At 37.1% G+C, this 144179-nt stretch overlaps 1 long non-coding RNA gene across 1 annotated transcript; it reads right to left on the bottom strand.

The window, feature by feature from the left end:
- Positions 1 to 70605: 70605 nt before the first annotated feature.
- LOC125754381 (uncharacterized) lies at positions 70606 to 140789 on the bottom strand. The gene is made up of 3 exons (XR_007408383.1): positions 140755 to 140789; positions 104687 to 104733; positions 70606 to 72597 (listed from the first exon to the last, which is right to left on the bottom strand). It is a non-coding gene; the product is annotated as an uncharacterized LOC125754381 (long non-coding RNA).
- Between the last annotated feature and the right edge of the window lie 3390 nt (positions 140790 to 144179).

Here is a 144179-nt window from a genome sequence, read left to right as displayed (position 1 = left end):
TGCAAGCTCAGGTGATAGTTAGTATTTTTTAGCAACAAAGTATTATTAAATTAAGGTATGCACATTGTTTTCTTAAACTATGCTATTATATACTTCATAGACTATAGTGTGTACATTACTTTTATATGCACTAGAAAGCCCACCCAAAAATTGTTTGATTCACTTTATTGCAATATTCACCTTATTGAGGTAGTCTGAAACTGAACCTGCAGTATCTCAGAGGTACACCTAAAAATTGAAAGATACCTTATGTTTATAAGTCAGAAGAATTAGTATTTTTTTGAATGTCCGTACTATTGAAGTAATCTACTTTCTTATATCTTACTATGAAGTAATCTTTCATAGGATTCAATGTAATCCCTATGAAAATTCCAAAGACATTTTTCACAAAAATATACAAAAGAATCCTAAATTTGTAATGAACCACAAAAAAAACCCACAAAAAATTAAAGCAAATTTTGAGCAAAAAGAGCATAACTGGATTCATCACACGTCCTGATTTCAAACTCTATTGCTAAGATATAGTCATCAAAACAGTATGATATTGGCATAAAAACAGACACATAGATCAATGGAACAGAATAGAGATCCCAGAAATAAAACCACACATACGTGGTCAACTAATTTTCAGCAAGAGCACCAAGAATACACAGTGTAGGTAAAGGACAGTCTCTTCAATAAATAGTGTTGGGAAACTGGATATCCACATGCAAAAGGATGAAACTGGATCACTATCTTCCTACACAAAAATCAACTCAAAATAAATTAAAGCCTTACATGTAAGTCTTTAAACCATAAAAATTTTAGAAGAAAACATAAGGGAAAAGCCGCTTTATATTGCTTTTGGCATTTTTTTTAATGTGACACCACAGACATAGGCAATAAAAGCAAAAATAAACAAGTGGGATGACATCAAACTAAAAAATTTCTGCACAGCAAAGGAAACCATCAACAAAATGAAAAGGCAGTTTGCAGGATGGGAGAAAATATCTCCAAACCTATATATCTCATAATGAGTTAATATCCAAAATATATAAGGAACACTTGCAACTCGATAGCAAAAAATAAATAATAACCCAAATGAAAAATGAGAAAAGGAATGGAACAGACATTTCTCCAAAGGAGTCATGCAAATGGTCCACAGGTATATGAAAATATGTTCAACATCATTAAGCATCAGGGAAAAACAAATCAAAATCACAAGGAGATATCATCTCACACCTGTGAGGATAGCTATTATCAAAAAGTCAAAAGATAATAAGTATTGATAAGGATTCAGAGAAAAGGGAACCTTCCTTGTGCAATGTTGGTGGGAATGGCTACAGCCACCAGAGAAAAAATCTGGAGGATCCTCAAAAACTTAAAAATATTACCACCAATGGCATCCAGCAATCCAACTTCTGGGTATATGTCCAAAGGAAATAATATCACCATCTTGAAGATATATTTGCACTCCCATTTCATTGCAGGATCATTTACAATAACCAAGATATGGGAATAACTTAAATGTCCATTGATGTATGAGTAGATAATGAAAATGTGATATTCACCCTTAAAAAAGAAGGAAATCATTTGTGACAACATGGATGAAGCTGGAGGACATTGTGCTAAGTGTAGTAAGCCGGAAACAGAAGACAAATATTGCATGATCTCACTAATATGTGGAATAAAAAAAAAAGGGAAAAGCCAAATATAGTAATAGAATAGCTATTATCAGAGGTTGGGATGTGGGGAAAAAGGAGAGATTACAAAAATTCTCAATGAAAAGTAAAAATGCAAGTTGCCAGAGGCTGAGGTGAGGGGCTATTGTTTGGTGGGCACAGAGTTTCAGTTTTACAAGATGGAAAGCATTCCGAAGATGGATGGTAGTGATGGTTACACAACAATGGGAATACACTTAGTACCATGGAGCCATCCTCTTAAAATAGTTAAGACAGTTTTAAGTTATGTATATTTTACCACAATAAAAAATTTTAAATGTATCATATAAGCACAAAAAATAAATCAATTCTAATTGTTATTAAGAAGACAAAAAAATCTTAATACCCTAAATTCTACTACCATCTATGGACAGTCAGACCAACTTGAGTTCTTTGCCATTTAGTAGCAATGCGACCTTGAATAAGTTACCAGTTACTCTCGAACTACTAGCACTATCCTATAATATAAACTGTTTTTATATTTTTCCCTATCTTTTCCACATATAAGTTCCTTTATTTTTACAAAGTACAAATTGCAAACCAGAGTAGCTACATAATTTGTCCTAGGTCACTTGGTTAGTGAACAGCAGAACCAAAACTAATATCCTGATTGTCTAACCCTTAGTCCAGAAATCTCTCTTCTCTACCATGTTTAATATAAAGTTCTGTACTTTTCATGAGGATAATGTTTGGACAAAAATAGATCATTTATTAGTGATAAGAAGCAGATCCATTTAATCCACAGAGCTCCAGAAAGACTAAGAAGTTGGGACCATCTGTTGCTATAGCAGATGGAGAACTTAAGACAGGGCACTGGATGAAAGTCTGTAAAGAACAATTGGACCTTTAGTTTCCCACTCTCACACAATACAGAAGGCAAAAAAAACTCCATCTCACACTGCAGGAGAACTATGATCTCTGGAGGACACGAGGCAGAGAACCCTAGTGTCTGTGACATAAGCTTAGAAAAAGATCTCTGAATGAGATTTGAGTCCGAAAACAAAGCCAGACACACACAAGTAAATTCTGTATGATTATATCTATATGAATTTCAAGAACAGGTAATATCAATCTAGAAGAATTGTTAAAATAGGGAGAGTAAAATCATTAATAAAGAAAGGGCATAAGGAAACTCTTACAGGATAGAAATGTTCAACATCTTATTCTGAGTGATAAATGGGTACATGCCTCTGTGAAAATTTATGGGGTTGTATACTAAAGTTTTGCATATTTTACTGACTATTCAACCTACCTTGATTTATTTTTATAAAAAAATGAATACAAGGGGTCTGCTAGCAGCAAATCTAAGCCTTTCAAACTCAGTAGAGTTTTCACAGAAACATAAGAAATAAAGTTACCACATATAATTGATACCCTTGTTTTGGTTTTGCTTTTCACCCAGGATACTTGATTCTCAACTTTTCACAATTGAACAAATTTAATCCTGAGCTTCTTAAGTCAGCATTCTTCGCTATTCCAGAACTTTTTTTAAAAATTTGTAAAATTAGCCCGTCCCCATTCTATGCCTTCAACCTTAACCACTCTCTGTAATCATATTTGGATTCACATATTTTGAAAGAAATACATAACACATCATTCATGTTCTTTAATAAACCAGTTGGCACAAGCATCCTTGTCACTACTCAGCCCACTCTAAAAGCTATTATTCTGACTTTCTTTGCTATAAGTAGTTTTGCCTGATACTGAACTTTGTAATAAATGGGAAACCACACCAGTACACACCATTTGGTGCCTCAAGTCTCTCATTTAATTGAAGGGTTTTAAGAAAGAGTAGTTTGACGACATCCAGGCAGACAGGCTTACCTGTGTAAAAGGGGAATCAGAATCTGGTATGACTTCTACCCACTGTTACACAAAAATCCTAGAGCCCCTGATCCAGTTGCCCATGATAAAGACAAGTTTCTATCACTAAACAAATATGTTTTTCCTTCTAATCCGTTCTCATTTCAAGCCCTACGTGAAATCTTTTAAGTACCTGAGGAAAACACTTTTAAGTTCAAGTTATTGTAAGATATTTTCTAAAAGGGAAAAAGAAATAAAAATGTAAAAGCCAGGGATTTTCAGATTTTTATGTTTTATCAGTTAAAACATTGCACAGTAACTTTGGTGGTGCCTAATTTTAAGGCACAAAAATGTACCAATTAACTTTTATGTTTTTTCAAATGAGTGCTTTATTGTTAGATTTCTGCAGAAGTAAAATTATTTCATTGTTCCTGCTATATTTTGATATTTATTTTATGATTTCCTTCCTTGAAAACAGAATGACCTTCTTAATTTCATAATTTTAAAAGAACATTTTGTGGTTAAAAATTCTGCCCATGTGTATTTATAACATAATTTGTTTTCCCTCCAAAAACCACAACATACTTCTAAAGGTTATCAAATGTTTTGAATATTTTCACAACCATCAGTATATCATAGTTTTTTTCCCTCTAGTGTCACATTACTCAGTGTTCCAGTTCCATTGTATAATCAGTAAGTAGGTTTGGGGTATGAAAACGATAACTTTGATAGGATTTCAAAAATGAACATACCACTAAGGCCAACTGGCAGTGTTTCCAAGCCTCCCAGGCCATTTTATAGTTTGCTCTCTATCTCCTTTCTGATATGTGACAATTTTAGGTTATAAGGATTAAGCTTGGTATTATCCAACCTCCATTGCTGCCAAGTGAGTGACAATAATGTACAATGTGAATGTGATTCACAGAGGGTGTGAATTATCCTGCCCCATTCCGGCCACATCAGTGATCCAAGTAAAGGATGTAAAATCTCCTGGTGAGAAAAAAGTATATGTCTTCCTCTACTTGGACAACATGTCAAGAATCCCTAAGACTAGAGAATTTATTTGACTCATCTGAATGTAGAACAAGAAAGAAGGCAAGTAGTGTTTCCTTTATTATTAATGTATGAGATACTACTATAGTCAATTTTGAATTCCTACTTTAACTACTCTTGGTCTTGTTTTGTTCTTTAGCTTTACTGAAATACCCTCAGGAGGATTAAACTTTGGATGAATTCCAATTATCATAAAACTTCAACAAGCCAACTTATGAATATTTAGTCTTCTCCTCATGTTCAAAAACATCCAAATAAAGATGATAATATAAAGAAATGGCCCCTAACAGGCATGGTTATCAACTCTAAAGAAATGTCAGTGTCTATGAATTTGAGATATGAAACGTATTTAATATTTAAAAGACTCTTTAACAAGGTATGAACTTTTCTCTTCGATTAATTATTGATCCAGGCACTCATCTCCTTTTCATGTAAAACTTTTAAACAGTGTCTCAAGCATTTGGATTTGGCACTAGAAGAGAAGGCAGTCATTGAAGATTGAGTTTTTCAGAGGTACGATCAGGAAGGAGTTCTAACAATGTGGGGAAAAAAAAAAAAAACCAACCTACACAAACATCTTCCACTACTCCTACATTTGATGTTGCTGGTGCCATCAAGCAAACACTAAATAACAACAAGCAAATTCTGTTGAAATGTTTAGCTAAATGGAACCAAAACAGTCACAGTTGACAATTTCATAAATACATTAATTAGAAGTGTCTCCAAATAGTATGTGATTTTGAATTATTAACATAAAACACTGCATTATAAATGACTGCAAATTGCATTCCTAGTGTTCTCCATGCTTAATTTATTATGCCGTAGGAAAATTTGCAAATTACTTCACTGTTTTATACTTAATGGCTAGTTTTATGTGTATATTATTCCTTTAAGATAAAATTAAATTGTAGTGTACATACATGATACGTGACATGTTACAGGAGACACTCAAAGCTGAGTCAAAAAACAGTTAATCTCACTTTTGTTATGGGAACTTTGCATTCACAGTGATTTGTTGTTAAGATTCTGCTTGAGCTCCTGGATACTCAGCTCTGTCTCCGAGCTCACTCCTTTCTTCCCCAGGAATACAGTCTAGCCATAATGGTGCATGATTTTTACTAAATTGTGCACAGCATGGCTTTTTCTCAGTGAGGACTTCTTGGTATCATACTGACAAATAGGTTTGTAAGAGGTTAATCTCTCTGAGTTGAAAGAGCTGGCCAAGCTTATACCCTGATAAATGTTGTCACTCACACTATGAGAACAAATTCTGAATATTAACCTTTATGGTCCAGAAAGGATTGGTCCAGGAACACCTCAATGGCTCAGTGGTTGAGTGTCTGTCTTCAGCTCAGGTCATGATCCTGGGGTCCTGGGATCAAGTCCTGAATCAGGCACCCCACAGCGATCCTGCTTCTCCCTCTGCCTATGTCTCTGCCTCTCTCTGTGTGTCTCTCATGAGTAAATCAATAAAATATTTTTTTAATGAAAGAAATGGTCCATGCAAAATTTTTCAAATATTATTGTTTACCTATGCAGATACCTTTCAATTTTCCCTCTTTCTTATGATTTTGTCACAATTACACAATTTTTTCACAATTACATTGCTCTTTTATCTAAATACTTTTAGAAATGATTTTTCACTTTTTTAATTTTTAGGCGAAGAACCCTTATATTAAACAAAACTTGAAAGCCATTAGTCCTAGTCTGAATGGAGTAGGCCTTATCCAGATATTTGAGAAGCTAACATAGCATGAATTTTTAAGTTACATATGAAAATGAATTACTTTTATCTGAACTGTAGGCATCCAAAGAGAAGAAGCTCTCCAGTTCTCCCTTCCAACACAACTTCCTTCCCTCCTCTAGAGATACCAAGGTATGGGTATTTTCCATGAAGAGTACAACTATGGTTAAAAAGAAGCACCACACTATGCTTCTCTACTCATCTTCATCTTCTATCTGTGTTGCCAAAGCCGTAATTGAACCGCTCTCCACTCTTTGTTTCCGGATGCATATTATAACTGGTGGTATTGTTCAGCTTTTAGTTAGGGAAATAGAAGAGGCCCTTAGGCCTTGTCTAGCATAAGCCATATGTTCCAGTTCAATTCACTGGTGTTCTGAAGCAGAGACTCATGTATAAACCTAGCTAACAATGGAATGTTTTCTCTGATCTTGAGTTCCAGGCAATAGATTATTCATTCTAACAATGTTATAACTATTAGACAGGGATTTTAAAATAACTGTGATTAATATATTAAAGGATATGGAGGGAGTGGGCAAAGTTCATAAGCAGATGAGGAATTTAAGAGTAAAATTAAAATACTAGACATACAAAACCATCAGAAGGAGATGAAGTATCTTTTTCATAGGCTAATCAACGGACTGGATATAAAGGAGGAAGAAATGAGTGAACTTGGATAAAGATCAATAGAAATTATCCAAAATAAACCCAAAGATGTGAAAGAAATGAAACAGGGTATCTAAGAGCTAATATATGTGTAACTGGGTTTTCAGAAGGCAAAAACAGAGCAGGTAAATATTTGGTGTGGTGCTGGCCAAGAATTTTCCAAAATTAATGGAAGAAACATTTTTTAAAAATCCAAAAATATTTGCTGACACATGCACAATAGATACAGACAGATGACATATATGCATATGTGCATCCATGATAACTGAGAGTGTTCTCGATCCTTTAACATAGAGATGGAGACTTTTTGAGACAACTAAAGTGAGACAGAATTTATGTCTAGGTATTAGATACAATGAAACAGTCAGGGAAGTTGTTCAAGCAGCAGAAATTTGATGTCAGGTGGAAATGTGGAACTACACAACTAACTAAAGAGAACCACAAATGGTGAAACTAGAGGGTAAGTACGAGACTTCTTTCTTACTATTAATGTTTTTAACAGATACTGGCTCATCAACAATACAGAGAGTAACAATGTATTATGGAGTTAATAATATTTGGAGGAGTAAAATGTGTGACAAAAACAATGCAATCAATGGAACTGAGGAATTAGAGGTTTACAATGATAAGAGTCTTAAACTGTGAAGTAGTATAGTATTACTTCAAGGAAAACTACAGTAAGTTAAAGATGTACATCTTAAATGATAGAGTGATCCCTCTCAAGAAATGAATATAAGTAATAAGCTGATAGTAAAAACAAATAAAATTTATAAGTACTCGGTTAATCCAAAAGAAGGAAGAAAAAGAGGGAAAGAAGAAATAAACATATCAGATAAAGAGAAGGCAAATTACAAAGTGGAAAATTTAAATCCAATTATGTGTTATAGGTAGAAATCCTTAAAGATGTCATCAAAAAAACTGTTCAAACTGATAAATGAATTTAGTAAAGTTGCAGAATAGAAAATCAATAAAGAAATCTGTTGTGTTTCCTTCCATTATCAGAAGGGGAAATTACAGGGTACCTCTGTGGCTCATTCTGTTGAGCGTCTGCCTTTGGCTCAGGTCATGATCCTAGAGTCCTGGGATCAAGGCCCTCATCAGGCTTCCTGCTCAGCATGAAGCCTGTTTCTCCCTCTGCCCCCCACTCATTCTCTCTCTCTTGCTGTCTCTCTGTCTCAAACAAATTATTATTTAAAAAAGAAATAAAGATAAATTAGGAAAACAATCCCATTTATGGTTCAGCAAAAAGAATAAAATACCCAGGAATAAATTTAACCAGGGAGGTGAATTGCATATTGAAAACTACAAAATATCAATGAATGAAATTGAAGACACAAATAAATGGAAAAATAGTTTGTATTCATGGTTTAGAAGAATTAATATTGTTAAAATGCCCATACTACCCAAAGCATTATACAGATTCAGTGTAATCCCTCTCAAAATTCCAATGATATATTTTAAAGAAATACACTAACTATTGAAAGATTTGTACACAATCAAAAAAGACCCCAAATAGCCAAAGCAATCTTGACAAAAAACAAAGCTAGAAGCATCACACTGCCAAATTTCAAACTATATTACAGAGCTATAGTAATTAAAACAGCATAGTACTGGCATAAAAACAGACATATAAGTCAATGGAGCAGAACAGAGAGCCCAAAAATAAATCTACTTATATATATGGTCAATTAATTTACAATAATGCAGCCAAGAATATACAATGGGGAAAAGACAGTCTCTTCAATAAATGATGGTGAGGAAATTGGATAGCCACGTACAAAAGAATAAAACTGAGCTACTATCTTATACCATACAAAGAAACTAACTTGGAATGAATTAAAGACTTAAATGTGAGACCTGAAATCATAACACTCCTAGAAGAAAACAGGTGGTGAGGTCCTTGACAAGGAGTTGATAATGGTTTTTGGAATCTTGACACCAAAAGCAAAACCAACAAAAGCAAAAATACACAAGTGAGACTATATCAAACTAAAAAGCTTCTGTAGAGCAAAGGAAATCATCAACAAAATGAAAAGCAACCTACTGAATGGGAGAAAATAATTGTAAATTATATATCTGATAAGTTAATATACAAAATATAGAAAGAATTTATACAACTCAATAGCAAAAAAAATATATATGATTTAAAAAATGGGCAGAAGATCTGAATAAACCTTCTTTTTTTTTTTTTTATTGGTGTTCAATTTACTAACATACAGAATAACACCCAGTGCCCGTCACCCATTCACTCCCACCCCCCGCCCTCCTCCCCTTCTACCACCCCTAGTTCATTTCCCAGAGTTAGCAGTCTTTACGTTCTGTCTCCCTTTCTGATAATAAACCTTCTTCTGAAGAAGGCATACAGATGGCCAACAGGTACATGAAAAGATGCTCAACATCACTCATCATTGAAGAAATGCAAATCAAAACCACAATGAGACATCACCTCTCACCTGTTAGAATGGCTATGCTCAAAAAGACCAGAAGTAACAAGTGTTGGCAAGCTTGTGAAGAAAAAGGAACCCTTGTGCACTATTGGTGGGAATGTAAATTGAGGCAAGCACTTATGGAAAATAGTATAAAGTTTCCTCGGGGGCGGGGGGGGGTAAGGACTACTGTAAGATCCAGCAATTCCACTTCTGGGTATTTATACAAAGAAAATTAAACACTAATTCAAAAAGATACACACACTCTCATGTTCACTGCAGCATTATTTATATTAGCCAAGTATGGAATTTTATTCAGCCATAAAAAATGAAATCTTGCCATGTGTGGCAACATGGACCAAGCTCAGGGGCATTATGGTACATGAAGTAATCAGACAGACAGATACAAACTCTTTCATGTGAAATCTAAACAAATAAACAACAACAACAAAAAAAACAAGTTCATAAATACAGAGAACAAACTGGTAGTTAAGAGATGCGGTTATAGGAGAAATGGGTGAAGTTTGTTTTAGTTTAAATAAATTGTATAATTTCTAAGCCTTAATCTACAGAAAGAAGGTTACCAAAATCATAGCCTCTGGACAATGATGACACCCATAGAAACCATGGGAAAAAGAAAAACAGGGAAAACTGTTCTCTATCCCTTGGAAGGGGCAAGAATGTGTGCAAGGTCAATATTACCTATGATAGCCAAAGTCATGGTGCTTGCCTAAGACACAGATTTCATCTGAACATTAGAGAACTCACCCTTCACCAGCCCCCATCAATATACTGACAAGCTTTGAGTGAAAATAATCATAAGCTGCATAGGAAAAATTCTTTCTGGGGAGCAGAACAAAAGGAACACCCAAAGCTAAGCAAAGAACAAACACTAAGTAAATCCATCTAGCAAACTAGCCTACATGCCAAACAAGGTATTGCTAAGGAATTTAAAGTCTGTTGTTCACCGAGGGTAACCATAACAAGACTTCAATCCCAGCTCACCTCCTTACGAGATCAACACAAACTCCCAAACCAAAGGCCTAGCAGAAATTAAGGCATGCCCATGCTCATACTCATCACTAAGAATAAAAAACATTTAATTCAATGCAACATATCCAGCTTTCTAAAAAATATCACAAAAAAGCAAGAAAACCAATTATTAGTGTCAGACACAGTTATGACACAGATATTGAAAATATGTCATAGGAAAAGTAAAATAACACGTAAGTAATATGTAAAGGGTCTAACGAAAAAAGACAACATGCAAGATCAGATTGTAACTTCACTGAAGAGATTTAAACTATAAGAACAAATCAAGTAGAAATTCTAGAAATCAAAAGCACAATAACAGTGATGAAGAATATCTTCAAAAATTTCATTAGTTGAGTCAACACAACTAGGAAAGAATCCATGAACTTGAAAAATGCAAAGAGAAACACAAAGAGGCAAAAAAAAAAAAGTAAAAAAAATACATAAAAAATAAAACTAAAACAAAAAACAGAATAGAGCATCCAAGAGCTGTGGGACAATATCAAATAATCTAACATATGCATAGTTGGAATCCCAGAAGGAGATGAGAGAGAGAACAGCTGAAGAAATATTTTAAGAAATAATGGCTGAGAATATTGCAAATTTAATGACAAACACCAAACTACAGATCAAGCTCAGAGAAAAACAAGCTGAATACATACCAAAAATAAAACACACTTAGATATATCATACTAAAAATGCTGAAAACCAAAGAAAAAGAGAAAATCATGAAGGATAGTCAAAAGAAAAAAAGACATCTATAGAGGAACAAGGTTCAGAATTATAGCCAATTTCTCAACATAAACCATGCACGCAAATATGAATGGGGTAACATTTAAGTGTAAAATGTAATTTTAAAATGTATAAGAATGTATATAAAATAAAATGTAATATAAAAGGAAAAATGTTCTGTACTCAGGAAAAATATATTTCAAACATAAAAGAGGAATAAAGACTTTGTCAAACAGATGAAAGTAAAGGTAATTAATCACCAGCAGACCTACTATAGAAGAATATTAAAGGAAGCTCCTCACAAAGAAATAGGATATAAATCAGAAAGTTTGGCTTACCCAAATAAATGGAGAACTTTGGAAATGGGACGTGTCATTATGAAATCTCACAACACCAAAGAAGAGATCCTTAAAAATTCTAGGGCAACAGGAATAATTGGGTTCATAAAAATTCAGAACCATAAGTCATCATATGTCTCATCAGCAAAAGTGGATGCTGGAAGACAGTACAGTAAGTCTTACAAAGAGGAAATTGTTTTTTCAACCTAGGATCCTATATCCAGCCAAACATTCATCAGTTAAATGAGAATAAAGACATTTTCAGTCCTTTGTGAAAAGTTTTTTGAGGACATATTCCTAAAATTTTGTGAGAAAAACAAGGTAGAGAATGATAGACTCCACTAAACAGTGTTTCAAGAAAGTAGTCCATAAAGTTCCAGATGATACCTACTCAGATCTTTAAAAGCATTCAATCCAGACAGGAACATAGAGAGATTTCTATACTTAAAAGTAATAAAAGGAAATAATAAAATAATTAAGAGTTTAGAAGAATCTGTTTACTTATCAAGATTAAAAAGACATTTAATTCAATGCAATATATCCAGTTTTCAAAAAATATCACAAAGGACTCCAAAACAACAAGAAAAACAGTTATCAATGTCAGACAGTTATGACATGGATGTTGAAAATATGTCATAGGAAAAATAAAATAACATGTAAGTAATATGTAAAGGGTCTAATGAAAAAAGGTAGACAACATGCAAGATCAGATTGTGACTTCACTGAAGAGATTTAAACTATAGGAATGAATCAAGTAGAAATTCTAGAAATTAAAAACACAGTAACAATGATAACTGGGCAGACTGTTTAACAAACAGGAGAATTATTTTTTCTAATTTGAGACTCCAGAAAATCTCAGGTAAACAGTACAGAGCCCATAGCAAAGGAAATACAATCCTACTGCACTATTTGGAATAGAGGAACACCATGATCTGACATATCATTTTGAAAAGAGATTACTTTAGCCACTGTGTCAACAACAGGCAGAAATGGGAAAGAATGAGAGGCTAGTTCTGTATTGAAAACTGTTGGCATGGGGATCCTTGGGTGGCTCAGCGGTTTCTTGCCTGCCTTTGGCCCAGGGTGCGATCCTGGAGTCCCAGGATCGAGTCCCGCGTCGGGCTCCTGGCATGGAGCCTGCTTCTCCCTCTGCCTGTCTGTCTCTCTCTCTCTCTCTCTCTTCTCTCTGTCTATCATAAAAGAAAGAAAAAGAAGAAAGAAAGAAAGAAAGAAAGAAAGAAAGAAAGAAAGAAAGAAAGAAAGAAAGAAAGAAAGAAAGAAAGAAAGGAAACTGTTGGCAGTAGGGACACATGGTCAGCTTGCGGACAGGACTTGTTTGTTGATTGACTGTGACCTATGAAAGAGTGATAAGTGACCACTTCAAGATTTTTGGCCAAAGACCATGGAAAGTTGCTATTTGTCATTGATCAAAAAGGAGTAGAAGCAAGTTTGGGCAAAGAAAAAATATTTCATTTTGAACATGTAAATTTGAGATGGATTTAATTGTTGTATATATGAATTTAATCTTCAAGGGAGAAATCAAGTTGAATATATACATTTGGTTCCCAATAGCATATAGATGCAATTTAAAATCATGAATTGAATGAGATTGCTTGGGAAGTCTGTATACCTGGAAAGTATCAAAGCTTGGAATATTCCACATTACAGAGATGAGCTATATAAGCAGAAGCAGTCAGAATAGAGAGGAGGATCAAGTATTCTGGAAAACAAGTGGAAAAATTAAATGCTTTGAAGAAGGAATGCTCAATTGTGTTTAAAACTAAATGTGAGTGAAAGAGGATAAAAGACCTTTGTGTGATTAGCAAATAGAGGTCAGTACTGATCTTCAGAAGAGCCATTTTGTGGTGTGGTAGGACTGAAAGAGCAGAGGAGGCTCAAAAGAAAATGTGAGGAAACAAAGTAGAAAGCAGATTATATTACTTTTTTTGTAACAGCTCTATTGACATATCATTCAAATATCCTACAATTCACCCTTCTAACGTGCAAAATTCAATGGTTTTTATTATATCTTCATATAAAACTATTTCCAGAAGGTTTGCCCTTAGGTAAATGGAGAGTTAGTTTGAAAGATAAATTTTAAAAGGGAGTTTTTTGAGATGTGATCTCTGTAAGAGATTACAGAATGTATGAACACTGATAAAATGATTCAGAAGAAAAGATCAGTGACGCAAAACATGGAGGTGACAATTAATCGTTGGCATGGTATCCTAAAGTAGGTTAAGGCTGGTTGTACCTAGGACACCAGTGGAGAGGCTGGCTCCAGATAAGAGCACAGGTAAGTAAGTTCACTCATAATCACAGAATAGAAAAAGGTAAGATGGTAGATAGATGTGGAGGTCAGAGCCTTTAGAAGTTCTTATAGCACTGCTTAGAATGTCTCAGTGACATTGAAAACCAGGGCACTTCCTGAACGTGAGGATGGGGGAGGAGATGTTGGAGGAGTGAGGACAAGAAATAAAATAGTGGCTAGGAGGGTAAAAGTGTGAATAAACCATAGGAATATAATATGAATACCAGGCAACAGAAAGGAGATCTTTGATTTTTATGTTCAGGCAAGTAAAGCTAGTCCAGTCGACTTAGTCGCACATTTTCCTTCAGACACAGAGCAGGTGAAAATGTAGATATAACCAGGAATGAGGCTTTGCCATGTGAGGAAGATAAAGGGAAGGGAGAAGAAAATTATGAAGAGGTGTTGTTATAATGATCAGCTCTTGAGTCTCTACTAGCTAAGTAAGGAATTGTGGCCATGAGGGGTAAATGGAGATGAAAAGTTACTAACGCTCAAAACTCTGTCGATCTGAATAGGCAAATAAAAATCAGAGTATGACATGGAGTTGATATCTTTCTATTTGACCCACAGCACAAAATGTTAATGGTAAAAAGCTTAATTACAAGCAAAGTGAGAGCTGGATGAACCTTGAGGGTAGTAGGAAATAGAGAAGGTTTAAAAAAAAAAAAAAAAGGAAATAGAGAAGATGGAAAGATAGCCAAATGTACTAAGAGACCTCAGAATACAAAGCAAGGAGTCAAGAGGCACTGTGTATACTTAATGGAAGAATAAATAGAACTGAAAGTGTGCCATTTGAAATTATAGTGGTTACCAGTCTAGAAATACTGAATAACTAACTTTAGAGGAAAGAGAAAGAGGAAACAACTTGGAGTGATACAAGGAGGTTAAGCCCTCATCTATTAAAACAGATTATATCAAGATGTATCAGCATATTTGATGATAAATAATATAAGATTATGCCTAAGGGTACCTCTCACATGTCTGAGAGGATAACTAAAACCAGTGCTTGCTCGAGAGGATGGTTAAGACAAGTGTATGTTGCTTTTGATGAAAAGCTCACTTGTGTTCTTTGGATTTTAGCTATGTGAAGACATGACCATCATAAAAATATACATACCTAAAAATTCAGTCTCAGAAATTAATAGATCTAATAACTCCATTTAACTTTATCTTAAGTATGTAGAAAAGAGCATATACATTTTCTGATGTTTGAAAAAATGCTGTTTTATCTTGCGACTAAAAGAATAAGATAGGCTGAGCTCATAAACCTTCTTATTTCTCTAGGCTTATTAAGAAATCCAAAGTCAAAGAATCTTCATATTCAAAAGTTTCTAATTTCACTTCTAACCCATAAGGGAGAGTCAGAGAAGGTTTTGGCAAATTTAAAAAAAAAAAAACTAAGAAATTTTTTTTAACAAATAGACTTTACTCATAAACATTTTGATGAGTGCAGTGGAAAACAAACCAAAGTAGTTTGAAAAAAAAATGTGGTTTGCGGGGGTAAAGTGCTAGAAAAACACATCTTGCTTTCCCTGATTGCAAAATATTTGAAAACGAATTTGTGACTTTGTTGAATGTGCAAGGCAAATAGACTCTCCACCTCCAGCTTCTGGCTTGTTTGCTCTATGCCAGAATTTGGGGAAGAATATGGGAATTATTGGCATATGGAGTATAAGGCTGTTGTCATGCCACGGGTTCACTAGATCTCTCTCAAGAAAAATCTGATTGATATTATATAATTTTTTTTATTTTGAAAGTTTCACACATATACAAAACTAGAGAGAATAGTATGATGAATTCTCCACACACATCGCCCAGTTTCAGCAATTATCAGCCGATGGCACATCTTTTTTCATCTATACACCCACCCACATCCCCTTTATAATTATTTTACTTAACTTTTTTTAACATTTTATTTATTTATTTGAGAGAGTGAGCATGAGGGAGGTGGGGAGAGGCACAGAGGGAGAGAGAGAAGCAGACTCCACACTGAGCAGAGAGCCTGACTTGGCCAATCTCGTGACCCTCAGACCAAGCTGAAATCAAGAGTCAGACACTCAACCAGCTGAGCCACCTAGGCACCCCTATAATTATTTTGAAGTAAACCTCAGACGATATATTATTCCACCTTGAAATATTTCAGTGTGCATTGCTGAATGCTAGGAATAGGATTTCTTTTCTTAGCCAATATTATCACATCTAAAATTTAATGAGAATTACTTAATGTCATCAAATAACTGGTTAGTGTTCACATCTTCCTGACCCTCATGGTTGTTTTTTGTTTTTGTTTTTGTTTTTCGTAGTTTTTTTCTTTTTAATAGTAAGTTGCATTGGGATTCAAATGAAGTCCCTATATTCCAGTAAGTTGATATTGCTTGTAAACCTTTCATGCAGAGGTTCCCCCCAAATCTTTTTCTCTGCAATTTTTTGTTACAGAAACTCAGTTGCTTGTGGTGGTAGCACATCTCACAGTTTCGATTTTGCATTCCACTGGTATTGTTTAAACATGTTTCTTTATTTTTTAAATTTTCTTTTAAAGATTTTGTTTTATTATTTATTCATGAGAAACAGAGAGAGACAGAGACAGAGAGAGAGAGAGAGGCAGAGACACAGGCAGAGGAAGAAGCAGGCTCCACGCAGGGAGCCGGATACCGGACTCAATCCCGGGACTCCAGGATCATGCCCTGGGAGGAAGTCAGGTACTAAACCGCTGAGCCACCCAGGGATCCCTTGTTTCTTTTCTTTAAATAATAGTTAGATCCAGAGGAGGTTTAATCAGATTTGGGATCATAAATCTCATAAGTGGTGCTATGAAAAAAAAAAAAGTGGTGCTATGTACTACCGTCAAGAGAAACACAGTGATTGGTTGCCTCTCTTTTTGTGATGTTAACTGCACTTGATAATCACTGATTAGATGCACTCAAATTCATTATGATATTTAAGTTCTGATCCCTAATTCCAGTGTGTATGTGGAGGAGGGATCCCTACCAACAAGCAATTCTCCTTATATCAGATAAGTTTCCTTCAATTTGACATAATTCTTACACTATCTACCAGAAAACTGCAGCAGATTCCACAGGTCTAGGGCTCAATCCTACAAGACTGCTCCCTCCCCACCCACTTTAGCCAACGGTCACAGGGTCAGGTTTGTAACTGTGCTTCTACCCACTGGCTACAACTCCGAGGTCCAACAAACCCATCCAGCTCAGGATGCCAAACTCAAAGTCCAAGTTGTCCCCTGTACTTCTGATCATTTGGCTATAAATTAGAGGTTCCCACAAGCCCCTCTTTGTGCTTGATAATTTTGCTAGAGTGGCCCACAGAACCTCAGAAAAACAGCTCACTTACATTTAATGGTTTAGTGTAAAAGGATATACTAAAGGATACAGATGAATATCCAGACAAAAGAGATGCATAAGGCAAAGCATGTGGAAAGGGCATGGAGCTTCCATGCTCTAGGAGGGCTGCCCATTCTCCCCACACCTCCACATGTTCACCAACCTAAAAGCTCTCTAAACCCCATCCTTTTGAGTTTTCACAGAGGCTTCATTACACAGGCACAGCTGATTAAATCATTGGCCATCAGCAGTTGATCCAACCTCCAGCCCCTCTTCCCCCCCATCCTGGGAAGTCAGGAAAACAGGATTGAAAGCTTCAATCATCTGCCCATTTCATGACTGGATTGTTTGTATTTTGGGTGTTGGGTTTGATAAGTTCTTTATAGATCTTGGATACTAGCTCTTTATCTGATATGTCATTTGCAAATATCTTCTCCCATTATGTAGGCTGTTTCCTTTGCTGTGAAGAAGGTTTTTATCCTGATTAAGTCCCAATAGTTCATTTTTGCTTTTGTTTCCCTTGCCTTCATAGATGTGTCTTGCAAGGAGTTGTTGTGGCCAAGTTCTAAACACATATATTTCTCCAAAGAAGACCCACACATGGCCAACAAGCACATGAAAAAATGCTCCACATCACTTACCATCAGGGAAATATATACCACTTTATACTGATGAGAATGGCTAAAATGAACAAGACAGGAAACAATAAATGATGGCAAGGATGTGGAGAAAAGGGAACCCTCTTGCACTGTTGGTGAGAATGCAAGCTGGTGCAGCCACTCTGGAAAACTGTGTGGAGGTTCCTCAAGAAGTTAATATAGAGCTACCCTATGACCTAGCAATTGCACTACTGGGGATTTACCCCAAATGTACGTACAGATGTAGTGAAATGCTGGGACACCTGCACCCCAATGTTCATAGCAGCAATGTCCACAATAGCCAAACTGTGGAAGGAGCCATGATGTCCTTAGACAGATGAATGGATAAAGATGTGTTCTATATATACAATGGAATATTACTCAGCCATCAGAAAAGATGAATACCTACTATTTGCTTTGACAGAGATGGAGCTGGAGAGTATTATGCTGAGTGAAATAAGTTAATCAGAGAAAGACAATTATCATATGGCTTCAATTATATGTGGAATATAAGAAATAGTAAAAGGAACCACAAGGGAAAGGACAGAAACTGAGTGGGGAAAAATTAGAGAGGAAGACAAACTATGAGAGATTCCTAACTCTGGAAAACAAAGGGTTGCAGAAGGGGGTGGGGGGGGTGGGGGATAGGGTAACTGGGTGATGGGCATTAAGGAGGGCACTTGATGGGATGAGCACTGGGTGTTATACTATATGTTGGCAAATTAAATTTAAATAAAATATTTTAAAAAGTAAAACAAAATAAAATAAAATAAATTTAAAAAAGAAAGTTCCAAAAATAAAAAAAATAAAAAAAATAAAAAAAATAAAAAAGAAAGTTCCAACCTTCTAATTACAGGGTTGGCTCCTCTGGCAATCAGTCCTTGTCCTGAGGTGCTTTCCAAAAGTCACCTCATTAACATAACAAAAGACAGCTTTATCATTCTCAACACTTAGGAAATTCCAAGCTTTTACAGAGCTCTGTGCCAAAAATGGCAAGAAAATCAAATGCATATTTCTTATTAGAAATCATATCACAATATTCTAATCCAATCACTTCTCTTTACTTATTAGCTGAAATAGTCCTACAGAAAGAAACTTTCCCTGATCTACTTTTGATTACTCTGAGATTCAACTGTATAGGAAAGGTAGAAAAACACTTATTTCGGTTTTCAAAATTTAAGTTCCCTAGCTCCTCTAAAAGTGACAACTAGGTTCCCCTCCTGGCATCATTATAAACTTGTGGATTTAAATATAATTTATGTTTCGACCTTTAGCAGCTATTATCCTTATTCTTGTTCAAATTGTCCCATCTCTGGCTGGTGGGAGACTTTTCAAGTTGACTCCAAAGTCTTTCTGATCCAACCCAGTTAGTATTTAATTTCCTTGCTTTCTGCTGTGATAAGATGCCCCAGGCTCATCTTATGTATTTTATGACAGAGAACTGAAATCAGCGATTTCATCAAGGAACAGGGGTATCTTTTCATAGTAAATAGTATTGAAAAGCCACAGTACTTATTCACATTAGATGGGCTGGCTCAGTGGTTTATTTTTATTTTTTTAATAAATTTATTTTTTATTGGTGTTCAATTTACCAACATACAGAATAACACCCAGTGCTCATCCCGTCAAGTGCCCCCCTTAGGGCTAGTGGAGCCTGGGTTTTCATTATTTCTAGACCTTTCAATGGCAGAGATAGATTTTTTTTTATTCTTCTAATATTGAAATAATATTAGATTTTTTAAAGGTGGGAAAAATAGTATAGTTTCTGCACAGTTTAGTTCTCCCTAATGTTAACATCTGACATAAGCATAGCATAATTATTAAAACCAGGAAATTAATATTGACACAATATTATTAAGTGATCTACAGACCTCATTAGAATTCTTCTCCCAACTCTTCCCAAAAAGACTCTTTTCCAATCCCAAATCCAATCCAGGGTACCATGTTGCCTTTAGTTGTCATGCCTCCTTCTCTAGTCTATGACAGGTCTTCAGCTTTTGAAGACTTTGTTTTTGTTTTTTTCATGACCTGATTCTTTTGAAGAATACTGACCAGATATTTTGTAGAGCCCTCAATCAGTGTTTGATTATGTTGCCCCATGATTAGGTTGAGATTATGTGGTTTTGTCAAGAATATCACAGCTCTGGTACTGTGCCCTTTGAGTGTTTCATATCAGAAGGTACATGTCTGCACGTCATTATTGGTGGTCTCTGCCATTTGTCCACTCCAAAATGACCATTTTTTCCCTTTGTAGTTGTAAGTCGTAAGAGTGGTAAGTAGATACTGAGAAGCTGTTCAAATCTCTTTTTTCTCACTGTACTTTTTCCACTAGTTTTAGTATTCATCAATGATTCGTGCCTGTAATACTTTTTTTTTTATCATGGCATTTGATGTGGGGAATGAAAGCAAAGGAAAAAATTAAACTTTCTTACAACTTACAGCCCATTGACAATCCTTGAGACAGGCAGAATGACCTTCCCCTAAGAACTCATCTGCTTCAATGTGAATACTTTGTTAAGGGCAAAAGGCAATCTTAGCTTAACATTATTATCCTGACCTCTAGGATTCTGTAGGTCTCCTTTCACATATAAAAATTCCTTTGGAAACTTCCTTTATCTCTACTCCCCAAGATATAAGTTAGCAATCATCCCCTGAGCCTACGGCCCCTGGATATCCATCTGAAGGGTCTCATGACTACGGTTTTACTAGATAATAGTAAATGACCCCTCAAGGTCCTGGAAACCTTGCCTCCAAATTCCTTTTAGACTTATGCTATCCCTAATCCCCTTCCAATTCAATAGTATATAACTAGCCACCCCTCAAAACCCCAAAGCAGCTCTTTCTGCCCACTGGTCTTATCGCCATGCTTTAATAAAACCACCTCTTTGTACCAAAGATATCTCAAAAAATCTTTCTTGATAGTTCTCTCCTGGGTCCCAACGTTCCACATCATTATTTACCCAACATTAACTTGCTATTTCATTTCTTATACATTTATTTTTTAAGATTTATTTGAGAGATGGAGAGAGAGAGAGTGCACAAGTCCATGCGTGTATAAGCAGTGGAGAGGTAGAATCTCAAGCAGACTTCCCACTGAGCACAGAGCTAGAAGTGGGGCTCAATCTCATGCCTGAGATCATGACCTGAGCTGAGATCAAGAGCTAGACATTTAACCTACCCAACCACCCAAGTGTCCCTCTTATATGTTTATTAATTAGAATTCTACTAAAATATACCCCCATCTGCCATTTATCTGTTTATTCAATCAGTTATTTATTTCTATCAGTATAGATTAATGGATAGTTAGTTCCTTGGGTTACAATCTGTTACTATCATATTTATCCTATTGGCTAAACTGGTCCCAGACATCTCCATTGGGAACTACTACAAGGTGGCCCCTTTGTCTTTTCAACATGCTCCTGCACTCTCTGGGACCACAAGATACTCCAGGCTCATCTTGCATTTTCCCTGTACCTGTCAATATAGTGGTTGCTATGTGCCAGGCACTGATCTGAAAACTTTGCACATATTAACTCATTTTATTCCCTATGGCAAGCCTATAAAGGACACATCCCCATTCTTAAATCCATTTTTCAGACAAAGTAACTGAGGCATAGTGAATTTAAGTAAGTTGCCCAAGTTTATGCAGCTAGTAAGTGGTACATCTGGGAGGCAGACACACTGAAGAATTCCTCTTCTTAGTCACTAACCTGAAATTTGAACAGCAAAACAAACATCTTATGTTAAACTTATCTTGAATTAATAGATAATACACATACACCCTTACACGGAAGGAAATAGAGACTCTGTCTTCTATTCCATTCACATCTGGCCAGAATGAATCTTCCTAAAGATACTTCCTCACTTCTTAGCCTCTCAAAGGTGTTATGTTGTCTCTAACACCTGCTGAATGGTTTGACTTAGGCTTTCCCCATCACCATGCCCAGGTCTCCTCTGTTTCTTACACTCTGGTTTTGAATCTTACATCATCAGGACTATACCACCCACTCTTCCTCCTTGTCAACTCCCAGCTCACTCCCATCATTCCTGTGGCTCCAAGTTCATTCCTCATTTTGTAAATCCTCTCCTACTCATGACCTTTTCGATAGTCTGGCCTCTTCATTCTTTATCTTCCCCCAACCAGTGACCCTGTCTTCCACCCTATCTCAGCCAAACATCACCACTGTACCCTCATCTTGGCCTTAGCAATAATTGCAAATACTCCTTAAATCTTTATTCTAGCATACCACCATCTAACTACAGGCTCCTAACTTTTCCATAACATACCCAATTCCTGTAATTTTTAAGCCACATTGGGACATTCCATCCATTGATCCTAGCAGTGTTCTTTCTCCCTCCTTACCTAGGTTAAATTCCATGGTAGGCCAACACAAAGTAACTTTTTTGTTTATACTCTCAATACCTTAACTGCCTCTCATTTTATTTTTTTAATTTAAAATCGATTAATTAACATATAGTGTATTCTTAGTTTCATGTTCTCTCAAACTATTAGCTTAGCAAACTGCAACGCTGATTAAATCCAACTGTTCTCTTATTACATACCTCAGTTGACTGAAGTAAACCACACGGCCATGATGTCAGGTCTCATGCACCTTAGTGGGTCTTTAATGCAGCCAGATTTCACACATTTCCCCTGTTTTCCTAACTCTTCACTTTTCCTTTTCAAACCTCCAAAATCTCTTCCCTTCTCTTTACTCTCACCAGATGACCAGACTTTCCTCAGATAATTAAAGCAATCACAAGAACTTGAACCATCTTATGCCAGTATATCTACCACCCTACTAAATCTGCAGGACATACCTCGCCTTTTTGCTTGTTACTGTGTTCCTCTCTAAAACTAATCCGGCCACTGGTGTCCTCTTCACTACTCATGGATGCCGAAACTCCAGCGATTCTCCCATCCTCATGTTACATTATTTTTTGTTCACTACTGGATAATTCCCACCAGCATGTAAAACCACTGCTGTTTTTCTCACCTTAATGACAACAAAAAACCTACTCTTAATCCTAACTGTCCCACCAGTCCTTTCAAATAATTACCTTTTCTCTGTTCTAATTAGCATCCAAACTCCTTCCAAGATTTGTCTAGACTGACCAGAAAAAGAGAAAAGAAACAAAAAGCACAAGTGAAAATATTAAGAATACAATTACTCAAAACATATATTTTAGAAAAGATTATAAATTATTTCATACAGATAAGTGTGATAATATACTTAGATGAAGTAGATAATTTCCTAGTAAAAATATGGGTTATAAAATGCAATTCAAGGAGATATGGAAAATCTAAATAAAACATAGCCTTTATTTTTTTAAAAAAAGACCTTATTTGTTTATTTTAGAGAGTGAGAGAGTGAGAGAGAGCAGAGGCAGAGGCAGACTGGACTCAATCCCAGGACCATGGGATCATGACCTGAGCCAAAGGCAGATGCTTAACTGACTGAACCACCCAGGTGCCCAAAAACATTGCCTTTAAATAAATTGAATCAGTAATCAAAATCTCCACTCTACGTCCTCCCACCAAAATGACAGCAGGGACAAATGATTTAATAGGTCAGTTTTATAACACCTGATAGAAGAGGTAACTTCTGTTACCAACCAAATTACAATATGAAACCAGTATTATCTTAATAATAAAATCTGATGTAATTAGCATAAGAAAAAAATTATAAACCATAATAGAAAAATATTTACTTATGAAGGTTTTTTTTTTTAATTTAATACTGAAAAAGAAGTAGAATACTAGTCTGGGTTTACATGAAACAAAGATACAGAGACAAATCCTTTGATGCAGGTAGTTTGTTTTATAAGTGATGGAAATTATCACAAATGAGGAAGTAGACCAGGTAAAATAGAGTAAGAAAAGGCAAAAAAGTGAGCATCATGAGTGAATTACTGATCCTCCAGGAAGCATGTAAAACATAATTTAGGATCATCTCAGAAACAGGTGGAGAATCTGGAGGCATTATCCAACAATTCACAGGCTTCAAACAGGCTTTTGGGGTTCTGGGTAAATCCTACAGACAAAGAAAAGAGAAATCTTGAAGCGAGAAGCTCACAGAAAGTTAAAAACCTCGTCAACTGTATCTGCAGGTATATATGTAAGGTCCTCACCTGCTATCAATAGTTGAAAAGTGCTTTTACTCTTTTCCTTCTTAAAGAGATATTTTGACTGTGATGTCATCTTTGCTTCCAGAGTACTTATTCTATAGAATTAGTCTCTATAACTAGTGCTCTAAGAAAATGTGCATTATCTCCACTCAGGTAAAGAAAATATATTCACATGGTTTCAACCCATAAAACGATATTAAAAGTAGCCAGTCAGCTGTGACTCGATTGTAACATTGAATTTAGCTCCTGAAGACTGTATTTATCAAAAATTGCCAAGTTCCTGATGTTCTTGATTAAATGAACACGGTCAGCCCAACTAGTTAATTGGCTTCAGTTCATCAGTATGTTCTGTAGGAGGTCATACCTCAGGAAATATCCACTTAGTATTATTTTGTGTGGAGCTCTGAAAGTGGATCGCCCAGAGCCACAGACACATGAGACCCAACAAGTGTTAGGTTTTATTTGTTTCAATTGGTCTCAGGCCATTTAGAATTCAAAAGAGTTATCCATTTCAACCCTTGTACATGAACCAATGAAACTAGGCCTTCTTCCAGGCACCTGGGTGGCTCAGTGGTTGAGTATTTGCCTTTGGCTCAGGTCGTGATCCCAGGGTCCTGGGATCGAGTCCTGCATCAGGATCCCCACAGGCAGCCTGCTTCTCCCTCTGCCTATGCCTCTGCCTCTCTCTGTGTTTCTCATCAATCAATAAATAAATATTTATTTAAAAAAAAAGAAACTGGGCCTTCTTTGCAGTAGACATTTCTATAAAGGAACAAGAGGCAAAATTGTCGATTGCATGGACAAAAGAATGTGACACCAACCATCCTTGTCCTCCCAATCCCATGCCAAGGCTCCAAAACAATAGGAATTTATGATCCAAGTGGCCTCTGCAGATGAGTCCCTAGCAAAGCTGCTGTCCAGGAATTGCTGAAAGGTGGCAGTTCATTATAAGGGCAGGAGGTGCTGGTACAATTAGGCAGACCACAGAGCTGTGGCTCAGATATCACAGATTACCTCCTCTGGCTCTTTTCTATGAAGAATAGGGTCTACCCCTCACCAGTTCATCTTCCCAAAGTTGCTATGCCAAAAGAGTGGACTTAAGTTCTCCATAGTTTCCTTATTTCTACAAGCTGCTATGAGAAGAGGGAAGCCAACTGATGGATTTTGCCAAGCAATAGAAAGTTCTAAAATAGTAGAAAAAAATACAATCTTATAATCAAATCTTGCAGCACAAAAACTGTCTCTATTGGAGTACATTCTAAAGCTTAGGTTAAAAGCTCTCATTTCTTCTCTTTCCAAGATAATCACAACAGTGATCTTTAATAAAATTCCTTTCTTCTTTCTTCCTGTTTCTGAATTACCTTCTTTCATTCACCAATGATAAATTAAGGTGGTTCTCCCTAAAATGGGATACAAATATGGCTGCACTGCTTTTTTCAGATAGGTCATTACTTAGCCATTAAAACATCCAAATATGGGGCTTCTTCCTATCTCTAAATATTTTTGGCGAAAAGATTTAGAATTTGAACAACCATGAATGCATTGTTAAATAGATGGAAAATTCACATTAGTTAAAATAAAATATTAGACTCCAAAAATATTTTTTTCTTTTCTACAGTAGCTGGTATCTCACTACAACTATCACCATTACCAACACCAATGCCACCAAACCATTCCCACCAATACTCCCACCACTCGCACCCCCATCACCACTACCACCCCCCCACTATCACCATCATCATCATCACTACCACCAACACCACTCCCAACACCCCCACCCCCACTACCACCACCACCACCCCTATCATCACTCCTACCATCATACCCCCACCACCTATACCACCAACACCTCCACCACCACCAATATCCCCATTGTTCCCACAACCACTCCCACCCAATTATCACTACCACCACTAACACCACTGCCTCCACCACCACTACCACCCCCATCACCACCATCATCCTCACCACCACTACCACTGACACCAGCACCACCCCCAACCCCACCGTCATCATCACCACTACCAATACCACCAACACCCCCATTCTTTGCTTTGATTACTGCCATTGATTACTTTGGACGAAAGCTTGAGAAGCACTACTTATAGTAATATTGTAAGGTGAATGAGGGTACAATAATTTTATCTTGTAACCTGAGACATTTGGAAAACATATAGAAATCTGAAAACCACAGAGTTTCGTCAGTTTATCTATTATCCTTTGATGAGTCCTAAGTTTCTAAAGGTTACACAAGTTTGCATTTTTAACTTCTCAATATTGACCTCTCTGAGGAAATTCTTAATTAATGTTTAGCTATTCTACATGTGTATATGCATCAGTTTGGACATGTAACACACACAGAATTCTTAAGCCAATAGGCCCAACAGAGTAAATGTGGAAATTCAAGAGCTGAGTCCCTCAAAAACACCCTGCTAAAGACAATGATGACTTATAGCAAAACTATGAGGGCTGTACACTAGGCCCTACAAGCTTTCAAAAAAATTTTTCCAAAAAAAAAAAAATGTTTTCCTAACATTTTCATGCTTTTCCCTGGCCACTAAGCAACCATGTTCTCCCTGGCTTCACAGAGTCCCTAATTGTAGCAGCTTACCAGAACTCCAATAGGTTTTACTTCTTACTCAACACCTTAGTTTAAAATGCATGCATTGGATGATCCATTCAAGGACGACACTGCTTTCCCATTCTAGCAACCATCCATGGTAAAATGTTGCTGGTTTTTATTTTATTTATTTGCCTATTTTTAAAATACCAAACTTGCTGATCCCTACTGATATTAATACATATTACATGTTAATTTCTATCCATTTTAGGGTGCCATAAGTTTCAAAATGAAAGAAAAGGACATACCTGCTATATACCACAGAGAGACAAACCAAAATCTTTGGCAAGATGTTAAAAAGTTGGAGGTTAGGAGTGATGACAAAAATTTTAAGCTATTCTCGCATTCTCTTGGGGCAAAGAGATCTTGAATCATCATGGGGTGGAATATACTGACCCATTCACCACTTCCACTCCCTATCCAGAAACAGAGGTCGTAAAGATTAAACTTACGATGAGCATAATGACGTGAAGCCAGAAATTTAACAGTTGTAAATGAAGCTCATAAAACATTGAATATTTCAAACACTGACTTTCTGTCAAAAGAGCCTTTTGAAATCTCATAACTGCTTATAAGATACAAATGCCAGGCACTTGGTAGTTGCTTAATAAATAGTAGGCATATTAATCTCACCCATATAATTGCATAGAATTTAAGCCCAATAATTAACTATCAATAAATATAAAGGTAAAAATGGCAATGCTCAGTGTGTAAAATTGGCAAAGTTGATGTAGTAAGAAACTAAGCCAAAAACTAAAGCCTTATCTCCTGAAAGAAATGATCGAAAATGTCTCTGGCCACCCCACAACACAACATGCCATACAACTTGGAACAGGGAAGAAGAAGAGTTAAGAAGTTAAACAGAAATGGGTTTAAATGGAATTCAGATGGATGACTTCCTTTCCCTAATGTCTCTACGTCTGATTGATCAAGAGAGTAGGCTCTGTCCCAAGAAGTAGCCTCCAACTTTTTCAGAAGACTTGGCAAATCTCAAAGTCCACTGTCTGCTTTGATCAACCACTTACTCTTGTCCCCAGATCTGGGTGAGTAGCCTGTCCTGGAGCTATAAAGATTAGGACAAAGAAAGTCAAATAGGAAGAATACTTTCCGGTTTCTGTGAACCCAAGAAAGTGGATTGTCCTGGAGGAATGAGGGGACTGCAGTTTAATTCATGTTACATTCTTGATGCAGGAGGTAGAGTCAGTACTTAACATCAGCTGTTCCAGTAGGCAAAGTTAGGTTAAGGCAGTAAATTCCTGTAGGATAAGGGCCTGGAGTCCACAAAGGATTATCAAAAGAATGACTGGCCACCTCCTCCTGTCACTTCCATTCCATTTGAGCTCTGTACTAAAATATGACTCATGCAAAGGATGTATCACAGTGGCACTTCAATTCCATATGAGCTAAGAGGGATAAAACCAAGGAATAGAGAGAATCTCAGGGGTTGTTTTTTGTTGTTGTTTTATTTGCTCTTGGTGCTTTAGGATGTTTGCTTTCTCTTTGAATATCAACGCTTACTTATTAAATCAACATTGCCTTAAATCCCAACTGAGACTGTCCCATTGTCAATGAGTCTGGACTTAAGATAATCAATGTCCTTCCTGGTTCCAATAAGATCATTTTCCTTTCAGAGGAAAAAAGCCAGGCTCATGCATCCATAACTCTGTATGCTTTGGTTTCATGGTTTCCAACATTCTCAGATTTTTTACTTCCCCACCTATTGACTCTCCCTTCAATTCCATTCCTGAAACATCAAGTTTTTAGGTTTAATGGAGTTGCTCCTCACAAAAATAAAAAAAAAAATCCTAGTGAGGAGTAACACAGCAAAATGTTTTAGCCATTCCAATTTGCTTTGCTTTCTAAGAGCTGAAGAGCAGGCTTTGATCAATTGTAAAAGAGAAGAGAAATGAGATATTCAGCTCTACTGAGGAAGAAGCAGAAGAGGACAATCAGAGTGGGTCACAGTCAGCAAGAAAAAACTATCTCTGATGACGTGATTGGAATGAAAATATGGATATCTAAGAGCAATATTCTGCCGAAATCTCTGATACATGAGGTAGCATATCACCCCCAGGGGAACAGACCTGCCTAGATAATATATCCTCAAGATCAAGACTTCAATGCCATTATAAGTTTTGTTTATCTTGTTTTAAATCATTGTACATAATGTTTGGGATCCATTAAAACACAGTAGTATTCATAACAACCAGTACTTATTGAGATAGATTCTGCTAGTAAGTTACTTCCTAAGAATAGATCTGTGTATCCTGGGACAATCCATGAATTCTTCTAGACCACAAGGGTCCCATTAAAGGGATTACTAACTCAATATATTAAACGGTACCCAAGTGGCTTTACAAAATACCCAACTATTCACATTAGGCAGTTTGTGTCCTAGGAGAATCTGTCTTGTTGATCATTTATTTTGTGTCATATATTATACCCAAACTGGTGCTGTATAATTTTAGATGCCTGTATCAAGTTAAATTCTCAAAGCCTAATTAAAATGCAAACCACACATACACACACACACACACACACACACAAACACAATACACACTCTGCAGGCATTTTTTTCATAATCCTTCTAATATTATCTCCAGATATAAAGAAAGAAGGAACCTGTATTTAAAGTTGTTTATTATTCTTTTTTTAAGATTTTATTTATTTATTCATGAGAGACGCAGAGAGAGAGAGAGAGAGGCAGAGACACAGGCAGAGGGAGAAGCAGGGTCCATGCAGGGAGCGCCCACGTGGGACTCAATCCCAGGCCTCCAGGATCACACCCTGGGCCGAAGGCAGTGCTAAACCACTGTGCCACCTGGGCTGCCCTGTTTATTATTCTAAACAATGTAAAGATCCAAACCACTCTCATTTCTTCATCCTCACTGTCTCCCACTCAGGCATGTTTTTAAACCAATCACATAAGGCTTGTTCCTAAATACACTGGACACTATGTTCTCATGGAAGCACCCACATCATCTGTGCACTTCTCCACCTCTTCACAATTCACATAGAAAGTCTACCATCATTTCCTTGTGGTATTCTTTGCTTGGCTATTCCAGAAGGGAGTATATTCATAGTAATAAAAGAAGGTAGTAGAGAAAACTTGCCAGAGAAACCTAGCTTCTCTGCAAGTCTCAGACCTAACACACATGATCTTGGAATTGTATGACCCTACATAAGCATTCACTGCTGTTTGTTTACTCTGGATCTACCCCTTAAATTCTTTCTATAATACATTTTTCTGTTCATTTTCTTGCTCTGCTTTCCACTCTCAGGTGAGTTTGTTTTCATTTAATCCCCTTTTTTTTCCATCTTCTGTCTCTCCCCCATAGAAAACAGGGTCCATTTTTTTTCTTTTTTTTGCTGTGGAATATAATTACTAAATAACCTACAAATACACGGCCGTGTATATTCTAAAGGAACAGCTGCAAAATTGCTAATATTAGGTCTAATTTAGCTACAATAAATTAGCAAATGTGTGGAAGCACAATGATGACAGCCTAATTATAACAAAAGTCGATGTGTTGAAGTATATGGATGACAATACATACTAATTTTAGAGAGAAAAAAAGAACCCTACACCAAATGAAATGTGTGCAATGAACAGACGGGACTACTCGCTCAGACACATATACTTAATGTGGCCAGTCACTGTAAAAACAAAAAGATAGATGAAGCTGTTCAAAAAATCTAGCGCTAACAAGCAATGCAGGCTGAAACCATTAACTGTCAGGGGTAATAACACTCAAAGTGCTGAAGTGCTGGAAAACAGCTTTCCCGAGATGCTGGTGCGGTTACCAGTGCACACCTGTGAACAGGGCGCTAAATCTATCCTCACATTCATTATAACGGAGGGAGGAAAAACAACGCTAATAATGTAAAGTATAAACGGAAATAGCAGACAGCAGAGAGTGACATTTGCATGGTCCCAGTCAGCTTGTTAGCTGAAGTGGGTTTTAATTAGCTATTTTCCAGCAAGCAAACGAGCAAATTAGTGGCAGCTATAAACAAGAAGAGACAATCAGGCCCAAAGAAAAGGAAAAATGATCGGGGTGCCTTTGCATGGGGTTAGGGAGGGGAGGGCCAGGAAACACAAAGCTTTGACTGAAAACTTTCCCAATCAGAGAATGAAAGAATGTTTTCTCTCTGACACACCCTAGGAATTATGCAGGCCTCCCTGCTTTTGTTTTTTGTGTTCTGTTTTACAGGTGAGGAGACCGAGGCCCATAGAAGCCAGCTGACTCGTGCAAGCTAGACCTCTGAAAACAAAACAAATCAAAGCAAGGGCACCTTCCAAGCTGACATCACCCAAAATCTGCTTGTGTAAAATTGTGAGCAGATCAACCCCTTATGAACAAACAGAAGGACAAAATCCTGTGCCAAAGTGGCCTGCTTACCAACAGCTACAGCTGACTATTCAGGTTCAACTGTGCCGACATGGAAAACAAAACAGGAAAGAAGATTAGAAGCCAAACAGTGGCACTTCCCTACAGCCAAAAGCACGTTTTAGGAAAGTATTATTGTAAAGAAACACTGGTCCTGGAAAAGTATTATCCCAAACAAACACACATAATCTGTGCATGCCTGTGATGTGTGAGGCACAGTATTCAGTGCTGAGGACGAAACCCTGGCTGTGTGGCAGGATGTGCAGACAACTACACGGACTTATTGGACAGAGGTGCAGACCCTGGCATAGCAGGACAGTCCGCTGTGGAGCCCAGCAGCCATGGGCACTGAGGTGAACATGGGGAGTCCCCAGGAGCACGTGAGAACTAGTGCCATCACTGGGGAAGTGAAGGATGCTCATCAGAATGCCAGCCTCCTCACCACTCCACAGGAAGTAAGAGCCTATGTATTTAAGGTGGCCACTTCTGAAAGAAGAAAATTGAAACAATCATTTGTCCCACTGGACTAGATAAAAGAGGTCTCCAAAATGCCTAAACAAGGAAATGCATGATACAGTCTTAAACGTCCAATTTTGCAACCTGAAATACGCCATTAAAAATGAATAAGATGATTGGGCAAATAAGAGGAATCTTGGAGGGGGGGAACAGAATAACAAAAGGCAGTGGGCGTATTCCCTTATGTCAAAAATCTGATTGCTCTATTAAGATTTCAACGTATTGAAGCATGATAGAGCCCAAACAGAATGCAGAAGGGAAATACAATAGCCAGGATGAAAGACAGAAGCAAACATCACCACAAACATATGCCACTGCAACAGATAATGAACTCAAGGACAGTTGGTATGAAAGAGATTAGGGAAATGGAGACTGTCTTTACCAAGAGGCATCAACCTCTTTTTATAGTTATAGAATCAATTATGTGGGAGATACTGCATAGCACAAAAAAAATTGCTTATCCATCCTACTTCACTATCCAAAATTGGCTTCAAATATGAGACACAAAAAGATAGACACAGGAAAATGTATCCTCATTCCACTGCATAGTTCAATGAGGTGAATATGCAGTGTCATTACTTCTCATTCATTCAACAAACATTTATGGAGCTCCTTCTACATACAAGGCATTGGATTAGACACTGGATATACAGATATGAATGACTCTAAAAGTTATTTAGGCAGGTCTAATTCCTCTCCCACAGGTCAGATTCTTAAACAGTGAACAATATTATCATGTTCTCTCATTCTTCTTTTCTTGATGTTAACCATATTCCCTGTATCTTTTTCCATATATCCAAGTCCTTTAGACTCTCTTCTCTAGAATTCAAGAAATTATTTCTATCCTACTGAAACCAAGATGTTCAGAACAGTATTGTCTGTTTATTACAAAGTTCAACATCATTTTCACCTTTATTACTTCATTAACCCTAAATCACATCTTATTTTTCAGCTAACTTTAAATTCACTATTAACCAATACCTCCAAAGCCTTATCACAAAATAATATCACACATTTGTAAAGACTCAATTCCAGAGTCTTCATCCAGTCATATAAAATTTTGTTGGATTTTTATCCATTTTCCAGCCTGTTGAAAATTGTGTGGATCCTGATTCTGTCATCCAACATATTCACTACAGTTCACCCTACACCAACATTACATCTCCAAATCCATTACGGATCTTTCAACATCTTGATTCAAGTATTAATAGAAATTGATGAAAATAAGGCAAAAATGCCTTCACAGAGTATCATTAGAAACATCCCTTATTAAAAAAAAAAAAAAAAAGGAAACATCCCTTATTGCTTATTAGCTTTTGAAGTGATTTACGCATCTTAGAATCCAATCCATTAATCCTCCATGGTTTAGCTTGGGTTCCCCCAAGAAGCATACCCTAAGACTGGGATTTGAGGAAAGTTTATTCTAGGAGATTTTCCTCAGAAAGTGATAGTGGAGGAGAGTGGTGAGTGAAATAGGGAAGGAATGAAGGAAGGCAATAGAAGGGGTTCTGCTGAGGGAAGAGGAAATAAGGGCATAGAGCCACCAACTCTGACCTTCCAGTGACTGAGTGCTAACTCCCTGGCCTGTCCATGGGCCAAGCACACTGCTGGGGACAGAGAAGTCCTTAGGCAGAAAGTGGCAGGTGCTTGCAGTCATGAGCTATCAGAACACTGATTGCAGAGGGGACACAGAACACCAACAACTGCTTGCTGCCGCTCTTCTGATACAATTGCGCGAGACTTCAAAAGTCTCCTTCAAATCAAGATATGTTATATCAATCCCACCACCCTCACTTCATCATTCACCTAAATTTATTCAATACTTTTCATTGTCTAATATTGTAGACATGATGTTTATTGTCTGGTGACCCATCACATGAGCAACCTTGTCCAAAAAATGATATTCATCATATAGTTAATACTTGATAATCCAATTCTAAACCCTAGTGATTTTTGTTTACGTATTTTCTACCTACCTTTTAATAGCTTATAATACTCTGTAGATCTGACAAGGGTAAGCTAATTTATTACAAACAGGCACAGTTTTTTTCTTTATTATTTTTATAAGTCAAGCATCCACAATATTAATTTTTTTTATCTTTAAAGGTTTTAAGGCTCCAGGAGGACTCTATTTCCAAGATAAGGACAGACTAGATATTTCCCATGACAAACAGACAAAACTAGAATTGCTGGGGGAATAAACATAAAAATCCTTATAAATGCAAAGCTGAGCTTATACCGAATCAGAATGCTCAAAACAAGAATGTTTAGCAGGCCGTAAAACTTTGACTTCTTCAAGGGGGTATCTGTTAATCTCAGTAGTCAAGAGACTTGGATCTTAATAGTATGTTGATAGTAAATTTGGGCTCACACAAATACTGGTGACCTCAAACTACTCCTTGATCCCAGCTTAAATAAAGTTAAATCTTCAGAAGTCTATAACATTACTCCAAAGCTTGACTGGACAAAAATTCTCCCATTAACAAAAAGAGATGAAAAGAAACTCTTCTGTCTCATCATGGAGTCTAAGTAAGATAAAATAGCCTCTGATAATTTCAACCATGCAAATTTTGGGCCAAAGTATACACTATGATCTGAAAAAATGTAAGGCAAAAAAGCAAGTTTATATGATACTATAATGGCAAATACATATCATTATATATTTGTTGAAAGCTACAGGATGGACAACACCAAGAATGAACCTTAACATAAGCTACAGACTTTGGGCAATGATGATGGGTCAAGGTGGGTTCATAGTTGCAACAAAAGTACCCCTCTGGTCTGTAATTTTGATAGTGAATGAGGCTGTGCATTATAGGGCCAGGGAGCATATGGGAAATCTCTGTACCTTCTGCTCAGTTTTTCTGTAAACCTTAAACCGCTCTAATCAATAAAGTATATTTTTAAAAATAAATTAAGAAGGAATAAAACCATAATTATTGAATCTGTTGATTTAAAAAGTAAAAGCCTACCTACCTCCCAAAGTAAAAATAAATATTGAAGGTCTGGATAATTATTATGTTGCTTCAACCAAACAAGGAAAGATAAAAATTATAATTTTACATAGACTGTTCCAGGGAATAAGAAAATTTCAAAATAAATCCATGTTAATTCATGTTATGAAGTTAATCCTACCCTGATGCCAAAAAAAAGAAAGAGTAAAGAAAATTACAGGCCAATTTCACTCTTGAATATAGATGAAAAATCCTAAATAAATCGAGCCTAGTAATGTATTAAAAAGAGCCAGCACATCATGGCCCAATTGGACTTATACAAAGAATGTTAAAATTTATTAAAATTTGAAAAATAAATAAATAAATAAATAAAATTTATTAAAATTTGAATATTTATTTTTACCAGTTGAAACAAGAAAAAATAACATCACAAGAGATTTTTAAAAAGTAAATCTAATATTCCAAGGCCTGTTTGTGATTAAAAACAAAGTCTTAGCAATCTGAAAAGAGGAGAAACATCCAGAATCTCATAAATTGTATCTATCAAAATAAAAAATACATTGGACAATATGCTTAGAGGTTAAAATTTAGAAATGAAACAGAGAAACCAAAGTCCTATTCAGTTCAAAATGTTAAATACATAAATGATATATAAAAATAAAAATATATGCAAATATATACTTATAATGCATAAATTTTATATATTATATATATATATATATATATATATGAATTGCAAAGAAGCAACAAAAATGTCACTTTTTCTGACATGTTGCTTAGATCCAAAAGTCAAAAGCATTTTAACATGCTTAATTAGTAAGAGCTTAGGTGTGCTTGAGTGGCTCAATTGGTTAAGCATTCAACACTTGATTTCAGTTTAGGTCATGATCTTGAGGTTCTGCAATCAAGCCTCACACTCATTGCAGGGTGTGCTTGTCTCTCTCCCTCCCTGGGCTTGCTTGCTCTCTCTATCTCTAGCTCTTAAATAAATAAATAAATAAATAAATAAATAAATAAATAAATAAACTTTTTAAAAATATAAGAGTTTAGCAATGTCATGGGATCAATACACAAAAACAATGATTACATTTCTATATACCAATAAGGAACAGAAACGTAACCAAAGATCATCAGCATCCCTTCAGCAATCTCTGTTATGTTATCTTTGAGAGCCCTGGGATGCTGTTTCTGAGCCAGGGACTTGCACTTATTTTGCACAGCTTAGGTATGTACTCTTGTACTCTCTTTACCCAACCCTAGCTTCCTTTCTCCTCCACATAAGTCTTTGATGGCCTTTTCACTCTGTTCTTTTAAGAACCGCTATCTCCCATGCATGCCGTAACTACTATAGTATCAACTCCAAGCACAAAACTATCATTTCCTTACTTTTTTTCTTGTTAAACAAAATTTTTGCTGCCTTCCACTATTTTCAAGTTTCCTAAAGTGTTTTAATTTCTCTTAAGCTTCACATGTTGATTCCATCCTCTTTTACTTGTCTTGGATCACTTTTATTTTTTCATTCATTCATTCATTCATTCATTTTGTTAGTTTAGACTAGAACAGAGCTCTTTACTATCTGCTTCAGTTTCTTTAGGTATCAATTACCTCTCTTCTACATTGGAAATATTTGCAAAGTTGGTATTGTGTTATTTCAAGGCTTTGAAAGATGGATGAATATTCTGTTTTAGAATCTCATGCTGTGAATTTGCTTGTTTCCTCAAGTTAATCTTGCTGCCTGTACCAGTTAGGATGGTCAAGGTTAGGCTCTGCTAACAATTCCAAAATCACAATGGATTATGACAGTTATATCTCATGTTACTTATGGGTCAAGAGTGGCTTTGCTTCATGTTCTCATTATTACAGGTCCCAGGCCAATGGATAAAAGTGGTTCTATTTAGAATATTTCCTAGCTCAAGAAAAATAGAAGATATATGGTATTCTTAGGGTTTCTGTTCCAAAATGATACATGTCACTTTACCACATTTCTTTGGCCAAATTATTCATTTACATGGTCACTCCTAATTTCAAGAGGGTGAAGGAAAGGATCATTGTCAAAAAATCTATCAGAGTCTGTCTACCCAGTCATCTGAGTTCAGCATACTGAGTTCAGTATTGTTACATTGTCAGATCCTTTTATATTTTTATCTTCTTAGTACTTTAAAACTACCATTCCATTGTCTTTGGTCTCTTGTAGCCTCCAGTGATAAGTCATCTGTATTTCTTATTTTGTCCCTTTGTTTTGTTTTTCTCTGGCAACTTTTAAGATTTTCTTTTCATCATTAGTTTTCAGCAATTTTATTAGGGTACTCCTTAGTATGTTTTTCTTTGTTTCCTCTATTTTGAATGCAATGAATTTCTTCATTCTGTGGGATTCAAATTTTTATCAAATTTGGAAAAAAATCTGGCCATTATTTCTTCAAATATTTTTCTGCCCTCTTTCTTTTTTTAACCTCTAGGATATTAATTACATATGTGTGAAACTGCCTGAGAGTTTCCCAAAGGTTACTGGTGTTCTAATTATTTTGGGCACTTTTTTCTCCCACTCCACTAAACTTTTTGGAAATTTTTTATTGCTGTTTTCCAGGTCACTGATGTCTTTTTCCTACAAGACATAATCTGTTCTTAATCCAAACCAATGCATTTTTAATTTCAAGTATTTTATTTTTAATTTTTAGAAGTGTTATTTGAGTCCTTACTTTTATATCTCTTATGGCCATGCCTTCCACAACCTCTTGAATATGGAACAAATTTGTAATAGCTATTTTTAACATGCTTATCTGCTAATTTGATCATTTCTGTTATTTCTGGTCTGAGTCTATTGATTTTCTCTGGGTTATGGGTCATATTTTCCTAATTCTCTGTATGTCTTCCAATTTTCTTTTGGATGCAGGATATTGTGAATTTTATGTTCTTGGAGGAAGGATTATGTTATATTCCTTAAATAGTGTCAAATTCTCCATCTGGGATACACTTAAATTACTTGGTTTTGCTTCATTTCTGTATAGAATTGATTGTAAACTTTCTTAGGTTAAAGCAAAGCAGCCTTTATTCTAGGGATAATTTAACACCACTACTAAGATAATTTCCTTTCAACTATTTTACCCAATGCTCCATTTGTTATGAATTATCTTCACTCTGTCTAAGACAAATGGAAATAATAGCACACAATTAGGTTCAGGAATTGTTCAGCCTCCTTATTTCCAGTGGTTCTTTCCCTAGCTTTAGATAGTTTATTCTCATGCATATGGAGATTAATACCTTGCCAAAGACTCAAGAGGACATATCTGCATATCTTCCAAGCTCTGTCTTTGTGGACTTTCCTTTACTCCGATATTTTGGCCTCTCTGAACTCCAATCAATGTCTCTAAAACTCAATGGATTTCCTTGGCTTTAATTTTTTCTGTTCCTGCATAGCAGAGGGAACACAGCTCCTATGTAGTAAACTTGGGCAACTCTATAGTTTACCTTATAACTGGGGATCATAATCATCTGTTATGTAATGTCTGAGAACAGTTACTCTATATATTTTGTCTGATTTCCTAGTTGGTTAAGTTCAGAGAGTAAATTTGGTCCCTGTTCCTCCATTATGGTTGTATCCAGAATTCTCTTACCTTTATTTGGTAAAAGAGTAATTTTGAACAGTATACATGATATGTTATTGGGCTTGTGGTGATGGTCATTTTTTATTTGAGGACGATGATGATAGAGGGGGTATTAAGTATTACCCCACAGTGTGTGGCTAGCATATATGAAATATAATTCGTATTTGCTGTTTATCTTGAATAATGGAGTGATATTATTAATTGGAGAAATATTTCCAGGCCTCAAATAATAAGAAACCATACTTGCTTGAAATGATAATATGAATATTCCCATGTTTGGAACTCAATCCAACATTGTGGGTTTTGAAAGTCACTCAAACATTGTTGAGGAAGAGAAGATATGTAAGGATAAGGAATTTATACATATCAAGCAAAGCTTGACTTTTCAAACTAAAATATAATACAAAGCCATGTAAACACTCTGACCATACTTTCATAACTGTCCCTAAGTGAATTTAAAAATGCTTTGTTTAAATATCTGTCATGACTAAAACTTGCATAATTTTATCATAAAATTGCCTTGAAAAAACTTTTGCAAAAGTATTGACTCTATGAAACTTTTGAAAGTTTCATTTACAGGAGCCAACTATTTCTCTACATACCAGTGGCCTCAGAGAATATAAGCTTATGCCTATGGCAGATACTTTTAGAATTTTGCCCACATATGTAAGTTTTCATGGGAACCAAATAAAAGCAATAGAAAGCACAGGGAAAGTAGATGTTAAATGTTATCAGGGCCCAATGCCAATCATATCCCATTTTTGTTTGTTTGTTTTGTCACCAGATATAAACTTTGGTATGAAACTTTTTAATGAGTAGTGACTATCCAAACATACAATACTTTTATAGATGCTGTGCCTCTTTTGTAAAATATGGCCTTTAAAATACATACAAAATAACCTTTTACTCATTAAAGAACCAAGATAGATTTTTATGAGTTCTATTAAATATAGTTATAATGTCAGTGTTTGCTTATATGTTCTTCAATAGATATTAAAGAATGATGTTGTCAACATCAAAATGTTGGAACAATATGAACCTTGCTTAAAATTCACTCTTTCTTCTGATGCACTGCCCAGATTTCAACAGAACCTTCACCCCACCCCCATCCCAACATAGAGTGAAAGTAATCACAGTATTTCAAAGCCCTGGCATGTTTTAGTTTTATTCCTGTTTCTTTTATTACTCGTCAGGAAATACAGAATGCCAAATTTGAATATGTTAGTATAGTATTTTGAATTGCCTATCTTTGAAATCTTAAGAGCAAGTATGTAGTTCCAAAATTAATGTGTATACTTTTATGATTAACTTAATATGGTTAAAATATCTTAAATTTTTCTTTCAAATGTCACAGCATTCTGTATTTAAAATATCACCATTTTTCTGCCTCAAAAGATAAAGGTATTTCCAACTGCTTCTACATATTTTTTGAAAATTAAGGGAAGTCATTTCTGGGGAAAAGAAAGCAAAATGCATAGAATGTTTATTATATCTGGCATTAATATCTCCTTTGCCATTGTGTGCTGTTACATAATGACATAATAGTGGGGTTATTTTCATAACTAATATTATATGCCCTGAAGGCAATAAAAGGTTTTTCTTATGGCTCCAAAGATATTTCTGCTACCTGTTATTCTGGTCTATTAGGCATTGTAATTATGTAATTAGATGTTCTTTAAAGACTATCTTAGGTACTTCATAGATTAGAATGGTTCCTCTGAAGCAGTTACCAGATCTGTTATATAATTACATAATTAAGTCCATGTAGTAAAAATCTTAACAAAACTCTTTAAAAAAATAAACAGCCTACATTGGGGCAACAGAGGAGTTTGATTGCAAATTGGTAGTGAAAAGAAAGTGGTAATGTATCCAATAAGAGTAAAGGTTTCTCAATACTTGTTTTTATATTAGGATCTCTTCCCTCAAGGAAAGCTCAAAAGAGAGTTGGATCTGGCCTCTCAGTCATTCTGAACCTGGCTAATGATGTCATTCACGGCACTTCAAGAGAATCTTCTCTCCATAACTTGCCAATCAATCTTCCCCAGACACATTCATAAGCTCAGTGTAGGTTAGGGGTCACTAAGAAAGATAAAGAGCGACTAAAATACTAAACTAAATAGAAGCTCTCCATATTTTCATTTTATATATTTTATGTCAATTCAATTATGCTATGTCAAAACAATCTTGAGAAAGAACAAAGCTGGAGGTCTCCCAGATCTCAAGCTGTACTACAAACTCTAATCATCAAAACAGTATGGTACTTGCATAAAAACAGAAACATAGATCAATGGAACAGAACAGAGAATCCAGATATAAATCCACATTTATAAGATTAATTTTTGACAAAGGGGGCAAGAATATATATAATGGGGAAAAGACAGTCTCTTCCAGAAATGGTTCTGGAAAAACTGTATAGCTATATGGAAAAGAATGAAACTGGACTACTTTCTTACATCATATACAAAAGTAAACCCAAAATGTATTAAAAACTTAAATGAAAGACCAGAATCCATGAAACTCCTAGAAGAAAACATAGGCAGTAAGATGTTGGACATCAGTCTTAGCAATTTATCTGGGGGGGCGGTCTGTCTCCCCAAAGACAACAAAAGCAAAATGAACAAATGGGACAATATTAAACTAAAATGTTTTTGCATAGGAAAAGAAATCATCAACAAGATAAAAAGGCAATACATTAAGTGGGAGAAGATATTTGCAAGGATATATCTGATATAGGGCCAATATCCAAAATATATAAAGAATTCGCACCACTCAATATCAAAAAAAAAAAAACCCACAGTAATCCACTTTAAAAATGAGCAGTGGATATAAATAGATAGTTCTCCAAGGAAGGCATATAGATGGCCATTAGACTCAAGAAATCACAAATGTTGGTGAGGATGTGGTGAAAATGGAACCCTCTTGAACCGTTGGTGGAAATGCAAACTGGTATAGCATCTGTGGAAAAAAAGCACTGAGGTTCCTCAAAAAATTAGAAATAGAACTACCATACAACTCAGCAATTCCACTTCTGTGTATTTATCCAAAAAGAGCGAAAAATTTTTGAAAACATTATGTTCATTACACCATTATTTATAATAGCCAAGACACAGAAGCTACCTAAGTGTCCATCAACAAATGAATGGATAGATATGCATATGTATATATTAATACACACAGATATATAATGAAATATTGATCAGCCATAAAAGAATGAAATTTTGCCATTTTCAACAACGTGAATGGATCTCAAAACATGATGCTTTGTTAAATAAGAGGCAAATATTATATGATTTGACTTATACATGGAATCTAAAAAATAAAACAAGAAAAACAAAAATAGACCCATAGATAAAGAATAATCTGGTGGTTGCCAGAGGGGAGCGAGTGGGAGGGATGAGTGAAATAGGAGAAGGGCATTAGAAGGTACAAATTTCCAGTTATAAAATAAATAAGAGTTGGGGATGCAATGCACAGCATGACAAATAGAGTTAATGCTATGTAGCTATTTGTATGATGACAGACAGTAGATTCATTATGTTGAGCACTCTGAAATGTAGATAAATGTTGAATTGCTATGTTGTACCCCTGAAACAGACAATATTGTATTGCAACTACACCTCAATTTTTAAAAATTTCTGCCATGTTCTACAGAGTGTTAGCATATGATCTAACCTGCCAATTACATACATGCATTTATGAAGTAGAAAGAATGCAAATTAAATAATAAAATAAAATTTGGAGTTAGTACTCATCCTAAAATTCACTCACAAAGATAATACTTTTAAACACCATTGGCACTGAAATACATAGACATTAGTATACTAAATTATCTGATAAAAAATCAGTATCTATGAAATATATTGACACTACCCTTTGAGACTGGCCCTTCTGACACTGTATGAGACAGAAACAAAGATCTATCGATCTACGTGACAGATACTCAAGGCAAAAAAAAAAAAGTCATCAATTTATCCTTTCAAAGCATCTCGTATCTTTTAGACTCCACAAATCCTTGGGTTATCTCAACTCTAGCATACAGACTTCCAGTGACTCTCAGTAACTGACTTACCGGGTCTCTTTCAGTCTCCCTACCACCAACCCCACATGAAACCTTATGCCCAGCTCATTTCTTAATTGCCTCTTACTTCTCCACTCTCATGATCAATTAATTTGGAATGCTATCTTTTATGACTCTATTTCCATTTTGACAAAAGCTCTCAGTGACAGTTCCAAAGTTTACTTGCTGCTTATTCACAGAAAAAGAATATTTCAAACCAAAGATCCTGTGCCTCCTCTGTATTAATTAACTGACCTGGTTTTCTATTACTACACAACAGACCATCCTAAAGCTTAGTGGCTTAAAACTGATTTATTATTATCTGTCATGGCTCTGTGAATTGACTGGGCTCACCTGGGTCATTACCACTTCTAGTCTTTCATGTGGTCATGGTCTGGTGTTCATGGTCAGTGGCTGGAGCCAAAGTTATCTGAAAATCTGACTGCACTTTCATGGCCAGCACAGTTTCCATACTCACATTTTTGGTACCTCAGTTGGAGGAGTGGGAAAAAGTAGGAACTGGATCTCTGTCTACATGACTTCCCTACTTGCTAGCTTGAGTTCCTCACAGCATGGCAATTTCAAAGTGACAAGTGGCTTCTTGCCAGAGTGCATGTATCTTCCAAGAGATGAAGGTGAAAGCTGCCATTACCCTTATGACCAAGCCTCAGAAGGCATGTGATACAGCACCACTCCAGTCATATTCCATAAGTTACACAGGTAGAGAGTACACATTGGTACAAATATTGGGAGATGTGGTTCTTTGAGGGGATCATATTTGGATAAATGGATGATCCACACTTAACAAATATATTGTCCCACTGGTCAAATAGATGACAATACAGGATATACAATCTAGAGAATACAATAAAGCAGGGTGTTAGATAATGAAAACATCCCTGAAGTTGCCACAGAGTTATAAAAATTGTTATTATGTTTGAACAGCTTCTACTTTGTATGAGCATCCAGCTCCACTGATTTTGGAGGAAATCATAGAGACTCTTACCCTATAGTCCTCAAATTCCAGAAGAGTTCAAGTTCCTTAAAAAATAATCACACCAACTGTTTAAATTCTTTAGTGACAAAGAAAGAGTTGCCAATTTTCTCATCAAATAATATTATATATGTACACATACACACACAAACATGCTATCTGCTGGCCAAAGTATGATGAAAAAGTCATATTCATACCATGCTGATGGAAACAGAAATAGCCAAACCCTTTTTGAAAGAAATTGATAATAGGTTCATCTTGCTTGACCCAGTCATTCCAATTTTGGAATTGAGATAATTCAGAAAAAATACTGAACTACAGATAAATCTTTTCACACACAGATATTTATCCCAAGATTATTTATAAAGGTAAAACACTATAAGCCACCTATATGTCTAAACATAGGAGAGCAAATAACCAAACTATAGGACATCCTGAGGATAAAATTTTGTGTAGTCAAATAAAATTATGTTCCTGAATATGTTATAATGATAGGAGTAGTAGTTAACATTTTTTGAGTGCTTGCTAGACGCTGGTATATATAGCATAGGAATGCTTAATATACATTATGTTATTTGATTCTCCCACTAGCTCCCTAAAGTACATATAATCATTATATTCATGTTATGAATAAAGGAACTAAGATTTAAAGAAGTGGAATCATTTCCCAAAGTTAGCAAAAAATAGGAAAATCAGGATTTGAACCAACACAGTCTGCCTTCCTATTCCTGCTTCATAACCATATTGCGTATACTACTTATTTAATGATAGCATTAAATAAAAACAACATACACACGTGCAAACACGCACACATACCATTTTAAAGAGAATATGAATGCAACTAGTTTACAAAATTAAATATGCAGGAAACAGCAAGATTGGAAGGATATAAACTAAGATAATGTTGTCTTTAAGTGGTGTCTTTAACGGTTGTCTTTAAGTGGTGATACTGTGGATTGTTTCTCTTCTCCTTTATATGATTTTAAGATATTCTAGAATTTTTTTTAAAAAATAGAGAGAGGGGGATTTTTTTTTAAATCCTGAGATGCTATTCCTTTCTGTGCAGATAAGGAGCCCAGCTACATGGTTCCCTATCATAAATAATCTGGGGGTGCAAGAATTTTAATACAAGTTAGTAAAGTTGGAATTAAGAAAGGAATCTGGAGATGTCCTAGAAAGCTAGAAACCAAATGCCACCTTTCACTTGATAGGTGGTAGGCAGGGAAAACATTCTTTGCAAAATAGGATGGTTTAACTAAAGGTATCTGACAGAAGGAAGGTCTGGCAGGCACTTTGTCAATGGTCAAAGTGCAACGGGAATCACAGAGTTCTGGAGGGTTCCACTGAATTGGAACTTCCACTGCCTAGAAAGAACCAAGGAAAGCTTCTCTGAATTAGTTGCAGATTGTAGATGAGGGATGCAACTGGAACTAGGTTTCTTGCCACTCATGTCTTTTTTTTTTTTTTGTCTGATTAATTCTTGCACTAAGCTATACATAGATTTCAACAATATAATAATTGATTAAAATATTTATGTTCACTGCTTTATCAAAAAAAATCATTTTCTAAATGAGACATTGAAGGGAAAGCAGAGAGTCCTTACTTTCTCATTGACTACATCTCATCTTTTTAGTCTTGAAGACCCCAACCGTGAGGCAGTTTATCTGAACAGCTGAAAAGACCACCAGAAGGAAGTAAATAGGTCTGTGGATATTAGCTTTAAAAATCCAAATCCCTGATGGCAGCAGATGTCACAGAACTGGAAGTAACATAACAAGATGAGGGGTTCCCTCCGCCATCCTTCCCTGTGTTTGCACTCTTCTTTGGCAGCTACAAGGGATAGCAACAGGGGAGATGGGTAGCTTGAAAACAAATAAGCAAGAGCTCATCCTAATTGTTAGATTTTCCTTTTCTTTTCAAATGAGTTTTTGTTTTGTTTTGTTTTGAACATCAACCAAAAGAAAACCCTAGTCTTGTAGTGCTGTGATAGTTTCCTAAATTCTAAGGTGAATTGACATAAAAGAAGCCTCACATAAACTTAGATTTAATTGGCTAATTACAGGGAAAGAAATGTAAGGAAATATACTCGTATCTGGAGGAGGAGGCCCCATCAAAGGAACTAAAAGAGACTGAATAGAACACCGCCTGCATTTCCTGCAGCTTGTTCCTGTAATCTTTTATGTCTTCTCTGAATTGCTCTTTAAATTGAATTTTGTTTGTTTCCTCCAAGAATTGGGAAACCAGGTCTAAAACCTTTAGTCCATATATAAATAGAGTACATTCTATGGCATACCATAGTATGGTGCCCACTCACAAAATTACAGACCTAGTTTAGCACACCTTCTACCCTGGCTTCTCATATAATAAACAAAGCTGGTACCTTTTTTCTGGACTTTATTTCATCCAGACCAACTTTATTATAGGGATGCTTTCTAAACAGTTGGGAAGTATTCATCTCTATTGAGTAAATAAACATTCTAACTGTACCAATTGCTTACAAATTTACACCTTGTTTTACATAAATGTTTGATTTTCAATATAACCTCCAAGTCAGGTTCCAATATAACTAGCTTGCACCTTCTTGAGGGATACAGACTTTGCCTGGAGTAGCTTCTGTGGCTTTTCCACCTAGTATTCCTGGGGTTGGTGCCAGATTCAAATTAACACTGAACAATTTGAATGTTAGAGATGAAAGGAAACTTGGACACTAATAAAACCTGCCTCCTAATTATCCTGTTGCTTTCCTGAACTTAGCAAATTTAACTTTTGCTGCTTTTCTCAGAGTTCACAGCCTGATCGTGATCATCCTTAGTAAATTTCAGCAAGTACCTTCTATTCCTGGAAGACCAATTCCTTTGCTATTTGCTTGTTCATCATCCTCTTTCACCCCTCTTCTTCCCCTCCAACAAGGTCTACCCACCCTTCAAAGTCAAACTTCATTAATTCCTGAAACTGACGGGGACTTTCTCATCATTCCATCCCACAACCAAATGCCCTTTCTCTGAACTCTATGGCACGCAAAACCCATACCATCTGTTATGAGTTGAAGTACGTCCTCAAAAAATTATTGGAGATCCTAACCCCCATACCTTTGAATGTGACCTTATTTCAAAATAGGGTCTTTGCAGATGTACTCAAGTTAAGTTAAGGTCATTAGAATGGGCTTTAATCCAATAGTATTGGTATTATCCTCTGTATAAGGGAAGAGCAGAATAATATGCCATGAGAAGACAAAGGCAGAAATTGGGGTGATTCATTTATAAGCCAAGGAATGCCGAGGATTCCTGGCCATCACCAGAAGCTAGAAGAGAAAAGTGCAGAACAGATTGTCCCTCACTAGTGACACTGGTGACACCCTGATCTCAGATTTCTAGCCTCCAGACCTAGGAGAGAACAAAATCTTGTTGTGTCAAGCTACCCATTTTCTGGTTCCTTGTTATGGCAGCTGTAGAAATCTATACACCATTCATTCATTCCTTTTTCTTTCAATACACTGTCTGGTTACCTATCTCCAACTCCATGACTATATCCATTACTTGAAATGAATGAATGAATGAATGAATGAATGAATACTTCCCTTGGGCAGAAATCACATCTTAATTATTTTTTGTTATACAGATATCTTTCTTTAGCTGTGTTAGGAATGCCAAATAAAATAAGACACCTAGTTACCTGGACCCCCTGTATTGTTATTTGCTAAATAAGATAACACTACTTTATATACAAAATAGGTGATCAATAAACACTGAAAAAATAAATGTGTGAATCCCTAGTGTATCAACTTTATGAAATTTTCCTTCTTAGAATTTATAACAATCACTCATCAACAGAGACTGTGAGAAATTCTAACCTACTTTCTATTAAACTTTGGTGGCCCATGCCTGCAATACTGAGTAAGATGCTATAAGGGTATGTCAGAAGCAGACAAGATCCCAAAAGGAAGTTAGAGTGCTCAGAAATATGAAGGCAGATGCCATTATGGAAATAGAGACTGAAGTGACTGAGACTCTTCCATTTGCCATTTGAAAAGACTGAGTTAAAGATTCATGAACAAAATCTAGATTCATAAGAGACACATTAGTGAAAAATGTTTAGTTCCCCAAATCTAGAAGGACTAGGCTAGGAATGAAACTAATGTTTATTGATTACTTCTCTATGTGTCAGGCCTCTTAAATACGTTAATTCATTTTACCTTACGGTAATTATGTTAGGAGGTAGGTATTAATACCCCTACATCTTAGAAATAGGAAAATGAAGTTTAGAGAGCAGAGGCAGCTTTCAGACCCAAGATCCAAGACCTGTGCTCATTCCACACCCTCTAATCCTAAACCACTTCCCTAAACCCTTGTTCCCTGAGCAGTGCAAATTAGAAATAATTAAAGGAGGCACATACTCAGTAAGTAGATAATACCTATTTGAAAAATCCATTGATGCAAAGAGCAGTCTGGCAGCAAATATAAAGTCATACAAAATTGATGGACAAATTTCTGAGTAAGAGAGCCATTAGTGGAAGAGGATTCACAGAGTACTCACCTTTGAAATTGACATCAGAAACTGCTAAAGCTTCTAGAAAACCTGTTAAATTGACATGGGGTCTGTTTTACGACATCCTTACCTGGTCCTGTGTCACAGCAGAATTAAGCCACAAGCAATCCTGGCTCAGTTTCTTCCTTTGAAAATGATGGACTCTTTTCTAAATTCCTATCCAGCAAATATTTAAGAGCCTTCTATCTGCTTTTTCATTTCATAATTATACTAATGCTTTCCAATCCGTGTACTGTTTCCTCCCACATCTTAAATAAGAATCCTTCTTTTCTTTATGTCTTTATATTTCACTCATTTATTCAATTAGCTGATCTCCTCTGTGTCAGGCACTGTACAAGGCACTGGCATGCAAGTGATAAACAAGAGAGGCAAGGTCTTTGCTTTTTTTAACATTACAGAACAAAAAGGAATAATTAAAATGGACAGAAATAAAAAGGCAGCCATCACTGTCAAGAAACCCTAAAATAATAAATAATTACAATTTTAATGACTATTTTGAAGCATAATTACAGAGTCCGGAGAAACTATTTCACAGTTTAACTTAAGTCTCTGGGGTCAAGGAAAACATCCCTGAGGAAATTAACATGCAAATTTAAACTTGAAAGGTTAGGAGATTGTGGCCGATTAACAGGTGAGTGGAGCATATTTCTGGTAAAGGGAACCTTAGCTGTGGAAGTTCTTTTTTTAAGATTTTACTTATTTATTCATGAGAGACAGAGAGAGAGAGGCAGAGACACAGGCAGCTGGAGAAGCTCCTGGGGGGAAGCCCGATGTAGGACTCGATTCCAGGACCCCGGGATCACACCTTGAGCTGAAGGCAGAGGCTCAACCACTGAGCCACTCAGGTGTCCTAGATATGAAGGTTCTGATTCAGGAAGGAGCCAAGGCACTAAATGGAAACAAAAGAAGGTCAACTGTGGGCTGAAGCATGGGCAGAGAGAAGTCAATAGCTTGAGATGTAGCTGGACAGTCAAAAGGTGAACTAGGAGTGCAGTAAGCTGAGTTTACAGGTAGAGAATGCACAGAATTCGTATGCTTATTACAATATACTCTCTCTGCTGTTTGGAATAGATTGCAAAAAAGTCACGAAGGAATAATAGGAAAACAGTTTTTTCCATTCTCTTTTAGATTAGGCATTTTTATTATTCCATTTATCTCCGCTAATGGCTTATGATTTATACTTTTTGTGTTGGTTGCCACGGGGTTTACAACTTTAACTGCATATTTGTATATTACACAGTTTTGTGTACAGTGTAAGAATTTAGAATGTTATACTCCCAATTTCTCCCACTCGTCTTTTGTGCTACTGTTGGCATATGTTTTAGTTTTGCATGTAATGTAAATACATGACACACTGATACTCCTTTTTCTGTTTAGACAGCAATTAAAAATAAGAAAAAATCAATTTATTGCCTTCATATATGCCATTTCCTGCACTAGTCATTCCATTGCATAAAGCCAAATTTCTGTAAGTGTATCTCTTTGCCTGAAGTCCTTCCTTGAACATTACTTGCAGCCTGCTGCAATGAGTGTTCTCATTTTTTGCTCATCTGAAGGAAAAATATATTTATTTTTCTTTAATTTTTGAAATATATTTTCCCAGGGTTTCAAATTCTGGGTTGACTGCTTGTCTGTTTGTTTTTCTTTTAGTATGCAAAAGATATGACTCAATTGTTATCGAGATTCCATAGTTTTTTAAAGAATTAGTCTTCTCTTCCCTCTTTGGTAGAACATATCTTTCCTCTTGGAGTGCTTTCTCTTTATCTTAGATTTTTCAGCATTTTGGATGAAATTTATTGAGGAATGTTTTGAGGAGAGAGTATTATTTAGCTTGATGTTTTCAGAGCCCCCTACATCTGTAATTTTTGTGTCTTTCATTAATCTTGGAAAACTCTTGGCCATTATACTCTTAAATGTCTCTTCTGCCCTGTGTACTCTCTCGTTTCCTTCCTGGACTCTAACTCAGGGTATAGTAGAGCTTTGGACATTGGCCCACATCTCTTAAAATTCTTTTTTGTTTGTTTGTTTTCTTTGGTGCTTCAGTTGGGTGATTTCTATGGAACTATCTTCAAGTTTGCTGATTCTTTCCTCAGTTTTATCAAATCTACCATCAAAGACATTCTTCATCTCTGTTACCATGTTGTTAGAAAATGTCCTAGTATTTCCATTTGATTTTTTTTATGGCTTCTGTCTTTCTGCTGTAATTCTCCACCTGCTCATACATGTTGCTCACTTTTCCTATTATTGCCTTTACGATACTCATCATGAATGTTTTAAATTCTCTGTTAGACAGTTTCAACAATTGGGTGTAAATTGAGTCTGGCTTTGTTGATTTCTTCAATTCTTGATTTTAAGTGTGTGTGTGTGTGTGTGTGTGTGTGTGTGTGTGTGCTTTGCTTTCATGTGCTGTATTGTTTTGTTAGGAAACCAAACATTGTGTGTAGACTACGCCAAACATGTAGACTGAGGTAAATAATATTTATGCCTGGAAACAGGCATATGCTTTCCTTTGCTAGGTCTTTAATATGGTTTGGAAGTCAATCTAGTCAAAAACCAAGCTGGTTTGGGGATTTGTTATGGAGCTGACAACCCTTAGTGTGTGACAGACTTTCAACTTGTTTATGTTGTCTTATGCTTAGGGTCAGGGCTGGTTTATCAGAGGTTTTCCCTCAGTGTTCTACCCACAGCTTTAGGTCTTTCTTCACACTTGCCCCTCACTGAGGGTCTCTCCACATGCTTATATTCCTTTCCAGAAGTGGACCACTATTACTTTTTTAAAAAAAAGATTTTATCTATTTATTTGAGAGAGAAAGAGATAGAAAGCCCAAGCAGGGGGAGTAGCAGAGGGAGAGGGAGAAGCAGACTCCCTGAAGAGCAGGGAGCCCGATGTGGCACTCGATCCCAGGACCCTGAGATCATGACCTGAGCCAAAGGCAGATGCTTCACTGACTGAACCACCCAGATGCCCCTAGACCACTATTACTTGTTACTCAGTTCTTGCTAGCCAAATGGTGGGGATAGAGGGAACTGTCTCTCTTGTGGTCCAGCCTCAATCTTTGGTAGATGCCATGTCATTGTCTCTTGGAGGTAGGGACTCAGTATTCTCACTTCTCCTGAAGTAGGAGATTTCTAATGATTGAGATGACCCCCACTAAGGGATAAAATATTTTGTGTTGTTGTTTCCTTTTTCCCATTACACTGTTGTTGTTGTTGTTGTTGTTGTTGTTGTTTACCTGTAGCCTGAAGGCTACTGGGTTTTGTACCCTTCTCCTAGAAGTCTGAGACTTTTGATCTGTAGAGGAGATAGGAAAGAAAGATCAGGAAGGGCTAACCCTTTCCTGTGATGCTGCCATTCCCCTCCCAAGGGCCCCCACTGAGGGAGGCTTGCTCCTCAGTCTTCCTCACAAGTACCCAGTTGGTTCCCAGGAGGAAGAGGATGCAAGTGTTTCTGAATAACCTTTATGTCTGTGGCTCTCAGAGTTTCCATATTCTGACATTAGCCAGCAGTCGCCTTCAGAATTTCATAAACATTTCAATGGACGCCTTTCACACAACTATATGAAGTCCAACATCAGTCCCATGTAAGCAAGGGCTGGTGCCCCATCTTCTTCTGAAGGCACTGGTCTTCTCTTATATTTTATGTTTTTTGTTTGTCCTAAGACCTTAGCTATCTGATGGTTCCAGAAAAGCTGTGAATTTGCCAATTGCCTGGCTTTTTGTTCTTGTTGTGGCAAGGTTGGGAATGGCCTCTTCCTAGCTTTCTCCATTCTAAATGGAAGCCAGAAGTCCCCACTTCCTCCCAACTTCCCTGAATTTCTCTACCTTTTACAGCAAAATCCCACAAAGGAATTGTCTGTTCTCATTGTCTTCAATTTCTCTCTCTCTCTCCTTTTTATGTTTTTCACATATGAAAAGTTATAAACTGCAAGATTATTAATGAGCTACATGTGACAAATCCCAGAGTGGATATTTAGCCCTCATCGTACTTGACATGTCAATAATTCTAGACACAGCCCACCTCTCCAATCCCTTTGAGATAGTTTCTTATTTGCCCTAGGATATCACACTCTCTGGGCTTATCTCCTCCCTCAATGGCTACCCCTTCACAATTTTCTTTGTGAAGGAGCTTCCCTATCTTTCCATCTGCAAAGATTCTAATGTCCCATGAATCATTCTTGGGGCTTCTTTCCTTTACCTGCATTCATTCCCTTGACCTCATCAGACTCAGGGCTTTATATATCATCCAAAAATTAATGACCCCAGATTTATATATCCAAGCTTATAATTCTACAATTTTCCTCTCAATACCAGATTTACATGTGTAACTTCCTACTCAATATTCCATTACTTGGGATGTCTGAAAGGCATTTTATTTTTTTATTTATGACAGTCACAGAGAGAGAGAGAGAGAGAGAGAGGCAGAGACACAGGCAGAGGGAGAAGCAGGCTCCATGCACTGGGAGCCCGACGTGGGATTCGATCCAGGGTCTCCAGGATCGCGCCCTGGGCCAAAGGCAGGCGCCAAACCGCTGTGCCACCCAGGGATCCCCTGAAAGGCATTTTAGAAGGACCATATCCCTATATGTATACAATGGAATATTACTCAGCCATTAAAAATGACAAATACCCACCATTTGCTTCGACGTGTTTGGAACTGGAGGGTATTATGCTGAGTGAAGTAAGTCAATAGGAAAAGGACAAACATGGTCTCATTCATTTGGGAATATAAAAATTAGTGAAAGAGAATAAAGGGAAATGGAGAGAAAATGAGTGAAATATCAGTGAGGGTGACAAAACATGAGAGACACTTAACTCTGGGAAACGAACAAGGAGTAGTGGAAGGGGAGGTGAGCGGGGGGTTGGGGTGACTGGGTGAGGGGCACTGAGGGGGGCACTTGGCAGGATGAGCACTAGGTGTTATGCTAAATGTTGGCAAATTGAACTCCAATAATAAAAAATATTTTTTAAATAAAAAATAAAAATGGGCAAGCTGATTGGGGGAAAAAAAAAACTCCTGTACACTTCTAATTTAAAAAAAAAATATATATTCCAGGCAGCCCCGGTGGCTCAGTGATTTAGCGCCGCTGCCTTCAGCCCAGGGTGTGATCCTGGAGACCCAGGATCGAGTCCCACATGGAGCTCCCCGCATGGAGCCAGCATCTCCCTCTGCCTGTGTCTCTGTCTCTCATGAATAAATAAATAAAATATTTTAAAAAATAAAAATAAAAGCACCATATCCTAAACCGTACACCCGATCTCCCCCCATAACTGTGCTCCTCCAATAATTTTCCCCATCTCAACAACTAGCAAAATCTATCCTCCTAGCTGCTTGAGCCAAACTATGCTTGCATCATTCTCAATTCCTCTAGTTCTTTCATACCTCACATCCACTAAGTCATCAAAACCCATAAAATCTGCCTTCAAGGTCCATGCAGAAGATGACCACTTATATTTGCCAGGACGACCACCTGATTCAACACACCACAGTTTCCATCTCACTGCAAAAGTCTCCAAGCTGCTTTCCTTGCTCAACTCTTCTGAAGTCAGGCCCCGGTAAAATAGAAGTCAAAATCTTGTTACTTTGCTCCAAATCCTACATGCCTTCCCATTTCACTCAGAGTAAAAGTTGAAGTCCTCACAGTGACCTGGAAGACTGATCCACAATGTTGGGAGTGAATTAGACAGGTAGTCGGGACCGGGGTTCCCAACTAGGAAACATGGAATCAGGACAGCTAAGATGAAACAGCACTGACATCCTGTTCTGCAGCTTAGACAGGACTGCACTGATATTCTGCTTTGCAGCCTTCGCAAAAATGACTTCTGCAAATGCCCTAAAGTAAGACAATTAACCACAAAAGCATCTGTCAATATCTCCAGCAAGGGCCAGTTAAGACCTAAGCTCCCAGATGTCAGCAAGAAAAGACCATCAGCACATGGGCATTAACCTAATAAGTAGACAGACACATGACCAAAACCCTGATTGGCACGACTCCACACACCCTGATCACTTAAGAAAGTTCTGAAGACCCCATCAAAACCCTTAAACTTAGAAACTCCAAGGGTAACCCACTCAGGTCCCCCCTCCCTCTCTGGGAGCTTTCTACTCTTGCTCAATAAACTTTGCGTGGCTGCCCACCACTCTTCCCTGGTCTACTTCTTCACTCTTCAAAGCAGCATGGCCAAGAACCCTATAACAATATAGGTCTGATTCTGCTTTCTACCTCGTCCCCTTCACACCTCACTGCCGGAGAAGCTGCTCTGACTTTATGTTCTTCCTCAAATACTCCAGGAAGCTCCTGCATCAGGGCCCCTGCAAGTATTGTTTCCTTTCTTGAAATGTTTCCCTACCAAGAATCTCCATATTTTATTCCCTGACCTCTTTCCAACCCTTCCTTCCTCAGTCACCACCTCCAGGGGCCCTCCCTGCTGCCCCATCTAAATCACAGCTGCCTCTCCCACCACCCCCTCTCGCCTCCTCCCAGCTTCACCTGCTCCTCAGTCCTACCAGCCCTCTTACCCTCTATATAGTCAATTATATGTTTGTAAACTGCCTTGATTTTTCCCACAAGAATGTGAATGCCTTAAAGGCATGGAATTCTGGAAGTGTTGTTTGCACTACCTTCAGCCTCCAACACCATATCTCAGCACACAGTAGGGGCTAGACAAGTATCTGTTGAATCAATGCAATTTGTCATAGGCCTGGATTTTTTAAATGGTTGGGAACTTCACTCGGCCTTCTTGTGAGAGCCACTTTACTTCCCCCCTCCCCCAAAGCCCTGAAATGGTGCTGCCATCCACCATAACATATCAGGACATTAGAAGGAAAAAGTTTTATCTTCTCACACTGGCAGCTCGAGCGCTCAGATTTACTGATCTCTAAGGGCCCTTAGGTACCCACTGTTTATTTATTTTGGAATTATTTTATTATCAGCTTTACATGGTTATAAACCCTTACCAGGATGGAAACCCCTAAGAGGACTATTATTACTCATCCTCAGGATGCTCCCTGACCTGACCTTGAGAAATAACTGCAGTTCCTTGCAGAAGCTGGAAATAATAAAATCTTCCTTACTTGCTCTGGGCCAAGGAGGTTTCTGCCCAGCGCCAAGAACAGGCTGCTGTTAGCCATGGAGTGCTGCAACAAGTCTCCAGAACCACCCCCAACGCTCAGGAGAAATATACCCTCTCTCACTAGAAAAACCATGGAATCTGCTACAGCCAGGTATTGCCAAAGGTTTTATTCATGCGTGTGTATTTCTCTCCCTACAACCAATAACAAACAAACAACAAAAAAGAAACAAGCAAATGAAAATACAATTCTTGCCTTCTTAAAAAAAAAATAGGTCAAAAAGTTCTTTAAATTATGAGAGGAACATTCTATGTACAATTTCAAAAATAAAACAAGTTGCCATAATCAGAACATCCCAAGATAACCAACTTCTTCAATTTTGTGGATCATCTGTCTTTTTTTCTATGAAAATTTTACCATTGTGTTGGCTCACAAAAAGGCCCCCTACACATGAGGGTGAGACCACAGAAAGATGCAGACCTTTCCAGATAAGTAGATGGTGGTTTTAATAAGCAAGAGGACTTATTTACACGGTTTGTCTTAGGCAGCTGCAGACAAGAAATCTCCATACCTGCCCACCAGAGTCTCGAAAATTATTACAGAGGCTGTAACTAGGTTTAGCCACATATACCATCCAGACAGTCGGCACAACACCATACTCTCTCAAAACCGTATCCTTGAAGGGCTTCTGTATGGGAAGGAGGCGGAGTGGGGTGACAAGCCTATATTTGACCTCCTCCAACAAACCGTGGGCTTAATGTACGTGGAATTACATATCTTTTTGAAAACAAGTACTATAATCATTATCAAGTGGTTAACAAAAATTTAATGAGCCACAAACTGTGAACCATGTATTCTAGACATGTGGCTTATATAACCAAGAAGTAAACCCTGTCCTCAAGGGCCATAGACTAGTCCTACCCCACAGCAATATAACACAAACCACATACATAAGTCCAAATTTTCAAAGAAATGGGCACAATTAAATTTACTGACATATTTTATTGAACCCAATATATCTCAAATATTATCATTTCAACATGTAATCAATAGAAAATTATTGGGGCACCTGGCTGGCTCAGTTGGAAGAGCAGGCGACTCTTGATCTCAGGCTCATGAGTTCAAGTCCCACGTGGGGTGTAGAGACGACTTAAACAAATAAACTTTAAACAAAGAATATAAAATTGTAAATGAAATATTCTACTATTTTTTTCATAGCAAATCTTCAAAGTCTGGCATCTATTTCTCTCTTGCAAAACATATTGATTTGGACCAACCCCATTTCCAGTGTTCAAAGGCGATATAGGGCTAGTAGTTACCATGCTGGACGGGGCAGTTGCAGTTCAAAAGGTCACTTTTACAGGTTTCTAAGTTTTTATTTTCAGTATTATCATCTTTGATGCCTTCACGATATGCCACTGAGTCTATGTGATCATTGTCAGTTTTTTGAATCTTCAAGTTAGCTCCATTTTATTTGCAGTTATGAATCAGTCAGCCATGGATTTATTTTTCCATATTTTGAATTAGTATTTAATTAGACTGCTCTCACAGAGCTGGAATGATTGAGGCAAAAGGTTCAAACATGGTAATGGCTTCTGGTGCACATTTTCAAGTTGATTTCCAAAACACTGAGTGATATTATCCTGCCTCTAGCAGTGTGTACAAGCCAGCTTCACTCAGCACATCCCAATGCTGGCCCTGCAATTCCACATCCTTCCTGACTTCCTTCCAGGTTTCTTGGGCATCAACTTTCCAGAGTTGTTGTTTTTTGTTGTTGTTGTTCTGTTTGTTTTTGTTAATTTGGTTTTTTTGGTTTTGCTTACTTTCCTTGATTTAGGGTATCCATTGGTTTTATTGTTGGTGTTTTGATGTTAGAAAATAAATCCAGTTCTAATTCCACACTCACACTGCTGCTCACAGAACTTCTCCTCACTTGTTGGGCCAATCTCTACCCAGCAAGGAAATACAACTCAGAGCAGAGCGGGATTTTTCTATCATCTCTGTTCTTTATCCTATTCTCACTCCTGGGAGAAGATCTACTAGAATAGGAATGTGCCTGGAAGTTTTGCTACAAGACACAAAAATTAATTAGTGAGAGATATATTTAAATGGTTTATTTGTTTTAGGAATGTAAACAACATGAGAACCCAGGGTAATTGGGTCTACCCATCTGAATGCAAAAGGTAGCAGTAGTTATGAAGAGCATCCAAAAGAAGGAAAGAAAACAGAAAAGGAGAGACAATTCTATAGATTCAAAGTAAGTGGATTCAGCCCTAAAAGAAAGGCTAACTGGGGTCAATGCAAAAGAAATATTTATAATATCTTCTAGGTTTTAAGAAATAAGAAAAGCCCAAGTTTGTGTTATTTCTGGTGATAGACTGGGTCTGTTTACCTTTCCTGTCATTGTGGGCCAAAACATTAGGACCATTTGTATTTTCGGCTAATTAAATAATACAAATATGTTCCATTGGTATTTTATTTGTGTTTCTAAGAGAACAAAGATTAAATATTCTCCATAACTTTGTTTCTGGCTTGAGTACACATATTCTTTTTTTCCTTTTTCTTTGGAAATAATCTTAAAAAAAGAGTTGCAAAAGGAATGCAGGGAATTCCTATATATAGTTGACCCAGCTTCCCTGATGCTTACACTTCACATAATCATTATAAACTTATGTAAACTAAGGATTTAACATCAATATAATATTATCAACTGAACTATTTGGATTTCAATGTTCTTCCCCTAATGTCCATTCTCTACTCCAGGATTCTACATCATGTGCAATGATGGGGGTCTCCTGGGTCTTCTATCGTCTATAACAGTTTCTGTCCTTTCATGACCTCAATACTTCCAAAGAGCATTCTGGTCAGGCACTTCGCAGAATGTCCTTCAATTTGTGTTCTCTGAGGCTTTCTCCTAATTACGCTGGTAACAGTGGAGTAATGGGTTTGGGGGGAAGAATACAGACAGAGTGAATGCCTTTCTGAATGCATCATATCAGAGGGTGCCCAAAACCAACACAACCTACTACCGGTGGTCTTGGTTGTATTACCATTATTATTATTTATTTTATCCATTATTTTTCTCCATTTTTCTCAAAAATCATAAAACAAAGAAGAGTGACATTTGAATACAAGTTATGACTTTTAGAAAGTTACATTCTAAATACTGTTTCCTTCAAACTAGTCACCATAAGAGACTTCCTTTTCCAATAAAGCTAGCACCATTTGTTTTTCCATTTGTATATATTTTTTAAATTTTTAAAATAATTTTGCAGCAATAAGGAAAAAAAAAAAAGTTTTTTCCAGAACTATTCTGACAGAATGCTCCATTACCCCTGCACCCAAATAAGGATATTCTCCTACATAACCACAATACAATCATCAAATAGAAGCTAAACTTGTTATGTGTTGCTACCACCTACCCTACAGACTCCAATCAAGTAGCCTAATATCCCAATAAAGCCCTTTCTAGAAAAAGGATCCATCCAGATAAACAGTGCAGTTAGCTGCCATGTTTCTTTGAGCACCTTCACTTCAGAATAATCTCTCAGTCTTCCCTTGACTTCTAAATCCTTGACATTTGAAAATTAAAGACCAGTTAATTTATGGAATGTCTTTAGGTTTATCAGAAGCTTCCTTGTTATTAGATTCAGGGTAAGAACAACATGGAAGTGATCCTGGTTTCTTCTGGTTGCACCTTAACATGTGGTACATGATGCTGCTAGGTTTGATTCGGTGATGTTGATTTTGATCTCTTGATTCAGATTTTATCTGCCAGGTTTCTCCATTGTAAAGTTTCTATTTTTCCTCTGTAAGTATAAAGTATGTGTGGGGAGGTACTTTGAGTCTGTGAATATCTAATTGCTCATCAGACTTCTAGCCATTAGTTTTAGCATCCATTGACATCCTTGGTATTCAATTATCACTATGATAGTTGCCAAGTGGTGATTTTCTAATGCCATTATATTTTTCTCTACTTCTTAATTGGCATTCTGCTGTAAAAAAAAAAAAGGCTTTTTCTTTTCCCATTTATTATTCTCTAATTTACTTATATCCATATGTAGAGACTTTGAGATTTTTATTTATCCAATTGGTTATAATCTAGCGCAATCATTTTTTATTTTATTTTGTTGCTCAATTTCTCCCAGATTTGACAAGTGATTATGCCCTTTAAGTTGGTTCCCATTGTTTGTTAATATGCCTCTATGATTCTTAAACACTACCTTATGGCACAACAAAATATTCCAGGATCATACTTTCCTGGCCTGAACCCTGAAATCAGTCATTTTTTCAGAAAGTTCTGGTTCCTCAGAGTGGAGAAAGGAATTTACAAGTCATGATCTGGGTTCTAGGTGTGTTCACTGCTGATGTGTTGCTATCTCTAGGCCCTCTCAGTGGATGGAGCCTTACACATACACTCATGTCTGTATTTATTTCCATCACTAGTTGTATACATTGAAAACCATGAGTCTACACTAATACCACCCATTAATATCTGATCTTCTGGGTCTTCATTTTCTTCCTTTCCAAATTTGTAACTCTTCTCTCTGACAGTGAGCAATGGACTCACTAGCCTCATTATTCCTCAACATATTCACTTACTGGACCAATCTCCTTTAAATGTGGTCAATCTCCCATCACTGCCACCACTGCCAGCTCACACAGCCACCCACCTTACTGGCTCTTGGCTGCCACCCTGCTTGGATGACATAGTCCTGGCACTGGGCTGCCACCTCTATCACCCTCCTTACACAGTACACTCCTCGCCACACTCAGGCTCTGACACTCATGCGGGGGTGCCACACCCCAATGCTCCAAGACATGGATGTCTGCCTTGTTCAGCTCTACCCAATGGCTTTTCTCAGGAACTATTCAGGAAGAAGAGAAGAAATGGAGATAAGATGGACAGAAAGGAAGAATGATTTGAAGTAGTTTGGACTCTTGCTAAAGAGTACTTGAGTTGTATTTCTTAAGGGTCTCATTACTTCATAATCATATGAAGCCATGATACTCTTTAGAAAATCTGCTATAAATTATCAACCATTTGTTGCAATCATCAAATCTAACTTCATAGGATAGAGATCACTAAAGATAAAAGATTATTATACCATCTCTGCCATACTCATTAGGATGACTACTATTTAAAAAGTATATAAAGGGGATCCCTGGGTGGCGCAGCGGTTTAGCACCTGCTTTTGGCCCAGGGCGCGATCCTGGAGACCCGGGATCGAATCCCATGTCGGGCTCCCGGTGCATGGAGCCTGCTTCTCCCTCTGCCTGTGTCTCTGCCTCTCTCTCTCTCTCTCTCTTTCTGTGACTATCATAAATTTTTTTAAAAAGTATATAAAAATAAATAAAAAAATAAAAAATATAGAAAACAACAAGAGTTGATGAGGACGTAGAGAACTTGGAACCCTTGTGCACTGCTGGTAGGAATATAAAATGGCTAAGCATCACGGAAAACAGTACACAAGTTCCTCAACAAATTAAAAATAGAATTACCAAATGATCCAGAAATTCCATTCCAGACATATACCCAAAAAGAGTGACAGCAGAGACTCAAAGATATTTGTAAACTTGTGTTCATAGCACCATTAATCAAAATCGTCAAAAGGTACATGTAACCAATGTCCACCAATGGATAAATGGATAAACAAAATGTGATATATACATAAAATGGAATATTCTTCTGCCATAAAAAGGAAGGAAATTTTGACATATACTTTAACATAAGCGAAACCTGAGGAATATTATACTAAGTAAAATAAGTCAGTCACAGAAAGACAAATACCATATGATTCTATTTCTGTGAAATACCTAGACTAATAAAAGGCAGAGACAAAAAGCAGATTAAAAGTTAACAGATATTAAGGGCAGGGAGGATGGGGAGCTATTGTCCAATTCTAGAGTTTCACTTTTGCAAGATGGAAAAAGTTCTGGAGATGGATGGTCCTGATAGTCTCAAAACAATGTGAATGTACTTAGTGCCACTGAACTATATGCTTAAAAATGGTTACGATGGTAAATTTTATGTCATTTATTGTCTCAGTTCTGGTTGCTATAATAGAATCCCATGGACTAAATAGCTTATAAACAACATAAATTTATTTTCACAATTCTGGAGAGTGAGAATTCCAAAATCAAGGCAGATTAGGTCTTTGGTGTCCTCTCTTGGAGGGAGGGGCGAGGGAACTCTCTGGGGTCTTTCAGGGCACTGATCTCAATCATGAGAACTCCACTTGCATGACCTAATCACCTCCCAAAGACCCCACCTCTAAATAGCATCACACTGAGGACTAGGTTTGAACATATGAACTTGGAGGGTGGGAGAGGGCACAAATATTCAGATTTAGTCATGTATATTTTACCACAATAAAAATACTTTTAAATATCATACAAGCATTGAATATTACTTCAGATAAGATGTTTTAGAAATGTCCCACGCATGCAAACAGTGATGGAGCAAGTGTATATGTCCTGCATAATGACTATCCTGATAGAACAATCCCCGTATTTCCATATTACCTCATAGAAGCACTTAAATAGTTACAGTGATCCTAATAGTTGGCTATCTTTAAATTCAAGAATAGATCATCTTGGAGCAAGTATTCTGTTTTGGTCTTGGATAAGTTAACATGAATTCAATTTATCCTTTAAAAAAACATGTATTTTCAGGATAATTTCAGCTAAACACACCTGAAATGTCATAAAACTTTCTCAGCCACACATATAGTAAAAGAAATGTCAAAAGAAACAACAGATAATGATGCGAATAAATTCTCCCAAGTCCATAAATTATATATTGGAGTCAATTTGAATAATGCAATCAATCCACATGAAGGTTTTAGGCAACCTGATTAATTCAACAAACTTTCATTGAATGCTATTTATGCCAAATACAGTGTTGAGTAATGAGGCTATAGAGATGAGCATGACCTAATTTCTATCCTCTTGGATTTTAAATATTCTAGGTGGGAGAATATAGAAGGTAAGAGCAGAACTGGCATCTACTCAAAACCTGAATATATTATTTTATGTAATCCTTGCAACCTCCCTATGAGTTAGATATTATTATTCCCATTTTTCAGGTGAGCAAATTGAGGCTGAGAGACATTAAATAAATCACTCAAGGGTAACTAATTGTGAAAAATAGAGATCTAATTTCTGTGTCAATCCATCTGATTCCAAAATCCATGCTCTGTCTCCAGCTTTACCAAGATATGTTCTATTATACCAAGCTAGATAACACAATGTAAACATAGAAATAAATACTCCTAGCCCACTGCAGCACAGGTGATACTAAAAATACTTAGCTCCTTAGGTTAGACTAAAAACCACTACTACAAAGTGATTAATTATAAGTGGAATTTGAGACTAGATAGGAATTTTGTAAGTGACAAGGAAGAAAGAATATCTGATGATAATGAGAAGCCAAAAATATTTTCCTTTTTCCTTAGTATCAGGATTTTGCCTCTGGTAGAAATAATCCTCCTTATTCTCTCTCCTATCCATCTATTTCTCTCCTTGAAAAACTGGATAAAAATTCAGCAGTGCAGTGAAAACACTAATTCGAAAAGATCTATGTGAACCTTTGCTCATAGCAGCATTATTTACAACAGCCAAGTATGGAAACAATCCAAATGTCCATCAATAAATTATTAAAGCAGGTGTGGTGTATAAGTATGATGGAATATTACACACACATAAGAGAGAATGAGATCTTGCAACAACACGGGTGAACCTAGAGGTGTTATGCTAAGTGAAAAAAGCCAGAGAGAGACAAATACCATATGATCTCACTTATATGTGGAATCTAAAAAATAAAACAAACAAAACAGAAATGGACTCAGATACAGAGAACTCACTGGTGGTGGCTAGACGGCGGGGTCAGGTGTTGGGGGGGGGGATTGGGAATTGACAAAACAGGTGGAAAGGATTAGGAAGCACAAACTTCCAGTTATACAATAAAGAAGTCACAGGGATGAGAAGTACAGCATAGGGAAAACAGTCAATAACACTGCAAGAACTTTGTGTGATGAGCATTACACAGCGTATATAACTGTTGAATCCCTATGCTGTATACATCAAACTAGTAGAACGCTGTGGTCAACCATACTTCAATAATAAAAATATTTTAATTAAAACATTAAAAAAATAAATAAAAGTAATTGTTTGGGGATCCAAAGAAAACCTCACCAGTGCACAATTCTAAGTAAGACACCTTTTCTCACTCACGCACCCTTCCAATTCACTCTGGTCTATAGCTCACCCACAAGAAAGTGCTCCATTTTTGTGCTATTTTAAATGTTCTCAGACCTTTGCAGAGTGAGAATGCTGGTTTCACTGTTCCCCTTCTATAAACAGATGCTTACAGAAAGCTACGTGCCTTTGAATATGGGGTTGGGGCAGTTTGTAATACTTACACTTGGCATCTGTGCAGGGGTATACCAACTTTTATCTCTTTTGCATCCCCGCATCGCGTCAATAATCATTTTCAACCCATGAGGGATGCTCAGGAGATATTACTAATTGATTTTAAGTTTTCTCAAAGAACATTCATTATCATTATCATTATGCCCACACTGGAAAAGTGTCAGATGTCAATGTCTACTTGGTAGAAAGAAATGGACTCGTGAATGTTAATACCTCTGCGAAATATTTTTCTATAGATAGCAATTTTCTAGGAAAATGCTCTTTTGATATAATGACTGCATACAGACTCATTCGTCCTCTGGGGAAGGAAGAGCACCCCTACATAGCATAGCGCACCTCCCAGACTTGCTTAGTGATGGGGCTAATATAGATGCCCAAAGCTACATCCCCTACCCAGAGCTGACATTCTTTTTATCCGTCATACCTCAAGCATCAGAACACTAATTCATGTACAGGATAAGACAACTGCCAAATTATTAGACTACAGAGAGAAGCTCCTCAGACACCTGTCATGTTGATGAAAGCAGCACCGTCCTCTGACCTTTGCTGGTTCAAGGTCGATAATGAGACAAGTCAGGCAGGAAGAGCAGCGGATGCCGACTCCATTAACGTGCACTGTGTGCACACTCAGGAGCGCTGCATCTCCTGTCAATTAGTGCAGGGAAGCTGGGGACTGCTGATTACCCGAGACGTGGCGGAGTGAGCCGCAGTTACCTTTACTTCTGTAACCTGCTGCATTTTAATTAGCCCCAGTCCCCTGGCTATTTCTTCAATGCTTCATTATTGCCATCTTCAAGAAACTCAAGTAAGGCTTTGTACATCTCACATCACTAATTGGAAGAAATGTGGAACATTCTAGTAATGGAATTGGATGACACTGGACTCTGGGCAAAGGCTTTGCGGGGCTTCTCAGAACAATGTAGTCGTGACTTGCTCAGAGCTGCGTGGAGCAGGACCAGTCAGAGAACCACAGGGAGAGAAGAATGGTTTTCTGGTGGAGAAGCCATGGGGATGCAGCCAGGAAAGAGACCACATAACTGTGTGATGGTGGCTACACAAACCAGCGGCTTCATCCAGGAGTGTGCCTGTACTCACTCTTACAAAGGAAAAAAAAAGCCATAAATAAGCAATCTGAGCAAATAAAGGAATAAAAGGAAGGAATTTAAAAATCTGAAAAGGAAAATGTCTTCATGCTTTTCATGCTAGTCTCTTATAAAGAGAAAATTGTCTGAACCTTTGCAAAACCATTCTACTCAGATATATTTAGGAGAAGAGTTTAAAATGTTAAAAAGGGAGCGGACTCTCGTTCTCATCCACCAACACCGTGGTTCTCAGAGCAATAATTTGCAAACATGGGTGAACCTCACAATCACCAGTAGCACTGGGAAAACACATTGCGGACTCACACCTCCCCTCTTTCAAGTTTCTGACTCAGTTCGTCTGGGGTGGACCAGAGAATTTATTTCTAGCAAGTTCCCAGGTGTGGCTGCTCCGGCTAGTGGGGGAAGGTCACCATATTTTGAGAACAACTTTCCTGGAAACGGCTATCCAAAGTAGCTGTAGCACCTAAAAGAAATGATCAATCCTTGCCTTGTAAAACACACACAGTTTTATATGTGATCACCTAAGTGAGTTCTTAAGATGTTAGCATGAAATTTTATATGGATGAATATCATTCTTTTATTTAATTGCATAAACCTGAAATACTTGTTTAAGTGAAATTCTTCAGTGCAAGAATTTTTATAAAGAGTTCATTGTAGAATAAAAAAGGCATCTCTTTGGGGCACCTGGGTGGCTCGGTGGTTGACTGTGCCTTTGGTTCAGGGTGTGATTCCAGGGTCCTAGGATCGAGTCCTGCATCAGGCTTTCCACAGGGAGCCTGCTGCCCCTCTGCCTGTCTCTGCCTCTCTCTGTGTGTCTCTCATGAATACATGTTTTTAAAAAGGCATCTCTTTGCATGTGTCTGTAATGTCTTTTTCTTCACCTGAGAAACTTTTTCTTTGTATGTGTTAAAGGGTAATTCCTTATAGACGGAACTGCCTGGAACAATGACCTGGTAAGTACTTGAAGTAGTGGAGGATGTGTGTGTGTGTGGTTATGTTACAGTTTAGTTGAGTGTGCTAGCCATTGATTTATATAAAAGAGTATACAGAGCTAAATATGATACATTATATATAATATCGTTATGACTGGACATTATACATAATATCATGACTATGGAAAGCTCATTTTGGTATATGCAGACTTGAGATACTCATCTGTAAGATGTGGAACTACCCGGGTTCTGGGGCACCTGGGTGGTGTAGTTAGTTAAGCATCTGACTCTTGGTTTTAGCCTAAGTCATGATCTCAGGGTCCTGAGACTGAGCCCCACGTGGGGCTCTACACTCAGCATGGAGCCTGCTTGAGATTCTCTCTCCCTCTCCTTCCACCTCTCCTGTTCTGGTGCACTTGCCTGCTCACTCTCTGTCTATCGAATAAATAAATGAATCCCTTTAAAAAAATCATGGTTCCTTCTTGCTTTAAGACTCATGACATGAAATTTTCTATTTTTCTACTATTTCTCTTTTAATTTTCTATTCTACTTCTATTTTCTAATTTTCTATTTTCTGCTTGAGTCCACATGTTTACTGCCTAGTGTGACATTCAGATTGGAAATGAACTTTTTAAATTCTGAGTTCAGGTTCTCTGGCCAGTTATATATTTTTTTTCTGGATTAGCACCAGTTAAAAACACCTGTTTGTTTGCTTCTCCTCCATGTTCCTGAAGGCAGAAGTTCAGATGCACTGCACATTCTAAAACACCAACTCTGATGCTCCTAGGACAAGTAATGCATTAAAAAGGTCACATTCTAGGGGTTCCTGTGTGGCTCTGTCAGTTAATCATCTTCCTTTGGCTCAGGTCATGATCTGGGATGGAGCCCCTGGTCAGGCTCCCTGCTCAGCAGGGAGTCTGCTTCACCCTCTCCCTCCCCACTCCTGCTCTATCACTGTCTCTCTTTCAAATAAATAAATAAAGTCTTTTTATGAAAAAAGGTAACATTCTGAACCACAGAAAGATCAAGTCTTTTGAGAAATTCTTCCTATGGCAGAAATTGAAATCCTTAGAAAGAGCACTGAGAGATCATTAGATTTGAATTCAACTGAAAAATCACTTGAAAGTCACTTTCGCTATTCTCTTTATTTGACCTAAATTAGAATATCCAACGCTACTGACTCAGTAGCCTAGTATTCTGAAACTAATGAGTTCTGAATCCCTCGGATACCATTAAATCTGTTGAGAGCTTCCAATCAAGTCTGTAGTTCATACTAATTACATAACAGGTCAAAGCCTGACTCCATGGTGGCATGGCACCTGCAGCGGATATCTTGAATGAGGAGTGGCAAAACAGCACATGTCAAAATACAGTTATACCAACTTGGCTTCGGTCTAATACTATTTTTAGAAATGTTTATTTGGAGGCAATAAGGTTTTTTTCCAATCACATTTTTCCCCCTTTGGACCCAACTAGCCTACATGAAACCAGACAATGGGGAGTAGAAATGTTAGTAAAAATTAAAGTCCTCATTCAAAGTTCTCATAAGAGTTTCAACCTTCTTCTAAAAGCACAGAACCAATAAATATTTAAACTTGCTGACCCAGACAACTTAGTCTGTGTCCTTGTACACATAAGGCACGATGGCTCAAGATTTCAGAAACTGAAAGCCTAACCATGAATCTTTCTTCTCCTTTCAGCCTCCAGCATTTCAGAATTTGAGTGGATTATCCCTTTCTTAGAGCATTCGTGGAGCCCCTCCTTTTCTCTCTCATCACCTTAGATAATAAAGTTAAAACAGACTTTCTCCCACATGGTGGCACACCTCAGATCAAAAATCACCAAGTTTCCATGTAGAAAACTCCTTTTCTTCACCCAAACCGCCAAAGGGGCCAATGTCACCTGGCACTTTCAGGTGACAAAACATGTGCAGGTCAGGAAGGTGGGGAAGAAGAAAAGCTCAAGCCTTTTCTGACATTGACCTTCTAGTTACATAGGGAACCTACAGAGAGCTTGCAGGTCTACCACCAAAAGTATTCTCATTTGTAGAGGAGTAAACTGAGGCCCTGAGGATGGTAGTAACTAATGTGAGAGCAGAGCCAGCCCCACACAATGTTATAAATCACTTCCTATTGGGCCACTCTGCAGCTTCTCTGGGATCCATGCATTTACAGCGAGTTGCATTAAACAGAATTCCACTTTATCTGTGCTCTCTGTATAAAGATGATCACAAATTGGTTGCTCAAAGTTGTATTAACTCCTGTATATTTTCAGCTTCGATACAGAAAAATAAAGACGTAAATTTTAAGAGTGAAAAAATTATCGCATGCTAGAGTCACACATACTTGATTCTACAAATGAGTCTACTGACTTTTCACATCGTGTATACCCAAAATCTTGCAGCTCAAGTTTTCATTTCCACCAAGTATTCTGGTAGTTTCTGAGACAAACCCAAGTTTATGGTTTCCTTCAGGCTGTCAGGGTAGAGCCTATATCCTCCTTATACAGACCTAAGGGAGACAGTTCCAGCCTTCAGGGATCAAATCACTGAGACTACATGCCCACACACGAGCAAGAATGTAAGGAGTTTATAAATGAAAAAGGTGTCGTTATTTTTTAACCACCTACTGTGTGAAGCATCACATTCCTCCAGGAATAGAATTGTAAAGGAAGAAAAAAGAGAAAAAAGGAAGGCGTGTGTGAGTGTGTGTGTGTGTGTGTGTGTGTGTGTGTGTGTGATCAGACTGCCCTCTGGTGGACATAATTTATTTCTTTATTCTTCGAACGTATAACAAAGGAGAAAGAAAGGCCCTGAGAAAAAAACACAGGGAAAGGAGGAATTAGAACATGAACAAGAAGAAAAAAGGAGGGAAAGGAAAGAATATAGACAAGAAAGTCAAAAGAAAAAAAGCAGACTAAATATACTGGAGAGTAGAGGTCAGGGACGTCAAAAAGGATACTTAGGTTAAGGAAAGGAAGAAACAGGATTATGAGCAAAAACAAAGACCAAACAATGACTGGTGTCACCTCACCATTTGATTAATCCCAGAATTTATAGAGAAAATTAAAAATTGTAAATTCTAAATAGATATGGCACATTTTTTCAATATATCTGCTTTGTTCCTTTAAGCTGTTTTCATAGCAGCTCTTAGACATGAAAATTAAAGAAACATTTTGTGTAAGTTAACTTTCTTAACTTTTTTTTTAAGTTACAAGTGGAAAATTGCTTTTCCTTGCACGTTTATAAGTGGAACATAAATCCTGATAGAACATACAATCACAAATACACAGTGCTGGGTCCTCTAAACATCTACCACAAACTGGAGAGGAAAGTGACTATTATTTTTGTTTTGTTGACAGAATGATTTGCTCACAGATTTTCTAACTATTTATTTGCTTTGAGGGAAAACAATACAGGTTAAAATACTATAAAATTTAAGATGAATTGGCATTTTAAAATGTGATTATTACACAAAAGACTATATAGTAGGAGTGGAAGTCTTATTGACAACTGCAAAGTCCCTCATGCATTCTATAGTCAAATCTTGGCATGTGTATTATTAATGCCAGGTATGACAAAAGAGAAATTTGGAGAAAAACTAGATCCACCATCCTCATGCTACCAACCTTACATTCTCCCAAAATACCACCAAACACAGCCATGGTATCTCTGTCCCAGGGTAGGCATGAGACCTTCACTGTCCATCCCTGTGCAAGGGATTCACAGGTGCAGAAGTGCAGCTCAAGTTCCCATTCCTTAACTTTTTACCATCAGCTATACCAGTGTAGAGTTCAGTCCCATTCAGGCACTGATTATGACCTGCTCCTTGCTACTGAAACACACACAGTGGTCTCCATTTTATTGAATTAGCAGATTGCTTTCTGCTACAAGACTGGAATCCCCCTTAGCTAGTTAGCCAAAGGGATATTTTGAAAAGGGGCAAAATTAATTAAGTTCATTAGCCTTTAAGACATCTTGGGGCCTGCAACCAAACTAAAGCACAGTCAGCTGTATCTGATTCTGTGCCAGAAATCACAAGTGAAGATGTAACAGAAGGAAAAGAAAAGCAACCATCAAAGGTATTTTTCACCAACAGATCCCTTCCTTCTATCCCAGAAAGGGCAGCCAAAGAGGCTGCACTGAACATCCTTTCCCCCACCCCTCGCCTACAGGTAAAATGGAGAGGTGTCTCCTTCTCACAAATGCACCTTGGCATGGCTGCATCTCCTCGGCTCATTCTTGGCTGAGCTCCTGCTCTTGGGACTAAAGGGAAATTCAAAGGGCATTCATATTCAAGTGGACTGTCATAAAGATTGACCTTTGGTCTACCGTTGGTTCTAATGCTCGGACACTATGTTACTCAGACAAAGCACCCTGTCTAATTCACCATATTCCCATTAGGCAGTCACCTAAAGGTGCTGATAATGAACATGAATTTTACTATCTAAGTTTTCAATTTCTAGGGAGCAGTGTTATCACCTCTTGGTCTGCACAAGTAACCTAATGATATGAATCCCTTTTTATTCCTTCTCTCCTTCTCTCCCTCGATTTATTCACTTCTATCATGCCTTTCCATACTGAAAAGGAAAACCTAATTATCTTCACTAAGAACCTTCATTTTGCTCAAGCATGAAAAAATGAGCTTCACACTCTGCTAGCAGCAGCCCCTGATCAAAAAAAAAAAAAAGAAAGAAAAAAAGAAAAAAAAGATCTCTCCCACTTGGAGAGCAGGATATATTACATGCAGGGATCAGACAATAGGCAAGATAAGTTCCACAATAGTAGAACAGAAATTCAAATCACCATTAATGAAAAAAAGTCTCCCAAATTTAGCATGATAAAAGTTTAATATCCAGGGCGAAATCCACTTCCCATACTAAAAAACTTTTAGCTTAGAAGATTATTGTTGGAATAGTTAGCTTTGTCAGGGAGGCAGTGTTGATTACAAATACATTTACACTGGAACGTAAGTCACAGGCTTTAGAACCAACAATAACCAACAACCAACAACCAACAAATTTCACTTGCTTTCTTTTGAGAAATTACAAACTTATCAAGACCAAAAATGAGGAGGTTTTCTTGCTCAATAAGCTAAAGGGGTCAGTTTTACTAAATGTCTACATCAATCCATGATAACAAATTGGACATTAGTAAAAATGTGAATTATTTTAGAGAATAAAGACGATGAATTTAAGCCTTATTTCTGCTTCACAGCAATTCCGGGTGTTCACAAATAGCAATGCCAACTGTTGATATTTATTATTAAGTGTAATGGGTAGGGTACATCTCTGAACATAAGCCAGGTTGATGATGCCAAAATGACCAGCTATATTTCCAACTATTTATATTTACAATATAAAATTCATGTTTTCAGTAATTGGAGAAAACCAAAACTGAGCTTAATTTTTTAAATATATTCCATTTAACATAAGTAGGAAAGTGAAACTTCAATCAACTTAGTTAAAAGTACATTCCTGTAACTAGATTAATTCATAATTCATGTGATTATCTTCATCAGATTAATTTTCTTGAGACTTATAATTATTTTCCTAGTAATTCCTAACTTAGGTCCACAGCTATTGACTCTAAAGTTCCTTAGTCATTCAGAAAACATTTATTGACTACTAGGTGCAAGAAATACATTGTTTTATTTTCTAATTGATATTTTTCAGACCCTGACACTAGAGAAAAGAACGCAGACACATTTCTGATATTGTTTCATAAATGTCTTGGCAATCTGTTCAGTAGTACAATAAATCCTAATAGAACCTGGAAGAACCAGGAAGTCTTCCTGAAAGAGATGACACATGAATGGAATTTTTTTTTTAATTTTTTTTTATTTATTTATGATAGTCACACAGAGAGAGAGAGAGAGGCAGAGACACAGGCAGAGGGAGAAGCAGGCTCCATGCACCGGGAGCCCGACGTGGGATTCGATCCCGGGTCTCCAGGATCGCACCCTGGGCCAAAGGCAGGCGCCAAACCGCTGCGCCACCCAGGGATCCCATGAATGGAATTTTTAATAATAGTAATAACAATAATACTATTCTAAATGTTTCCCTTTACTTTTCATTTACTGTTCACAGCTGGGCTGTGATAAATGCATTATCATCATCTCATGTTACAGTTAAGGAGATGGGCAAAAAAAAAAAGGTTAATTTATTGCCTATATCAGTATAGAGAGGAAATAAAAGTTTCCAGATACCAATCTAAACTGGCCTAAATCTATTGTCCATTCTTAACCATCCACCATGAATTCTTTCCAGTTTTAAGCAGAGGGAAAAACAGGTTCAAAGGTCCTGAGGTCTGGAAAAGCACCAAACTTCGGGAGGCCAGGAAGCAGGTTGGTATAGTGAAAGCATGGTGCATAAGATGGCTATCAGTGCCTAAAATCAATCTAAATTTATCAAGAAGAATTGTAGGCACTGTTGGTTATAACCTTGATTCAGATGATTATACTAGTTAGAAAATATTAGTTGTACTAGTTGTACTGAAGCACAATATAGCTCTAAAAGGAAAGAGAGGACTGTAGGGTCAAGCCCAGGCTATTAAATGCTTTGGCCCAGAAGTGATGTCTGTCACTTTCACATTTCATTGTCTAACACAAGTTCCATGATCACATTTAATTTCAAGAGTGCAGCAAATTCGATTCCCCTTGTACTTGGAAGTTAAGCAGGACTGGCTTGGTAATTTTAAGTAATACATACCAGAGTTCTTGGTTTTCACACTATTGAGAGGTAATAATAACATGCAGCAGGTAAAAATAGGACTTGAAGTCAGACATGACCAGGTTGGAATCCCAACAGCATAATTTATCAATTTGTTTCATTCTGATTATGGTACTTAACCCTCAAAATTACATTTTCTTCTTCCTAAATATAGAGGCATTACTCTTTCAAGATTGTTGCAGTGTTTAAATGAGATGATGTATCAAAACCATCAGGTGAGTACTTTTGACGTAGTAGAAGCCCAACAATAAATGCTGGTTTTAAGTTGACCAAGAATCTGCAACTTAGGAGAAGTGAAGAGCAGATTTACAAGAAGGATTATAACATAGTAGTTGATTACAGTGGTTACCTTAATTTATATAACAAACTATTCGATGAGGCAGCAGGAAACTAGAGTTCACATGCCATAAACAAGGGATTCTCTACTTGTTTCTACCTTGTTTTTATTCTCTACCGTATTGCTTCAAATAAATTACCACGATCTTAGTGGCTTCAAACAGTTCTCATGCATTAGCTTATGGTTTTGGAGGTCAGAGGTCCAGGCTGGGTTCAACTAGGTCTTCTGATCAGTTTCTCTCCAGACTGAATCACAGTGTTACTCAAGTTACACTCTCATGTGGAGCTCAGGGTGTTTCCTCCAATCTTGGCCGCTGTTCCATGACACATCGCCCCTGAAGCCAGTTCACAGCATTGGATGTTTGCTTTCTTCCAGGCCAGTGAAAGCACTTCTCTCTGACTTCTTCCTCTGTAATCAATCAGAGAAGAATCGCCTGATTTTCTCATGGCCACTCCAGATAAGCTCCCCTTTGCAATGAAACATCACATCATACTCAGAGGTTCTGCTCATACTCAATGGGAAAAGACGATACAAAGGTGAGGGTCATTGGCAATCATCTTAGAATTCTGCTTACCACATCCTTTCACAATTCTTACATGTCAAGCACAGCAAGGTCTCTAAATACAGTGATTCATGGAGATAGAGCATGGGAGGCATCCATGGTATGTATAACACACAATCCTTAGTGCCAACTAGTGTAGGATTCCTAGAACAAATAATTTGTTTCTTTCATTTGGAAACCCATTCCTAAGGGAAATCTTCACATATTTGTTCTGAGACAATTTTCCATGTGTCCTGCTTTCTGCCCATCTTGCAAACAGAGGCAAATACTACCCTTTATCCTAGACTATCTTTTAAAGGATATTTATGGTACAAACAACCTTGGAATTTAGAGATTGTGTCTCCCTCCAGAGCAAAGGGCATGTTTGCTTACTAGCTTGTGTGATAAAATCTCCTTCCAAAGCAAAGGGCAGACATGCCTCCTGCCCATTATAAAAGATTCAGATTTCCCAAGTCAAGATTCCTCCCCTGGAACACAGCTCGAGTGTGTAAGAGACATCCATCTGGGTCCATCTGCTTCATCCCCATTGGAACATGGAGGCAGAAGGAAACTGACCAAACAGTCTGGTGACTGATTGCTATGAGTAATAAGTAGTCATTTGTCTCTGACCCAGAAGCCTTGTGTCTTCTTCCAGCAGCCATAAAATTATGGCAAGCTAACATAGTAGCTTGGAAGGAGAGTAGAATCTTAGACTTTCCATAGTTCTTGACAGTAATCAATGCTTTGAAAGACAGACTATAAGGAATGGACAGTGAAGAGAAAATTTGTACTCAAAGAAAAAAGCTGATTGCATTTATTTGTAGAGAATTATCCATACATATATTTCCCTCTAGAGGATAAATATCTGGAAGGATGCACTTAAAAATATCTAGATTGATAGAAAATTTGAGTGCTTTAGATGGTCTGATTTTGGTCATTAAGGAGGAAAAAGCCTCTGAATCTCACATGAATATTTTCAATTGTGTATTCATTTTTCTTTTCTTTGGTACTATTGATACAGATCATATTATCTATATTTATATAAAAAAACTTTTAAAACAGATTTTCTTTAATCCCTATGTATAATTGGCTTGTAATCCTATAAATATCGCAATTCAAATTATTTCCAGTTTTACTCACAAATGCAGAACACTTGTTATCACAGATCATACTTTTAAGGAAATATGCAATTTTATGCATATAAGAAACCCTTCCACTATGAGCAGGATTTACAGATTACTTAAGGTAGACTTTATTTTTTTCCATAGGAATAAACTTTTTTCCCAAATGAAATGAAAGAAATTCTTATAAAAGTTTGATTCATCACCAAACTTTTCCCCCCACTTCTATTCATTGGTTCTACTCTGAAAATTGAAATAATCACGTGCACATGCACGCATATCCCTAGATTCCTGTATAGAAAAGCAAATTTATTAAGAAGTACAGAGGTCTTTTGGAAATTCACTAAAATATAAGATCACATCTAGACTGATATTGACATGTCTTTAATATTTCTTGCATATAATTATTTCTCACTGTCTAGCATTATATTAAGATTTTTAAATGCTACAAGAAACGTCCTAGGTTCTGGTTTTAAAGGAGTCCGTTTTTAGAATTCAGGAGACTACAAGGATATCATCTACCCACCATGCCCCAGACTCTTTAGTCTGGCACGATTTGTTGGCTCGTTATATTTTTCAAACTTTTCATTTCAGTTATCGATGTAGCACAAAGTCTTTGATTATGTTCAGTTTGGGTATGGGATATCAGCCAGTTTGAGAGCCAATTAGTTTCTATTTCAGTTGGTCCAAATTAAAATGATAAATCCCTTTCTACAGCAGGCATTCCCTCACCACTGGACTCTGCTCCATCACAAGCGAAAATCACTAAGCTTGATTGAAAACCAGGTCAGAAATCAGATGAAAATATTTCTTGCATACATGAACATTCAAAGGTCATAGTTTGCCATGAGTTCACTTGGCAGAGAGAGCAAGGATTGAGTCATAATCTCTTAGATTAGAGCTTTCCATTTTCTCGTTACTCAGTTTTTCTTTTGGAAACTGACTGACTCCGTCAGATACCAATCATATTCACAATGGTATCTTTTCTATATCATGGAGGCCAGCAGATATGTGTCATTCTTTGCCCTTTTATTTCAGAAATCAGAGTCATGATACTAAATAAAAGAAAAAAATCAAATCAGATTTAAATGGGGTAAAATGGCAAATGGCATGGCAAACAAGCCATTCTCAAAGGCTTAGGTTTGAAAATTTATTCTATGAATTAGGTTCTGGAATTTAGAAAGCTAGTTTTAATTCAGTTTTGTGAATATAAAATAATAGCTAGATAGAGATATACTTGGCCATACTTATATCCATTATAAAACTTGCTGAAACTTTACAAATTATATAAAAATGTGAAGAAAATCACTGATACTATTCAGTACCATAACATCCATAATAATCCCTATTAACAACTTGGTGAAATTCCTTTTAATTTTTTTCTAAGTATGCAGATACATAAATATGTATTAGAAACCGGAATGTTCATTTTTATACAGTTTTGTATCATTTCCAAAGAGGTGGTCACTGTGTGCCATGCAGAGGCGGCTCAGCGGAAGCACAAAGGTGGTCAAGTAGCAGAAGACAGGGGTGAAGGGCAAGCATAGACCAGAACCTTTACTGGGGTTTCTATAGGAAAAGCACACAAAGCAGAGTGAACAGGTTAGGATTGAGTCATTTGAATAATTCTGGTAGGCTTTGGGCACAAAGAGCAATCTGTCTGTAGTTACCTGGTACCTGACTCCAGATCGGTTTAGGGTGGGGAAAATATTGGCTTGTTGTGTGAGAGTTTGTTAAGGATGTGATTGAAGGACATGAGCTTGGGGCTGGTTGGTTTGTACATGACGTGCTCCAGGCCGAGCCTTTTATTTTATCATAAGCATTAGCTCTAAGATTGCTGTGGGATGGGCAGTCTATCTCCGATCAGCAAGGCCACAAATGCCAGGACATCAAGAATACAGAACATAGGGTGACGAGCACAGAGGGGGGCATTTGATGGGATGAGCACTGGGTGTTATGCTATATGTTAGCAAATCGAACTCTAATGAAAAAATACCAAAAAAAAAGAATACAGAACATAAGGAAATATAGTTAATATAATTGGTCCAGTGATGGATGGATGCCAAATACAACTAGATGAATACAGAATTTAAGAAAACACACAACAAAAGACATAGTTTCTTTATGACTAACAATCCAGCACAGAAATATCCTGCAATTTATATAGTAATTCTGCTTTTATTAAATGCTTATCTATTTTACACTTGTTTGGTATTTTAAATAATTCCACAATAAACAGAGAAGAAAAAGACAGGGAAAAAAAAAGACAAGACATGAGTTCATTTAAAATGCTATATATAAACATATAATTATACATTATATCATATATATGTATATAACATAATACATATGATATTATGTTATAATATTTGTGTGCTTTTAATCTCTATAAGGAAATAGGAAAAGCAAGATAGATCTGTTTTTACTGACTTCTAGAAATGTCTACAATACACTTACAATGTATGCAATAGTGCATGCCATAAAATATGATTTTAGCGCGATCAACCAAATCCTTTATATAATATTATATATAATATGCTATATATATTCATTTGAACAAGAAAAAATGTGCAGAGGAATATACACGAGACCATTAAAACTGGTTTCCAAAGAGGAATGACAGGCTTAAGCTGAACGCAGGCAGGGGAAGACAATTAACTTTGCTTCTATACTTTTGTATTACATCATTTTACATTTTACAAGAATGTATTATTATAATTTCAAGATATCCAATAAGGACATTTTTAAAAGAAAACTATTTTGTGTTCATTTCCTATTCTTCCTTTCAATAAATTCCCAGAAAGGATTTGCTAAGTTAAAAAAAGTATAAATATATTAAGGAAATACATAGGGAGACATATTATATATACATGGAGAGAGAGAATGTTGTCATATGTGCTACCACCAACAATGTACAAAGAAAACTATTTCTTTAGAAATGCCAGCACTGGACATTAACATTTTCAAATTCTAAAAAGAAACTGTAAACATTTGATTTGTTTTGATTTGACCTAATTATTTGTAAAACTGACCTCTTTAACCATTTGTTATCCTTAATAAGGATGAAATGATAAAATGAATATTTTCTTTTTAAAAGGAAGTCATTTTATTGATTTGCATATGATCTTTGTATATTAATAATACAGTGATATATATAATGATATTAACCATTTGCCATATGTTACAAATGCATTTCTCTTCTTCTCACTTGAATTTTCATCTCACACTTGATGTTTTCATATGCAAAATGTAGGAGACATTCCTGGTGGTCAGCACCCTGGTTTTTGCTGTTGCTTACTACACATACACAGACTCATTCCTTTTTTTTTTTTTTTTTTTTACACAGACTCATTCCTAATGGTGACTTTCAATGCTTGATATTTATAGCACAATAACTACTGAAAAAGCATCTTTTTCCTTCTGAAGTCTAGGAAAAGAACCCAAAATTCTTTTGATTTTCAGCAAATTTGAGGCTTATTACATTACAGTGTTATAGAAGCTCATGTTTTCAATATATATTAAAATATCAATATCTGAAAGGGGAAAATTATCCCTTTGCCTAGAAGTGTTTAAAATATTCTTATTAATTTATTATTCAAAACAAACCATAGAAGCATTTTGCCTTAAGGAAAATCCTGCTTAGATTTTTACTGGAATAGTATTCACTTGATAAATGAATTTGGGGAGAACTGCTTCTTTATAAACCATCGCAATGTTTTCCTCAATTTATTAAAACTCTGTCATTCGGTGAACTCTGGTTTTAGCTACCTATTATAGCTCTTCTTATATAAACATTTGTTATTCTTAGGAATATGATTTTTCATTAGATTTTTTAAATGGTTAGTTCAAGTTTCTAGGAAGGTTACTAATTTGTGTGTATTTTTAATCAGCCACATCTCTGCGCTCTTAACTTGAGCAGTTTTGATTCTTGTAGTTCCTACCTCTACCACAGTTAAAATTGTTAAGAATTCTGTGTTTTCCTTTCCTGTGAATATTTTGATCATTATGGTTTTCTGCCTTGGTGCTTTAACAAGAACTTCCACAACACTTTAAAATAATACCGATAATAGGCATCTTTGCCTCAGTTACTGGATTCTGTGGAAGATTCATTATTATGTATCACACTGACTTTTAGTTTAAATAATTTTTTAAGGTTTTATTTATTCAGTCATGAGAGACACAGAGGCAGAGACATAGGCAGAGGGAGAAGAAGGCTCCCTGCAGGGAGCCTGAGCCAAAGGAAGATGCTCAACCACTGAGCCACCCAGGCGCCCTGACTTCTAGTTTAAAATGGATATCCTTTTACCTAGTTTGCAAAGATTTTTTTAAAAGTAAGGAATGGATCTTGGCATTAAACTTTATAGAGCCTATTGCGATGCTTGTTAAGCAAAATGTTTCCCCTTTTTGATCAACTAACTTAATACGTTAATAGTTTAAAGATACAAAGTCATTCTTGCATCCTTTAAACACATCTAATACCAATTTTAGTGCGTAGAAGTAGAGTTATGCCTATTTTTGTTTGTGTTTGCCTGATAGATCTTTTCTCATCTTTTCTACTTAAAACACAATTATTTGATTTTTAGGGACTTCTTACAAATGGGCTCAGTTTGAAATCTAAACATCCTCGTATAACAAATGCACATTGCCATTCCTGGGGCATTTTGTTTTATTGGTAGACATTTGGGCTTATACTTCCTTTTTAATTTTTAAAGATTGTTTTCTTTTGATGTCAGCTGTCTTGTTATATTATTTCTTAAATTATTTTTGTTCTTTTCTTGCCCTGACCATCCACTCTATCTTAATTTTCCTACTGGTTAATTTAGGGTATTAAAATCATATCTAAAATTCTGCTCTTGAGTGATCAAGAAGGAAACTGTATATTGCCATCATACTAGACATGGTAAGAAGTTCAGCATACATTTACTACCCAGCCAACAATGATTTCCATAAGCACAGATGGTTGATTTTTGCTTACGATGTATTACTTATTTATATTATCTTCTCTTTCAAGAATTATTTCTGACATTTGATTATAATATTTTTACTAATAACCTAATTCTAATTATTTTACTAATATTTGGATATGGGGTGTGAGAGCCTCCATTTATACTCTTGTTCCCAGCCCTAAAGAGATGTAGGTTCACTGCAATCATCTGAAAACTTGTAAGAATGTTTTTCCTTTAGGTTTAAAAAATATTAGAAGTATGGGGTCTTAGCCTCTTTTTTTTTATAAATCTTATTCACCAATGGGCCCTTGAATTGGCAAATACAAAGCTTTCTTCGGTTCAAAAAAGTTATCTTCTATTATCTTCCTATTCAGCAGTTCTTGGGGATTGCTGTTATATGCAAACTGGAACATCTTGATATCATGTTGGCCCAACTCATTTTCATATATTTATCCTTTTCCTTTGAATATCAGTTGAATATCTCAGACTTTTCATCTTACTTCCTTAATTCAATTTTATGCAGTGTATAATCTATTTGCCACTTGCACTTCTGTTTTTGAAATATCAATCACACTTTACGGTTTTAAGTATGATATCCTAATCTCACATTTTCCCTCCTTTATGTCTGTCTTCTAAATTTAAGTGGATAGCACTCCCATTTGAAAATATAAAATGTTCTACAGTCTCCGGTTTCTCGTGGTAAATCTATTTCAGCAAGAGGCACTCCTGCGATGTTTTTAGGGCAGCCCCGCCCTTGCCATTTTTTTTTTTTTTAACTGCAGTTTCTCTTTTGTGGCCTTCTGCCTTTGTTCATAAGAGAAAAAGCCAGCTCATGACCCACTATGATGCCCGTTGCAGAAGTTTTCTGGTAACTGTGTTTACATGTGCACCTGTGTTTGAGCAAGTGGTAGCAAATTGGCCTCCTATATGCTTGTGATCTGTAGTCTGTCCTCACACCTTCACATTGCAGACCAGTGGCGGACTTTGATTAAACAGTCGTCTTATCCAATATGCTTGCAGAAGCACAGTGCTCTCACAGGAAGAGTGAGAGTTCTCCAAACTACTGGAACATGCATTAAACTCTTTCTAATGTTCATGATAGGGTAGGAATTTGTACCTGCTTTTATACTTTTTTGGTCAATTCCATTGAAAATTGAAGGCCAGAATTTGATCTCTAGTATATAATCTCACCAAAATATTTTTTGAGACCTTGGATCATTTTATTTTTTGTGTATGGGAAATTTTATAAGAAATATGTGCGACTATAATGAAAAGAATTCACTTCATTCAATCTCCAAACGGTGTCCCTTGAGGAGATAACAATCTCATAGCAAAACTTTCAGTATGATTTGCCAAAAGGTTTAAGAAACTGTACAACTGACCCTTGAACAATGGGGGTTTAGGTGCACCAATTCCCCACACCCCTGCATAGACAAAAATCTGCATATGACTTTTGGCTCCCCTCAAATTTAACTGCCAATAGCTTGCTTACTGGTGACCAGCAAACTTCACAATAAATAGTCAATTAACACATATTTTGTATGTATGTATTATGCACTTTATTCTTACATTAAAATTGAAGAAAAATATTAAGAAAATCATAAAGAAGAAAAAATACATTTACAGTGTCGTACTATAAAAATCCACAGATAAGTAGACTTCAAGGGTCAACTATAGTTCACTTTTACAAAGTTAAACTTCTAGTTCTACATAATGGAAAAATTACTGATAGCATATAATGAATTGAATTCGTATTCTCTTAATTTTCAAAGAGCTTTTACATCTTTTATCACATTTATTTTCACAACAGCATTACAACGTCATCTGGTAGATAAGATACATAATGAAAAGCACATTTTCAGATGAGAAGCCTATGATCCAGAGATAACTTACATAAGAATTCTACTGACAAGCAGTGGCAAAGCCAGGACAGAAATGAGTCATTTAATTAAGTATGATAAAACTCAGAATATTTACTTATTTTCTAATGATTTCAAATAACATAAATAAACTCCTCTCACTTCAAACTTAGTTGCAGTCATTCAATCAACTCATCCTTGTATAAGATTTCTTATAGACAGATTTGATTCTTGTTATGTTGGCCTTACAAGATAAAGTTTACAAGATACCTAAGATAGACCACTAAAAGAAAATACAACATAGTCTTTTTATTTTTGAAAGAGAAAATTGACCTTATTTTAGGGAATATTTGAATATTGGCTACCCCATAACCAAACTCATTGTGGCAGGTTAAAGTTTGCGGCGAATTCTTTAAATGTTTTTTTTTTAAGGTTTTATTTATTCATTCATGATAGAGAGAGAGAGAGAGAGAGAGGCAGAGACACAGGCAGAGGGAGAAGCAGGCTCCACGACCAGAGCCCAATGCGGGACTCGATCCGGGGACTTCAGCATCACACTCTGGGCCCAAGGCAGGTGCTGAGCCACTGAGCCACCCAGGGATCCCCTGCAGCAAATTCTCTAATTATCTTCCAATCAAAAAGTGGGGCCCATGCTCCTTCTCTTTGAATTTGGGTAGTCTCTGTGCTTTGACTAACAGAAACAGCAGAAATGACACTTCCAAAACCATAAGAAACTGGTAGCTTCCACTTCCTGTCTTTTGGATCACTCTTTCTAGGCACCCATGTAAGTATGAATACCCTGAAACCACCAAGCTAGAGAGGCCATGTGTAGACACGCTACTCAACAATCCCAGTTGAACCTAGTTTTCCAGCCATTTCCACCAGGACACCAGATATGTGATTCTTCAGACCAGACCAGGGACCAGCGACCAGCACACTACCACCAACTGACTTCAGAGGACACCACGTGGAACATAAATATCTCCTAGCTAAGCTCTGCCCCCAAAATCATCATCTTGCAATAAAAAAAAATGTTATTTTTAAAAGATTTTATTTATTTGAGAGAGAGCGTGAGCAGAAGGGAGGAGCAGAGGGAGAGGGAGAAGCAGATTCCCCAGTGAACAGGGAGTCTGACATGGGACTCAATCCTAGGACCCTGAGATCGTGACCTGAGCTAAAGGCAGATGCTTAACCAACTGAGCCACCCATCCTAAACAGTTGTTATTTTAAATCACTAATTTCTGAAATAAATTGTCATTTAGCAGAAAATACCTGAGATATTCATCATCCTATTTGAAGAAAGTCTGACTTATAGATGAAAGGCAGGGGTCCACTTTCTTTCTTTTCTTTTTTTTTTTAAGATTTTATTTATTTATTCATGAGAGAGACAGAGAGAGAGAGAGGCAGAGACACAGGCAGCTGGAGAAGCAGGCTCCATTCAGGGTGCCCGACTTGGGACCCAATCCAGGGACTCCAGGATCACACCCTGAGCCAAAGGCAGATGCTTAACTGCTGAGCCACCCGGGCATCCCAGGGGTCCACTTTCCAACAAAGAAAAGACAAAGCAGAAAATACTTTTTCACATCCTTGGTGACTGAAATGCAAGTGTGTAACCTGAGATTAGTCAAATAGAGTCTAAGTTTAAGACTTTGAACCATAAAAAGGAGTGAAACAAAATAGAGGTAAAAATTCAAGGAAATTCAGAATAATTGCAACGAACCAATTCTTGTCATGCAAAAGACCAAGAATAGTTAAGAAAATTTTGAGGAACAAAAACAAAGAGGAAATCCTTGCCTTTTCAATAACAAGATTTTTTACTAAGGCATAGTAATTAAGATAGCGTGGTTTTCGCTCAGAAATAGACACTGAGACCAATGGAGAAGAACATGCATGTATAGAAACTTTATATATGACATAAGAGGAATTTTACATTAATGAGGAATAAATAGTGCTGAGAAAACCGATTATGCCAAAAATTAAAAAACATTGAATCTACCTCAGAAATATGCTGCAATCAATTTTATTTAAAGGCTCAAATAATAGTCAAATTTGAAAACATTTAAAAGGAAATATAAGAGAATATTGAATTCTTTTTTACCTTGGGGTAAGGAATAATTTACTAAATATAATTCAAAATAATAAACACAAAGGAAAATATTGAAAATTAAGCTATAACAAAATTAGCGATTTATTCTCATCAAAGTACCATAAAAAGGACATGCTATAACAAAATTAGCGATTTATTCTCATCAAAGTACCATAAAAAGGACATGCTATCAACTTAGATATCTGTATATAATTGTCAAAGGATTAGTATCTAAAATATATAAAGAATTTTTCAAATTAAAAAGAAAAGACAACTCAAAAGAAAAATACTGCCAAAATAAAGGAAAAAGTAATGAACAACAAACAGGAATGAACTATGAAACTGTGCTAACTTCAAGAGCAAATAAGGAATGCAAACTTAAACCACATTGGGATGCTATTTTACAGATTACATTGGAAATACTAAAAGTCTGACAAAAATCAATTGCTGGAAAAGATATTAGCCACTTGCTCCCTGAAACACTTGTAGTGGAAGAGAAAATTGTTATTCTCACTTTAGAGAGGATTTGGACAATATCTAATAAAAATTAAGATGCATTTACCCTGAAGCCCCAACAGTTCACTTCTTGTATATACTGTTTAAAAATTCTTTATATGTACATTAAAAATAAGTGGAAATATATTAATAGCAAGAAAATAGAAATCATTTAAATACAAATCAAGAGAGAATGCATAAATTGTAGGATGTTAATATAACATTGTTCAACAGTGAAAATGAATGAATAAGACCTATAAAAAGGAACACAGATGATTATCATAAATATAACATTGAATTAAAATGCAAGTTGCAGGGGCACCTGAGTGGCAGAGTCAGGTAAGTGTCAAACTCTTGGTTTCAGCTTAGGTCATGATCTCAGGGTCATAAGATTGAGCACTGGCCTCTATACTCTACTAGGAGTCTGCTTGAAGTTCTTTCTCCCTCTCCTTCCCTCCTGCCCTTTCCACCTGCACTCTCTATATTTAAAATAAATAAAGCTTAAATAAATAAATAAATAAATAATAATAAATAAATAGCAAGTTGTAGAAAAACGTGTACAGTATAACAAAAACTTTTTTAAAAAAGCAAAACTGAACAATATATACATACAAATACAATAAATCTGTTTTAGAGCAAGGGAAACAACAAATTTCAAAGTTATCACATAATGGAACAGGATATGGGAATTTTTTTTCTATTAATGATCTATTAATATGCTATATGATGTTAATGGATTTCCTAATACTGAATGATATAAACATGCCATTATTTTCTTAAGTATTATTATCTTAATGTATTAGATTAAGCTTGCTAAATATTTAATCTTTTGCATTATTCATTAGTGATCTTGACTTTTAAATTTCTTTATATGTGTGTATGTACTATATTAGATTTAGATGCCAATGCTTTATAAGAAGAATTTGGAAGTTTCCCACTAATATCTATGAGTTTGAACAAGGATAGCACTGAGACTGAGTTTGGTAAAATCCTACTGTGAAACAATCTTACTATCATGATTTTATGTGAGGTAGTCTCTTGATAACTTTATTTCTTATAAGAACTTGTCTTTCTAAACTGTCTTCCGAGTCCAAGTTTGACAAACTGTGTTATCCTTGAAACTTATCTAGGTTATCATAAAAGCATGAAAAATAAAAACAAAAAAGCATGAAAAATAGTCTTAATTTTTTTATTTCATCTAATATTTTCCCTTAGTTGATTTTTTATTAAGTGTTTTCAAGAAGAAAATTTTGGTAAATTAATTAGAACTTAGATATACTGTTTTTCTATACCTCACTAATTTTGCTTTCATCTTTGTTCTTTTTTTGACTTTTTAAATGTACTTTGTTACCTTTTTCCTTTTTCAGCTGAAAATTTCATTTATTTTCACTATTTCACTTTTACTGATAAAAGTGTTTAGCTCTATGAAGTTTCCCCTACTTGCTTTAAATGTATTCCATAAATTTTATTTCATTTTATTTTTTAAAAAAAAGCATGAGTGAGGGGAGAGGGGGAAGGCAAGAGAGAATCTCAAGCAGACCCTACACTCAGCACAGAGCTGGACACAGAGCTTGATCCCACGACCTGTGAGATCATGACCTGAGCTGAAATTAAGAGTCAGTCACTTAACCAACTGAACCACCCAGGAGCCCCTCCATAAATTTTAATATGTAATATCCTAATGATCATTACTTCTTAAGATTCCATAATTTCTGTTTGTAATTTTTCATTTCACCCGAGAGTTTAATAGAAGAATTAAAATTTTCAGGTTTAACCTTGGTCCTTCTGTCTCCTCTCCTCTTTTATGTACTTGACTTGGAGGGGGGATTGGGATACTGCTCACTCCCCAAAAGACTTGTGGCAGGGGGTTAAGTTGACCGTTTTGCTGAGAATTGGGTTATAGTGGTCCCCCTTTTCTGTGGGCAATGTGATCCAAGACCCCAGCAGGTGCCTGAAACTATAATAGTACCAAATTCTATACATACTGTTTTTTTCCTACATATACATACCTATGATAAAGTTTAATTTATAAATTAGACATAGCAAGAAATTAACAATAATGGTAAAATAGAACAACTGTGACCGTATACTGTAACCAAAGTTATGTGAATGTGGTCTCTGTCTCTCAAAATATCTTATACTGTAGTGCCCCTTCTTGTGATGAAGCAAGAGGATAAAATGCCTACACGATGAGATGGAGCATGGGGAATGACATAGGTGCCCTGACATAGCTGACCATCAGTACTGATCATTTGACTGCATGTCAGAGGGAAGATCGTCTGCATCCCAACTGCCTTTGACCACAGACAACTGAAACCAGAGAAAGCAAATCACAGACAAGGGTGACTACTGTATATTTTTCTACTTAAAAGTAATTTAAAGTTGGCAGTGTTACTTTTCTTCTGGTTAGGCTGACATTATGGGTTACATGGGCTGTATTTGTTTCTCTTTTTGATCTGTATATTTTTTTGGAGTGATTCTAATTTAGCTACAGCCATTTTTCTAGGCTACCTGGAAGTCTCCACCATTGCTTTAAACCTAAGCATTGCATTCCTTTGATCCAAATTTTTAATATTTACCATTTAATTTATCAGAATATCTGTTAGGTTTCTTGTTTCTCCTATCTTTTTCCTTCCTCTGGATATAAAATCTAATGTCCAGCCTTAAAGCTATCACAGATCAAAGCAACTCATGAATCATCTAGTCCAGCCTAAAACTAGCACAGATATTTCTACAATTGATCCAAAAATAGGGGGGATGGCTATTCAGGCTCTGATTTCTTATTTTCAAATTTTCAAGACAATGTATGCAATATTTATGAAGTTATTATATTTTTTTATTTTTGTTTCAGAGAGTTTTTTTGAGTAAAAAACACAGTCCTGAGAATTTTTGCCCACTGGTCTCACCTCAATCCACAGTGTGAATACCCAAGGATACATGTGTACTCCAGATAACATGAGATGATGCAGAATAAATGCTCTTCTCTGAAGAGAAGAAAGAAGAAGAAAGAAAGAAAGAAAGAAAGAAAGAAAGAAAGAAAGAAGAAAGGAAAGAAAGAAGAAAGAAAGAAAGAAAGAAAGAAAGAAAGAAAGAAAGAAAGAAAGAAAGAAAGAAAGAAAGAAAGAAAGAAAGAAAGAAAGAAGAAAACATTATATATACCAACACAAACTTATAAAGTAGAATGTAATATTTGGATAATCTTTTTAAATGAAATGTGAGTTCTCAAAGAAATTTGACAAGTATCATTAAGGATACTTGGGAAATCTAAAAAGCACTTCCCATCTAGAGTAACAGAAAAAAATCATTTGTCTTGTATAGAGAGATTATACATATGGCCTTCAGTGCTTTCATGTCCCTGTTAATTTTCTGTTCATAATCAGCATTCTTATTTTCTCATATTATTCTCTAAATGAAACCGTTTTCATAAGCTCAACTACACCAATCTTATTTTTCTATTTACTTCCTATTTGCAATACAATAAAATTCCTAGAGCAATTACAACACTCCAGATATCATCAGATATTCTTATAGGACCTGAACTTTATATATTCTTACGTTCAGTCCAAGATTTCATTAGAATTGTTTTTTAACTCTTGAATCTTATGTTTGGTTCTTATGGCACTTGGAAATCCTAGGTAGTTCTGATATGCATTGCTCTATGTGTAAATATGTGTAAAATCAGTGTATCTACATATTTTACATAGATATTACATACCTAAAAAATACACAGCTAATTTCTAATTAATTATAATATTGAATTTCATATTTGCACTTACTTTGTCAATTTTTTTTTATGTTTACTAACGAATTTATTTTTTTTTATTTTTTTTTAGATTTTTTTTATTTTTAATTTTTTATTGGTGTTCAATTTACTAACATACAGAATAACCCCCAGTGCCCGTCACCCATTCACTCCCACCCCCCGCCCTCCTCCCCTTCTACCACCCCTAGTTCGTTTCCCAGAGTTAGCCGTCTTTACGTTCTGTCTCCCTTTCTGATATTTCCCACACATTTCTTCTCCCTTCCCTTATATTCCCTTTCACTATTATTTATATTCCCCAAATGAATGAGAACATATAATGTTTGTCCTTCTCCAACTTACCTACTTCACTCAGCATAATACCCTCCAGTTCCATCCACGTTGAAGCAAATGGTGGGTATTTGTCATTTCTAATAGCTGAGTAATATTCCATTGTATTACTTTGTCAATTTTAATTCCTTTGTCTAACTATTGAGATAATTTTGAATCTTGACTCTAAACACCAGGGGCTTAAGGGGTACCTGGGTAGCTCAGCTGGCTAAGCATCTGCCTTTGCTTAGATCATGATCCCAGGGCCCTGGGATTGAAACCCCACATCTGGCTCCTCACTCAGTGGGAGTCTGTTTCTCCCTCTGCCTGACTATCCCCCACTTATGCTAGCTCTCCCTCACTCTCTTCTCCCCACCAGTGTTCTTCTCTCCCTTAAATAAATAAATATAAATATTTAAATATATAAATATTTTATATATATATATATTATATATAAAATATATAAATATTTTAAAAATAAAACAAGGGGTGCCAATGAAAGTGGAGATGAGGGTGGTTAGGGCATTTTTTTGAGCATAAGGCGTAAGATATCACCTTCTCCCAAACCTCACTAAAATGACAAAGTAAGATTTTTTTTTTAATGTTTAAAGCCCTCATGGACAAAGAGAATGGTAAAGAGACAACAGCAAATAAGAAATATCAACAAATTTTGTGAAGATGGAAAAAGAGAATACAGGATTGATGTTGACTTAAATCAGAGCAAAGGAAGCACAAATCTATAAGCCCCCAGAAGGTAATATCAATGAGAAGCAAACTGGGTCATCCATGAAGAACCTTTAAAAGATTCAGGAATTGGAAATAAGATATTACACAACCTGAAGGTCAAGTTTGGAGGTGAGAAAGGGAAACCGACTTAAAATATGCACAAGCAGCAGTTAAATTCTGGGTTTCTGTCTTCAGCCTTCCACTGCAAGGTAACTACCCACTTCTTGTTCTCATAAAAGAATAAGGGTCTCTTTCTTAAAGAAATTGAAACAGAAATACTCCATCTTGAAGACCTCAGGCATAGCTGAAAGCAGGGATAAAGTGCTAAATGGAAAAAAGAGAGAGAGAGAGAGATTAAATCTGTTTACTAAGAGGTGACACAAGCCTTACCATCTCTTCCTCATCCAGTTGCCAGAATGCCTACAGACTGGATCCTAACCTCTTAGGCATTGTGGTTGACAGCCTTCCAAAGTGCTTCCACATAATCCCTGTCTGCTGGAATTTACATCCTTAGGTAATACTCTTCCCTTGTATGTGGGCTGGACCCAGTGACTCACTTCTAACAAATAAAATATGGAAAAAGTGATGGAAAGATTAGGTAACTGAAGACTGTCTCATCTCGCTGACACCCTCTTGGCTTCTCATCATGTTGGAGAGACTCAAGAGGCAAAAAACAAGGCATCTAACAACATACGGATAGGAATTGAAGCTCAGTGCAACAGTTCACAAGAGACTGAATCTTGCCAATGATCTCCTAACTGAGCTTAGTAGCAGATCCTTCCCCAGTCGAGTCTTGAGATGACTAGAGTGCTAGCTGCCCCCTTTGATTGTAGCCTTTGAGACAATCTGAGGCAGAGGAGACAAAAAGCCATGTCCAGATCCTGATGTGAAGAAACTGTAAGATATAAATGCTGTTTCAAGCTGCTACATTTTGGGATACTTTTTATGCAGGAATAGATCATTACTAAAGGCATTTTGGAACATCCCTCTATCAAAAACCTGAATGCTCAAAATAAAAGACCTACAGAAATGGACATCTGGTATACTCTCAACAACAACAACAAAAGTCTGACCACCCTACAATAAAGTCCACAATCCAATAAACTCTGCACAAGAATCTAGATCTACCAAATAGCTCTCTCTTGATATGAACAGGCAGCCAAGGGTCACAGGAAGTTGATTGAAAGCTCCAATGTGGAAGGAAGGCTAAAACAAACTTACAAAAGAAACTTTAAGAAAATAGAAGCAATTCACACACACCCATGGCAACAAGTTAAGCTACAAATTAAAATTACTATTTTCAGAAAGATAAAGACAGATACTACATCTATCAAACAGTGAGAATTGTAGAAGACAAACACAGTAAAAGGAAGAAGGGAGGAAGGGGAAGAACAGGAGGAGGAGAAAGTGTGGTGGGAATGGAAGAAAATAAATAAAAATTATTCTAGGAAGATAAAAATAATTGCTAAAATGGAAAATTCAATAGGTTGAAAATATAATTGAGGAACATCACAAACTCTAAAATAAAAGGCAGAGAAAAGGCTGATATGATATAGAAGGTAAAACACACACATACACACAATCAATTCAGGAAGTTTAGTATCTAATAGGAGTACCAAAAAGAGATACCAAAAGAGGATTAATTAAAAAAATAATAAACTAAATATTCCCAGACTAGAAAACACGCTTCTCCAGATAGCAAAGAGCCCACAGAGAGCTCAGAAAAGAGATAATAAATCACAGTAAGATATATAATCATGACATTTCAAAACATCAGAGGAAAAAAAGAAGAGCCTAACAGTTTCCTGGGAGAGTAGATGTAGATCATTTGCAGATAACCTGGAATATGAACAGCAGTGGAATTTTCAAAAACATACATTAGAAGCCAAAGACAAGACAATGACTTCCAAAGTTTGGGCAAGCTAATTTTTTTAAAGGTGTATTTATATGAGAGAGAACAAGCAGAGAGGAGAGGGGAGGGGAGAGGAAGAGAGAATCTCAAGAAGATTCCCCACTGAGTATGGAGCCCCATGTGGGATTCAATCTCACAACCCTGAGATCATGACCTGAACCAAAATCAGGAGTCAGATGTTTAACCAACTGAGCCACCTAGGCAGCCCTGGGGGAAACTAATTTTTAACCAAAAATCAATACCTAGCCAATTGACTATGAAAGCAGAAAAAAAAAAGTGAAGTACAAGATCTAAAAAGTTGTACACAAAGTACCTTTATACAGGAAGTTATTGAATGTGGTGAACAAAACAAACAGCAGAAACAGACCCATAAATACAAAGAACTAGTGGTTACCAGAGGGATGCAGGGTACAGGTTGGGCAAAATGGGTGCAGGGGAGTGGGAGATGGAGGCTTCCAGTTATGGAATAAAGAAGTCATGGGAATAAAAGGCAGAGCATAAGGAATACAGTCAACGATACTGTAATAGCGTTGCATGGGGACAGATAGGAGCTACACCTGTGGTGAGCACAACATTACACAGAGCTGTTGGATCACTATGTCATACACCTGCAATGAATGTAACATTGTGTGTCAATTATACTTCATGAGGAAAACTTTTTTTAAGTGGTGCACGTGAGGGAATAAATTGATAGAAAACGGTCTAGGTACGAAGAAACTCAATATGGATAAAAGGATATGACAAGCTCTAGAAGGAAGGCAAAAAGAAGTGTCAAGACAAGACTTGTATAGCAAATCTGGAAGAGACACTGCTGAAGCTAGAACAAGCGGATTTGGAGCTCCAAAAGAGGAAAACCATGATCTAACAGTTCACCTGATGAGGGCATTGAACAGCTGGTGGAAATAAAAGAAAAGTCTGTTGGATGTATGAGGAGAATTAGAATTAGTTTCATGTAAGTGAAACAAATTGAAAATTTGAGACAATTTTTAATGGCAGAAAAAAAGTTTTAGAAGAGAAAAAACCTTCACCATAGAATACTATGCGACTAAGCAAGTGAATATTTCATGAAATAGGCTATTTCGTAATCACAAGATGTACACTCTGAAAATACTTTTAATCAAAAATTTGAAATGTAATTATATTAGAAAGGATAGGAAATACAGCAGGGAACAGGGGTGCAGGAGAGATAAATCCTCACATAAAAGGAACTGGATATTATATCACTAAAAAGATGAACCAAGAAATGATAAGAGGGGAATGTTATTTACAGTATAGAATGGAATAGTCCATGATATACACAAAGGAACTGGAAGTGGCTTTCTAGGAGACGTGAAAGGTGGAGGAAAGTACTAGTGCTCTTTATGTTAAGCCTTTCCATTTGTCTTTATATATCACCTTAATTAAAAAGAGCTTTAAAAACAAAAGAATTACACAAATCTGTTGCTCTCAAAGGATGTTCTTAATCTACAATTAAACAAAAACCCAAGATGCCTCTGAATGTGGTAAACTCCCTAATTTTCACTGAATCAGAGAGAAATACACTTTATATGTGTGTAAACAAAAAAGTATAGACAATACTGAAAAATATACATTGATTCTGATTTATTAGGGGGCAGTAGAGTTGGAGTGGGGAGGAGACAGATCATTAATTTCCATGCAAAACTTTCACCTTTGACCTGCTACAAATCTTAAAATTAAAAATTCAGTCATTTGTATCCTAAGCCAGATAAGTTTTTTCTTTTACTGCAAAGGACATTAATGGGACAATTGATGAAATATGAATAAATTGAGTAGATTCAAGTGTTATATCAAGGTTAATTTCCTGCTTTTGATAATTATACCATTGTTCTCAAAGAGAATGTTCTTGCTTTAAGAAATATTTTGGAGTAAAAAGAGCTTTATGTCTGTAGCTTTCAATCAATTCAGATAAATATATGTGTGTGTATGCACACACACAAATCAATACAGAGAGAAAAAATAAAGCAAACGTAACATTTGAGATGATCTGGATGAAGAGTTTAGGAATTCTTTGTATTATTTTTGCAATGTTTTTATACAAATAAAAAATTTAACCAGGTGCAAACAGACTCTTCTGTTATTCCCAGTAATACATCCCTGAGAGTGACACAAAAATACTGTCTTTTTGTCATAGTGTTATTAGGAAGATCCCACCATCAGATACTCATTACAGAAATCATTTAGGAACCAAGAGATGTTATGTCTGTGTTCTTCCCAAGACAGAAGGAAGTTAAAATGACAAATAAGACTCACCACCCTGAAGTGGTTTCAAGAAAATGCACTATAATTGTTTCAGAAAGAATTATTTGGAAAGGAAAATATTTTTTGCTCTGCTTCTCATATTGCATCTATATCAGACAGGTTGATCTTATTAAAGATAATTGAAATGGAATTTTAAAGCGTATTTTTTTAGGTGCTTCAAAACCCTGAATAAATTGAAATGGAGCCAGTTCCCCCAGATACATACTTGAAGTAATTGTTTTTCAAACTTTATTGAAGGCATTTCGGAACCAGGTCAGAGTTTTGTGTGGGTTAACATTTCCTATTATTTCACTCTCCTTTCAAGGTTAGCCACTGTATACTAGGACTAAATTTAATAAGGGACAAGCAAATAGTATTGGATGGTTAGCTCTGTTTAATTGCCCCTCAAGTCTACCCACTAAAATTTAACAATATATAATAATATAACATATAATAATATAATAATAAAGACTAAAGTCTTTATACTGAGACGTTTGGTCACCTATAAGCACATATTCTGTTACAACCTGCCTCTGCCTTATTTACATAATAAATATGATGTGTGGGAAGTGCAACTACTTAGCTGGGTAAGCAATTACTTATTTAGGTAAGTCAATTTGTTTCTGTGGGTGTCACTTTTCCTTATCATTAAAAAGAAGCACATTGAACTACATGACTTCAAGTTCCTCTTCAGCTCTAAGAATACTTGTATTAGGGTTCTCCACAGAAACAGAACTAACAGGATGGGAGGGGGAGAGAATGAGAGAGAAGGAGTGAAATTCTGACTGATTTTAAGCGATTGGCTCACATGATCATATAAGTGCAAGTCTAAAATCTATGGAGTCAGTTGGTAGGCTGGAGATCCAAGGAAGAGTTGCAGTTTGAATCCAAAGGCTTTCTGCTAGCAGAATCTCAAGTTGGTTGGAGGAGTCCAATCTTATTTGTTGTATTTTTTTCTTTGATAGACTCCCTGCCCAGCATGGGGTTTAAAATAAAGACCCTGAGATCAAGAATAACATCCTCTACCAACTGAGCCAGCCAGACACCCCTCAACCTTACTTCTATTAACATCTTCAATTGATTGCATGAGGCCCACCTACATTACTCAGGGTAATCTGCCTCACTCAAAGCCCACGAATATAAATGTTGATCCCATTCAAAAACATCTTCACAGAAACATCCAGAACTTTTGCCAAAAATTTGGACACTCTGGTCCAGCCAGGTTACCCACAAAAATGACTATGATAATACTTAATGTTATAATTACTTCAAAAGTTTAAAAGTCAGAAGCAGTGTAAGGAAAAAATTATTGTCATAATATTCATACAGAGAATCCTAATAAACTCGACCCCAACTCCTTGAAAAGCATTGTAGTTTTTAAACAAGTGAGATGTTCTTTCTCATTGTGTTTGAGCCAATGCATGGAGTAAAATTAGCTGGTAAGCAGCATTTTCAACTACCAACAGGACATTGCATATAATGTCAAAATAGGTGACTTCAATAAAACAGTTTGAATCCTTCTATTGAATCCACCTCATATCTACTAAAGATGGTTCTGGCATAAAAATCTCAGAATGTAGGTTTGAACAGAATTCAGAGGCCTATTATCTGTGTCCTTTTTTCTAGAATTGTACATCCCAGCTTCCTTCATATGGATTCTAGCTCATTGTTTCAGTGTTGTAAAATCATATTTGGAGTAACATAACAGTCCTCCCATCACATTATGAGGAATATTTATCTCAGCAATAAAAATGCATTAACTAGCAATCATGTTATCACTTATTTAAAAATTAACAGTTTTGAAGTAAAGAAAAATAGCAATGTTATACTGATACTACCAAAAGGAAACATAAATCTCTTTTATTTGCCTTTAGACTCTTATTCCTCCAAGGATTCTAATATCTTGGAATGTGGGACCAACTCTAAGGCAAGCAATAGGCTTCCACTAGTATTCTCTCACCATCACAAAATAACTCTGAGCAAATTTAATTTTAATCACTGCACTAGTGCCCAACAAGAAAATGTAAGTGAAAGAAGCCACAATTTGAGAATATAGCACTCCTTGGTCTTTCCAACATTTCTTAGTCTTTTGCTGACTCATTCACCTGAGAACTTTGGTTATAAATGCAAGAAAGAACCCACGTGGTGGTCTAGTTCCAGAATTCCCAGCAAGACTCACTTTCTTGTTATTAAAAAGAGTGGAAAGTGGCCATCAGAAGGACTTTTGGTTTGCCTATGCATCCTCAGAAAAGTGTGAATGGAGGTGACTGTTGACCTACCACTTTTGTGCTATTGTGCAAAGTTGAGTCTCATCATTGAACATGGAGCAGTAGTTTAAGAAAGGAAAAATCTGGCAGTCCTCATTAATGAATATCTTCTAACTCTCCTCAATGGCCCTATACTCCAAGTCCCCTCCTCCTCCCAGACTGAGTGAAAACAAGCCATTCTTTTAAGTCTGAAGTTCCTCATCAAATCTTTTGTTAAATCTGTAGGTACCTTCTCAAGGTACAAGAGTTCTATGACCAGGGGGCTTTCACACGAGGGGGCACAGCCTGGATGCCCCAAACTGTTTCTTACTAAGCCTCAGCTCTCCGCAAACCAGATCTGATGACAAACTGCCAAGTTCAACAAAATGAAATTTGCAATATATACATATATCAAATCATTATGTTGTATACATTGGTCTCATATGTAATATATCAATTTTAGCTCAAGAAACTGGGGGAGAAATCATCTGGCATCTGTACCTACATGTTACAAAAGATTATTTGCATACAGTTCCAAGGGTAAAAGAGGTTATTATTGTCATTAGGGTCAATCCTTAAAGGGAATTATTTAAAAGGCATGAAAAAGTTCTTCAAACTGACAAACATATACAATAACAGAGTGCAGTCGTAAGCAAACAGGAAGAAAGTTAGTGCCACCCCATTCATTTCATGAGGTGTTAACTGGAAGAAGGAGGTAGGGAGAATGAATCATAATGCCCATGATTGGAATGCAAGAAAAGTACCAAATAAGTGGCTGGTCAAGGGCCCAGGTCAAGAAGTTCCCTTGCAGCAGACTTCTAACCAGAGCTATCCCAAGCAGAAGAGCACTGAGAAGGCATTTTGGACCTGCAGAGCCCAATGATTCCCTTAATTCCACACTCACCCCCAAAAATAAATCCTAGAAAATACCTAGATCCAATGGTGCCCCAGTTTCCCCTGGGTGTCTTGACATGAAATGCTCAGGATAACTTCCTCTCTTATTGAGGTCTCTCAATAAGATAGGAACTCTTTCTTAACCACTTCACAGGGATTTATGGAAGAGCAAAGTTATATAGGTTTTTACACAGTGGAGTTGGTATTGCCACTGACAAAAAAATTAAGCTCCGTGCATGAATGGGATTGTGATAGAGACAAGGGACACATGGCCTACTTTCAGTCTTAAAAAGAGGTGCTTCCTTAGGAAGAAAATACCCTTCAGTTGCATGGCATGCACTCTTCACCCAGTCTGTTGAAGTTGGCACTCAGCAATTTTGACTCAGAAATTAATTTCGGATACGCAGATCTGGGACTTCAAAAGATATATCTGTGCCAATAAAAAGCATTCAGACGGTAATGACTTTGCACAACCAAAGTGATTCTTAGTAAACAAAAACAGCCATTAAACATATCGGGTCCTTTCACACAAAATGACCAACCAACGTCTGCTTTGTGTTAGAGGAAACTAATGGTCATAAATTTTATTTAACTCCTGCTTCTGTGGGAAATAAAAGCAATGCACATAAGAATCAAACCCCTGGGAAATTGCTGATCCTAGGTAATTCAGTGTCATAACACTGCTGCCCAAAGTACACAGATTTTGCTGTGATTTCCTACAATAATGTCTGTAATCTTAATGATAGGGTAGTTGACGAGGTGCTCAGCAGTATATCAAACATTCACACTCCCTGACGGGTTTGCAACCCAGACAAATATGTTCATCTAACTTTTCCAATGTTGCCTCCCCTGTGCTCTGGCCTGTTACCTTTTCTCCTGTCTCTATGTCACCATTCCTGAAACGGACCGTCCACCTCCCATGCAGGAAGCATATGTGTCTTTGCCCCCCACCTTCTCAAAGAGCTTTGCCTTTGTCTTCTTTCATAGGACATCATCCCTCCCTTTGCACTCTTTGTCCTCTTGACATCATCCCTCCCTTTGCACCATCCATCCTCTACCCCAGTCTTTCCCCTCTTCTTCTGCAGCCAAAGCTCCTACCTTCCACATCCATCTTTGTTTAATTATCTAATGTTTTTATGTAAACATTTGAAGGAAAAGAACATGCCAAGACATTCACTAGGCAAAAAAAAGGGGGGGCGGGTAGCAAGAAAATGAAAGAGAGGAAAGAGAACTTCAAAAGTGGAAAGACAGCATTACTTCGAGAAGAACCCTGAATGCTTGTTAGGGAGAAGAACTAAAACTAGAACTTGTGGCCCTTCCTTCCTTGGGTGTGCACTCTGTTCTCAGCGACAGATCAAAGGAGGCAAATCCCCCTCTGTGGAGCCCTGACCATCAGGGACTGGAAAGTTCGGGAAAAGTTTTCCTGTGTGCAGTCAGAAATATTTTAGAAGTTGGACATTCAAAGGATGAAAGTGATATGCTGGAATAACGAAGGCCAGCCCGGCTTAAATAAATAAATAAGTAAATAAGCATGGCGAGCAGGGAAAATATGGTTTCATTAGAGAAGCCTTTCTGGGTAATAGAAAACTAAAGAAATACTGGGAGAAATCAAGCAAAAGAAAATTAGGAGCCACAAAACTGGAGATAAAGTAGAATTAGAGGTAAAAGAAGCAAAGGCAGGATATAATCTGGAAGGTCAATTGATAAACTATGTAGCAAGCACTGAACCAACACCAATCAATACAGCTCAGTATGAACCGAATCACAGCCTAATAACCACATCACATCCATTTTATGGTACTATCTATCACGCAAACAGCAGGAAGCAGTGGCAATTCAACTTACTGCACACTCCAGCGAACTGGCTTCCAAGCATCGTTTGGAAGGAGCAGTGCAGCAGTCTCTGTGATAGAGGGTGAGGGAGCAGACGGCTTGCAGAACAAACAGCCTGTGAGCTCCTGTAAGCACAAATCTGGGGCAAGAGGGGGACAGAGGGACCAGAGAGAGAGAGAGAGAGAAGGATGTGGGGTGGGCCTGCTCAGATTCCACATGGAATTAGGGAGTTCTGCTGGATACTGCTCTGCTGCATTATGGAGAAGGGAATCGGGGGCAGGCAGTAGCAGGGGTGAGGGAGGCAGAAGGCCGAGGGAAACCTGAATCAAGCACAGAATTATGGAGAAGCAGGGGCTTGTGAGCTAGTTGAGGTGTCCAAGGCAAGATAAATGAACACTTGCTTCCCCAGAATTAGGGGTTTTATTTAGCCTGTGGGGTTTTTCCCCTACCTTTACATCACTGGGGCATTTTCACTTTTCTCCTAAGAGGGGAAAAAAATCCTGAAAGAAAAAAAATACATATTATGTATGTTATTCAAGCAAAAGCCAGAGTGCATGCTCTACACCCTAATATCAAGACTGTTTGGTGGCCGCAGGCTGTCTGCATCATTCTCCTTCCTCCTGGTCTTCTGAGAACCTGCGCTCTTCACTTGGGACAAGGGAGGCAGGGACAGCCACCAAACCTTCCAAGGATTGTATCATATGTATTCTCCAAATTTGTTTCAGATGAACAGCTTTTTATAAGAAGTCAAAATATAGCTTCGTTTTCTTCACTATTATCATTCTCCATCATTATCATTTGTTGTCAGTTTGCTACATTTTGACTTCCTTTCTTTAGCAGAGATGTCAAGTCTGTTGTAAGCTCTGGGTAGAGATGCATGGCACCAGGACTTCAGAGGATTAAATCTATTATAGTGTTAGCATGCAATCACCTTCCTTAACTCCGAAAAAGGTCACAGATGGAAGCCCTGTCTCAACATTGGCTCTGATTACTCTAGGGAATATGTGAAGCATTGAAGTTGGTCAATCAAACCCACCTACCTTGTAAATTATATGTGTCATAGAGTATATTTATAATAAAAAGTAATTTTCAAATGGTATATACACTTCGATTTTAAGACCACTCTACCATTCGCCAGCCACATTAAACAAAACAATAAGAAACTACTCAGGCTAATCAAAAAGGAATGAAACATTCCACATTAGAACTTAGTCAAGGTGTTTTACGGAACCACAAGCCTTGACTGTTGGTATGCAGGTGTTTCCTAGGTACCGTTTAGTGTCCTAAATTTTTGATAGGGACACATGCAAAATATTCTCCCTCAAATGCATTACTTGTTCTCTGAGGAATTTACATTTTTCCCTAAACAATTTGGCCGCCAAGGTAAGAACATAACAAAGTTCTCCTCTCCTGTCCTTGTTAGGGATATAGAAGTGAGGGGGCAGATAATAATAAAAAGCATAGACTTTGCCAAACTGAGCCAAAACCAACCTGAAAGCCTTCAGTTTTGCACTGAATTTAGAATCCAAAGCTTAAATCCAAATGCCTGAAACTATATCCTTTTGTTCTCCCAGATATATCTTCAGCCTCCAAATCGAGCAAATGTTTTTCCCACAGATGACCTTTTAAACATGTTAGCTTACTTTCATGTCCCATTTTTTTTCCAAATTGCATCAAGCAATTTTTAAAATGAGACTCACAGCACTTCACCTTGTGTCTCATCTAACAACAGATATGCGCAATCCTACAATGACCCAGAAATCCTTAAAGCTGTGTCTCTTTCCTATATAAATCATTCTTCTACTATAGCACACCTTGTACATTGTCACATATGAATGCAGGTAGGTGTTATAACTAGACACTCAATGGGAAGAAGGTATATGCATGTGTGAAAGGCCATGAATGTGATGGTGGAAGCATGTTGAGGTCAGAAATGAAGGGGGGAAGGAGAGAAAAGTGAAACTCTGCAGGTGCACAAGCATTTAGAAAGAAGTACATCATGGCTGGTTCCTTTTAGCAAAGATTATACCTTTAAACTCAGGAACAATGAAGAAAATTTAAAAATAAAGTTAGGAACAAATCTAGATGGGCAGAAATCAAAACCCAAAAGGTGGAGGGAAATTAAAATGAGTACATCAGTAATTTAAATAAATTCAGGTATCCAGATTTAAAAGGAAGGAAGGAAGGAAGGAAGGAAGGAAGGAAGGAAGGAAGGAAGGAAGGAAGGAAGGAAGGAAGGAAGGAAGGAGGAAGGAAGGAAAGGGACTCCTAGAAAAAGGGCACTATCTTTGTTGCAATCTTATAATCTTTGAAAATAACATAAAAAAGAAGACAGAGACAGACAAGTGTTGTTATTCCTCAAGTAAATTTTAAGATGAATTCTGGAAAATACAGACCTGTTTTTCCTGATGTTATCTCCTTGCAAAATGATTGTCATTAAAACTTACAAAGATTTCATTTAGTTCCAGAAACTTAAATGCACAAGTTGTGAGATGGGGGTGGGTGGGTGGGGGGATCTAACTTGGAGTATAGTTTCCCAAAATGGTTTTATGATACAAAAAAAAAAAAAAAAAAGAGGGAAGGCTCAGGCTGTGTCCTTCTAGCTTGTGCTGGATGTGCTGGTGATGCTAACCGAGTCTGATTTTTTGTTTCCTTATTGGTAGATGCATTTTATAACATCCACACTTCTTGCCTCAGGATTACTATGATGTCCAGTGAGATACATAAAAATACATGCTGTAAAATTTCATGGAAAACCAGGGATATTATTATCAATATACACAAAAGAAGATTTTTTTTAAGTTACAGTAGACTATCCATGAAGAGTGAGCCAATACCTGATTGCCATTGATAGAAGAACAGTGAGTGAAGTGATACTTTTTTCAACTTTACTGTTTAGGCTACACCGGTAACAGACCTTAAAGGAAATGATTTCTGTCTTCCTATGTCTAAATGGCTGGCAAGGAAGAAGGACCACTTGCCTTACTCTTTGTCCAGAACAGAACCAAAATAGTCAAATAGAAATTACAAGGAGGGCAGCTCAGGTGGCTCAGTGATTTAGCACCACCTTCAGCCCAGGGCCTGATCCTGGAGACCCAGGATCGAGTCCCACGTTGGGCTCCCTGCATGGAGCCTGCTTCTCCCTCTGCCTGTGTCTCTGCCTCTCTCTCTCTCTCTCTCTGTCTCTCATAAATAAATAAAATCTTTAAAAAAATTACAAGGAGATTTCAGTTGGTTAGAAATTGACTATAAATACCTATGACCATTTTCAAATGCAATTTCTTATAGTTTTAGCTATGGTAAAAGAAAGGAGTAAGTCAGTAATTTGGAGAAGAATCCCCTGACAGTTCTCTATGTGAAAAGCACACTCTTGAGATGCAGAGTGTATATATAACATGCACAGCCTGACAAGGCAGGAAGCCCTTTCCCCCACCAAGAAGTGGAGGTGTTTTCATGTGTACAAATCTGTGAAGAGAGTCAAGAGTTACAAAGCACACACATTCCATGGCCATCCCACAGATCCATGAAGAATTCTCGCTTCCCTCCCTCATGTTCAAGAGACTATTTGCTAGAGTGGGCACTTCTCATTTCCCAAGAGCCTCATCCTTGTTCTTCGAAAATTGCCCCTCACCATAAATTGCCCCTAACTCTTGGGGTGTGCAATAGGGCAGATAAAAGGCATCCCCATCTATTCCCTCCACTTGGAAAAATAGAGCAACGACTTCATCATAATCAAGAATCCACATACAGGGATCCCTGGGTGGCGCAGCGGTTTAGCGCCTGCCTTTGGCCCAGGGCGCGATCCTGGAGACCTGGGATCGAATCCCACGTCGGGCTCCCAGTGCATGGAGCCTGCTTCTCCCTCAGCCTGTGTCTCTGCCTCTCTCTCTCTGTGTGTGTGACTATCATAAATAAATAAAAATTAAAAAAAAAAGAATCCACATACATTCAAAAGCCCATGACTTTCTGCAAATTCCTGATCATTTTCAATAGAATATTTAAAACTGAGAAGAGAGAGACCAATAGTTGACCAAAACTCAGCTAGGATATCTGCTGACTAAGGAGAAAAAAGACCATGAGATGACTCTGTCAGAAATGGAAAGCAGTCCTCAGAGAGAACCCACTACCAGCTTTCTCAGTCTATAGTAACCAAAAGCCAAACAGCTGGAAAGTGCTGGGATTCGACACTAAACCATGGGTGCAATGTGCTGACTTGACTGGCAGCCAGTATGTGGCCAGCAAGGAGTCCCAAGGGCATTGCTTCCTGTGGAGCACCTTGGTGGAACCTCCCAGAATAGCTTCAACAAAAGCCTGCCTGGCTCACCATTATTGAGAAATACTCACAATCTCATACTTTGCAAGTGCTAGATTCACGTAGGTAGCCCTTTCTCCAAGAATTCTGCATGCACAACAAATATCTAAACCACCCGTAAGTTGCATTTACTCCTTCAATTATGTTACTTGTGTTCTGTTAGTTTTTTCTTGTAAAAAGAGTATTATTTTAAAACTATATTAGAATAGGTAAATCTATAGGGTTTCTGGGCATTGGAAGGGAGGGAGGAACCAAGAGGATTTGTTTAAGGGGTTCGGGGTTTCCTTTTGAGGTGATGAAAATTTTTGGAACTAGGCATTCACAACACTGTGAATGCACTAAATGCCACTCAATTGTCCACTTTAAAATGGTGAATATTATGAGTGCCACTCAGCCATAAAAGATATTAGAATGGGATTGAAGATTTAGAGGCAAAGGGCCTGTGCTAATTAGAAAAATCAACCTCCTGGCCCATAAAAAAACACGCCATTTCCTTCTCTGTTTCTTATGGAGAAACTCTGCCATGGTCACACTCAGAAGCACATGAAATCATCTTTCCCAACCCAGAGAAGTTTTGGCCCTGCGATGAGTTAGTCAACATTGATTGTTCCTCTGGGGCCTGGCACTTGGCATTTAACATCTTCCTTCCCTTTGAGGCTCAGGAAACAATGGAAATACTGTCTTCCATTTTCAGACATGTTACAACTCTCACAAAGAGATCACTATGAAGAGGTTCTTGTCCAATGTACTGGTTGAAGTGTGTCCAATTATTATTGATACTGCACTTTTCCTCAGACGGACTTATTAAATGACTCATATCTGTAGAATTCCTTAAACAAAACCTATTTGGAATTTATCTACTCTATCTTAGAGAATGGCATCCAAGAATAGATATTTCCCACAGAAAGAGATGTGTTTGAAAAACAAAATAAAAAAACACCAAAGAGATCAGACTTGTGGTTACCAGAAGGGATGGGTGGGAGGAGGAGGGGCTGGGGGAAGATGGCCAAAAGGTACAAACTTGTAAGTATAAGATAAATAGGCACTAGGGATGTCACATACAAGATTATCACCATAGCTAACACTGCTACAATGTACATAGCAAAGTTGGTAAGGGAGGAAATCCTAAGAGTTCTCATCACAAGAAAAAATATTTTCTTTTTGTTGTCACTATAAAAGATGATTGATGTTAACTAAACCCACTGCAGTAATCACTGTGCAGTATATGTAAATCCAACCATCATGCTGTACACCTTAATTTATACACTGATGTTTATTGATTATTTTCCAATATAACTGGAGCTTGAAATGTGTGTTTGGTATCACCTAGTATATTAGTAAAGGTTCTCCAGAGAGAGAGATAAAGAAATTTATTGCATATAACTGGCTCGTGATTATGGAGGCTGAGAAGTCCTAAGATCTGTAGTTGGCAAACTGGAGACCACAAAAGCTGATAGCGTAGTTCCCAGTCCAAAAGCCATCAGGCTTGAGGTCCATGAAGAGACAGTGTTTTCAGTCTTCAATTCAAATCCAAATATAGGAAAAGACTGATGTCCCAACTCAAAGCAGACAACAGATCTTCAACTGACTGGGCGATACCCTACCATATTAGGGAGTGCAATTGACTTCATTCAGCCTACCAATTCAAATGTTAATCTCATACAGAAACACCTTCAGACACACCTGTGGCCCAGTCAAGTTGGCACATAAAATTAACCATCACACCTGTTCAGAGACCAGGTGGACCAGGTTATCACACGCCTCATAGCTCCCAACACAGGGTCTTACCAAAAAAAGAAAGAAAAAAAAAAAAAGGTAGAAACTCAAATATTTGTTGACTAGGGAATGCAGTCTTTATTTTCTCCAAATTTGTTAAGAAACGTATCCAGTAAAAATATTCAAGTAGTCCTCAAGCCAAATGAACCATTTAAAATAAACTATATTTAGTTTATTAGCTTGGATGAAGGGTGTAACTGCTTATAAAAATGAGCAAGGAGAGGGTTCCTGGTGGCATAAGACCACTTTCTTGATCCCTTTCAGACCTGTAGAAGTGTCCAGAAATGGGCAGGCGAAGACCTAAAGTAAGATTGTTTCTGGAGAGAGCTGAAATATGCGGACTGAGAATTTTTATTGTAATGTGTTAAAGTAAATAGCATAATCGTAAGGAAACATTCTACATCAACAGAGAGAGGGTATATTAAATCATGTTCTTGTTCAAACGGCATAAAGGTTTAGGGCATGGACAGAAGGAAGAAACAGCCTCGCTGAGGAAAACAACCTGACCATGCCTGATGGTTCCAGGCAAGGTTGTCAATCTGTTTCTTTAATTGTCAAATGCGGAAGGTAACACTTACCATATGGCACCTAGGTCAAGTAATTCAGACATTACTCAACATGGTATGAACGCTCCATAGACATCAGAATTTGGGAAATTTGTCACACACGTGGCTAAAGAACTGTCTTCCAAGACTAAAGGTTTCAGCACATCAGATGGTCCACAGGATGGCAGGCAAAAGCCACAAACACAGTTCCACTGTACGATTAGATTAAGATCCCAATCAATCTACCCAAGGTTACAAACTTACTGGAGGCCACGTGGCCACAAGAAGAGCAGGTGCAGCCTATCTCCATGAATCCCGGAGTACCTGTATGGGAGTGGAACACGCCAATGTGCTGCCCACACAAGAAAGGGTTTGGCCAGGTCCAAGAGCCCCTTTCCTGCTGTGGATGAAAGAGGAAAATAGAACCAAGCATACCCCAACCATCTCTAGGTCATTAATGGAAATGATGAACATTCACCTGATCCCTGAGCTTCACACTAAGCTCAGCAGTGGTCAGAGGAGTGGCAGAGTCTATGCCCATAGGCTCTGAACTGCTGCTCAGGCTCATTCACCAGCTTCCTGGGAGGCTGACGTCCTCACCCCAGTCTCTCTGCTTAATGACCTTAGCGCATACTGAGTGTATGTGCTCAGGACACAAGTCCATTGATCTTCAGGGACCATCTTCAACATGAACACAATGTTCCTTTTACTTCCACTGCTTTCCAGTGAAGGTTTTGTGAAGCTAGTTTCCCATCCTGTCTGTGGCTAGATCAGATGCACAGGCTGAGTACAAAGGGGTAACACCCAGGCAGAGGGAGTCAGAGACATTTCAAACAGGCTATATCACCCTCCCCTTAGTATTGTCACCTCTACTCACCCACTCACCCACACGGATGTCTGAAGGGCTTCAGCAGAGACAAGTACCTGGAAAGAAACAGAATTTTGTTGCTACTGTTGCTACAATTTAGATATTCCAGAGAAAAAATATCCTCTAGCCTTGTGAATCATGTAACATGGCACAATTTTAGAGAAGACAGAAGGCAGGTTTTAGGTGTGGAGGAAGACAAGAGGTGGGAGAGGAAAAAACACACACCAAGCATTGGACACCCAGGTTCCGAGCTCAGGAGCACCAACAGAAACTAACTGATATAGTGAAGACAAAAAAAGCAAAAGAAAGGTAAAATCTGGAACTAGAGGCAGGAAGACACCAAAGAAAAGACCCCATCTGCTAAGAAGCAGCTTTTCCATTGTTCTTCCCTCATTGAGCAGTGGAGTCAAAACACACCCTATGGTTCACAAGAGAGGGAATGTAATAATGTCCTACAAGGTTAGTTGATAAACAAACGTTTTACGACAAGGGGGAGGGGTGATAATGGCCCCTAATTGCCACATAAATTTTAAATGGTTCTTCAGCTCTAACCTTCCCTACAAAGCATCAGATCATGTTATTGGCCTCATGACACAGCTGGCCTCCACACTTCTACCTTCTTAGATGTCTCTATGTGCAACCGAGTCAATTAATTCCTAATGAATCAAAGCCCAAATTTTGCTGTGAGCCTGTGCTGACTTAAGAAATCAGCATCCTAATCTATGTTGAAAATAATGCTAGACCCTCTCTCCCCTATCATGCATACTCTGTTTTCGTGGTGGAATTACACCCAAGGATCTGAGTTTCTAGTACATTTGGCCCTTGAGCAGTGCGGGTTTGAACTCCACCAGTCACCTTATATGCAGATTGTTTTCCTCAATACAGTACAATACTGTACATGAATTTTCTCTTTATGATCTTAATAGCATTTTCTCTCTAGCCCACTTCTATGAGAATTATAGTATATAATACATATAACATGCAAAATGTGTTATTCAACTCCTTAGGGTCTTCTACAGCTTCTGGTCAAAATAGAGTCATTTTAGGGACTCAAAAGCTACAAACAGATTTCCACCTGTGTGTGGATTAGTATACCTAACACCCACCATCGTTCAAGGGTCAACTGTATACCAATACATTTTGATTCAGGTAGCACCACATTAAACAGACGCTGGTATCTTAAAAGGCACTCACAAGAATCTCAGTGATTTTTGAGCTGTGTATTTCAAACGTTAATATGTACCTGAGTTACCTGGGGGTTTTGTTAAACTTCAGTTTCTGATTTGATGGGTCTGAGTTTTGTTGTTGTTTCCAGATTTCATTTATTTATTTGAGAGCGAGAGCACGAGCTGAGGGAGATGCAGAGGGAGAGGAAGAAGCAGGCTCCTTACTGACCAGGGAGCCCAACGTGGGGCTCAATCCCAGGACCCCAGGATCATGACCTGAGCAGGAGGCAGACAGTTAACTGACTGAGCCACCCAGGCGACCTGGTAGTTCTGAATTTCTAACGTGCTCCCAGGTGATGCTGATGGTGCTGGGTGACAGTCAAGCTTTGAGTAGCAAGTGAAGAATAACATGTGAAGGTAAATAGTGTCAGTTTGCAAGATGGGGTGAGAGTGGTATTTGTATAGCTTCAAGGAAACAGAGTTAGAAGGATCCTTAGCAACCGTAAGCATGGATTCTTGAGATCATTCAAAAAGTCACCTGTGGAGGAAGAAACATTTTAAGATTTATTTTAGAGAGAGAGAGAGAGAGCATGAGCAGGAGGGGCAGAGAGAGGAGTGAGGGTGGGTAGGATCTCAAGCAGACTCCACGCTCATGACCCTGAAATCACGAGCTGAGCCTAAACAAAGAGTCAAACTCTTAACGGTATGCACCACCCAGGTGCGCCAGGAAGAAACCTCCTAGTAAATTCTAATTCTTAGGTCAACTTCTGGTGCTCTAAAATCCAAAATCCAAAAGGTAAATGTGCACATATGAAAACCTACCTGAAAGTTTCAAAGTTTCATCAAAACATTCAACTACAAGGCTTATATTCCTCACTTACAAAAGATCAAAGATTACATTCTCTGATGTAGTTTCATTCCCATCCTAGATCTTTGGTGGAAAGTGAAGATGATGCAGGTCCAGAGAAAAGGGACTGACTCCTTATCATCTGGAGACCAGACTAAAAGAAGAGAATTGAAAATATATTCTCTAATTCCCCCTCTTTCCTTTTATTAAAAAAACGTATCTTTCAATCTCTTCAGGGTCACCCAGCTAGTCAGCCACATAGCTAATCACTGGAAAATGTGGCACTAAAATCACTAACTCTTAACTCCTGATTCATTGCTTTGCTTTTACAGGCTTAAGGAAAACTTTCCATGTTTAACCTTTGCTTTGGGGTGAGTACTTTGCAATTATAAAATTATATGCAAGGGTGAAAGAAACAGGCTTTAAAAAAAAAAAGTTTGGCATCTCAAATGGCTTACAAGCAAAAGGCAAGCCTGATGACCTCTTCATAGCACCATCCGGCTACAATCAGTAGGAAAATAGTGTCAGTTTATGCTTAGAGTGATAGAACCAGCAGAAGAACTAGCTGTTGTGTAAAATACACAGTCTGTTATGGGTCATTTGGATTTGTTCTAAAGAACTAAGTGAAGATGTGGTTATAGGGTGAAGCCAAGGAACTAGCTGAGGACAGGGATTATTTCAAAAACAAGGATTATATTGTCCAACACCAAGGAAAATTGCTAAGGATGCTTCCTCCTGCATAAAAACAATGTGCTTACATTCATGTTACAAAGAATAGAGATCTTAATTAGGTCTAAGACCAGGCAAGAAACTTTACATGAGTCCTGGTCCTGTGGGAAAATGTCCCAAATTGACACACTGGATAATTCTTTTTATGCTGAATTTACTGCGTTTTAAGTCTTTAAGAGAAATCTCTTAATTATTTTGGTCTTCTGCAGCATTGTCAAGCATTTTGGTGCATGATTTTCTCAAATCCTTGAAATGTCTGCTTTGTGTATCTTATGAAATACTTACTATAGAAAAGTCCAGTTTTCAGCGGCAAGGAGAGATATAGAGATTAAAAAATGATTCCTTACCCTTTATGCAGCTCAGTGTCCAGGTGGGGAGACAGATCTGTGCACACAAATAGAGCATGAAGAGAGGGGGCGGGCAGCATGATCTTGGCTATGAAATGAAGTAGCCTCAAGCTTCCAACATGAAATGTGTATAGCGCAGCGGTTCAGAATGCAGACCTGATGTTAGATTCTCTGTGCTCAAATCCCAACTGCTCTACTTAGTATGTGTCCTTCGACAAATTAAACTTCTTCTTACCTCAGTTTTTCCATATGTAAAATCCTATAAGGATTGAGGACATCTGGGTGACTCAGTTGGTTACACATACAACACTTGATTTTGGCTCATGATCTCAGGGTCCTGGGATTGACCCCTGTGTCAGGCTCCCTGCTGACAGGGAGAAGCAGAGTCTGCTTCTCCTTCTCCCTCGGCCGCCCCACCCATTCTCACTCGCTCTAATAAATACTTTTATTTTTTCTCTAATAAATACTTTTTTCAAAAAGAATAAGGATTGGAAGATATTGATGAAGAAGGAGAGACGGATGAAGGAGAAGATGAGTCATGGAACACGGATGGATTCCAACCTTCCTTTTCTGATTTTCTCCAGTCTCCAGGAGCAAGTTGCAGTCTTTTTTTTTTCTTCCTCTTTTGCTCATTCACCTTAGTTTTCGAAGTCTCTTTTTTCTCCCTTGATACCATGGTTCTCAACTTATTTGAGGAAGAAATACCTTGAGCAGAATACAGTGAGAAAAGAGTCTCTGCCCCTTTCTGTTCCAAATTTATTTTTTATCCCTTCCTGTCTCAACAAAAACTTGATGGAATCAACACCACTGTTGTCTGTGGTGAAAAAAAGGAAAACCTTCTGCTCCCTTAGTTCTGCTAGAAGCTGGAGGGTGTGAGGCCCCTATGTAGTAGTGTCTAGAATTCTAGTTTTCCTCTTTCTCTGTATGTTGGGCTCAGAGATTACACTGTGTCTCTACGTGAATCAGGACAGTTAGCATTTACCGATATGTACATACTTTGTCTTGTTTAAAAAAAAAACTTTTTAAAAATGGGGTTATAGAAGGTCAGCAAAGAGTGGGTTTGAGATGTCTTGGTGGGTCAAGTGGGCATTTTGACAACATGGTTTCTCCTTTGGCACATTTGTGAAATTTAATGGACATCCTTGCAGTTTAAGATGACACTTTTAAAATAAAACTCTCTCCTGCCACTTCCCACTTGATGGAAGGATCAGCAGAACCTATGGGACCTTATTTGGAATTGACAGTCTCTATTATAATTTTGTTCCTATTTTTAAACTTTTTGTTTCACTGGAAAGGAAAGATGATGCTCCATTTTAAATGTTATGTACAAGTTGCTCTATTACAATAAAACTAAATGTATACACACACACAAAAGAACAGTACTTTCCTTAGAGAGTTGAAGATTAAATGAATCAAGATATGTAAAGTCTTTAGAAGAATGGTCTGTCACAGAGTAAGCTTTACTTAAGTGTAAACTACTTCAATTATTATTCTGCAGAGTGAGCTATTTGATTCCCAAGAACTTAATTTAGCACAGAATCTTCCTAGAACCTACAGGGCAAGAGAGCCAACCAGAAGAAGGGGCCATTCTTAATTTGGTCACATAGTGGACATATGCCTGCTACCTCCCATGGTCTCTGAAACAGTGAAATGGACCATCTCCAAATGTCACAAAAGCTTAGGAAAAGTTTGCTTTCTGTGGCTAACATGTTCTCGCTCCATCATGTGTGCTCCACCAACTGCAGGCAACTTACCCAGTGTGTTTCCAAGCACTGAAAACAGGCTCAACCCGGTGGGCTTACTCTGTTACCCAACACCTTGGCAAGGACTTTAGGCTCAGAGAAGGATTGATTTACAGTAGGGGGAAAAAATAGAAAAGAGAAATATTAAAATAAAGTGCAATCATGTTTCTATTTAAAAGTGGTTACTGCCAGCAGTATTGCAAAATAACGCGGGCCAGCAACCAGAAAGCTGCACCTGCACAGATTCCAGCTGTAGAGCCCTAGAACTCTCACTGTGATTGCTCAATAACTCTCGTATTTAGCACCACTGGCAAAAATTTGGCAAACCTTATATGCCACAAAAACACACATACACACAGACACATACCCATACTCATACATACACCGGCAGTTTGCTTAGCCCCTGTGTCATTAAGACACTCTATTTCTGATGGTAGATGGTATTTTTCTTTTAAAACTACTTTTAGAAAATATTTTTTGGTTATTCTTTGAAGTGAAATCATATACAGCTTTATATTCAACCCTACTGAGCTCCTCCTAAATCAAGTGTCATTTCTGTTACGCATGTGCCTTTAACATCTGTATGGCTCTCACAGAAAGAGCTTGTCTACCTTTAGGAATAGCCATTTAAAAAAAAAAAAAACAGTTCAACATTCATTTATGTAGTGTGGTTTTCTGAGGAGTTCCTGATGCAATAATAGTACCATAACATACAGGAAGCTTGTGGCAAACTGGAGAGCTCATTTTGGTGTCTGGATTGGAATAACCACCAGTCCTGGATCAGAAAGATTAAGTGTTGAGTATCAGTCCCACTGCTCAGCAGCTGCCTGCCTGCTCACCTGCCCTTGGACCAGACACTCCGTGAACCTCACTTTGCTCATCTGTACAACAGGAATTAAAGACCCTGTCCTGCCTAGCTGACCTGGATTGATTGCTGTGAACAATTTAATGGAATGATACATGAAGGGAGTGGTAGCTTATAATACCCGTGTCACTCAAGAAAGACAAGAACTTATTTAAAACTCCATGAAAGAACTAAAAAAAGGAAGCAATGTTTTGGCCTCTGTCTTCCCTAGAGGAACCAATCGTGATTGCTTTGAAATTAAGTATTTTCTCTCCTCAACAAATATTCTCAAAATATTTGATAGCATGGTATTGAGAGACAAGATACTAATGAAGGATTAAATTTTGTCCTTACAAATACATTGTTTGGTGACTTAGAGGTCTCATTAAAGTGAATGGCTGGCAGGGAAGAGGGTGCAGGGAACATGTATACGGTCTCCAAGACTCTCTGAATAAGACCAGAGGGGAGAGAAGAGAAGTTTAAGAGAAGTTTAAAAAGATCAAGAACAGGCGTGCCTGGGTGACTCAGTCAGTTAAGCAACTGACCCATGATTTCAGGCTCAGGTCATGATCTCAGGGTCCTGGGATCGAGCCCCATATGGGGGGCTCCATGCTCAGCAGGGAGTCTGCTTGAAGATTCTCTCTCTTGTTCTCCCTCTGCTCTTCCCCCAGTTCATGCTGTCTCTAAAATAAATCCTTTTAAAAAAAGATAAAGAACAAAATTATATATATATGTATGTGATAGATTTATTTCTACTTTCTATTTTATTTGGATTTATCTACTAACTAAAGACGTTTACTTACATCTTTTCTTAATATGTTACCCTCAAATAGAAAAGAGCAGCCATGCGAATGACAAATTTTAATAAAATGTGCCAAGTGCAATGACAGAAAAGCACAAAGGAGAGATACTTAACACAGCTCTTAGGGATCAGGAAAGGCTTCTTAAAAAGGAAATTCCTAACTAAGCCCTCAGGGAAATGGCAATCCTGAAGAAACAACACCCTTTCCAGCTGGAACCAACCCATATTTCCTCCAATAAACTTTGTAACAATATCGTCCGTGCTTCACGTAGAACGTTGTTCATGCCCAGCACCAAAGGAGAGGCCTCAGGGGCTTCCATCTTGCTTGCCATTGCAGAAAATTTATTTAAATGATCCACAATAGTATGGAAGAAAGCCACTTAAATCTAATGAGTGTATACCTAGTTGCCTGGAGCAGAAATCAGAGAGGTTCTGAAATATATATCTAGGCTTCTAGTTTTAAAGCAGATAATGACTACAACCATGGTCAGGTTTATTTAAACCTCTAGGCCTCCACTTACCCAAGAGCCGAACTCTCTTAGTAATTTTGACTATTTGGACTGGTCTCAGATTGATTTATTTTAATTCTAGTAGAGTTAACATAGTTATATTAGATTCAGGTGTACAATAGAGTGAATCAACAGTTCTATACATCACTTATTGCTCATCATGATAAGTGCATTCTTAATCCCCATCACCTGTTTCACCCATCCCCCCAACCACCTCTCCTCTGATAACCACCAGTTTGTTTTCTGTAGTTTAGTTTCTTGGTTTGTCCTTTTTTCTTTGTTTTGCTTCTTAAATTCCACATCTGAGCAAACTCATATTGTATTTGTCTTTCTCTGACTTATCTCACTTAGCATTAGAACCCTCTAGATCCATCCATGTTATTGCAAGATGCCAAGATTTCATTCTCTTTTTTTTTGACTGAGTAATATTTCATTGTGTATAAATACCATATCTTCTTTATCCATTCATCTATTGATGGCTACTTGGGCTGCTTCCGTAAACGGGCAATTGTAATAATGCTGTGATAAACATAGAGGTACCCATATATTTTGAATTTTTGTATCCTCTGGGTAAATACCAAGCAGTGTGATTACTGGATTATAGTGTACTTCTATTTCTAAATGTTTTGAGGAATATTCGTTCTGTTTTCCAAAGTGTCTGTACCAGTTTGCATTTACACCAACAGTGCATGAGAGTTCCTTTTTCTCCACATCCTTGCCAACATTTGTTTTTTGTGTTTATTTTAGCCATTTTGTCAAGTGTGAGGTGATATCTCATTGTGGTTTTGATGTGCATTTCTTTGATGTTGAGTGATGTTGGCCATCTGGATGTCTTTGGAGAAATGTCTGTTCATGGCTTCTGCCCATTTTTTAATTGGATTATGTGGGGTTTTGGTGTTGAGTTGTATAAGCTCTTCATATATTTTGGATACTAACCCATTGTTGGGTACGTCATTTGCAAGTATCTTCTCCCATTCAGTAGGTTGTCTCTTACTTTTATTGATGGTTTCCTTTGCTGTGCAGAGATTTTTAATTTTTTAATCCCCTGTGCCCTTAAGATCATCAGTTAGTTGTTTTAATCTCCGTTCTTTTTCTTCCTCTATTCTGCTTACAATCTTTCTACAGGTAATTGGACCAAAAAATACATGTGTGGACATAACAAGCACACATACATGCTCACAATGAGTCCAGAACTATTTGCATCAGTCGGTACTGGACAATGAACTTTGAAAGAACAAAAAAGATTTCAGGTCCCTCTTCTACATGCAGCCTCTTTGCTTTGCAGTGAGTGAGCTGGCCTACCACTTTCAAATCAGCAATTTAGGTGTCTTATTTCAGAAAGGAATTCATCAGAAACTCATTAAGTAAGGCAATTGGTTTGACCCTGCCACCTGATTAGTAATCTGTTCATAGGTTCTATACCATAATCAGAATTTAATGTTTCAAGGACCACAAGAAAATCACCTAAAAAGAACTGAAATTTGGTTCTGATTTTCCCACTAGCATTCAATTCTGTTGAAAATATGTGAGCCTCCTATATGTGCTCAGCTTACTAACTCAGAACTGAGAGCCCAGGGAGCGAAATCCTGACAGTTACTATTAAGGTAAAAATGGGGTTACAGAATTCATTTTCAAAGTTTCTTTCCAGTTTATTTTTTTTTAAAAAAAATTAAATTGGCACTACCAAATTTAATGACAAGGCTACCCTGCTGAGTTCAGAGCCCAGAAAGCTATTGTCTCCCTGGTCTATGTATCCTACTCTGCTCTAATGTTTCCTATAATGCGACTAATAACCAACCATCAGCAATAAATGCCTTGTCATCTCATTGTTGCACATAGCAATAGCTGGAGCAGTGATACTGACAAATGAACCTGCGTAATCACTTTGGATTTCTTTGTTACATTTCACAGTGTGAAGATAGCTTCTGCTCAGCACGTCCCCAAAAAACAAACAAGCACTATTGCCATCTCCTCCATCAATCTCTCCTTATTGTTGTCATTCAAACCCCTGCACTGCTCTCACTGCCAACCATCTTCTCAGAAAAGTAAAACATCCCAGATCTTTCAGTGTCAACCTTTGATATATCTCTCCCACTGTTCTTTTGCCCACTATATTTAAGAAATAAATGTGAATCCAGAGAGTGAGGGATAGAAAGAACACAAACTTTCTCTACTTTTCAGGCGGTTTTCCTTGAAAAAAAAAAAAAAGAAAGAAAGAAAGAAAAAGAAAAGAAGAAAGCTCATTAAAATCCAGTTGAGTCTGACATTTTCCCTTTTACCTTTTCAATCTTTTTATAGTTTCAAATCATTAACTATCAGCATGAAGCTCAAAGGTAGCTCTCGCCATCTATGAAATGGTGACACATTTGACAATAATGCTTTTGAAGAGCCTGTCACATTCTCTCCCCAAACAAGTCTCATTAATGCTCAAACTGTCTTTCTTTCCTCTCTGCGTCTTTTCTCCTGATTTCTCTCTAATTAGCTTGTTTTTTTATGTTCCCTCGTTCCATAGTTTGAGCTTAAAAAAAAAGAGGTGGATGTCATTTCCATGAACCCCAAGGCCAAGTTAATCAGCAGAATTAATGACTCTATTACCCATTAGACTGGGGGCGGTGGCACTCAACTCCCGAGCACCCAGTGCTCGCCTTCTACCATGCTCCTTCATTTTGCTCTGACAAATGTAAACTTTCACTCTCTCAAAGCAAACCTGAGGTTCAACCTATTTGTACAGCATTTCTTTTCCCTTCAGGGTGTGAATCTGGAATAGAGGTTGAATATGTAGTCACCTCTGTCTGCAGGGTCCATGCTGAGAAAATGTCATGGTATTAAATGAGGATGGATAAAAGGAAATCTCAAGGAATATTGGAAGAGTCCTACCTTATAGTTCCTTGTATGTCCTGCTACAATTGATCATTCCTTCCTACAGAACATTTCACTGTGGCCATATCAAAAAAACTATCAGTCTTTTTTTTTAAGATTTTATTTATTTATTCATGACAGAGAAAGAGAGGCAGAGCACAGGCAGAGGGAGAAGCAGGCTCCACACAAAGAGCGCAATGTGGGACTCGATCCTGGCACTCAAGGATCATGCCCTGAGCCAAAGGCTGACACTCAATCGCTGAGCCACCCATGTGTCCCTGCTTCAGTCTTTTTAAAAGTCATACTGTGGAAGTAAAAGATATATGGAAATTTTTTTTTTAATTTATGATAGTCACAGAGAGAGAGAGAGAGAGAGAGAGAGAGGCAGAGACACAGGCAGAGGGAGAAGCAGGCTCCATGCACCGGGAGCCCGATGTGGGATTCGATCCCGGGTCTCCAGGATCGCGCCCTGGGCCAAAGGCAGGCGCTAAACCGCTGTGGCACCCAGGGATCCCGATATATGGAAATTTAAGCCAGTAGACCGGTTGATCAGTTTCAACAAACGTGATTAGTGGTTGAATAATTTTTGAAATTAGTTTTCAATAAATGGAGGGCAAAAACTTCAAATAGGTGTTTCCTCTTTGAACAAGAATTGAGAAATAGTATTTTTATCATAAAAGTCAACACTAACACAAAATCAATTAAACATTTTGTATGTATTCAAAATACTTTATTTTAGAAGCATCTATCTAAAGCCTGTCAGAATAGGAGACGTTTTACCTTTCATAACTCAACAAAAGCATCCTCCATAGAAGTTCTGAGTTTAATTTTTAATGATATTGTTATCAGTAAAAGGAGAAAGAAAACTAACACAGGCACACAAATGGGCTTCCAAGGAGTAAAAATACCAAGACCATTTCAGAGAAAAGATTCTCATTTTTTTTCAACTATATCTCCACTCTCACATAATGTAAAAAGCTTTTTGGTATCATTTGTTGGGTTATCTTTGCCTAAGGAGATTATTCTCAGAAAAATTTCTTTTTTAGGTCAAAATCTTGCTCTAGTTGGGCTTGAATTATCTTGAGCCAAAAAAGAATGCCTATACTTATTATGCCTTCCAGCCTTTCCCTGGCCTTCACCCTCACTTTGGTCTACAAAATATAACTGAAAGGATATTGACAAGAATGATAATCTTAACATTGACTTTATTCTTTTGCCACATCTATTCATAGAAACAATACCATTCTTGTTCAGTGGCCTTTTTATTTTTAATGAAGGGAAATCCTCAGGGCATTAAAAAAAATTGAGTCAATAGCAGAACTCAAACTTTCAAGAAAGAAAGGTTAGGAAAAAATGACATTTCAGTGGTTATTAATGGGAATTTTGTGTTACAAAAGGGTATTTACAATACTTAGAAATGAACAGAAGAATGTTTGAATTGCTTGGAAAATACCACAATTAGCATTACTATCTTCAAATATCATTGAAAACATAAGCCATCCAAGTTTCTCTTTGATGCGTAGTCAACAGGTGTGAAATAAAACATAAAAATAATAAATTTTATTCACATAACTAAGTGGCCTCAAACACTTCATTTTAAGAGTCAGTGTAATTCCATGATCTTTGTCCCAAATCTGAAACTCAGGAAATAAGAATGATAGTCCCAGTTTTCCAACCTGCCAACCCTCTCAGAATGATCATGAGTAACCTAGAGATGGAGGCAGAAAGTGAAAATGTTACTTATTACAAAGCCATGAAGACAAGAACTGTGTTCTCAGTTGTACCCTAAGAACCCAGGACAGTGCCTGACCCAAAGTTGGCATGAACAACTCGTAGAATATACAAGTGGGAGAAAACTGATTAGTTTAAGCTTCTGTTAGCAGTTATAAACTTTATTTTCCTTATAGAGCCATTTACAATTACCTCCAGGTTACCTAAAAACCTAAGACACATTCTTAAACGTATAAAAGTATGAGTGTGTTTTTGTGTTAAGTTCAAATGAGTAAAGTTGATGAGAACACATGCCCATGTCAGACACATTACTTTTTACCTTGGCTCCTTTAATATTTAAAATGTCAGTAGTGCAAACAAATAAAAGAAAATATGTAAACAAGCTAAACACCCCCGACAGATGAATGGATAAAGAAAATATTTATATTTATGTTTATATTTTATATATTTTAATTAATATTTAATATAAATTCAACATTTAAAAAGGGGATCCTGGATTTGCAACAACATGGCTGACCCTGGAGTATATGATATTAAATGAAATCAACCAGACACAGGAAGAACAAAAATTGCATTCTCATTTCTATGTGGAATCTAAGAAAAGAAAAGAAAAAAGTCAAATACACAGCAGCAGACTAGAACATTGACAGAAGCTGAGACTAGAACATTGATTACAAGGGATGGGGAGGTGAGGGAAATGGACAGATGTTGATCAGAGAATACAAAATGATAGTTTTGTAGGATGAGTAAGTCTGGAGAACTAATATACAGCATGATGACTATAACTAATAATATTGTAGAATACTGGAAATTTTCTAAGACCGTACATTTTAGGTGCTGTCATCAAAAAATAAATTAAAAGGTGGTAAAGTAACTATGTGAGAAGATATGTTAACATGATTGTAGTAATCATTATATATATGAATATCTAATTAGTTCTCATGTTATATGCCTTAAGTATGCACAATTTTTAAAAAGCAAATACTCAACATTTAAAATTAGGATTTTTCCCTATTTCCAGAAGAAAAAAAATGGCTAATACTTGAACACAATTTATCCTACTTGAAGAAAGAGTATCCTCAACCCTGACTACATTAAGGTCATTTGCAGTACTTTAAAAACATTTCAGCTCAGACTCTACCCCAGAGTTTCCAATTAAATTGGTCTGGTTTGGGGCTGAGGCATTGCCATTCTTATGTCTAACAAGGGTTGAAAAGAGCTGTTCTAGAAAAAGATGGTATCAATTAAGAAATAATATCTTTACATTAGAGTTCATCCATAAAGATCAGATGGTGTGGGAAGTCAGTACCTTCTTCCATAAGGGACATTCACTTTCTTTATTTCAGTGTTTATGATATGGATGAACTCCAAGACCACAATAATGCTGAGAGGCACTAATGGGTTCAGATCCTCAACATAATTTCTACCATTGGAAGACAACAGCATAAACTTCTCACTTCCAAAGCTGACGAGGCATCAGAATCACCCGAGGAACTTCTTAGAGAAGCAGATTGCAAGGTACCACAAGTGATTAACTGAATCAAGAGTCTCCAGAGATAAAAGCCTGTTACACATTTTTATCAAACTATCCAAGAGTTCTTATATGTTTATCTTTTTAATAATTATTAGGCCTGCATGAAGTTGCGAGTATGTCATAAATACATAGAAATATATCATTCTAAAAGCAAATCCCTTCTGTGGTATGGTAGAAAGGCAGTAGTCTTTGGACTTCAATTAGAATTCTAGCCTCACCTTAACTAAAATATGTGCCCATGAGTAAGTTACCTAAAGCCTCTGTGTAGCTGAGAAAATAAGGATAAGAACACGTCCCTCGAGAGTTGCTGTGAACTCTCCTGCAATGTAGAGCACAGTATAGATGACTAATCCATGTCTGTTCCTTTCTCCCCTCCTCTTCCCTGTAATGTGACCAGTGGAAAAAAGAATACTAGAAACAAGAAAATATAAAGTATGGTTGATAAATAAGAAAAAAATAAATAGAGGAATTAAGAACTTGTTAATCCTTTCTTTTAAATAATTTCTAATAATTAAAGGGTAAAAATTAATGGTAATTTTTCCTGGGATTCAAACTACCTACAGATTAAATGACTCTGAAATTTTTTCTGGAACTCATAGCATAGCCATGTTTACTTGATTTGGGCAAAGGGTTTGGAAACAATTCAGAAACTATGACTCATAACAAATTCATGAAGGCAAAAAGAAGATTCCATTTGAAACTGCAGGTGTTGATTATGAAAAAGAAAGATACAGTAAAATCAGGTCTACCTTCTGGTTCTCTAATTCACTCTTCTCTGAGGAAAGAACTTGGCTCTTACTCTTTTATTTATCAATAATATAAAAAAGTCAATGGCCCTATAAATCTTCTACTAAAAATCCTCTTCTAAACAAGGTGAGTTCAATTCAACAAATATTTTCTCACCAACCAAATGTTTTGGCCATACAAATGCCAAAAACATTCTCCTTTGTACTCCCAGACTATCTGGAATATGCTTTTGCTATCACACTTTCACACCATTTTGTAAATATCTGTTTCCTTGTGTCTCTCCCCTACTAAACAGTGTGTTCCTCCAAGACAGAAACCAGAACATATTTGTCTTTGAATTTCTCTTGCTCAACACACTGCCTGACACAAAGTTTTTTTTTTGGGGGGGGGAGACAAAAAATTGGAAGAAGGAGTGTTAATGTTAACCAGCGACAAAAGTATTGTGTATTTGAATTATATGTTGGTATATATCAAGCATTGGACAAAGCCCAATCTCATTCATAAAGGAAAAGAAATATAAATAAAATATTAAAAAGTTGACTCTAGCAATACACTAAAAGAATAACTAATAAATCATTACTAAGTGATGATCATGTCAGGAATACAACAATAGTTCATTGTTAGAAAATGTATCAAGGAGATTCACCATATTAAAAGGCCAATGGAAAAATACATTATTATCTCAACATGCCAACAAGGTGTTTGGTGGAAAGATATTCCCATAACAATAAACATTTAAACTGAAGAATATACCAACTTCATGAATAATAGTGAATCTCTGGAATCAGTCATATAAAAGTCAAGAATAGTAATAATTAGTAATTTCTGCTATTAACTCTACTATTCTCATATACACATACAATTAAACATTGTTGAAAGCATAATTATGGGAAAAAAAGAAGGCAAAATTACCACTGTTTTAAAATGATATACTTGTAGGACACCTGGGTGGCTCAGTGGGTTAAGTGTCCAACTCCGTCTCTTGGTTTTGGCTCAGGTCATGATCTCAGAGTCATGAGATCAAGCCCTGACTCTGATTCCATACTCAGTGTGAGATGTATTTGGGGTTCTCTCTCTTTCTCCCATTCTTCCCTCCCCCCTCACTCTTGCACACTTGCTTTTTCTCAAATAAATGAAATATTGAAAAATAAAAAAAATTAAAGGGATGCCTGGGTGGCTCAGTGGTTGAGTGACTGCCTTCAGCTCAGGACATGATCTCAGGGTCCAGGGATTGAGTCTTGCATCAGGCTTCCTGTGGGCAACCTGCTTCTCCCTCTGCCTATATCTCTGTCTCTCTGTATCTCTCATGAATAAATAAAATCTTTTTAAAAATGTTAAATTAAATGATATATTTGTATACCTGAAAGAATCAGAAGATCAAACTGAAAAAAATAGAAAATTAGGAATTCAATAAGATGGTCAGATAGAAATCTCCTATGTTGTCCTAATTCTAAGCAGCTTAACTACATTGGCTATAGGTTTCCTTTCCCCAAAAAATCAACCCTGAAGTATACAGAGAAGGAGGGAGGAAGAAGAGAAATGAACATCCAGGCAGGAGTGTAATTTTGAAATGGTGCTGCATTGGCCAGGGTGGGATGGGGAAGAAGCAGGTAGATTAGGCTAGAGGTGGGAAGCTACTCATCTTGGCTATAGGAGATAGAATAGAAAGGCAAACTTGGTATCCTGCTCTTTATTCTCCTATGCCAGTGGTTCTGAAAGTGCTATCCCAGGACCACCGCAGCAGTATCACTTGGAACTTGTTGAAAATATATACTTGTGTCTAATCCCTGGACTGTTAACTCAGAAATTCTGGGAGTGGCATATATGGAACTTAAGAAAGAAAACAGGTGAACATATGGGAAAGGGGAAAAAGAAAAAAAGAGAGGGAGACAAGCCATTAAGAGACTTAATGATAAAGAACAAACTGAAGGATGATGGAGGTGGGGGCAGGGATGGGATAGATGGGTGATGGGTATTAAAGAGGGCATTTGTTATGATGAGCACTGGGTGCTGTATGTAAATGATGAGTCAATGAATTCTACCCCAGAAACCAATATGCACTGTATGTCAATTACCTAAAATTTAAATTTAAAAAGATACAGAAAATACTCAAACAAAAATAAATAAATAGTAGTATCAAGACCCAGAATGTGACATGATCTTACATAACATATAGATGTACTTTCTGTACCTTCTTTCATTTTCTCTGTCTTTGCACATTGTCTTTGGAAGAGTCAGAAACCACTTTGCAAGATGAGGGAGGAGAAGCAGAAAATAAAAGAAGATACTGACTGTACCCACTTTCCAGGTGTCAATACCCTATCTGAAATCCTCCTCAACTGAGAAAATGGAAAAGATTTAATTCTCAAGTTTGGAATAAGGTGTTCTAATCCCAAATTGAGACTGTTTAGTGAGTTAAAAGGAGTATACCATTTATCATTACCTAAAAATGACTACAAAGTCATGAGATCCCCAGATTTTTCATCCAGCAGCAGGAGATAAATTCACCCTATATTACATATTTTGAAAGGTGAGTGAATCAAGTGGAGAAAAATAAGGTTATTTTTTATTGAATCTACTCCCTCCCCTCCAAAAAAGAAATTCTGGGAGTGAGGCCTGGTAACCTAGGCTTTTAAAATGTATTCCCCATGTTTCTCAAGAATACTAAAGTTTGAGAACCACTGTCCTTCCTATACTGTTTCTCCAGGGATGCAGTGGATAGGGAGTGAGGGAGGACTCCAGAGGGTGGGGCAGGAGGAATGCAAAGTGTTAACCTGAGGTCTTATTTCATGGGGTGAAGAGTTATTGCCTATAGTTTTCAGGTGCCTGGGGTTCTCCATTGGCTCATCTATATCCCACTCTTGAGTTCACTGGGAATGACACATATTGTGTTCTGGTCTTTCTTCACATACTTCCTTTGACATAGTAAATACCCTAAGAGAAAAATGAGCTCATGGGCAAAAGTAACAAGGCATTTGTGGATCTTAATTATGCCCCCCAAAACAACGTATACTGGATAATAAATTTCATCAGAAGCAAAAAATCTTACAACAGAGACCAAGAACTTAAAATTGGCTAAAAAATTAAATGACATGACAGAAAAACATTAGCAATAGGAAATAAGAACAAGAAAATATAAGAAAGAACTACACATAAATCTTAGTCATATAAAATATGATGGATAAAATAAACACAATTGATAAATAGCAAAATGCAAATAACTGAGGCATAAATTAGTGAATTCAGACAAGTTCTTAAAAGAGAAGAACAAAGATAGAAAAATATAAAAGAACAAGTAGGAGCTATGGAGATCAAAGCAGAAATGGTAATACTGAGATCATCAGAGTGCTAGAAAGAGACAGAGACAAAAATGGAAAGGACGTCATATAGCAGTAACACAGAAGATAAATTTCCTGGAATAATTCATATTGAATTTGAAAAGGCCACAGACTTCTGCTTCCAGCCTTGATGATGTAACAAGGAATCACATTTACCCTCTTACCTTAAACAACTAACCAGCAACATACATAAAACAGTCTCCAGGCATGAACAGGCAGTAAAGAACAAAGATTCCTAAGAGAAGCGAAACACACACAGTTTGACCCATAATTGTCCCAATTTACTGCCAGAAAGAGTTCCCAGGGGACAACATATGAGGGAAGGACCCAAAAAGATATCAGCAGTTTAAAGTCAGGAGATGGAGTTGACAATTCAGTGACATCAAAGAAGTCAGAATTTGCAAGACAAGAGACCAGAGAAGAGGAGAACACAGAGGGCAAGCCTTGCAGATCTATAAGGGATGAATTTTTACATGAGTATTAATCCTAGTATAAGACAGGAAATTATCTGAGTCTAGGGGAGAATTCACAGGTTAAAAAATCAGAGGAAAAATTCTCATTACTCCCACAAGGCCACAGATATTTATGGTTCCAACAGCCAGTGTAGAAAAACTTTGTAATGCATGAAACATCAAGTTGACTCCTCAGACTGCCTCTGAGGAGAAGGACTAAATTTGCCCTTGACTGATATTTCCTTTGGTCATGTGGTACAATAAAAAATATATATCTGGTCTTTGCCCTGGATTCTTGGCACAGAGCCCTTGAAAAAACCCTTGCAATTGCCTGAGTGATGGTGTTATGCTAATGAGGTAATTCATGAGTTGGGTGGGCTCTAGGTGGCTACAAATGGGGGCTAGTCATCAGAAAAACCCAACCATATAATGAGAGGGTTGGAATTTCAAGTTATCTGGCTTCTCAGAAGGGGAGGGAACTGGTGGAGTTTTTTTCAAGACTTTTTAATTTATTCATTCATGAGAGACACAGAGAGACATAGGCAGAGGGAGAAGCAGGCTTCCCATGGGGGAGCCCGATGTGGAACTCCATCCCAGAACCCCAGGATCATGCCCTGAACTGAAGGCAAACGTTCAACCACTGAGCCACCCAGGTACCCCTGGAGATTGAGTTCAATCACATAGCCAATGATGTAATTGATCATTTCCAAAGTAATAAAACCGCCATAAAAATTCTTGGACACTAAGGCTCAAGAGAGCTTTCTTCTTTCACATTGATATGCTGGGAGAGTGAAATACCCCAATTCCATGAGGAGAGGGCATGGAAGATCTGTACCCACCTACCCTGCCCATCTTGCCTTATGTGTCTCTTCCATTTAGTGGTTTGAATTGTAGCCTTTATACTAGTAAGCATACTACTTTCCAAGGTTCTGAGAGCTGTTCTAGGAAATTATCAAATGAGAGGTTGGATTGTGGGAATCCCCAAATTTAAAGTCAAATGGAGAAGCACAGGTAGCCACATAGGGTATCCAAGGAAGCAGGAGAATGCAACACATGAGAAAAAACAAAATTAATAGACAAAGAGCCAGAAATGGCACAGATTAGGAAATAAGTAGAAAAGATAATAAAATGGCAACTATAAGTATACTCCATATGTTCAAGAAGATAGAAAAAGGATTTGTGCTTAAGGATAAATGTGAAATATATTAAAAAATGAAACAAACTTATACAGATGAAAAAAATACAATGCCTGAGATGAAAAATACATTGGATGGGATACACAGCAAATTTGGCACCAGTAAAGAAAACATGAGGGAACTTGAAGACAGAGCAATAGAAACTACCTAAAATAAAACAAAGGAAGAAAAAGTTGGAAAAAAAAGTGATAAGAACATCAGGAAACTGTGAGACGAACTCAATCACTAACTGAAATTTAAAAGGAGGGGTTTTTTGTGTGTTAAATCATCAGAAAGTTGGGAAAATCTTTTAGTATGTCATAAAAATTCAGAAGCATAAAACAAAAACTGACAAATTGACCAGATAAAACTAAAAACTTCATTATAAAAGGAAAACAAAGTATATTGAACCTATTTTTTAAATAAACTGGGATGTAACATTAATAAAGCATATGACAAAAGATTATTATCCTTAATATGCAAAGACCTCAAAGCAATTTTTTAGTATTAAAAAAATGTAATACAATAAGAATAGGCAATTATTGAAAGGAAAATGTTAAAAATAGCCAACAATCACAAAAAGATGTTCTTTCTTATTTATAAATCAAAGAGGTACAAATTAAAGCAAACGTAGGGCAGCCACAGTGGCCCAGTGGTTTAGTGCTGCCTTCAGCCCAGGGTATGATCCTGGAGACCTGGGATCGAGTCCTATGTCAGGCTCCCTGCATGGAGCCTGCTTCTCCCTCTGACTGTCTCTCTGCCTTTCTCCCTCTCTTTCTCTCTCTCTCTTTCTCTCTCTCTCTCTCTCTCTCTCTCTCTCTATCGCTCATGAATAAATAAATAAAATGTTTTAAAAAAATAAAATAAAGCAAACATAAATCATGCTACTAGACTGGCAAAATTGAAAAAGACCAAAATCTGTATTGAAAAGGGAATACAAAATCAAGCACTTAGAATTTTTTATGAGAATTTCAATTCATAAGCCCTTCCTAGAGATCATTTTGGCAGACACCAGCACAGGAAGAAAAGACAAAAGAAAGAAGAGAGGTTGGGAGGAAAGAAAGAAAAAATAATAAATGTTCTTTTTCTCTTACATATATTACTTAAGCAAATCGTGAAACAAATAAGGCAATAAACCTGAAGCCATTAAAAATAATATAGGATCCTTCCTGTCATGAATAAATGCTCAAAATCAGCATAAATGTCATACATAACTATATTAAAGAATAGTGCAGTGTGATCCCAATTACATTAAATGAGTATGCATATATTCATTCATAGACATCTAAAAGAGTTTTCAGCAATATATTAACAGTAGTTATACCTTGGTGAAGGAATTCCACGTTTTTTTATATTATATTTACATATTCTAATAGATTGCATTTTTTAAATAAGCATATTTCAGCTTTAAATTAATAAATCTATTTTTTAGATGTGACTTATCTAATAAGATGAGAGAAATTGTGGTAATGTGGTAAGTGATTCAACTTAAGATCACATATATAGAGGTCCTTAAAACTATGTCTCCTTTGAACAATTCTTCTATTATACTCAGTTTCTTCAATCCTCTCCCTCTTCACTTCAGAGAAGACACAAAAGCAGGAAGCATTTGATAATACTCCCAAATAGGAAAACTTTATTAAATTTTCTATTAAGTGGTTTTAGAAACGGAATTTCATTTTAGGTTCATTTCTGATATTTAGAAAGGGGCAAATAGAAGGCAACATGAGCATGTCACCAACATGTTTCAAGTATACACCAGGTCCAAGCAAAGCATTAGTTATGACAGGCAAAGAAAAGAAAGGGGCAAAAAGTTGACAACATTTATTATGACTAAGTAGAATGGAAGACTATGAAAGACTAAGAGTTGAGGTTAAAAAAAAAAACACTGAACATTCAAAATCAAGAACTATAGTATAGGATAGATTTGGAGAAGCCCAAAAGAATGGTTTAAGTAAACTAAAACATGTATAAATTAGTGTTCATAGCCATTGTTCATTCATTCATGCTTCTGGTTCAGATCCAATCAGATAATATTGTTAGGTGCAATATTTGGCACTGAAATGAATATTAAAACTAAGTATTTATTGGCACCTTAATACTACCAGAGCCTTGTTCCAACTAAGACTCAGTTTTGTTTCCATTAGGAAGTGCTGTAAGTTGCTTAATTCTGATTTCCCTAAAATCAAGAAATGCCATCCAAGAGGTTTTATTTTCATTTCTAGTGTCGTCCAAGGATGCTGGTTCTCTCTTATATTAGTGTCTGGATATACTATACTATACTCTTTTAAATACAGAGATTAATCTAGAATGTTTTCACTTTTAAGGTCAATTTAACCAGTGAAGCAGATAACTCTCCTGGATTATCGGCACTTAAAAACAGATATGTTACATGTCTAACACTCTTATCGTAATTCTAGGAATTTCCACTAAGGAAATCATTATGTAGGTGTATAAAGACTTATTTACAATTTCAGTACAAGAGTCTTAACAGGGAAAAACAAAAGATAGGAAAACATGCTAAATGTCAAAAAAAAACAAGAAGCCAGATAAAGAAATTTGGGTACAGACATTCTAAGCAGTCATTAAAATCCATTTGAGTTATCTTTCTTTAAAATGTCAATTTTCAAAACCAACCTATATAGCAATAGGTGTCATTACTAAAGAATTTACATAACTCCCATTACACAGCCTTTCAAATATTTGATCACAAGCTGACATCATTCCATGTTGCACATCAGGAAGGCTCGATTGTGTGGCTGGTGCTTATAACTATGTTCAGTGCGATCCTCAACTCTACTTCTCACCACAAGGCCTCAGGTTGTCTTTAGCTCACAAGTTCTATTGCTGTGTACATCCTTCATGCTGAGTTTTGATCTAAGACTCCTTCCCTAGCCCACCTTTCCAGGTGGGTGAAATTCTATAACCAAACAAAAAGGACCTTAGATTGGCCCATGTTTTAAAGTGGGTTGGGAAAATGTTTGGATATATGTATTAAAGACAAGATTCAAGCTGTAATTCAAGCTGTCACACTGAGATGCCTGCTCATGAAGGGGACATGTGTGGAGTGGTCTTGATGCTGTTCCAAAGGGCTGTCATCACATTATCTAGGTCACACGACAAGCCATGTACTTAGAAATTGTTCACTCCAAGGTTTTGGATATAGAAGATATTTTGATCTGAAATTGATCATAATACTAAAAAAAAAGTAGAATTACACATGCCACATTATTGGTCAGGATCCAAAAGAGATATATTTTTCTCCATCATGAAAAGTAACTAAGAAGCCTTAGTTAGGAATTTATAATTACTTTACAAAGTCAGAGGATGATCCTGTTGATTATGACTGACTTCTTTTTAAAGAATTAATTCCATCACAAACCTCTGCTGAAAACTGTTGAGCTAATTATTTGGAACATAAATTTCCAGGCAATCTAGATTCTGGACGTAGTTTTGCATCTAACTTAGCTTGGTTCAAAGGATTCAATTTTACCCTTGCCGCTTCAAGTTCAAGCAAGTGGTCCAATTGCAACAGCAGCATAGACCAAGGGATATGCTTTAGTGAAATACTGCAAGAAACTGTCCTAGTTCCTCTGTCACTGCATGTTCAACAACTGTTAAATTACCAACAGGAAGGGGTGCCTCAGTGGCTCAGTTGGTTAACCAACTCAGTTGGTTAACTGCCTTAAACTTCAGTCATGATCTCAGGGTCCTGGGATCAAGCCCCACATCAGATTCCCTGCTCAGCGGGGAGTCTGCTTCTCCCTCTCCCTCTGCCCCTTCCCCTGTTGGTACTGTCTCTCAAATAAATAAAAACAATTTTTTAAATCACTAATGGGAAGCTATTTGAAATTTTGCTTTGATTGATTCCAGGGAAGGAACAATATGGAAGCAAAATATCTGGATTTGAATATAACTTACTTCAATGTGATCCTTGAGAGTCAGTTTCCCCATCCGTGAAACTAAGAGAAAGTTTACCTCAGAGAACTGCCATAAGAATTAAATGAGAATGTGCTAAATAAACCATGAACATAATATTAACGTTCATTATTATTTCCACCATCACATACCTTTGATGGTCAAACCTCAGCAGAATTATTAACATTTTCCTAGAGCCACATGGCCCAGCCCTGTTGCCTTCATATATGATCATTTCACCAATCTACTGTTGCATTAAAAACTACCCCAAAACTTAATGGCTTAAACAACAACCACTTTTTTGCTCACAATTCTATGGGTTAATATTTTAAACTAGGCTCAGGTAAGTGGTTCTTCTCTATACAGCGTAGCTGAGATCGTTGTCTGCATTCAGCTGGTGAGTGCGCCACTTTGTACTTGTGTCTTTCAAAGCCCCTAATATATAAATGGGCAATTGTAGTAGAACATATCTGTTTCCCCCCAGTAGATGTCTTCCTCCAAAAGAGAGACCATGGTTTACCCACCATTAAATCCCCAGCACTTGCACAGTGTCTAGCACAAGGCAGTTGTGCTATGCTGGCTGGATTGATCAGTTTTCAGTAGCATCATTCCATTAAACCTTGACTACAGCCTTGTGTAGGAGGTGAAGAAGCTTACACAGATGAACTATGTGACTTGCTCATCCTGACTTGTGACCCACTGTTCTGCTCTTATACTGTACATCAGTATCAGTAGCATACAGAGCCACCTCCTTTCTATTACTCACTTTATCTTCTGTGCCATTAAGCAGAAAGCCCAGGACTTTGAAAATCAGAAAGTTGGAGTAGAAAGGGCCCAAGAGACTATTTTGTCAGCGTCCAAATCCAGCCTTTTGCACAAAGGAAACCATTCCAAAGAAAAGTAACTAGGGGCAAATCCTGGTCTAGAATTCAGGCCTACCAGTGGCCTCTTCACTTTCTTTCCTTTGGTAGAAAGGTAGAACAAAACTGAGACTGGATTGATGAAGTGCACCTTTTTGCCAGATTTGAGCCTTCCTCCCAGGCCTATTAATGGTATGCAAGAAAGAGAATTTGAAAAAGAACATAATTTTCCATTCATCTTTCTGTTCTAGTTCCACATGCCACAAATGGAAACCATTTGGTGGGGGCTCTAAGGGTGAGAAGAGATCTACGACGTGCAGCTCTGCATCGCCGCTCAGCAGGGCTGTCAGTAATATCTTACTTAACATACTGTCACAGAATTTTCCTTCAGTGTCACCTCGGTCGCTACTGTAACGCTCCATAAGAAATAATGCCATCTGTTAAAACACACAAGGCAGGGAAACGCAGCTGCTGTCATCACACAAAGATGGAATTAACCAACACCAAGCAATTACTTTCCTTTTAAATTTCACAATTAGAATTTTAGTCTTGCTTCATTTGTATCACAAAAGTCACCACAACACTGTGCCTGTTGCAGTAACAACACCAAGCTCTTCGTGAAAACATGGAGGAGGAGGAGTCTAGCTGGGGCTAATAGTAATGGTTAACTCTGTTGCCTCTTTTATAAATATTTTTTTTAATTCCGTTGGGCAGTGTTAATTATAGGTAACAGTACTAGGAATAATGGATTTGCATCTTGCATTCACATTTAGGCTCTCTCACTACTCAAAGAAAAGAAACAAACAAAAAAAAAAAACACCAAGCGAGATTTATTGCCGATGGAATGATTGGTATGCTGTATATCCAAGATCTTTTCTCGCTCCTTGGGAGTACAGGATTATAATGGAGAAGGAAAGGACCCAGCTTATAGGAGACAGGTTTCTAATTTGAACAGAGATGAAGTTCTGCCTCTCAGCTTTTATCCCATTCATTGGAAGGCAGCAGATTGCTGGCTAAATAACATAAGGGTGGACCTATTCAGAGCTTAACTGCTGAGCTAACTCTTCAAAAAGCTGTAAGAGATCAACAATTGCCTTGGCCAAACTCCATTATGAGGGTGTCAGCAAGCTGGTGTTTCTCTTTTTTGATGCATCTTTTTGCATGGGAATTATGTACTATATTTCCTGAGGGCAGAGCAATAGGCAAAACCTGCCTTCACTGGTTTCCTGATGGGAAGAGTTCTCCTTCAGGGTAGAACAAAGTCAGTGAACATCACAAAGGGTTAACTTCTTAGCTTCTCTTCAACTTCTGACCTGTTTATGAATCACCCAACGAGACCACATACCAATGACTCCACAAGTGTGCAGTTATCGAAATACGTTAGTTGGTCCTCAAGAGGAAGCCTCTCATATCCACCCTTCACATGATACTTTTGTTCGTTCTTTGAGTACAGTTTCCAACCATTTGATTTTAATGACCTTTCATACTTGTCTAGTTCATAAACAGAACAACGCGCACGTGCTTATAGGCAGAATTGCTCTCAAACTTGAAAAATCTCCTTAGATCAAGTTCATTCTCAATCCTGTGGCCAAGACCTATGCCTTCACAGCAGAACTACATATTAGAGAGCATACACTTGGCATTTTAGCACAAAATATCTTACAAATTAGTTATTTCTCAAATTTTTATAGAGCTGGACTTCCCAAAGACTGTGGATTCTTTTAGGGCTGAGACCATGCCCTGTCAGATAGAACATAGCACCATCAGTAAGAAAAGCTCAACATTTAGGGACTAACAACTTTAGACTTTAAAACCCAGGTTTTGTCCATTTTGAAATTATTTACGTTAGTTGTTCGATATCTCGTTTGGGGCAGGGCAAGGGGAGGGTGCCTAACAAAATTATTCTCACAAACAAAATGTGGCTAAATTCATTATCGTACGCAAAAATTTGCCTAGTTCTATTGACCAAAATCTTGACAAATACAATGATGTCTGATGTATTATTATTATTATATGGAGAAAAATCAATTTTATCACAGACTACAAGACTCTTCAGGTCCTTGAATACAAAGGACCCTATTTAGAAAGAAATTGCAATCTGTAAATATAATTCACAATCAAGGCTCTCAAAGTCACAAAATAGCAATGACTACATCTCTGATTACTAATTGAATCAGACACTACCAGCACTCCAGTGAAGACCAACCAGACATAGGAAGCCTCTGGACCAGGCTAGTCTGTATTTTGCACCACAGGCACAGGCCCAGACAGCCTTCTGTTTTAAAAGATGCTATTTTTGTTTGTAACATGATTTATAAAAAAAAAAAAAAAAAGAGGAAAGATGATGTGCTAGGCATTATACTAATCTTTTCAGCTATAGTAATATGTGTCATTTAGAACTAATAGCATGCATTAATAATGACCTACTTTGTCTCTCTCTTGGCCCAGTACCATATCCAAAACCAGTTTATTTGGTTGCCATGTTGAGCTTCTGTATTGCTGGTTCTCTTTTGAGTCAAACTTAAAAGAATGTATAGCAATGATGAAAGTACCTAGTTAAGAAGCTAAAAAGATTATTTTTCCCCATGCAATGTATAAGAAGAAATCTTAGGGGTCTCAAAGAGGAAAATACACACACAATCTGTTCAAACCACCCAATTTCTCATTTAATCCCCTACTTGCGCATCTCATACTAGCTCTTCACTTTTAAAAAATCCCTTGCCTTTCCTATCCACCTACTGTTGTTCTCTTTTGGGTCCCATAGACTCACTATATAGCCACACCAAGACTCAAGTTCTCACAGACATTTAGCATAAGCATTTCACATAACATATGAACATTGTTCAAAGTAGCACATGGGAGAAAAACATAGACAAACCTTTCTCCCCTTGACCCAAAGCAATAATGGGGAGGGGAGAATCTCTAAGTATAAATGAAATAAAGCCTTTCCAACTTTAGGATTTATATTTTCTCAACTACCACTGCTTTTGTTCCCCCATTCTAACAATGTCTCTAAAAATAGACACCTTATGTAAATAAGCCAAAAAGTAGAAAAGAATAAGTTTAAAGATGGTGGAAGAGAATCAGACTTTAGTTTTAATTCTGCATCTGTACCCAGGTGTGAGAAGAGGTGATAAATAAGAAACTACTTCGACTAGCCCAAAACATTAGTGTTAGCAAGAATCTCCCCTACTCCTACACACAAGCACATACCAGATGGTTCCATGGCAGTCAGGAGGCTTGAAATGAAGCATTTAGTCTGCAGCTGGAATACACAGTATTGCCCAGTTTAAGAAAAAAAAATGCTCATTTATTCAGATGGATAAAAGGATTTAATCTCATAGGACATGCAGTTTACTGTCTTCAACTTTCTAAAAAATCTCAAACCTAGTGAATACTCCCACCCCAGCCCAGGCAAACCACTTTCAAAACCAAATTTAGATATATTCCATTTGAATATGCATCTGATAATTTTCTTAGTCTCCATCACATTTATATGGGTTCTTAAGTTAGATTTGACAATCAATATGTCACCATGGTTTTTTGTTTGTCCCACATTGTCATATTTACAGTAAAGCAGCCAGTTTATCAGAGTCCATGTGAAAGTTTTAAAAAATCCTAATCTACAATCAATTACTCTAGTATCTTCTCAATGTTTAAACAATCTAACTTTAGATCAATGTGGTTTCTCCTAAATATTTATTGGGTTTTATCCAGTGCACATATAATCATAACCTTATTTATGTAATTTTTTTCAACAAATTGTTCAGCCACTGAAAACGTTTTACCCACGTAGGCCCATTTATTTCTCCTCAGATTCCTGAAAAGACACAAAGCAAGGCAATAACTTAATTTATACATGATTCTGCCCAACTAATTTTCCTATTTGTATAATATAAAGGAAGCCTCCTAACTTAGGTAAACAAACACAATCTTCACCCTAAAAATAGAATATAAAAGTGGAGTGTGGGTGGTGGAGAGGATCCAAGTCTTCTGGTCCCACCAATATGTTATTTATTTAACAGCATGCAAATTAGTTAACAAGAATACATGCCGGGTTCCTGGGGTAAATAATTTCCATTCCTGTCACTGCCTAGAAACCATCCTTAAGTGTCTCCTAAATATTCATGCTACAGAAATAGGCCACAACATGAATTAGAGGGGAACATCTCTCACTGAAGATTCTCTCCTAAGAAGAAAGGGTGAGAAGGAGATAGAGATGAAAGAGAAAACCATGGTGAGAAGGAAGAAAAAGGAAATGTTTCCCATTTTTTCCTTTTTTTTTAGTCTTCTACTTAGTCATCTTGGAATTAATCTTGTCTCATGGTCAGTTTGTGAGCATGCAGTACCATGCTTGTGGAAAGCACAAAGCTTCTGGAAGTGTTAAAAGGCAGACTCCTGAGGAAAAGAGTTACATGGGATTAGCCTTGCATGTTACCCAGCCAAGTCATTATTCTAAAAACAAAAAGTCTAATCCCAATTTAAATTATCATATTTGTCCCCCATTGTGCAAATCAACAAGAGAAGCTTCATAAAATATCCCATTAAAATACATAATTTGTGTCATAACATGTATTGAAAATATACTGCAAGTCAAGCAATCCCTTGGCCAAAGAAGAGATGCCAAAATGTCAGATTATTCCTGTGGAGTATTACACAAGACCCTTATAGTTTAAGCAAATAAAAGTGCTTTCTCCTCACACTTTGCTATGGAATGAATTGTGTCTCCCTAAAACTCATTTTGGTGAAGCCCTAATCCCCAATGTGACTATATTTGGAGATATGGCCTTTAAGGAGGTAATTAAAATTAAATATGGTCATATGGGCAGAGACCTAATAATATAGGACTGGTGTCCTGATTAGGAGGAAGTGTTCAGAGAGCTCTGTGTGCACAGAGTGGGGCCATGTGAGGACAATGTGAGAAGGGTAGGCATCCACAAGCCAGAAAGAGAGGCATCACCAGAAACTGATCCTGATGTCATCTTTTAATTTTTTTTGACATACAGAAAGTTGTACATATTAATACATACAACTTGATGAGTTGGGAGATAAGCACACACCCATGAAACACCATCACCACAATCTATGCCATAAACCTACCCATCACCTCCAAAAGTTTTCTCCTACCATCTTATTTAGTGTGTGTGAGAAGAACATTTAACATAAGATCTACCTTCTTAGCAACTGCTTAAGTACACAACACAATAATGTTAACTCTAAGTATTATACCACACGGTGGATCTCTAGGGCTTATTTATCTTATGTAACTGAAACCTAGTAACTTTCACTAATATCTTCCCATTTCCCCTTCTCCCCACAGCCCCTCCCACCATTCTACTCTCTACTTTTGTGAACTTGATTATTTTAGATTCATCATATAAGTGGTATCATGTAGTATTTGTCCTTCTACTTCTGGCATATTTCACTTAGTATATTGCCCTCAAGATTCATGCAAGTTGTCACAGAAGGATTTATTTCTTTCTCATGGCTGGGTAATATTCCATTGTATATACACACCACATCTTCAACCATTCATCCACTGATAGACATCTATCATCTAGATCATCATCTAGATAGGTTGTGTCCATAACTTGGCTATTGTGAATAATGTTGCAAGGTACATGGGAATGCAGATATCTCTTTGAGATCTTGATTCCAATTTCTTTGGATATAGACCCAGAAGTGAAATTGCTAGACCATATGGTAGTTCTAGTTTTGATTTTTTGAGGAACCTCCATAATGTTTTTAACTGTGGCTTCAACAATTAATATTCCCACTGTACAAAGACCCTCTTCTCCACATCCTCACCAACATATATCATCTTTTGACACATTTTTGATAAAAGCCATCCTAACAGGTGTGAGATGATATTTTATTGTGGTTCCGATTTGCATATCCCTGATAATTTGTGATGTCAAGCAGTTTTTCATATAGATATGAAAGAAATATCATTAGTCTTTTATGGGTCTTCCTTGAAAAAAATGTCTATTCCGTTCTTTAACCCATTTTCTAATTGGGTTATTTGGTTTTTGTTATTGTTTGTCTTGTTTTGCTATTGTGTTAGAGAGTTCCTCATGTATTTTGGATATTAATCCATTATCAGATATATGGTTTGAAGATATTTTTCTCCCAACCTGTAAATTGCCTTTTCATGCTTTCATTTTGTTGTTTCCCTCACTACGTAGAAGTTTTTTTAGTTTGATGTAGTCCTACTTAGCCTGTTTTTTTGTTGTTGTTGTTTTTTGTTCAGGTTTTTTGTTTTTTGGTTTTTTTTTTGTTACCCATGCTTTTGATGTCATACTCAAGAAATCATTGCCAAAGCCAATCCTGACAGCATCCTGAGCTGGCCTTCCAGCCTCTAGATCAGTGAGAAAAAAATTTCAGCTATCTAATCCACCCAATCTGTGGTATTTTGTTATGGTAGCTCAAACAGACTCATATGTTCTTGTTCTATTAGATTTGAAATATATAAAATTAGCAAAACAAGTTCCTCAAATAGAAGCCACTCATCTTTATTGCATTTATCTCAAATAGAAGCCACTCATCTTTATTGCATACAAAAGGAACATGGAAACTCGCTGCTAAAGTGAAAGGTCTACATGGCACAGATCTTATTAATACAAAAATACAAATTTCATCAAGTGCTTTAACTATGTCTTACATTGTCCTCAGCATTCATGCTATAGTAATGAACAGAATAGAGAAACTACCACTCTCAAAGATATTGCATTCTGGTGAGAGAGATAGTAAATGTATAAACAAATAAATTAATTAAATAATTTTGATTAATCGTGCCATGAGAAAAAAATAAACCAATACCTTGTGAGGGGGGAGATTAAGAAGGAGGGAAGGAAGGATGGGGGAGGGAACATTTCTAGGAAAGTAGCATCTGCACTAAGGCAAGGAAGGAAGTGATGAAACCAGCCATAAAGATGAAAGGAATTATCATTCTGGGCAGAAGGAAAATCAAGGGCAAAGACTCTGAGGCTGACACAAGCTTGATTTGCCTGAGGACTGGAAAGAGCATGAGTGTCCTTGGGGAATGGAAGTGTTCCTGGGGAAAGGTGTGCAAGAGAATGCACAGAGCCACCATTATATAAGGCCAAAGAAAAGAACTGGGAATTCACAGCACAGTACAAAGCAATGGAAGCCACTGGAGGGTGAAAGAAATGGGGGAAATTATATGATCTGATTCATATTCTTGAAGATCACCTTAGCTAGTAGAAGATGAATGATAAGGAAGGCAACAGATGATACTGGAAGACCAGGAGGGTGGCAATTATAATAGGTGAGGTGAACGGTGAGCATGACTTAAGCTAGAGCAGATGGGTATGGCAATTGACTTGATATGCCATGTCCAGGTTGCATAACTTGGAGGTAGAATCCACAAGCTTTCTGATGAATGGAGGGGTAAGGAAGAAAAGGAATCAAGAATGACTTTTAGGTTCTAGATTTAAGAGACTAAGCAGATAGCAGTGGATGTATAGGTCTTAGTTCTGTATCTCCATAGTACCCTGCCTGGCTAAAAAAGGCACTAATACTTGTGAAAGGAAGAGCAGAACAGAAGGGAGGAAAGGAAAGAAGGAGAAGAGAACTCCCCTGACTGTACCCTCATCCACAAGAAAATCACTGTCTTTTGCAAATACCCAACTATGTAAATAGGACAATGCCTGGACGCCTGGGTGGCCCAGTGGTTGAGGCCTGCCTTCAGCTCAGGGCGTGATCCCGGAATCCCAGGATCAAGTCCCAGGTCGGGCTCCCTGCATGGAGACTGTTTCTCCCTCTGCCTGTGTCTCTGCTGCTCTCGCTCTCTCTCACTCTGTCTGTCTCTCATGAATAAATAAATAAAATCTTAAAAAAAAAGAAAGAACAATGCCTGAGTTTTCCAGTATATGCTCCATATGCATTCACTAAACATTCCATAAGAGTCAATATAATAAGTACTGTGCCTAATGATAACTGTAAAGCTTTGTAAAACTCCAAAAAGTTTTCTATTTTTTTAAAGAGAGAGAGAGAGAGGGAGAGAGAGAGACAGGAGGAGGGAGAAGCAGGCCCCGGGTCTCCAGGATCACGCCCTGGGCCAAAGGCAGGCGCTAAACCGCTGAGCCACCCAGGGATCCCCCAAAAAGTTTTCTAAATAAAAGATTAAGTTCTCTTCCAATTAATTTGGAAATATATATTATTTCCTCCTACACAAAATGATACTATCTGTGCTACATGACCCTTCCAGCGCCAAGTTTGTTCCCAGAAATCCATATTCTGACCATGTCTTAAAATAATCAGCCTAACATATTACTAAATTTGGAGATAGGTTAGTTTGAAGACTCAATTTTTAAATAGGTCACCTCAGAACTCAGGTAATAGCCAGAAGGTTTTACTTTAAACTAAACCTTTTTCTTAAATTTGAAATTTTGATAACTGCCTTCATTATTTCCTTATGAAAAATCATTAGAATAACCACTAGCTCAAAGTCTTGTCTTTTTCTTTTAATTAGGCCTAAAAACATACCCATGAAAATTTGCAAGATTTCCCATGGCCAAAAGATGTTACCTATAAGTTTAAATGACACTAGGATTTAAATTATATATTTCTATGTATTTTAAATGTCAAAATGAGTAATAGCTTCCTACTCTAAGTGATAAAGAGGATTAAATGACACATAGGGTGAATCTGAAAGTTGAAAAAGTCAGTCTTGATCATTAACTCAACAGGAAAAACATTGTCCGGAAGGCATAGGGTAAGAGGAGGAGCTGGAGGAGCTGAGGTAGCCACCCTGAAGGGAGTTTTAATCCCCTGTGTGAGCAGCACAAGGGTATTACAACCTGGGCCCCATTAAATGTAACCTGCTGAATCATGCTAGTCAAAGATATAAGGACTTATCCCATACAGAAGTTCATGAAAGTGTGCCATGTCTAGTAATAGATATTTAATTTCTTGGTTCCTTGGTGGCTAATTTATTTTTTAATTCTGCCAAGCCCCAAGAAGGTACTTAAATGTGAGTACCTAATTCAGCATGATTATGGAAGAGTAAAATTTGGAAGAGTCACAGCAGAGAGAAATGATCATGATGTCCCAGGTCTACAAGGATGTGGTGCCTGGACACCTGTGTCTGCCAATCCATCTCCTGCCATCTCCACCAACCAGAGAACAATTCAGCCTGGGGAAACAGAGGAACATGCACATCACTCGGAGATGTCTGGAAAAAACACATTACCCTGTTTTCCTCCGTCATCATTTTCTTCATAAAGTGATCTTTCAAAAACCAAACCATTTAAACATTCAGATAATCAGGGGAGTTATACTCTAACTTCAGACATATGGTTGACTTCCACGTGTTCATCAGAGGCATCTCTCCTTCACTCCCTATTTCTTCAGACTCTAAAACCAGGATATAATCGGAGATGTTTCCGTGGCAAGCTCCAATAGAACACAGGACAAATTCACACTGAGCTCTGAGGCTCCTATTCTCCTATATCCCCTTTCACTGCAGACACAACTGACAGCTGAGAGAAGTTTCAGGTTCTGTCCTCCTCTGAACACCTGAGAGCAGCTCTCTTTTCCAGAAGTCCTAATAAGAAAATGCAAGACAAATCCATCCCAGCAAAAACACTGCACAGACTGCCTATAAACTCAGCCCCACAAACCAGCCTTGGAAGCCTTCTCACCCATTTGTGTGTGTGTGTGTGTGTGTGTGTGCACGCAAACACACATCAAGTCAATTCTTTGAGTGTCTTTATGTATTTACTATCTTCACTAGCCTCTACTTCTGACCAACATTGTCAAAGTACCTATGTTACCTTATTGGCAATTGATTTTATGACCAATTCCATGCAAGTTTACTTTCTGAACTTCTCTGGATGGAATGAAGCAGATGTTTCACGAATATGTCTAATACATCCAATATAGTAGGTACCTAGAACTACATTAAAAATGAAGAAATATACTCTGTATGATTACTTTCCTTCAGACCATGAAGATGGAGTTCATCTTAAATGAATTGATAGATGCCTATGTTAAGCACCTACCTTCTTAATTGGCATAAAAAAAAATCGAGAATCTTTGACTTTGGAAAATGCATATTTTGGTTAGTTATTGATGACCAGAAGGGTGGAATGTCTATTGATACTGGTGGCTATATTTAGTCCTCCAAAGTACAGGAGTTCAGACAGAAAAAAAAAATCACAGCAAAGAATCCCAAGGCATATGACTTTCTTTTGTAGCATAACACGATTAACCTGTCTCACACAATAACGCTGGCTGTCATGCTGGGGAGAGGAACACCACTGTTGCTTGCCTTTAGAAAAATACATGAAAAATATAAGGCTTATAAAACAGAGCCGTCTGGAAATTTGAGTCTGATTATTTTAAGAAACATTTCATATTTTTAATTCAGCAACAAAAGCAACATGGATGGCGAATAGAGTTTTAGCCTGCAAGAAAGCAAAAATAAATAAATAAATAAATAAATAAATAAATAAATAATAAGAAAAAAGAGAGAGTGAAGTAATAGAAGGAGGTGTAAGAAAAGCAATTTTAATCAAGTGAGAAAGAGGGAGAGGGAATTGAGAAGGGGCAGCTTCCTCTCAACCTTGCTTTCTATCACTTTCCAGAGACAGAGGAAGTCAATTATGTACCCAGCATCACCTAACACAATTCTATTCTCTGGCTGACCTTCCCTGAACACACTTCCCTGCAGGATGCCTTGACAAGTTGCCCTGAACATCAACAGAGAAAACTTTCACTACCTGTAGATCTAGAGAAGCTCATTAAAAACACACTGAGTGTGGCATGGGACTGTAAATTACTTTTAAAAGTCTCAGATTTTTCTCTTCTCTCTCAAATTGTACAAATCTATTATTAAGCTTTGCCACAATAAAAGTGGATCATAATATCTGTTACCATACCACAGCTTTTTCAAGCTGCCAGTCTTTATTCACCACAAAGAAAGCAACTTTTATGACCACACTAAAACAAGTGTTATCAAGGAAGGAAGGAAGAAAGGAAGGAAGGAAGGGAGGGAGGGAGGGAGGGAGGAGGAGGGAGGGAGGGAGAAAGAGAGGGAGGGAGAGAGCGGTGGTAAAGAGGGAACAGGAAGGGGAAAAAAGAGAAGATAAAACTATTTACTGAGTAAATAAAGAAAATTTTGACAACTAATAAACCAACATTTACTACGCTAATTAGTATCTCCTAGAGGGATACAAATTTGTTTATATCAATTAAAAACTATCTGATATGACAAGAAAATACCTACATATCTAACATCAAAAGCATTTCTTTCTTCTTTCTCTTCCTCCCTTACTGTAGTCAGCACATGATGAGCACATGAAGGAAGGTAGAATAATTCATTATTTTGTCTCCCACTGCTTTGTATCTTCAACATTTTTGAATAAATACAAAGTCATAAATTAGCTTGTAGCAAAACAGAATTAATTGAATGTCTTAAGTAGGATCATCAAACCAAGGTTTGAGTCAATTTATCTAAGATTTCACTAATGTAGTTTCAGCTCATTAGGGTGAGAACTGATGCTAGGGGTGGGACATTATTAGATACAGAAAGAGAAAAATATAAGATCAGGAAAACCTGACTCTGCTTTTGCAAGAGAATTTTTTGAAGGTTATCTGATGTATGTGACAGAGCATAAACAACTCCTCTTCAAACAATAATCTGTGATTGAAAAATAAAGATGCTTTCATAGAATCTGAAGATACTTACACACACGCTGGTACTGAGAAGGCTCTGCCCTTCATTCTCTTGCCAGAAAAAAATCTTAGAAACACAGCAAGGAACAGTGATTTTATGTGTGTGTGTGTGTGTGTGTGTGTGTGTGTGTGTGTAACAATAATCAGCACACACACATATAACAAAATATACTTATGGACTAGCAAAATATATTCTACATATGTGTGTTATACATAGACATCATTATGATTATTTCCTTGGAAAATAAATTTTTCAGGCATCTAAACAAAACAAGAATAATTGTACACAGCAAAAAAGAAACAGCAAAGTTGTGGAGAGGGAGATTTTTCCAGCATTTCCAATAAGGGGATCAATAATAATCTGTGATTCTTCCAGTAAAAAGGCTTCCCCAGAGGGGAACTTATGATGGTCACTGAACATCCTACATCACCTGGGTAAGGCAACAGGTGCACAGGTGCCCAGTTCTGTTCTATTCCTACATTTCAGAAAGATAGGGGTTCTTTCTCATGGACAAGATAACAACATCTTGGAACTCAAGATTATGTACAACTTTTTGTAATAGTTACAATAAATTAAGAAAAACAAAAAGACTAAGGTGTAAGTAATATTAGGTGGACCCCAAAACATAAGGCTAATGGGTGGATATTTCATTTAGTTAATCAAAATATTAAAGAATCCATATAAATGGAACAAAATATCATCAAGACTGCATAGCTGGGATAAAATAACCAGAAATAATTAAAAGCCTGGTTAGGTAGACAAATAAAGTCACTTACTAGATTTGACCACAGTCAGGTTATGCAATGTCTCAGCTTCAATGACCACATCTGTAAAATTCAGATTAGTAATATAGGTTTGTTGTGAGCATTAAAATAGACAATGAATTCAAAGTACTTAGGGTGCTACTTAGCACATATTAAGCACTTGATACGTGTCAGTACATTATTTTTATTATTCACTAGATAAATTCTCATCTCTGGTTTCACTTAGCTTATCAGTATACCCTAAGGTGGCGTAACAGAGTAGATGTTGTCTTCAAAGTTACCAGGAGTATTTAACAAGAACAAAAAATATCTAACCTTCATTATAGTTTTAAAATTTTAACTGGTTTTATAAATTGGGCTTAAAAACTAAACAAGATGGCTTTTCACTTCACAGCCAATGCTGAAAAACCAATGGTTAAAGCAGCTTCATCCACCAGAAAGATCTGTGACATGTCTAACTTCACGATACATATGCTGCACACAGCCTCGGATATTTATAAGGTTAAGCATGTTGAATTTTGCAATGCCAAAAATTAAAATATATGTGTATATACATATATATGTATATATTCATAAATTCCTATCACTTGAATGGCATTATGTAATCCCTAAGTATGAAATGTTACACACAACTACACTTTGTGACTTACTGTAGCTCCCTCGTACAACTGTGTTTTCGTATTTCTAGTTGAGTTGAAAGTATAATCAATGTGAGTTTCTAAAGTTTATACTCTTGTAGTGGAGAGACTGTTTCTATTTGCCAGAATTAGAGATGACCTTGCCCAAATGGGAGAGACAAAAGATTGTTTACTTGGGGTGAATGTATCTTTATGGCCAGAAAAATATTTCTCTGGTGCCTCCAGTGCTCCTCTCTGGTACTATGAGAAAGAAACTTTGGTTAGTTGCTCCCACTCACATCTGAGCAGAGCTGCAATAACAGCAAATGATCCTTGGAAATCACAATCACATTAGGCTGCTGTTCAAATAGCTTTTAGGGTTGTGATAATGGGAGGCATTCCTAATAACTGGTGACACTGCAAGACCCTGCCCAGAAGGCCTCCAAATGGCAGCGTACAATTTAAATTTTAATCTGGAAACAGTGGAAATGATGAGATTCCAGCTGGGGACCTTCTGGTCTGAGGGCCGGCGTTCAGCCTCCCCATTAGGTGCCCCAAAGCTTCGTTGAGTTGATGACTGAATGCCCCTACTCTTTTCACTCATTCCCACTTCATGCCCATCTCCCACCTGACTCCCTGCATGGCAGGAGGTTGCATTGCTTTGCTTCCATAGAGGTGATCTTGGAGCTGATGGAGCATGCCCACGTCGCTGTGATCCAACTGAACACGTCTGTATTTGACATAAATGGAATGGTGCGTCCATTGTTCTGACAAGTGATAACTTTCTGAACTTTTTTCCTTCCATGTGTGGGGTGGGCTTTGGGACATACTTATCCACTCTAAGCTTGAAATGAAAGCTGGCAGATGTATGCCATGGGCAGGAGGAAAACGCTTTGTTTTTTCCTACAATAAGCAATAACCCTTAGTATAATAACTCAACACAAGTTAAATAGTGAAAGGGAACATTAGTGGGACCCTGTCGGCATGGAAGGGAACAGCTGGCCATGTTAGTAATCATTGCATGTCATTACTTGGGAAGTCCACTCCCAATATCACTACAAACTTGTATTTCCTGAGTGTTTAGGCAGTAACACACGACAGATGAGAAAGTATCATAACAGGACATTGGAGGCAGAACTCTAGAGTTTGATGCTTGGCAATGCCAGGTTTGGTTTCCAATAAGCAGAGACAGAAAAAAAATCTTGCTAACGGAAATAAAGTAGGGAAGAAAATTTTGAAGATTCCTAGAATTCCTCTCTCAAAGCTCTTCCTAAATCATCTTTTTTTAAAAATGGGAAACTTTTTTTTTTAATTCCCCATGTATATCAATGGTCCCAAGAATGGTGATGTGTCTCTCAGACTAGGAGTGTGAAACTAACAAAAGGATGAACATTAATACATAGATGCCTGGAATACTCAGTGCAAACACAACTGCTTCCACTGGGCTCCATTAGGAAACCTATTCCAGTACCCCAATACCCTCAGCAGCAGAATTAGAAAGTTGTTTTCATTTTTTTAAAAAAACCACACACAGGAGCAAATTTCTGCAAGGTGGAAATGGGAATAAAAACCAGTGTTTTGGAATTTTTTCTTTGCAGATAGTCATCAAATGAGGTACAATATTTGCTAACAGAGGGTAATTTGAATTATCCACGGATAGTTCAAAAACACAAAGAGTTCATTACCCAGATATCTCTATTTAAAATAGATTTGCTTTTGTTCATCAGTGCAGTGCACATGGCTGGGAAATGGCAAAGTGCCAGAATGAAACTGCTCCTAATTTTCAGAGGAGGCCACCAGCTAATTACACAGACTGCAGGTGTGAAGAGAGAAGCTCAAAGTAATCAATAGCAGTAATTAATCTGCTAGACTGGAGCTAAAGAGCTAACAGCTGGACATCAGAAATGGACACATGCAACAAGATCAGCAATAATTACCTCTTTAAATATTGAATTTCCATAGCAACAATTAGGCTTATAAATAAAGGCTGGAAACCAAGGCTCCGAGGCATGACACTGCATGGCAAACACAACATTCCCCAAATCAACCCTTTTAATAAAACACCAACAATATGCTTGGGCTGGGTCGACCAGTTTTCCAGGGTTGGAAGAAGCTGACTGCAGTTCCTCCAGCCTCAGCTTTCTTGGCAACCTACTGGATCTCTGAGTCACCAAGATGGCCCCAGAAATTGCTGTGGGCAAGAGAGCAATACCTTTCCACATCACCTAGCACAGCAGAACAACCAGCTACAAGACACATTTTTCATCTATGAATTATGTTCCTTTAAAAAAAAAATCACAAAACCTGCAAGCAAAATTCCTAACCAATGTGTTGGAAACATCAGTCTTTAAAAAAGCAATTGGGCTGTATTTTGAGGGATTTATTTTCAAGACCAATATGATCAACAAGATACCAGACACTGAAGTTTCTATGACATTCTTTTGCTTTGTGGAAAGAATAAAGGAAACTTTTCATTAGTGGGTTTTGTATTATTTTTGAGCTGATGGGGAAGAGGAAGTTGTTACTGAATGTGACCTAAGAGCCTGGCTCTATGCTACACCCTTTATGTTCTTCATTCATTTGAGCCTAATATTGTTTTGTTTGACAAATCATAGGGAGGCTAAGGACTTGCCAGGGGTCCACGGCCAATAGATGGGAAATCGGAGGGTCATAATTTGAACTCAGCCCTAGAAGTTATTTCAGCAAAGCACTCAAACATCTTTGGGAGGGGAATATGTTCTCTAAAACACTGAAAATTGTTACTGTTTGAAATGCAATTTAAATTGTGCTATTTACATCCACCATTTCTACCAAAAAAAA

This window comes from Canis lupus, chromosome 35 (assembly GCF_003254725.2).
Source record: "Canis lupus dingo isolate Sandy chromosome 35, ASM325472v2, whole genome shotgun sequence".
NCBI classification, from domain to species: Eukaryota; Metazoa; Chordata; class Mammalia; order Carnivora; family Canidae; genus Canis; species Canis lupus.
This window is presented reverse-complemented; position numbering and strand designations above follow the sequence as displayed.